Source organism: Phaseolus vulgaris, chromosome 11 (genome assembly GCF_051622355.1).
Source record: "Phaseolus vulgaris cultivar YP4 chromosome 11, ASM5162235v1, whole genome shotgun sequence".
In the NCBI taxonomy this organism is placed as follows: Eukaryota; Viridiplantae; Streptophyta; class Magnoliopsida; order Fabales; family Fabaceae; genus Phaseolus; species Phaseolus vulgaris.
The window spans coordinates 10,645,612-10,789,565 of record NC_143508.1 but is presented as its reverse complement, the minus strand read 5'-3'; the positions used below and the strand labels follow the sequence as shown (position 1 = coordinate 10,789,565).

The 143,954-nt window shown below is 30.7% G+C and overlaps 6 protein-coding genes and 3 pseudogenes across 12 annotated transcripts; 6 read left to right on the top strand and 3 right to left on the bottom strand.

Annotated features, from left to right (window-relative positions):
- The first annotated feature begins 7,350 nt into the window (after positions 1 to 7,350).
- LOC150023056 (uncharacterized) lies at positions 7,351 to 11,044 on the top strand (annotated as a pseudogene).
- A 561-nt stretch (positions 11,045 to 11,605) lies between these two features.
- Positions 11,606 to 12,886, top strand: LOC150023055 (uncharacterized; annotated as a pseudogene).
- Positions 12,887 to 38,300: 25,414 nt separating this feature from the next.
- Positions 38,301 to 44,957, top strand: LOC137820677 (putative axial regulator YABBY 2). 3 transcript variants are annotated; one of them, XM_068624864.2, is made up of 7 exons: positions 38,301 to 38,438; positions 38,535 to 38,688; positions 40,869 to 40,988; positions 41,165 to 41,294; positions 42,312 to 42,360; positions 42,698 to 42,773; positions 44,539 to 44,957. In XM_068624864.2, the coding sequence occupies exons 2-7, from the start codon at positions 38,617 to 38,619 to the stop codon at positions 44,641 to 44,643; spliced, it is 552 nt and encodes a 183-aa protein (XP_068480965.1). In that variant the 5' UTR covers positions 38,301 to 38,438; positions 38,535 to 38,616; the 3' UTR covers positions 44,644 to 44,957. The 3 variants fall into 3 exon arrangements, with proteins under 3 accessions (XP_068480965.1, XP_068480995.1, XP_068480985.1); XM_068624894.1 differs by lacking the exons at positions 38,301 to 38,438; positions 38,535 to 38,688 and adding an exon at positions 38,705 to 38,942; XM_068624884.2 differs by lacking the exons at positions 38,301 to 38,438; positions 38,535 to 38,688 and adding an exon at positions 40,035 to 40,757.
- A 27,399-nt stretch (positions 44,958 to 72,356) lies between these two features.
- On the bottom strand, positions 72,357 to 78,180 carry LOC137823559 (ubiquitin carboxyl-terminal hydrolase). Of its 5 annotated transcripts, none has more exons than XM_068628756.2 (5): positions 77,908 to 78,148; positions 77,282 to 77,554; positions 76,256 to 76,476; positions 73,781 to 74,182; positions 72,357 to 72,832 (listed from the first exon to the last, which is right to left on the bottom strand). In XM_068628756.2, exons 2-4 carry the CDS (start codon positions 77,520 to 77,522, stop codon positions 73,826 to 73,828), a joined length of 819 nt encoding a protein of 272 aa, XP_068484857.1. In that variant the 5' UTR covers positions 77,523 to 77,554; positions 77,908 to 78,148; the 3' UTR covers positions 72,357 to 72,832; positions 73,781 to 73,825. The 5 variants fall into 5 exon arrangements, with proteins under 5 accessions (XP_068484857.1, XP_068484872.1, XP_068484864.1 ...); XM_068628771.2 differs by having other exon boundaries at positions 77,282 to 77,510; positions 77,908 to 78,117; XM_068628763.2 differs by lacking the exon at positions 72,357 to 72,832 and having other exon boundaries at positions 73,536 to 74,182; positions 77,282 to 77,510; positions 77,908 to 78,180.
- Positions 78,181 to 81,192: 3,012 nt separating this feature from the next.
- LOC137823698 (MD-2-related lipid recognition domain-containing protein) lies at positions 81,193 to 85,526 on the bottom strand. The gene is made up of 4 exons (XM_068628927.2): positions 85,338 to 85,526; positions 84,278 to 84,379; positions 83,844 to 84,004; positions 81,193 to 81,503 (listed from the first exon to the last, which is right to left on the bottom strand). Exons 1-4 carry the CDS (start codon positions 85,438 to 85,440, stop codon positions 81,396 to 81,398), a joined length of 474 nt encoding a protein of 157 aa, XP_068485028.1. The 5' UTR covers positions 85,441 to 85,526; the 3' UTR covers positions 81,193 to 81,395.
- Positions 85,527 to 89,956: 4,430 nt separating this feature from the next.
- Positions 89,957 to 92,572, bottom strand: LOC137820667 (dnaJ protein homolog). The gene is made up of 6 exons (XM_068624854.2): positions 92,319 to 92,572; positions 91,962 to 92,130; positions 91,723 to 91,861; positions 90,857 to 91,133; positions 90,561 to 90,759; positions 89,957 to 90,468 (listed from the first exon to the last, which is right to left on the bottom strand). Exons 1-6 carry the CDS (start codon positions 92,466 to 92,468, stop codon positions 90,146 to 90,148), a joined length of 1,257 nt encoding a protein of 418 aa, XP_068480955.1. The 5' UTR covers positions 92,469 to 92,572; the 3' UTR covers positions 89,957 to 90,145.
- A 6,339-nt stretch (positions 92,573 to 98,911) lies between these two features.
- Positions 98,912 to 102,256, top strand: LOC137829398 (uncharacterized). Its single transcript, XM_068636202.1, has 3 exons — positions 98,912 to 99,411; positions 101,540 to 101,647; positions 101,739 to 102,256. The coding sequence occupies exons 1-3, from the start codon at positions 99,112 to 99,114 to the stop codon at positions 102,048 to 102,050; spliced, it is 720 nt and encodes a 239-aa protein (XP_068492303.1). The 5' UTR covers positions 98,912 to 99,111; the 3' UTR covers positions 102,051 to 102,256.
- Positions 102,257 to 116,754: 14,498 nt separating this feature from the next.
- On the top strand, positions 116,755 to 118,964 carry LOC137834063 (uncharacterized; annotated as a pseudogene).
- A 16,745-nt stretch (positions 118,965 to 135,709) lies between these two features.
- On the top strand, positions 135,710 to 139,614 carry LOC137818437 (GTPase LSG1-2). Its single transcript, XM_068621882.1, has 6 exons — positions 135,710 to 136,162; positions 136,252 to 136,419; positions 136,614 to 136,707; positions 137,522 to 137,578; positions 137,926 to 138,005; positions 138,118 to 139,614. Exons 1-6 carry the CDS (start codon positions 135,948 to 135,950, stop codon positions 139,262 to 139,264), a joined length of 1,761 nt encoding a protein of 586 aa, XP_068477983.1. The 5' UTR covers positions 135,710 to 135,947; the 3' UTR covers positions 139,265 to 139,614.
- Positions 139,615 to 143,954: the final 4,340 nt, after the last annotated feature.

Here is a 143,954-nt window from a genome sequence, read left to right as displayed (position 1 = left end):
TATATAAGTGCACTTAATCATTACATATGAAAAAAAATTCATAATTTAGTCAATATATATGAAAAAAAAAATCAAATTTAAGAGATTTTTTTATATAAATGTTTCCAGTTATTATATATATATATATATATATATATAATTCATATATAAATATTTATAGTCTTTTATTCTTTTTATCAGATATAAATATTTATAGTCATTACATACGAAATTTTTTCATACCCATTATATATGAAAAAAAATCATATGTGAATTTCCTTATATATATATTAATATTTTTAAAAGGTAATTTTAAAAATGGTCAAAATTTGTGGATAATTTTATTAATGTTATGAAAATCAATGGAAGTAATTAAAAATATTATTTTAGTTTATTAAGTTGATATATTTTTTTAGTGTGCCAACTTGATATTGTTCAAACAGAGAGTTTGGAAAGGAATATATTTTAAAGAGGATCTATAAATATCTAATTAACATCTATTAATGCAATTTTATCTTTCAAGTAGGATGCTGCATCCTTCAAAGTTCAAGCTATGTAATTTGGTAGACTGGGTAAAAACAGTATAAACATGTTAATAGACCTACATTAAAATTCTGACAAAACAAATTTCCTTATGCTGGAACTAAGTAAACTCTCAACTTCTTACACACAAGCTCACTTCAAGAGAATAACCCATAAATGCAACTTTATATTTCCCAATAATTGATAAATTATTGTTTTTTCTTTCTATGCACTTTCATTCTTGTCACAAGATATTCCTTTTTATTACAATAATCTTCAAAACTTTGTAATGTAATGCTTATTTAACTCCTATCTTTCCTTTATTATGATATATTGACTTGCAATTGCCACAATGGGCAGCTAATGATATTTCGAATTCTTTAACCTTATAGTGATTTTATCTATATAAAATGAATCATTTATATTACGTAGATTGCTATGATTATTATTTTCTTTGCTAAGTGAATTTTGATGATCGTGATCATTGACATATTTTCAAGTTTCAAGTAAGCATCTACATTTTTGCGAGTTACCATTCTTTTAAATATAATCTCCATTTTCATTTAACTTTGGTATCTTATATGACTAAATATAATTAATTTTGTTTAAATCTGGACATAGGCAAAGTATGACATGTGTTAAAGATATCAAGAAAGTGGTATAGTAGAATTATCTTCTTAATAGTGTCATATTTATTCTATATATCATGTTTATTCAACATCTCACATCAACTAGAGATAAAAAAACATTTCATAAGTGAATGGAAACCTTACCTTATGAGTTAATTTTATAAGGTTGAATTAGACTTAAAGTTCACTTTTTATTATGATATTAGAGTCTATCTTAGTGAGAATTTATTGGATTTATTAGGTCACCCACAAATATATAATCTCACGTATAAGTTGTCAGGTCTTAGAGTGAAAGTGTCAAAGATCCTACATTAACTTAAAATAAGAACATTTCATAATATATATGGTGCAAAACTCACCTTATAAACCACTTTTATAAAGTTGAATTATACTTCAAGTTCATTATTTAATTATATTATTAAATGAACATATTTTATATATATAAGTAGTAATATAGCCATAAACTAATAATATAACACAATTGACAACCCTTCATATGTACTACACAACCAAAGTTGTAGATGGCACCAAACTCCCAAGTCGGAACAAAACAACAATCATAGGTCTTATTTGGTTATAGGCCTTAAACTATAAAACTCCGTCCTTAGTTCCCATGATAAGAAACAACCAAACTTATCTTACTGTTTTATAATACTAATAATAATGAAGATAAAAATGTGTTCTAATAAATAAAATGTTACTATTATTGACAATCTAGGTTATTGTCTTCACACTACACTATTTTCCATATATAATAACATTTTCATAGTTATATTTATTTAAAATGTTCCAATATATAAATTTTAATCACTATAGTAATATTCTTTTACATAAATATCACTATAAACAAAATAAACAATAACATTTTATAAATAAATGTTACAATTAATAAATTTAAATTAGTATCATCTTTTAAATATCACCTAAATATAACATTTTTTTTAACTTAATAAAAATTTCAAAACTATACATAGCCGTAAATTAATAAAAGTTACTATCTCAGTTTCAACTCACTCTCTCACACTCATTTTCCTTTCTTTCTCAATCTCATTTTTGTTTCTCTAACTCACTCCCTCACTCTCATTTCGCTCTCCTTCTTACTCTCTCAATCTCTCACGTTCTTCTTCCTCACTTTCTCAATCTCGTTTGTCTTCCTCACTCTCTCAATCTCGTTTCACTCTCTTCTCTGTGCTTTGTCTCCATCTTGCTCGTTTGCTCGGTCTCGCTGTCATTGTCATTGCTACTCGTTCTCTTGCTCAAACGCAGGTAAGCTTTTATCGCTCTCTCATACGCTCCCTATCTCATGCCTTGCGTCTCGCATTTTGTCAGTGACGATGTTCAAACCCAGGTATCTCACGCTTCAATTTGTTCTTACCTCCAGCTCTTCCTCAGAGTGATAACCGTGAATTGGGACCATAGTTGAAGGTATGTCTCGGAACATCACTGTTCCAGTTACTATCTATAAACTCATACTTGAGTGTATTCAAAGTAATGTTTTAGAGAATGTATCTTATTATTTTTCAAAAAGGAAACATATATATCACATATGACAATTCACTTTTACAATTGTATATTTCCAATTATTTCAATTTCACTATATTGAAGGTTGTCCTTCATTGATTCTTAGTCATGCTAACTTCATGCTCTTTAGAAATTTTCCTAATAACTAATCAAATTCAGTAATTTGGGGCATAATATTGTTATAAAATTGCATTGAGGGTCAACTTATTAAAGGTTATTATACAAAAAAAAAAGGTCAGCATAAGGGTTTATCATTTTCTTGAATCTTGTATTTTCTTCTATTATGTTCGTTTAACTATGATATGGTAATTGAATGATTTTCATTTCTCAAATATTGAATTAGGACTCCAGCTCTGTTGTAGTATCTCAAGTAATGGGTGCAACTGTATTTTGCTACATGTATTTTTGGATGTATGTGGGTGTATAGTTTGACACTCTTCAAAATTTTCATTCCTATTTAACAACTACTTTTATTATTTTTTTATTTAATAATTTAATTTATGTTTTAATTAAATAAATTAATTTAGTATTTTATTATTATATGTAGTTGTTAAATAGATGAAAATTTAAGGTGTTAAAATAGTTTTTTACATTTGGAAATTTCATTGCAGCAGTTTTTTTCAGAGCAATGGTTATATTTTTTGAGTCCCTATTTATTCGCATACTCCGAAGTAACAATTAACCATGCGAATTTTAAGTTTTTCTATGCAATTGCAAATTTTGTTGTGTTTTGCGTGCCAATTATAATGCAAGAGGGCACCATTTAGTGCCTTTTTTAATGATAAATTTTGAGAATGTGTTTTTGTTTTTATAATATCTTTATACAATAGGCAATTTGTGGTTTTGGAAAAATCTGGATCCTTCTGATGTTTCTTTAGTCCCATTTTTTTTTTTACTTTCCTTTTTTTATATAAGGTTTGTCTTTAGTTTGAAAAATAGATAGAGTGCATTGTATGAATATATCTCTTTTATAACTTTATTGTGTATTCTTAATACTTTCAAGTATACTTAATTAAATTGATTGATTACTTTCTTATTTATCAAGTTTACCTTTGTTAATTGTCATTTTTCTCGAATGCAAGGTGTAGGGCTAATAAAATTTTCTTGATATTTTTGTATACAAAAATGTTCCAAATTAATGTTTCACTCTAATGACTTATTTTAACTTGTAATATAAATTTCTATTACATAGAACTGAAACTCAAATTCTAAGAGAAGAATGATATATTTGAACTTTATGCATTTCAAACTAGATGGTGGACCATTTGTGCCATATGTTCTTGCTTGCACCAGTTTAACTGGCTGCTCTTAGTTGGTTTTAAATATTAAAACCAACTATAGGGTGGTCCCCATGAGTTTTAGTGCACATATTATCCTATCAGCATAATAGAAGGCTATATTCTTTTAATATTAAAATTTTGCATGAGTATTCCTTGCTTCACTAAACTTTGATAAATAAGGAATGATGTTGTTCTTATAGTGTTTCTGTTTTACTTTCATTTTTAAGTTTTGCTTTATGTTTGTGGTGTATTTGTTTATATCATCTCACATCATTACATATTTTTTAAAGTTAATCACATTGTTGAAATTTCACATCATGTTGATTGTATCTTGTATTCTAGTTTTGATATTTGGATTCTCGTAATTGTTAATGCCTTGAAATTCTTTGAAATATAATTTTTAAGCTTGGATGTTGTTACTAGACCAAGTTGTTCATGAAGAGTTCACTCATTTAAAATTTTAACAGTTAAAGTTTAAGTGTAAAAATAATACTTAAAGTGACTTTAATGTGTTATTTATTTTTTCTAGACTTAAATTCAAGTTTAATTTAATCTATTTAATTATTGAATAGTTACTCTACTTTAATTCCTCAAGTTCATAGGTAATTTTGTTATTAATAGATAATTTTGCATTTTTTATTAGGTATTTTATTTTTAGCTCCAAGACAACATAAGCATGGACAAGAATTGAGTGGTAGCACCTAGAACATCTACAAGGTATTTAAATGGTTTGGAATTTTTTCTAAATTTTGTATTTGAAAATGTTGCACAAGGAGATAAGATTCTATGTCCTTGTAAGGAGTTTAATAATTGTACTTGGGGTAAATGAAAGGATTTGCATGAGCATTTAATGTGTGCCGAATTTGATAGAAACTATAGGTTTTTCATGGAGAAGGTGGATCTTTGAGAAGATATATGATGATGATAGAGAGAAATATAGTATGTGTAAGGATTTGGATGGTTTGTTGGAGGAAACCTTTATGATGCCCACAAAATCTTGGAGAAAATGAATTCAATGACATTATAGATGAAGATAACAAAGAGCTTAATAATGAAACAACTAGATTTACCAAATTGATACGATATACCCAGATTGTAAAAAATTCTCTAAGTTATTAGTCATTGTTCACTACAAGAAAAATTCAAAATTACATACAGATTATTACATACGGATAAAAATCCGTATGTAAAGTGGGCATTACATACAGATATTTACATACGGATTAAATTTCGTATGAAATAAACATTACATACGGATTTTTTCGTATGTAAGCAAAAATTCGTTACATATGGATATAATCCGTATGTAACTTTGACGCCAAGAAGCGGGAAACATTACATACGGATCCAGTCCGTATGTAAGTTATTTATAATTTTAATTAAAAACAAAACTGTTACATACGGATTTTATCTGTATGTAATTGATTTTAAAATTAAAAAATAAATAATAAAAATTATTATATACGGATATTTTCGTATGTAAGTTATTAATTTTTTTTAAATCATTACATACAGATTGGTTCCATATGTAATTTATTAATTTTTTTTTTAAATTATTACATACGGATTGGTTTCGCATGTAACTTATTATTATTATTTTTTTAAATTATTACATATGGATGGGTTCCGTATGTAACTTATTAATTTTTTTTAAATTGTTACATGCGGACGTATGTAACTTATTAATTATTTTTTTTAAAATTTTGCATGTAACATATTTAAAAATTATAAAAACCGTAGCATATTAAAAAATAATTTATAAACTTATATTATTTTGTAAAATATATTATTTTTTTTAAAATTAAAATTGTAAAAAATGTAACATGCAAATTTATTAACAAGCACTCTATAACTAAATTTAATATATCATTTCATATATTACATAATCAATCCGACCAATTTATTAAAATCATTGCAATATATTTAATAATTATAATTAATATATTATTTATTTCTGAATCTAATCTTATTTTAAGTACTCTTTTATTATTATGTTTCAATAAAATAAAGTTGATAAGGTGACTAAACCAGAAATATACTTAAAAAATATACATCTTACATTAATTAGTTATTACAAACAAGATATTACAATAATTTTAGTTTATAAAAATATGAATATATAATTAAATTAAAATAATTATTTACTTCTAATATGATAAATATTATTTATTTACATATGATATTTTTAAAGATAATATATGACTTAATTTTTATATATATTTTGTATCATATATCAACATATAAGGAAAATAAATATTATAAAAATATAATTAAAAATTAAATAAAAAAGAAAATGTTACATACGGATAACGTATTTGAAAAAATGAAATAGAAGAGCATCACTTCAGCTTGTGGTCAAGTGAACCCTAAATCACAAAAGAACCCGACAACACCACCAAGGCCATCTTCGAGCTGTTAGCGGCCACCACCGCAACAACCATCTCCATCGCGCAATCGGTACCACCGCAGTAACCGCCAGCGCCGCAACAACCGCCACCACTGTTGTCCTGGTTCAGAGAGGAAGCACGAACGCAGTCACCGCCACCATCACCACCGCGCGACGTTCTGCATCCAATGGTCACCACCGCGTGACCTTCTCCGGTCAGTCGCCACCACCGCCACAGTCATTCAGGTTGATGGTTTGTTTTTTGTTATTAAGCTGAAAATGTGATGGGCTTTGATTAGTGTCTGCTTTTGTCTTTCACCACTGGCTATGGAATGTTTTTGCTTAATTTTTTTTGAGGTGGTATTGGTTATGTGCCTATGTGGTCAAGGAATGGAAGAAAGGAGATTTACAGTATTGCATATTAAAGAGGTGGTATAGGTTATGTGTCTATGTAGTTCACTCTTTATTCTTTAGTTCTTTTTTTCTTTTACATTTCGTTATGCTTAAGTTGGTTCTTGCTTGTGTTGACTTGGAGATTGAGTTTGTGTTCCATTTTCATGGTTATTTTTGTATAGATTCAACTGCTTTAGAGGTTAGAGGTTGTAGGAGGACTATTACGTGGAACTCAAAGCTTCTTTTTGTACGGATTGAAAGGTTAGATTCAAGAGTTCATAATGCTGTAATAATTTGAAGAAATTGCATAAGATATGAAATTTAAAAAAATTGCATGATTTGATATCCAATAACTCCAAGTTGTTTTGGCCAATTTTCATTGATTATACTTATTAATTGATGTAGTTGCTTGTTAATTGATTATAGTTATTATAATGAAATGTTGTAATAGCCAATTTGTGTGAAACAAAAACATTATCCAAATCCGGATGACTTATGGAAATCCATATATGGTTGAATTTCAGAGTTTGTAACACGAACTCTTACATGTTTGTTTGTAACACAAACTCTTACATGTTCGTTTATAACATGATCTCTTAAAAAATTGTTCACATTTTGTCAATTGCTTTATGAACTGAACATGAATAAGTTTCCATCAAATCGTGCATGGATGTATGATAGGTGTTATAGAGGAAAAGGTGCTTTGAAAGAGGCTTTTATATTGGGAGTTGAAGAGTTCATAACCAAAACTTGCCAAAGAGAATGTTATCAAAATGATAGGGGATACGATGTCCATGTAGTAAGTGTGATTGTACAATAATTTTGGAGGAAAGACTTGTGAAGGTTCACCTCTACAAACATGGTTTCAAATCTAATTATTGGATTTGGGCTGATCATGGTGAAGACATGGTAGAAGGTGACTTGTATAATAACGATAATTGCATGGCTTTGGGAATAACTGGAGGTGCACACAATCAGTTACAAGATTACCAAGTTAGGTTGATGGAAGACATGGTGTTTGATGCTCTTAGGCAACACGAGTCATTACGAGTACCAAATGTAGATAACATGGAAGAGCCTCCAAACGAAGAAACTCAAAGGTTTTATAAGCTTTTGTTGGATGCAAATACGCCATTGTATGAAGGGACATCAGAGTCCAAATTATCAATGTGTGTTAGGCTATTAACTTGCAAAGCCAATTGGAATATTCCTGACCAATGCTTAGAGTTTATTTCAAAAATGCTTTTGAATGCAACACCAACCAAAATAGGTTTGCCTAAAAGTTATTATGATGCAAAAAGGCTAGTGTCGAAGTTGGGATTATAGGCTAAGAGAATTGATTGTTGTGTGGATGGTTGCATGCTCTTCTATGATAACGAATACGGTAAAAATGATGGAGCGTTGCTTGAATGCAAATTTTGTCACAAGTCAAGGTATCGTCACCACAACACCGGAGCAAGTAACAAAAAACCAGTTGCTGTTAAGGCAATGTTCTATTTGCCAATAATTCCAAGGTTGTAAAGAATATATGCTTCAACACAGACTGCGGGACAAATGACATGGCATTATGATAACAAAAGCAGTAATGATGTTTTGCGTCATCCATGTGATGGCGAGGCTTGGAAGCACTTTGATACCGTTTATCCCAATTTTTCTGTGGAGGCACGCAATGTGCGACTAGGTTTATGCTCTTATGGTTTTAATCCATATGTGCAAGCATCAAATGCACCCTATTCATGTTGGCCAATAATTGTGACCCCGTATAATCTTCCTCCTGAAATGTGCATGTCTAAACCTTATATGTTTTTGAGTTGTCTCATACCAGGCCCATTCAATCCAAAGGCGGGTATTGATGTATTTTTAGAGTCCTTGATAGACGACTTGAAGAAATTGTGGAGTGGTGTCCCAACATACGATATTTCAAGGAAAGAGAACTTCATGATGAGGGCAATGTTAATATGGACGATTAATGATTTTCCTGCATACGGTATGTTGTCTGGTTGGGGAACTCATCGTAAATTGGCATGCCCACATTGCATGGAGCATTCAAAGGCATTTAGATTACATCATGGAGGAAAAAATTCTTGGTTTGATTCGCATCGTAGATTTTTACTGAATGATCATGCATTTAGGAGGAACAAGAATGTGTTCAAGAAGGGGGAAGTTGACATGGATCCTCCACCACCTAAGTTCACACCTACATAAGTTTGGAACAGAGTAAAGACTTATCCTAAAGTAACTGAAAGTGGTGTGCAAAGAATATATGGTTACGGGGAGTGGCATAATTGGACAAAAAGAAGCATCTTTTGGGATCTTCCATACTGGAAAGACAATATATTAAGACATAATCTTGATGTTATGCATATTGAAAAAAACTTCTTCGATAACATCTTTAACACTGTCATGAATGTCACTAGAAAGACAAAGGACAATGACAAAGCATGAATGGAGTTAAGTTTGTATTGTAGGCGAAGAGACTTGGAACTTAAGTCACATCCTAATGGAAAGATGTAGAAGCCAAAAGCAAATTACACACTTGCAACAGAGGAAATTAAACATGTGTGTCAATGGTTAAAAGATCTTAGGATGCCTGATGGATATTCTTCGAACTTGGCTAGATGTGTTGATGTGAACAAGGGAAAGGTGTTTAGGATGAAAAGTCATGATTGTCATGTGTTCATGGAATGCCTACTTCCCATAACATTTAGTTCGTTACCAGCTCATGTTCTAAATCCCATTATTGAGGTAAGTCATTTTTTCAAAGATTTGTGTTTTACAACACTAAAAGAGGATGACCTTACTAGGATGGAACAAAACATTCCAATAATTCTTTTAAGTTGGAAAAAATATTTCCTCTGACATTTTTTGATTCTATGGAACACCTCCTTGTCCATCTAGCATATGAAGCAAAACTTGGTGGACCTGTCCATTATAGGTGGATGTACCCATTTGAAAGGTAATAATAAGAGTTATTAGTCTATATTTAATGTGAACTATAATTATCAATCATATCAAATTTCTTTGATTGTAGATTCATGGGATATGCTAAACGTTCAGTGAAAAATAAGGCTAGGGTAGAAGGATATATTTGTGCATCTTATTTGCATCATGAGACAACTCATATTTGTTCACACTATTTCAACAACTTCATGTTAAGATCACAATATTGTAGAAATGAAGTGGACATTGAAAGCGAAAGGCTTCCATCAATCTTATCTGTCTTTGACCAACCTGGACGTCATTCTGCGAGGGAGATCACTCGTTGGTTAACTGATGAAGAATTGAGCTCAGCTCATGTTCATGTTTTGATCAACTGTAATGAATTTAAACCATACCTTGAGTAAGCGTCATGCAATATATTATTTTAAAACACTGTTATTCATCCATTAAGTTATCACTAACCTAATGCATTGACACCTAGATATTAAAAGTTCTTTCTTACATTCTAATGAAATTTCCGAATCACATGCTTCGGCTCGTATACATGCAGATTTCCCTTTGTGGTTTAGGACACAAGTGTGTATCTAGAAATTCTATAATTTATTTGTTGACTTTTTTAACCATTTCATAAAAAATTAATGACATTGATATATTTATAGGTTCATAAAGACCCTTTAAATGTCAAGAACCAACACCTAAGAGATTTATCACTTGGTCCTTTAAGGTGTGTAAAAGAATGACACACATTGTTTGTGAATGGGTACAAATTTCACACTCACGCATGGAGCGAGGGAAAGAAAACAATAAATAGTGGGGTCCATGTAAAGGGTCTTACAGAAGGAGGTGAGGATGATTTCTACAGTGTGATTCAACACATGTATGAGGTGGAGTACAATTCTTCGACCTTAGATAACAAAGTTGTATTATTTTACTGTAATTGGTTTGATCCATCAACAAGAGGTACACGAGTAGATTCCAAATATGGTATTTTGGATATTCGAATGGATAAAAGATATGTGCCATTTGATCTTTTTATCATTACACATAATGTTCGACAAGTTTATTATGTACCATATCTAACATCACGCAGAGACAAACGTGATTGGTGTGTTGCAATCAAAACGAAGCCCAGAGGTAGTATAGATTCTGATGATGTAGAAGTTGAAGTGCCATATCAAGTTGATGAAATGTCACATGTTAATGAAGTCATTGAAGTTGAAAGGGTTTCAGGATTACAAGATTTAGAGGCTGAGCTTGAAAAAGTGGACATAAACAATGTATCATCATTTCAAGATCAGATAGATGAAGAAACAAATGAATGGGAAGAAGACAATGAAGAGGGAGAAAGTGAAGATGAATATGGAGATGACTTTGACATCTCTAGTTCTGAATAGACTTAGGAAGCCAATGTTAACAAATAATATTTATTGTAGGAACTAGTATTGTATTGTTGTTAACATACTGTTTATTACTCCAATTAATTTGAGGTTTATGTTTGCCGATGAAATTTGTACATGTTTATTTCAATTTTTTTATTAAACTATATTCAACATATTTTTCTCCATTGATAAACTTATATAACCTTCATTATCATTTCATGCCATATATATAGATGTCATAAGGAGATTCTGATCAACCATCATAGAGTAACAACCAAAAAAAAGGAAAAAAATTATGTGATAAAATTGTTATCACGATTTAACAACCAAAATCCTTCATCCAGTCAACCCAATACACCTATTTCTTCTTCAGTTCATGGATCTACCCCACTAGTAGCAGATGCTACCCAATCCACCCCACCTGTACAAGATGTTATTGCATCAACACCATCTCCACGTGTTGGTTCTAATGCATCAACCCCATCAGATACTACACCATCCCCATACAAATCTTGGAGGGACGCACTTAGCTTCTGCAACGAATAACTTAGAGGAAGAGATCCTCTCAGCTGGTGACACCCTCTGATTCAGCCTGTTGGGGGAGGGTAAGAATATAACAAAATTCAATTTATATAATTTATTATTATTGTCTTATAATTTTGACTAACTTTGTTTTGGTATTTAGGTTTTATCCATCAAAAATTGCATCAAAGGCCATCACTGCCAACATCAAGCAACAATTTGGTGAGCCATGGCCAACATGGGGGGCAATCCCAAAGGGTGAACGAGATATATTTTTTCAACGTTTTAAGGTACTTGTTTTTGTTCCCTTTAAAAATTTTATATTTTACAATTTGGATTGATGATTCTTGTTGTTTTGCAGAGGAAGGTCACATGGAGGGTTGAGGACGAGGAAAAAGTGAAGAAAAATTTCCATACAAAAGCTTCTCACACCCTTTCACAAATGTTTAAAGATGCTCGCCAAGAAGGTAAACGACTAGAATGGATTGACAATAATGTTTGGAACAGCCTCCTTGAAAAGTGGAACATGCCTGTGTATCGATCCAAATGTGATACAGCTAAAAAGAATCGTTTATCTGAAAAAGGTGGATGTCTGCACACTAGAGGATCTATTAGTGTTCATATTCGTATGGTATGATTTCCATATAATTTTTTTATATTAATTTATGATTAATTATTATCTTCTTAATTTATGAAATGTTTTCTTTATAGACAAAGGAGCTTGGCCGCTCGGTCCATGTTGATGAAGTGTTTCGACAAACACATATACGGAAGAACATTGGAGATTTTGTTGATGATAGATCAAGGCGGACTCATGTTAGTTATTTTAAACTTTTTTTAAACTTTTTTTTCATATACATTAATTAGTATGATAACAAATATTTTTCATTTTAATAGGAAGATTTTGAAAGTAGATTGTCTCAAGCATTATCTGAGTCACAATCTACCTCAATATCTACTCCATTAGATCCTTATGAGGAGGAAAGATTGAGAAGCCGTTGTTGGTTAGAAACTGTAGGTGAAAGGTACAAGGGACGAGTATATGGGGTTGGACGTGTTGATTGTCACGACTGTGTTAGTCGCTACCTACAAGAAACACAACCATCTTCTAGTAATAAGAAGGCTGATTCAGAATAAATTATTGAACTTAGGCAGCATATTGAACGCATGGATGCAAGGTTTCAAAATTTTATGATGCAATATCTACCACCTGAGGCAGCAGCTGTAGCACAACAGTTTTTTCAGCAGCCAAATACCTCGCCACCAACTCAATCGAATCAGCAGTCAAATGATGAACAACAAAATTCACCCGGTGAAGATTATAATAATTATTAGCTTCTCTAGAACTTTGTTTTAATGAAATACATTTTAGATATTTGGAAATAGTAAGTATTGTATGTATGAACAACTTTGAATGTGATGAATATTTGTCTTCTAAAAACTGGAATGTACTGGAATGTTGATGAACATATGCAAGTGTAGAATATGGGTGCTTCCAAATACCAAAAAATATAGGGTGCTTCCAAATACAAAAAATTGATATTGCCGTGTAGAATGTTACATACAAATTTATCCGTATGTAATTACATACGGATTTTACATACGGATTTATCCGTATGTAATTACATATGAATTTTACATACGGATTTATTCATATGTAATTACATATGGATCCAAAATCCGTATGCAAGAGTTACCTACGATAGTTTTACATACGAATTTTTGTCTGTGTGTAATTCGTATGTAACTATGTCTTACATACGAATTTTGTGTGTTACATACGAATTTTGGGTGTATGTAATTTGAGTTTTTCTTGTAGGGGTTCAATTGCTACATATTAAGAATCTCCATGGACGGAGCAATGTTTCATTTGATATGTTGCTAAAAATTTTAGAAGAGTTATTTCTTGAAAATTCTTGTTTACCATTATACCAAAATTCCAAGTTCTTCATTAGGGACTTGAGTTTCAATTATGAAAAGATTGATGTTTGTCCTAATGACTATGTTTTATTTTGAAAAGAGTTTGAGAATGAAGTTAGGTGGTTCTTTTGGTGACTCCTCCATCACCACCAAAAACTGAACTGTTTGCTCATCTCCTCCTTCTCCTCCTACCCTTTTGCCAAAATCAGAACAATCTGAATCCAAGAGCTTCCCTCCAACACCGTCTTTCGTTCTAGCTTCTAACTTCAACTCCAAAAAAGCTCCCCACTTATTATAAAAACAAACTAACATATGATCTGAAATATTGAACTCCTCTTCAAATGACACTTTACATAAAATATTTTTAATTCTCACATCTTTCACCACATTGACCTTCTCTCCTACCGCACAGTCGTATGAACTCTAAATAAAGAAATATAAAGTCAATTTCATTAATAAAAATGCTCTTCCCAATTGATTAAAATTGTTAATGGAAAGTTCCCTTAAACTTTATCAACCATTTATTGTGAATATCGTCCAACTACAAAACATCCACTTAAAAGTGTTAAGCATTAATTTTTAATATTTAAGGAAAATTAAATAATAGACTATACTTACCTTTTAATCCACTAATCGTATATGATCTTTTCACTATTGTCATGTTGCACCTTTTTATTAGGACATCGTGGCCCGCCATAGGGCCAACATGCACGTTTTGTCATGTTGATCACTTTGTGGATCCTCTCGCTCAATAATCATAGGAAAATAATAATAAAAAATAATAGATCGATTTCAGGAAAATCATTGTCCACAAATAAACTAGAATAGTTGATTAAATAAATAAATTTTATATGTTGCATCCTAATTAAATATGTTAACACCACCAATCAACTTCACTAAAATCAATACAAACAAGTTTTGCTCGATTTCTGGAACCAATAAAATAAGGTTAAGAAAACGTCATTTCCATGCATTAATAATGTCAAGCAAAATTTGAAAATTTTAGTTAAAAATTCTTATTTTTATGTTTAAAGGAGAAATTGGAAGAAGAGTATATGCCCAACAATAGAAATTTAAATATTGTCTATTTAAAATACAACGCATTCAATGAAGAAATTAAAAATACCTAATTACAGGCTTTAAGGGCCAACCAATTGGGGAAGAACTTTGAACCCTAATCTTTGAGATTTGGGATTTAGATTTCAACTTTCTTAGAAAAATGAGAAAGAGCTTTGCGCACATGTGATTTGAGAACTTATCAAAGAAAAGGAGGTAAATTATAAAAATGAAACAACGATATTAGTATATTACATAGTAAGTTATAAGTTGAAGCTTTCACATTTCTTTATCAAAATATTGTGTTGTTTATATATGTAAATCTTATTATTTTTAAAAAATTATGCTAATGTTAGCTAAATTAAGATAAGTCTTTTTATATTTTTAAAAAATAAAAAATCATTAACTTAATAAAAAAAATTATATATCTGCAAATAACCTAAAGTGTCAAATTAGTCAACATAAAATTTTTTATTTATAAAAATTCAAAAACTTAGTGCCAACCTAACTAATATAACATTTCACCATAATAAAAAAAAATAAAAGTTAAAAACATCTTTGTAACATATTTTTTTCTCATTTAAATAATTATAAAAAATAGCATGGACTGAAGGATCATCTTTCCAAATCTCTTCATTTCTCCTAAAAAAAACCTCCAACTTGCTTAGTCCTTCAACTTCTTTTACACATATATATAATATAAAAATAAAATTATCATATTTAAAATTCTACTATATTTTTTAATATTTAACACTTCCAACAATTTTATACACCTAAAGAAAAAATTTGACACCAAAAAATATTTTCTAAAAATCTATTGTGTATACATAACAACCACTAAAACATACGAAACATTATGCTTTTTTACACCCTTACCCATGTTCACTAGCCTAAAAATGCTAATCAAATGCGGTTATTTTACATTTACAAATGCGGCTATAGAACCGCATTTGATCAACTCGCATTCGTAAATCAGAGAGATACAAATGCGGCTATATAGCCGCATTTGTATATTCTTCTGAATGAGGTGAGGGGGTTTAGGGGTTTAGGGTTTACGAATGTGGCTCTGGTAATAACCGCATTTGTAAATCATGCACTTGATTTACAAATGCGACTTTGGTAAATAACCGCACTTGTAAATAGTGTTTTTTTTTAGTGCAATCTGTTTTGTCCCAAACCCATATAAATTAACCTGTTTATAGATCAAAATGTACCCAGCCAGACAAATACATAAATATAGAGATAAATTCAGAGAATCAAAATGTACATTACAAACAAGTAATCAAATTACATATAATCCCTACACTATTGATCAACTATCCTAGAGTTATAAAAATTTATGAAACATGTGGACCAAGAATGTCTCACATATTCTATGGCATCCGAAGTCATTGATGCTTCATCCATGAAGAACTGCATCTCAAAATATGGTTGACATAAATTAGTTTTAAGATACATATACGTTCAAGAATAATAAAAATAATTTAACATATCATGTTACCTCTTTCCAATCATTTTGAAGGCCTAGTCTTACAATGGTAATCATCCATTGCATAATGTAATAGTCACACTCATAGCTTCCTGGTTGTTTATTACACTATAATCCAATAAAAAGTAAAAGTTAGTATATATATTGATAAACAATGATAAGAGAATGAATAAAATTACAAACCTTTATTCTTATCCAATTCAAATTATTTGAACTGGATCGACCTTTTAGGATATCGATGCCATGAACTGGTTAATAATACAAAAAACCTTGTTAGTAGATGGTTAATTAGTAACATACAAAGTTAAGTTTATAGTGTACTTACGTATCAATGATATTCTTAAAATTTGTGGGTATCTTCTTGAGTGGGAACATAACCACACAACACTCTTATCAACCATTGATAAGACAAGTAACTACCAATGATGCTTATATCATCCATGAAAAGAGTTAGTAAATATTTAAAACATGAAATAGTAATAATGGATGACATATAATTAAACTTACTCATTAATATAAGGGCATAAATAAATTTGTTTTCCCTCTTTTTCCAGGGTGTTAGTGATGTATGCTTGGGTCTCATATGACCTTGGTCCAACGGGATTAGTATATGCAGGATCTAAGAATCCATACACATTTTCCCTCCCCTCAGTGAGACAGACTCCATGCAAAAACCTACAAGTTATTAGTTAAAGCATAATCAATAATAATTTAACATAAAGTAAATTGAATAATTGGTAAAGATACTTACATCATAAAAAATTGAATTATATTTATATTGAGCTCCTGCTTCCCAGATACAAATTCTAATAAATTTGTGTTGTACATCATTAGTGGCAGTTCAGTGTTTATTTGAAAAAACGTATCATCCCACAGAATTGCAAAAGGTTCATTACCAATCAGACCAGCAATGAGACGTAAGGAAGCTATAGGATCGTCAACTGGAACCTCACGCTTCTTCTCCAGACTTGGTTTCCGAAAAGGTTTCTACAAGATAAAGAATATTTGTATTAAATTATATGTAATATATAAATATAAATAAAAATTAATATAATGAAATGAAATTATTCATTAGGTTGGGGGCATAAATCGAATGAGGTCTCTGGGCTAGGCAACGAATGTCTGAAATGCATCGGCCACAGTGGTTACCTCATCTGAAGGTAGTGGAACACGAGCATCAGGTACTCGTACTTTTTCAACTGTTACCTTCGCCACATCAGGGGAGAGAGGAACGTTATGTAAGGTGGTGGCCTCTTCATAGACTTTTCCAAGGGCCACCACCCGAGGAAGTTTGCTACCCGCTACCAGTAGCTCACATTCCCTCGTCTGCCCAATATCATCCCTTGATGTTGTAGGAGCCGCACAACTCCCCTTTGTGCTCTTGGGAGTGGGACTAACAAGGGGTTGAATCGGTTCAGCACAAAGTTGTTGCGATAGAAACTCTTGTCGCATTCGATCATTCTCCTTTCTCATCTCTAGCCGCATCAAATCAGTCTCCTTTCTCATCTCCTCAATTAATTCTTCACGTATCTTAGTCTTCATTTGAGTTTCGCTCTCTTTGGAGGAGGAGGACTGTCGTTCTGAAACTCCAAAATATAGTTTAATTCCATCCCCTTGTCCAGTTGCACGAACACGACCATAGTGCTCAGGTCGTCCAATTGCTTCAATCAGGATATCGTGACGACCTTCAGCCACAAATTTACCGTCGGATTCCAAGGAATCCTGCAAGAGACAAAAATCATATCAGTTTTTAATACAATTAATGCTTTAATATAAATGAAAATAACAAAAATAACTTACAATTTTTTCGATGATAACCCCGGATTGCTCAAAACTTGGTGCACCCGACTTTTTAATTCGGGCTCTCTTCCATTTTACATGGCGAAAAGGTGGTGATGGAGGAGAAGTGACCCTTTTCCACATTCTCAGATGACGTCCCCTGTTTAGATTGCTCCTTTTCCACCATTAGTGCTTGCTCAAGTTTTCGATACCCTGAACGAGATATTACGTGCGGGGTAACATTCTTCAAAGCTATCTCTTGAACTTTCTTCCGACGTTCCTGTCATAATTGAAATAAACAAAGTGAAGTAAATAAGATAAACTTATTAATGTTATATAAATAAAAAAAGTTAAGTTACTTCACTTACCATCCAAGCCTCATTTTGACGGCTTTCTTTAAAAAGACGCCATGTCTCTTCATCAATATGTTTGTACTTTAAACATGGATTTTCGTCTTTAAGGTCGCCAAATACGTATCTCGAAGTTAGTCTTGACTTAAGGTACGAAATTTAAGTTCGATATTGGATATAATCTCTGATCGAAGCGGTTCCACATCAGGAATTTCAAAGTTTGCCTGGAAAATAACATCACCAAATTAAAATTAATCAATGAATATTAAAAAGCATTATATCAAAATGTAAAGCTTACCAGAACATCCTCCCAGATCATGTTGCGATCGACCTCTAACACCTCATCCCATGAATTAATCAAAATGGAGAGCCTCTCACGAGAAACAACTCCAAGATAGCTCATAAACTGATCTGCTTTAGGACCAAAAGCCACTCCAGTGTTGACGTCAATGTCAACACGTGTCTTCTCACCAGAAGCACGTCTCAATGCGAGACGCTTCAATCTAGTAGGTCCTCTGCTGCCTCATCCGGATCGAGGTCTGAGTGTCGTCTGATCGTCATCCATGTCTCTGTTAAAAAAATTAGGTAACATGCATTAGTTAATCTGCATCGAATTAAAATCATATAAAAATAATACATAAAATTCTAAATGCTTATTTACGGGTTGCATGTGGGTTGAATGTTCATATGTAAATTCCTTAACTGTGGTCTTTACGGGTTGCATGTACATCATCAAGTACATCGTCATCTTTATTAATTATCATTGGTGTGAATGAACGGAGGTCACCATTTTCAATATCATCTATGGCCTCCCCTTGTTTTTTCCCGTGTAAAACGACATACCAATGTTCTGACGTAGGATCTTTCACGTAGAAAACTTGAGATGCTTGTTGAACCATTATAAATGACTCATCTCGATACCTTATCTTTCGAAAGTCCACTAGTGTGAATCCTGATCATCAATTTTAACCCCACTTTTATTGTCAACCCATTTACACTTGAAAACTGAAACGAAAAACTTAGTGTAGTCAACCTCCCATATCTCTTCTATAAACCCATAGTATGCCATTGATCCAAGTACTGGATTTGTATCTTTCGAAGTCGAAAACTGCATTGACTCGGCTTCAAGAGTAACATCAGAATTTTGAACTGTACTCTTTTCATCCATGGACTTCGTGTAAAATATACAATTATTCACTTCGTACGTTGTACTTGAGATGACATCAAACTTCAATCCAGCAGCCAACCAGGTCAAGGTCTCTGATGCCGTTGAATCCTTGAACACCTCATCTTTAAACCAAGGCATGAAAGTTCTATTATGTTCCATCAAGACCCATTTCTCTGCTTGTCTTGGGTTATTTGCCTTCACAATGGCTTTATGAGCTTCTATGTAAGGTATAACTTCATCTGTGTTATTCCATATGTACAAATGTGCTTGCAAGACTTATGACCGAGATTTGCTTGCAATATTCACACCACATAAACATTTACTTGTAGAACGCCTGTGGTGCCATGAATTAGCTGGAAGACCTATTGGATTTGCTTTTGTCATGTACTCACAAAATTCAATACTTTCTTCAGCTATGTACCTTTCAATCATTGAAGCCTCTGGACGATAATGATTTTTCACATAACCTTTCAAAATTTTCATATATCGCTCAACAGGATACATCCATCTTAAGTACACTAGTCCACACAATTTAACCTCTCTTACCAGATGCATCACTAGATGAACCATAATGTCAAAAAAAGATGGAGGAAAAAACATCTCCAATTCACACAAGATAACAACAATTTCATTTTGAAGTTCATCTAGTTTTGAGGGATCAATGACTTTACAACAGATGGAAGAGAAGAATGAGCAAAAACGGGTTATGGTATGTCTAACATTTTTTGGTAAGATCCCACAGATAGCTACCGGCAACAACTGTTGCATCAAGATGTGACAATCATGATACTTCAACCCAATTAACTTCAAATCTTGCATTGACACTAGGCTCTTCACATTTGAGGAATGTCCTTGTGGCAGTTTCACACCCTTTAGACATTGACAAAAACTAATTTTTTCATCTTTTGACATTGTGTAACAGGCTGGGGACAAATATGTACGTTCATCTCAATCAAATCTAAACGAGCATTTAGACCATCCTTCGTCTTCCCGTTAATGTTAAGAAGTGTACCAATTAAGTTATCACACACATTCTTCTCAACATGCATTACATCTATACAATGTCTGACTTCTAACCTCGACCAGTACGGAAGATTAAAGAAGATTGATTTCTTCTTCCAAATGTTTCTCACATATGACTTTTTTTTACTTACCGAAGGTGTGGTCTATGTTATTTACCTTTTCGTAAACCTCAACACCGGTTAATGGAGTTGGTGGACCACTAGCCTCTTGGTGTCCATTAAAGGCTTTTTTCAACCTCCGGTAAGGATGATGACTTCTAAGAAACCTCTGATGTCGAAGATATATTGTTTTCCTTCCACGTTTCAATTGTTGAGAAGCAGTGTCTTCTTCGCATATTGGACATGCTTTATGACCCTTAACACTATAGCCTGATAAGTTACCATATGCTGGAAAGTCATTGATGGTGCAAAATAACATGGCATGAAGCTTGAAAGTTTCATTAGCAAATCCGTCAAATACTTCAACACCCTGGTCCCACATTAACTTCAAATCTTCAATTAGAGGACTTAGATATACATCAATATCATTCCTTGGCTGTTTCAGACCGGATATCATCATAGACAACATCATGTATTTTCGCTTCATGCACAATCCAGGAGGTAAGTTGTAAATAACTAGTAAAACAGGCCATGAACTGTGATTTGTACTCATATTACCAAATGGATTCATTCTGTCTGTAGCTAAACCAAGTCAGATATTTCTTGATTCTTTACCAAACTCTGGAAACTCATCATCAAATTTCTTCCATTGAATAGAATCAGCTAGATGTCGGTACATGCCATCACATTTCCTCTCATCTACATGCCATCTAAGATTCTTAGCATTGTTTGGGTTTGCAAACAAACGCTTCATCCTTGGAATGATGAGAAGATACCACATAACCTTCATTGGGGGTCCATGCTTTTCTATATCTTCAATAGTATCATCATCTTTTTGTTTCAACTTATAATGTGATAACCCACACCTCGGACAACTTTTCAACAATTCAAAATCTTTTCGGTATAATATACAATCATTAGGACATGCATGTATCTTTTTATACTCCATACCCATTGGACAAAGAATCTTTTTGGCCTCATAATTATGATTAGGTAGAGTATTTCCCTCTGGAAGCATATCCTTCAACAACTGAAGCAATTTCGTGAAGCTTTTATCAGTCCATCCATTTATTGCCTTCAAATTCATCAATCTTAACACCACCGACAACCGTGTGAAGTTAGTTGATCTAGGATACAATGGAGTCTCTGCATCGCTTGACATACTTCCATATCCATGCGCTTTTGCAAAAGACTCAACTCCTACATCACGAATCATGTCCTCCAATTGATCATCATCTATATCATCGTGTACTGCTTCATCCATGGTGGACCCCACGTATTCTTCAGTTACGGAAACACGTGGTAAATTTAATAATTCACCATGCCATGTCCAAGTTGTATAAGATCGAAGAAACCAATCACATAGCTGGTGCTCCCTCATTATATTAACATCCAGTATCCTTCCATTCAAACAATTAACGCACGGACACCTGATTTTTGCTCCATCATGACCACTATTAATCGCATTACGTTGTGCAAATTGTATAAATTCTTCTACTCCTCTTTCGTACTCCTCACTTATACAAACAAAATTCATCCAATTTCGATCCATTATATATTCTACAATAATCATTCAGAATCAGGGTTCTATCTCACATGTTTGCCGAGGGTCGAACACCCTCGGACTCAATTCCAGCACGTATTATTGCCGAGGGTCGAACACCCTCAGACTCAATACAACAACGATAATTCTATTCAAAACTAACAACTAACATAACATAAGTACAAATTATAATAATTACTGAATAATATAAATTTTAAAAAATAAAAATTATAATTAATACATAAAAAAAACAAATTCATAACATTCAAAAAAATCAAAAAATTTAAAAAACCCACCAACCTTGTGTGAGAAGGCTTCGTTGGTGAAGAGTGCACAAGGAGCAGAAGCGGGGGCGGCGACAGCGAAGGCAGTGGCAGACAATGAAGTTGCGACAGAGCAAAGAGAAAAACCCATCGAACACGAAGGCAATGTAACAATAACTACCAGACCAAAGAAAAACGAAAATTTTTTGTATACATTCGGTGCAGCACAAAACGATGAGGACGAAGAACTTACATGGAGCAGAAATAACGCAAACGCTGAGAAGAACAAATTGAATGGAGCAGAAATGGCGCAAACGCGAGTTGGAACGGAGCAGGAACAGTGAAAGGAAACGCGGAGAGGAGAAAGAAAGTATGAAAAAATGTGGTGCGCTCCAAATGTTAGGGTAAAAAAGATTTACAACTGCGGCTATTAGGTAAAGTCGCATTTGTAAACCTAGCGTTTTGATTTACAAATGCGGCTATTGGTAAAGCCGCATTTGTAAATTAGAGCGCTTGGATTTACAAATGCGGTTTTACCAATAGCCGCATTTGTAAATCAACATAATTTCAAAAATGTCTCCGCATTTTTTACGAAATGCGTGTAAGCGCAAAACGGCACTAAATAAATAACAGTCTTTTCTTCATTTTGCACTAGTGGTTGAATCCTAGAAAGATGTAAGATTGACCTTAATAAAAGGAAGTCTGAAAAAATATATCTTATTTTGCAAGTGATCTCCATAACAAAATTCTCGCAAGTGATAAAATCGATATATTTTTCTAACATCACGAATTTTTTTAATAAAAAGTAAGTTTAAATTTAATTTATTGATTAAAATATGTAATAAGACTATAATAAATATATATTTATTACTAGTTCAATTCTCAACAAATTTTATTAAAATGTATTATAATATATATTAAAAAATAAATTTAAAATTTATTTATTTTTATAAAACTAATTTATAAAATAAAAATTATTCTATTTATATATTATAAATTCATCGTACTTTTGGTATCTGGTATATTCCATTCCCATACCAAAACAATAAATAGAAATTCCATTAACGAGCATAATCAAAAGCTAATGGGTTTAAACATTTCTAGATATATAACACTTTTACCAAAAGCTCATATGCGCTTTTTACTCATTCAAAAAACAATTCTATTTTTGTAGTAACATAACATGTATCGTGTACTGTTGGAGACAATCACCAATTCTTATCAGCTTTATGAACTAACCATCGGCAGAAACATCCTGAATGACTTGGACCCGAACTTGGGTTGATTTATGTGAAGCAATACTGTACAATGATTTGATAAAAGCTAAATGCATCTTTCTTGTTTCATAGATTTGATATATGTTAGAAACCAAGTTGTTTCCAACCAACAACAACCAACGATACCATATCTTGTTGTAAATAAATATCCCTTCCAACAATAATTAAGATGCATCAAGGAAATCACCAAAAAGCTGTCGCAACTCCTTTTATCCATGTATTTGCTTTACCTTACCTTTTAATTAAGGCACCCTTAGAGTCACTCACCTCCCAATACAATATTTTTTCTATCATAATATCTTCTAATAATTTTACCTAGTTCAAATATTATTTTAAAGCATGTACATTATCTATAAAAGTTTTTAGATATGATATTAAGCTTTAAACCAATGTATCTATCAATCAACAATTGTTCAATATAATATTTTTACATTGTCAAATATAAAAACAATTTTTTGTATACTTTGTTAAATATGAATGAATAAATATTTTACATTCTTTGATGTTTGTTTAAAATTGATAATACACTTGAATCACATCTTAACATTATAAGAAATTATTAATTTATCAATTGGAAAATTATTGATGTGTGTGTTTGTCGATAATTTTTTAATTACTGACGGGTGAAATTACCGAAAGTTTTATGTCTGTCAGTACCAACGAATTTTACCGATGGATCTAAAAATTAAAAAATAAAAAATAAAAATTAAATATCATAAAATTCATCCGTAATTAAGCGTCAATATTATATGTTGATAAATTTCATTATTAAATTAAACAAAATATTACTAATTATTGATGGATTTTTCTAATATTTTTTCGTTGGCAATTTTTATTTACTGACAGATTTTTGTCATGAGTAAAATATTTTTTTTTAGTATAATTGAAATATTATTTATAAATATATCTAAAAATAATAGTGATTTCGTTTTTATATATTTTATAAAGGAACTTTTTATATTCTCACGAATATATTTTGAATTTTAAAATAATTAAGATAGAAGATATAGTTTAGTTAGATAGAATAAGAATGTAACTTTCTTGGAATTAAGTATTTTTCTTTTCAATGTGAAGTGAGCTAATTTATTTTCATATTTGTTAAAATGTTATAAAAAAGTATTATATATATATATATATATATATATATTCTTTTCAGGAAATTTGTATTTTTAGTTATATATAAGGACTAATACCAATCAAATATAAGATAGGAAAATAATATTTTTACAACCATATAAATATAATTTTTAATTAATTTGTATTCTCATGTTAGAATAGAGAAGGTTACATTACGTTGAAAATATTTTGTGAATTCACAATAACTTATATTTCAAATTGCTATTAATTTAAAATTTAAAAGTCATTCTTAAAATATTAGTTTTTTTTATCAACAAAGAATTAATTTAATTAAAAATATACTTTAGGGGTATTTCAACCCGGTTACAGATAAAAAGAATGATATCAATCTAGATTTAGAATGGGCACCACTTCCCTTCCTAAATAAGAATTACATTCTCTTACGATTTATAAAGGAAATTATAATCATATATTAATTGTTTTTCATATTGTTATCCTGAAACTTTGTTAGTGATTATATAATAAATATTTTATTTTTAAATATCAGTATGTAATTGTTGGAAATCCATCCTTAATTTAATAGAAGACTATGATCAATGAATATTGGTAATTGATCCATTGAGTACATTCAATGATGGACATTACAAAGTCTTGGGATTATATTTATTTGAAGACTTTAAAACTCAATCTAGAAAGTTAAAGATAATATTTTTAAGTATTTTGAAAATGCAACAAACATCAATTATTCATTATCTTTATAGGAAGAAACATTCATCTCATTCTTTATAAAAAAAGAACTTGTAAGGACGAGATACAATAAGGGAAAAAAAGTAACATAAAGAGAAATGAGAGAATAGATACTTACCATAGCGTGAGATTAGAAAATCCTAGTGAAATGATAGAGAAATATTGTATTTCATCATTCTTGAGTGAAATTAAGTGGTATCTTCACAAAAAAAACAAATATTATAATTCTCCTTTCATAGTAGAGACATTTTTTTGACTAAGTCCCGTGAGTTTTTATTTCTCAAGTCGAGAGTTTTCTCATGTTAAATTTTTTGTGTCATTATTTTGTTTTATTTTATTTTTTATTATCTGTTTATTGCTTCTGCATGAATCTATTTTGTATCTATACGAAAGAGAATGAATTAGTTATGATTTTCCAACATTAATATACTTTTACACGAGTAGAAAATTTTATCTGGATGGATTAGATATTAAATGTATGTACATTAACTAATAGAACGATGTAGTATTGTTTTATAAGATAAGCAAGTAATAAGTTGTATCTCCTGAAAACTTTTAGGATAACTAACCCGAATGACAGCATCGCATGAAAAAGAAGCAAAGAAGATGATGACCTTCTTATACCTCCAATGTGATGTTGGTAAGATATGAATGGTGTATGGAATGATGATGAGAGAGAGGGCAAAGAGACATAGTGTCAGAAGGGTTTTACATGAATGGTTAGTGTACAAAACGGTCACAAGCGAGAAGGAGGAGCCTTCTTGGTGGCCCTGCTCATGGCGCTGAGGATACCGCAACAGATGGAGGCAAGCTATTCTGGCCCTCACAGTAAATAAGAGGCAAAGGAGGGTGAAGAAGAATGTCATTGGTCCACCACAATTAATAACACATATTATCATAATATCAATTAATTTACCTACCAATATATATTTTTAAAACCCATCACATTAAAAATTATACATAACATCCAGTTATCAAATCATAATTTTTCATTATAATCAGAATATATATATATTATAAATACAAAAAATTTTAAAATTATTCATTGATTATTACATTAAAAATACAAATATAGAAGTAAATTTAATATTACAAATTGATATTGTTCACTATATTTATCCGTCAATATTATATCTAAATATTATTTCTGTTGGTAAATTCAATATATATTTATAGATAAAAATAATCTATAAATACAAATTTGTAAGTAGATTATATATATATATAAATTCAACATTATATATAAATTATTAATAATATTAATAATAATAACAACAATAATATTATTATTTATATTATTAATATTAATAATACAACTATTATTATTAATATTAATATTAATAATACAAATATTATTATTAATATTAATATTATTAATACAATTATTAATATTATTTTTATTCTTATTAATATTACACACTAATATATATCTTTAGGTAAATTTATCTCCGAACTTATATATGTTATATATGTGGATAATATTAATATAAAGATCCATAAGTAAATTATCTCTGAGATTCTATCTGTATCTGCAAATAATATTAATAATTTTATTATTATTAATAATAATAATATTTTTATTTTTATTTCTATTGTAGTTATTAATATTATTAATAATAATATTACTTTTTTTTTATTATAAATATTATTAATAGTAATAATAATAATAATATTGTCATTATTAATATTATTAGTATTATTGTTATTATTTTACTATTACTAATATTATTATTATTTTCAACCATTTTTATAATATTATTAATAATAATATTTTTATGAATATTTTTATTATTATTTAAAATATTATTATTTTTATCAACTAATACTAAATAATAAAATTTTACCAACAAATAATTTTTTTTAGGAAATTTATCTATGTCTGGATTACTTATGGATTTTGACCCATGGATAATTTCTAATTACCTACGAATTTTTGTCTCTACTTATGATTTTTTTTATGTAGGCAATGCATATATAGAAGTAAAGACAAATTTTATTTTATAAGTGAATTTTACAAGATTAAGATAAACATAAATTAACTTTCTAATATGGTACCAAAATTTATCTTAACAAGATTTATTGAAAGTGTTATAAATCTCACATTAAATAAATATTAATCCAATTTGTAATATATAATTAGGAAAACATCAATTTATATAAAATAGATCGATTTATATAATATATTTAAAGAAATTTACGTACTATCTCAAGTAAGAGTAAGAATTTAATAGGTAATATATGGTATTTTATTCATATAATTTATCATAATATATTTTTCATAATAATTACTCGCAAATCAATGTAATAAGTTTATTATAAATAAGGATGAAAATTAGGGATGCAAGTTTTACTCTCTATTCTCATTCCCACAACTAACGAGTAAGAATAATGAATATACTTATACTCACTCCTAATTATTCTAAATATTAATTAAATATTTTTTTAGAAAAAAAAATCATAATAAAGGATACATAGTACTATCAATAATTCAATGATAAAATAATATACATTCTCTTATCTTCAATGTCAAATATTAAAAAAAAATTATAATTATATAAATATTAAATCAAAATATTAAATAACAATTGAATAAATGTTAGTAATCATAAAAATAAAAATAAAAATCAAATGTGTGTCATAGAAAAAAATAATATAAATTTGGTGTATATACTCATTTCTTCGTACCCATTTTTAAGAAATTGGACATTATCCATACCAGTATCCATACCTATTTTATATGAACTATCAAAATTAGAATGGTTATCCACAATCCAACATGAATTCATTTCTCATTCCTAATTATAAATTATATTTTTTCAGTAGTAAAAAATATTCTCACATAATGTTTTATTGGATAAATAGTCAATTCAGTATAAAAAATATTAAATTTTTAGTACAGTAAAAAGAAAATAACAAAATTCTTAGTTCCGTTAGTTTTATTTAATCAAACACATGTTTTATCTTTAGTAATTTTCACTTTTAAAATCTTTCATGTTAGACATACTATGCAACTTGACATCTGAGCTAAGCTGACACTTCAAGTAACAACAATCATCTGTCATCACATGAAAAAAATATTATTAAAAAAAGAAAAAAAGAAACAAAATACAAAAATATGGGAGCAATATACCAAAATCCATATGTTAACAAAAACGATATATAGGTAGATTATACATATTCATAAAGAATTCTAAAAACAGACTAGATGGAAGCCTATTATACCAATTAAATGATTTTCTATGAATAAATCTCAAATTAGCCAACTTATCAGCACACATTCCCTTCACGAAAAATATGAATAACCCTAAACTTGATTTTTCCACAATAATTAAGACAAGTATTCCATCGATTACGAAGTATTCACGGAAAATTAGTCCTAACAGTAAACGCAACACAAACCAAGACAGAATCACATTCAAGCCAGACATTAATAAGTTGCATCTTTTGAGCTTCTTCCATAGCATGTGTAACTCCATAAAACTCAGCAACCATAGCAGTCTGAACATCAAGAAACGCAGAGAAAGCACCAATAAATTCCCCCATACTCCCACGAAAAATACCTCAAGAAGTAGCAAGATAAGGATACACCTAGCAGCCCCATCAATGTTAATTTTAACTCAACCTGGGTGAAAGAAACTCTCATCTAATAGGAAGAGGACGAAGAACTTTACCACTATGATTATTAATACCAACATACTTAATCACATTGAAATCCAACATATCATTCTTCATTGAAGCTTTAGACGATTTTCCCACTAAACAAGTTAATCTTTAAATACTGATATAGCCCTAAAAACCTCAATCTTATCCTGAAATCTAGCATAATTTCTCATACGCTATATTATCCAAATAGAAAAAGTTACCACAACAAGCTTAATCGCTTAATCAATTTAATCAAAGGACTACCATCACTCTTAATAAAAGAAAGAAGATCATCATTATTAGAGAAATGATAAGTATGAAAGATCTGTCGAACCCAACTCCAAATATGCAAAGCATTAGAACATTCAAAAAATAAAATGTTGAATAGATTCTTCATGTTTTTTCACAAAGCGTACACATAGAAAATATATGCAAACCTTTATTCTGAATATGTTGATCTGTAAGAAGCCGCCCATAAAAAACTTTTCAGAGTACTTGAGTTTTGGAAGGCGGAATAGATAAAGACCAAATGAATTTACCCCAACCACAGGGAACTCTTATTTCCAAGAAAAAAAGTCCTAGCCGATTTAAGAGAGAAACAACCAAACTCATAGAATCCAATTAGGAACATCCTGTTCCTCCCTAACCATGATATGATTAAAAAAATGAGGCATCTGCTGCAAAGATAAGGGAATATTCCAATCACAGACTGTCAAAACTGAGAGACTGTATCCGAAATGCTAGCACCATCAGATAATCCTGCAATATTTGCTAAAGAAGTAGTAAAACACCATTTATCATTCCATAAATTAATAAAAGAACATGTATCAACAGTCCAAGAAGTGTAATCAAGTATAGTAGAATAAAACTACTTAATTTCAGGCCAAAGAGATGAGGATCTATAAACCATTCTAAACTCATATTTTGATTTAAGAACCCTGACTTTCAAGAGCAAAGACCAAGTCCTGATGCTATAAGCAAAATTCCAACAAGCTTAAGAAGATATGCATTATTTTCATGACGAAGATTAATAATTTTCAAACCTCCATTCTCGAGAGGAGAACAAATTGTATCCCAATTCACAGTGACTATGACTTTTTTTCTTCTTCAGTATATCACCAATCCAAATAAAATTTCGACATCATTGCTCAACTTGGTTAAGAAGTGAAATATGTCACTTATACATATTAAAGTTATAAGCTAGACATTCAGTAATCACCGTATTGACCAACTGAATTCGACCCATCATGCTAAGAGATTTATCTTTCCAAGATGTTAGCTTCAATTTTACTTTATCAGCAAAAGGTTGAAGATATTGACACTTTGGAACACCAACAAAGATAAACACTCTTAAATAATTGAAAGACAAACAACCATGATAACAAGAAAGAATACGTTGAATTTTGGTGACAAATCTTATAGAATTATCCATGGTGAAAAAACTACTTTTAGAGTTATTAACATATTTACCAGAAAAATCACCATGTTTTAAGAAAAATACTCAAATTTCACTTGTAAAAGGTAAAATTTAATATACAATTAACCTTAAAATAATCCTAATTCTACTTACATGGATTTTAAATTTATAATTTTGACTACACATTAACAAAAAGATTAATTCAATATTAATGTTAATTTTTTAAATAAATATTAATGAAAATTAAAATTCTTAAACACTAAATACGTTTTAGATTAACTGAACCATTAAATATTTTTTGATTGAGTGATGATCCACTTAACAATTATATAGATTTTGCTATCTCAATTATTTTGGGGGGAAATTATTGGTGGGGTGCTAGTTGTAGCTAGTACGATACGTATCCCTACTTTGTGCTTCTTCACATTTGTAGTTTCGACAAGTGCATGTTGTCTTTCCTTTATTCCTTTTCCTAAACCATATTTTATACTAAAAGTTATTTTTAATAAATCAAATATATAATATGAAGGTGACGTTCCTTTAAAATTTTCTACAATTATCACTTTTCTATACTTTACATTTGTTAAAAAGAAACACATAGGATAATACTCACAAAACATGAGTTAGATATGTTAAATTTATTTGAGTGGTAGAAATGGATTTTCAAATGTGAATTATTACTGAATGTTAATTTTTTTAATAAATACTTGAATTTTAACAAACCGGCAACCCTTTGAACAGGTACTATAAAAAAGGGGGGTCCGGATCAACTAGTGTCCTTTTTTTGTCATAATTATACTAAGTTATAATTGCTATATATAAAGTTATCATTATTTGATATTGTGACACCTGTTTTTTGCATTCACAATTTTGTAAAGGAATGTTTATTCCTTACAATATGATGATTCGAACTCTTCAATTTCACATATAGAAAAACAATCAAGTAAATTAAAAAATTAATTAACATTATTTCTTTTATTGATAGTGCATTATTAATTCAATGAAGGATATTATTGAAGTAATGTTATTAAATGGAGTAAAACTAATTAAGATTAACTTCAATTTTACCAAAATAATGTTTTTTTTCTTTTATTCATTACAAGAAAATCATGAAATAGAAATCAATTTTAGAGATAAAAAAAAATAATTAGTTGCTAGTGACTAAATTAGAGACCATTTTAACAATTAAAAAAAAATTTAGTTTTTAAATTAGTTTATATTGTTAAATGGTTTCTAAATTGTTATCTAATTAGCTATCAAAGTTTTTGCTACTAAATTTAGAATATAAATAATTTGTAGTTAAAATATTGGTAGCTAATTAGGTACAAATTTAGAAACTATTTAATAATAATAGAAACTAATTTAAAAATAAAATAAAATTAATCTCTAAAATAGTTTATAATTTAGTCATTATAGAAACTAATTATTTTTTTATCTAAAATTGATTTCTATCTCATGATTTTCTTGTAGTGATTTGACACCAGAAAAAATATTTATCACGATTAATCATCATGAAATCTTAAATTAACCTTAATTATCCTCATTGTATTAGATATATGGTACATAGTCCAATCAATTCCCCATCAATTGACAATTCTCTCATTTTCTACTTACGTGAGTAATATACGCAACATTTCTAGCTGGATGTTGTGGCATCACCCTCTCCAGGTTTATTGTAATTATATGTTTCGTGTAATCAAATATATTTCTAATTATCTACTCAAATTTTACTTACCTCCAACTATGTCTAATTAATTAAAGCAAAATCTTAAACACTGATAGATAATATGAATAGACAATAAAATATTTGTAATTTTACACATCTTTTCATTTGCTAGTTACCCCTCCCATCCTTATTTTATAGGGTATATATAACATGAAAATTTGAGAAGCTTAGAAAGGGACACATGAATGGTTTTAGGAATAGAAAGTGTTTGTGTGTGTAGGCAGTATTTTTGGAGTTCAATTCCAGGAGTTTTTTTTTAGGGTGCATGCCTTGCAAAAATTATTTTGAGAACTTGATTTGTTTTTACAAGGTTGAAATATATCTTAAATGTTTCAGTTAATTCATTTTATTCTTTGTTGAGAAAAAAAAAAAGAGATACATGAATTTGAATTATTTTATCAGTAGAAATTAAAAATTTGATTGAAGTATTTATGGGATACTCCAATTCGTATACAAAACAGAACCTAAGAGCACAAGGGTCTCCTATACCTGTTGTTTCATGAACATATGAGACCTTATGGTCTCAACACACCCGATAACAAAAGGAACATCACCTAATAGATATAAAGTTCCCTCATCTACCAACACTCGTATTTGAAAACCCTGAAAAGCTATTAACAAAAAGAGCAAACTAAACAACAACTTAAAAAACTCAACACTAGTGAAGGCCAAAAGTTGCAACAATTAGTCACTACTAGAAAAATTCTAAAATAAATGTTGGGGATAATCAAGAAATATATAAGGTCCTTTGGAAGATCAAAGTATCACCAACAATATTATTTTGCTACTTGGAGAGTATTCCAAGATAGGCTTCCGACTAGGGATAAACCGATACAAAAAATGTCTTGATGTCTAATCCTATGTATGTCATGTGTGGTGAGGCTGAGGAAACAATGGAGCACCTTTTTTTTTATGTGTAGAGTGGTAATTGGGGTGTGGGATATGTATGGATAAAAGTCCAAATTGTTCGGCATTGCAAACCTGGTCCACATTTCAAACTATTTTTATCACAAAACCCAACCAAAAAAGGAAATCTAATATGGAAGAGTATGTGGTTAGTAGTTGTATGAAACATACAGAAGATGAGAAATCATGTAATTTTTAAGGATGGAAGGGCGGAAAAGAAGCAGATCTTTATCAAGGCATAATTAAATGTATAGGCTTGGATTGTCGACAAACATCCTATGTCTAGGTTCTCATATTCTTATTGGTGTCGATGTCCAATGGTGTGCATAAAATACTTGTCTTAACGAATATTGAACTAAAGGTTTGGTAAGTCGATAGAATTTGATTCATATACATGCACATCTCTTTCTACTCTATAACTATATATATGTGCAAGGTACCATGGATATGCAGGCACACAAGTGGGTGACGAGTGGATGGTAATAAGGGAATGATATCCAACTGTTGGAGTCAAACCAAGAAGCATAGCGAGACTATGGGGGAGTTAGTATTGATGGGACTTAGTACTTAGTTGAGGAGATTTGAAATCTGTCATGAGTAAACTCATATAAAAAAATTGATTTAACTAGTAACATTAAGGTTTATGATTGAAGATGACGTCAAATATTTTGTAGAAATTGGCTTATAACTTATCGAATTTGATTCTCTCCAATTAAGTATTGATTTTCCTTGATTTTTTTATCAACAAAGAAGAATATGATCAATATAATAGGACATTTGAAGTGAACTAGCCCTTGCATACATTACACTATTTTGACTTTAGGCAACAATGAATTATCCCATACTTAGACAACATTTTTACTAGGGTGATTTAAGGACTACCAAAGAGCACATTCAAAAAAATTATTGATTATTTATACCCAATTTTTTAAGTGATGCCTTTAATGTGTGTGAACTAAACAATAAAATTGTGGTCACATGCATATAAATATGGCCTAAAAGTGAAAAAAACAACACTTACAAATGTGATTTATGAATCACTATAAACCACATTTTTTAGGTCATGGATGTTTAAGTCATAGTTTTGTGACAAAATCTTTTAAAAAAAAATAAACCACATGAAAAAAGTGTGGCCTAAAATAATATAAATCTGGTCTTTAATTACAGATGTTTTAAACCATATTTAATTAAATATATCTTTAATACAAACAATGATTATTAAAATGTGGTTCTTTTAACTCACATTTTTTAAATTGTAGAATCCATTAATAAAATTAAAAGTATAAAAATTAAAAAATTATGCTTTGGGGTTCCAGATGTACAAAATATGTTGTGCTTTATTTTTATTCTCCAACATTTTCCCAAATATAAATTACAATCTTCCCATGATTTACAAATTGAAATCCAAACCAAAATCTAGTTCTAAAATTGAAATCCAAATTATATATTAATATTAATCTTATATTTTTATTATTATTAATATTATTAGCACTCTGGAGTAGGGGAGGAAAAATCATACCCTCAATTGTCTAATTAGTTTAAGTCACACTTGGTTTTGTAAATAAAAATATTCCTTTCACACTTCCTTATTGTATTTTGATTAAGGCAAGGCAAGTGCCTTACATGTCTCAACAATGGTTGTGTAAAGTTGAAAGTGTGGTGGTTGAATTGAATAATGAATTCTGGCAGCGGAACACATACTGTTAGCCCTCTTGTTGCATTTGTATAGGTTAGGGCTTCATGAGGTGGGCATAGAAATGTGGTGATGATCGTTTAAGCACATAACAAAGAACAATACAAATCATTAATGGGTGCAACTCACTATCTTTGCAAGTCATAATTGGTGTGTTAGTAAAAAAAATGGGACACAAACTTCTTAATACAAATTTTGTGTGCTAATATTCCGTGATTCACATCTAGTATTCTTTCTTATAATGGTTAAAAACAGGCTTAGTGAATCTTGTTAAATCACAAATTTGCTTAGTTCTTGAGAGATGTTGCTTCGTTGTTCATAGTTTGTGCTAAATTATCTTTCTCCACCATACTTCTATTGTTGGTTGTTGGGTCTCTGCTGTTAATCTTGTGAGGGTGGTTTTGGAATATTTGTAATGTGTTGGGGGACTTAGCTTGTTTTTTTTTGGACTTATGCAAATCCATAATTTGCTTTTTTAATAAAGTTGGAGTACTTATTTTTTATTTATCCTTTTATAATAAACAAAATTGAATAAAAAGTTGTTGTCTAAAATTTAAACCATAATTTTATACTATAGATCATGATTTATATTGATGGCTAAAGTGATATTTATTGTAATGATAAAAAACATTTATAAAAAATACCCATTGAGTTTCTCGTGAATTCTCTTAATATGTTAACTAGAAAAACTCAACAAAACTAAGTTAAAACATTTTTTTAATGCGTAACATAATTTTTGATAAGGAGAGTTAATCTTTTAGATGTAATTTATGACTATTTTGTGCTTGATACTTGAGTACAAGCCTCAACAGAAGCATCTAAATAAGAAGTTGTATGGTAGAATTAATCAATTATGCAAAATCTTGTGTGTCTAGACGATGTCTTTTTATCGAGCAGCTGGCACGCATAATTTGGTAATAATTTGTTGAGAATAAATGAATAATGAATGATGTTCAATGAAAGACAATGCGAAAGAATATGAAGTTGTACAAAGTGAGTAATGTGGTGATGGACATGCAGCGTGTCTTGCACACACACAACGCAGGCATCAACTTTTAAGTCGCTACAAGTTATAACTAAATTTAGAAAAAACCCCTAAATTCCTCTAACCTATATTTGTGTCCACTGTTAATTAACTCTTCTCACAAACACAAACTCACACCATAATTTTCAAACACATGTCTTCTTTCCTATACTTAATTTTCTATTAATCTTTACAAGATCCTCTTTTTGGAAGAAAGCATGTGTTGCTCCAATTTTGTTCCTCACTTCTATTTTCTAAAAAAGGAAAGTTTAGTGTCTATATACTGTGAAAACTAAACCTACAAATATAATTATATTATTAATTTATCCAGCAATACTATTTCTATAATGCTTTTTAAATAAAGATAATAGACATGACAAAATTTATACAATGAAAAATGGTAAAAAATTAGTACATTTTTTTACACATTTTTATATTTTTAATTTATAATGCGCATGACATATATATATATATATATATATATATATATATATATTAATATCCGCTAAGCTGATTTAGGTTAATTTTTATATGTGTGATTCTACATGAAAGAAATAATTCATCAAGACATAATTTTGAGATGAAATAAATTTAAATAATTTTTCTTTAGATTTAAATTTTTTTTCTGATAAATTTTTAATAATAAAAGAAATTTCACATAAATCACATTATTTTAAGTTATGGTTAAAATTTAATATTACACAAAAATTATTAAATAGAAATCAATTTTAGAGATAAAATATATTTAATTACTATATTGACTAAATTATATGTTATTTTAGAGACTATTTTTTTAATATCTAAAGTAGTTTCTATTATTAATAAAATTTATAAAATAGTTGTTAAATTAATATTTTATTAGCTACCAGATTTTTTTATACCAACCAGAATTTAAAGTAATTGGTAGCTAAAACCTTGATAGCTAATTAGATACCAATTTAAAAGATACTTTATAAATTTTATTGATAATAAAAACTATTTTAGATACCAATAATATATTTAGTCTTTAAAATGGTATCTAATTTAATTAATATTTTTTGTCTATAAAATTGATTTTTATTTAATATTTTTTTAGTATTAATGCAAACAAATTTATTAAAAATATTTTTTTGAACTCTCCTTAACAAAACATTCATTAAATAATTTCTTAAAATAGATTTATTAAAAAAATAATATCTCCTAATAAGAGTTCTAGTCACCAAATATTTGAAGATAGAAATAGACATGGAAATCAAACTCGTTATCAATATATTAACGACATGATTATTCTGAATCATGTCACCCTATATTGGTGACAAATGCACATGTTGGTGTTGGATTATATGCCCGTCTAGAGGTTCACTTTGTTTAGTTTTGGATCTGAATATAATTAGGGTTTATTTTATGAATGAATTGAATAAATAAAAATTTCTAATTGTAGTGATAAATTCCACGTGGAGAGTTTCACGGGGAAATACATGAGATGAATGTGTACAAGAAGATGTCTAATCACTTTACATGCAGTACACCGCCATAGATAAGCAGAAACAAAAATGGACAAAAGCTATTTTGCAGCACTTGCTATTTCCATAGTCTTTTCCACCTCATGCTTAAACCTTTCTTCACCTATCATCTAATTACTTATCATGCATTCAAATACATAACTTCTTAATTCTCATGCATCGGAATGTTTTTTTTTAAACCCTCCAAAGTGCACTTAATAATTCCTTGTCTTAGCGTAATTAATGAACCTGTTCCATCCGCTTTATATGAAAAATTTATTATTTTTTAATTCTTTTTCAAAATGGATAAAAATAAGATTAATTAACCATGCTTCTACTAATATTTTTCTGCTTATTCGTTTTTAGTGAACATTCCGTTTTAGTAATATTTTTTCTATTCACCTGAATTCACAAATTTCAAAATAATGAGTATTTTCTTTATATTCGGAAACAAATAATGGAGAAACAATCCAAAAGTAACAAATACAATAAGACAGAAAGAAAGTTAAACAGTTAACTTTTGCAAAAGTTTCTTTGAAAACTACAAAGACAATTATTAGTTTAAATGAAGTAATTAAAAAACGCTGGTTAGAGGTATCTATCTATCTATCTATGACCGTCAACAAACGTAGAAAAAAAGTCTTTGAAAAGAAAAGAAGTAAAATGAAATGTGAATTGTTTGTGATCATAGACTAGACTACTCAGTTTGAGTTTGAGTCTTGAGTCCCACATAACAACCTTAATCTCCTCTAAGAAACTAATTGATTTATGGATGAAGAATGTGTTGTTTTTTTGAATGTTTTTTGAATGTTTTATATGTTTAGATGAGGAAGAATGAAAATTATGAATTGTTTATTGGTATGGAACACATCCCTAAACATTCATTCCAAATTTCTAAGCATTAATATCTCGCCCCCCTCGTCCGCTACAGAAAGCCAGTATAGTTAGACATGGGTCACTCCCACCCACTCATTCTCTCAATCATAACACTTAACACATCTTCACACCCACTCTCTCATCGCACGTGTCACTCACACGCGCACACTCCAAACCCAGCCTACCAAGATTTCCCATAATCCATCTTTTCTTCCTAAATCAAATGCCACTAACCCCACTCCACTTCCCCGACCACACCACACTAGTCCCATCTTAACCTATGTCCAAACACACTCTCTCTCTCTATCTCTTCTTAAATAACACAACAATAAGTACATAAATTATTTGTTTTTTTTTTATTTTTTTTATTTTCTCTTCCTTCCGCGTCTTCTGTAAATCGTTGATGATCATGTTCACTTTTCTTTCAGCCAAGTGATTCTCTCCCCCCGTGATCTGCCTATAAATCCACCAAGCACACACTCAAAGGACACAGTCACATATAGATAAAAAATGTCAATGGAAATGATGGCAACGGAACGTGTTTGTTATGTTCACTGCAACTTCTGCAACACCATTCTAGCGGTACAAATCTCTTCCTCTATCTCTCTCTCTCTCTCTCTCTTTCGTTCTTTCTTCCATTTCTTTATTTCTTTCCATACTCTTCTAAGCTTTCTCTTGCGCCACGCCTTTCACCAGCTAATTTGGCAATTCGGGTTTTCTCTAATTTCTTTAATCGATCGAGATACTGAGATGATACAAGAGCCAGGAATAAAGAAAAAGCGCTTCTGGGTACCCAGCAAAAAGCGAAATTCAGCTCAGACCTAATCAGAATGCATGTCTGTGTATATACATATATCTATATTATATAAATGGATGAAAACTTAACTGTTGGAAAGCATGCAATCAGAAATACCCCAATTTATATATAAAGGGTAACTTAATTCCCTGGAAAACACTGCAATCTATCACTTAAGTGAATTAATTTGGTAACTGGGGTGGTGTTTTTGTACCAAGGATTCCACTGCTATGTTATATTTTATGAGAAAGTGTAACTGGGTTTTGCTCCCTAACCTCTACCTTGATATGAGTGGTGATAGTTCGGTTAGAGGCAATATATATGTGTGTGTGCAGCCAAAGTAATAGCAGAAAATTATGAAATTAAATAATTGAAACCCCTACCCGTACCTAACTAAACAATTGTGAAAATAAAAGGAATTTTAGGAGTTAGAAAGTGGAAGAAATTTTGAGATGCTTATTATGAAAATGCGTACACAGGCACAGCCATGAGATCTATATACTAGGGCTATTCCCAAGTGTTAGGGTTCCCCTCTTTTGTTATAAACTTTTTAAATAAAAAAATTAATTTTTTTGGCAGAAGAGTAGATAGCAACATGTATGCATATATGATTTCATTTGCTATATGGTATTTTATTTTCTTTGTTGGTTTGTGTACCTGTGTGCTAAATTAACACAGCTCAGAAAATTAAATCTGAACACAACAAATCCATGTGATGGTACGCAGTGCAGTTTCTCTCTCCTCAGTGTTTGATTTGATCCCTTAATTGCCTTTCTGTGGCGATGAGGGTGAAGCATCATATCGTCTTTTATGATATCGTATATATCATCAAGTTTTTTCACGGTTTCAGCCTTGTTGCTTCCCTTAAGTACAGAGGCAGTGTCCTCTCTTTCTTTCTACAAGAACTTTGTGGGGATTCTGATCAATTCATTTCACCACCAGAACAAGCTATATCACATCATATCATATGCTCTCTCTCCTTTTCTTAAATATTTCTTGTTACTTTCTTTTGTTTCTCTCCTTTCATCATAGCATGCTGAAATTATAATTACCCCTTTTGAGAAAGCACTCTCTTTCCTTCTCTCCTTCTCAAATGAGATCTCTTAACATGGCCTAAAGGGCTAATCTGCTTAATGATGATACATCACTCTCCTCTGGTGGCAAGCACTAGTGGCTAACGGTGGTGTAGCTCTTCAAGGCCTTGATGGTTTCCGTTCCAGTCAAGTCGTTTTCACCCTCTCTCTTTCCTCCACACTATGTGCAACAATTTCTATCTTTTATCATCTTGCCTTGTAGTGTCAGCAAAAAGTGATGCGCACCCACAACAAGGGGACATCGTGAGAGACTGAGAGTACTGAATTTTAAATCGCCCCATGTCAGGTTCTGAGCGTTGCTGCTATTGTATGGATGTATTGAATGTGCCACCACCACACCACACTCTCCCTAGCTGGACACTGGACACACCCCTTAAAAGTATACCTCTCTCAGAATGAATGAGAAAAGATTGCTGCATTCACTTCCCTCTCTAGCTTATTTATCATCTTCTTATACCTCTTTCTTCTGGCAGCTATGCATTTTGTCTTTTTCTCTTCTCATTTTTCATTTCAATGCTGCATGGTGTGCTTTGGAAGCACCTTTCTTGGGAATGTGAAAGCTTCACTTATCCTATATATATATATATATATATATATATATATATATGTATATATATATATGTATATATGTTAACCTTTTTTGACAATCTGAAGACCCTATATATATATTTATATATAAAATATGTCCATCAGCTCTTGTTGGCGATCAAAATTATGCAGCTTCCAGTTCCTGGTTTTCATGGATGAATGCATGTTTTACTGTATGTATACAACTGAAGAGGATGTTCTTATACCCACTTTTCTACTTCATTTTATTTATATTTCTAAGTAATAATAATATTTGTTTTGTATTTGAAAATGGGTATTGGCAGGTTAGTGTTCCTTACAGCAGTTTGCTAACCATAGTGACGGTTAGATGTGGACATTGTGCTAATTTGCTATCAGTTAACATGGGAGCGTCCCTTCAAGCATTTCCTCCTCAAGAGCCTCAGGTGTGTTTATTTATATATATATTTCACATTCTTTTGGTCAATTCCCACTTTGTGACACTATGAGCAAACCATAAATGATATAATATAATTTCTTTATACTTTAAAAATGCAGTTCTTTCAATGAAAAACTGTGTCATCCTTTATTAATTCTTTTGTTTAATCTGTTGGTAATGAAGTCACAGAAACAGCACCTAAGCTTTGAAGAACCAAGCAGCAAGGAACTGGGATCCTCATCTTCAAAATGTAACAAAATAGCGGCATTTGAGGCAGTAGAGCATGAACAACCAAGGATTCCTCCCATTCGTCGTGAGTATACATTCTCACATTTCATGGATTAATTTATCTCCCTTTTGTATATGCTTTTGGACCGTATCGATCCTAACGGGCCTAAATCAGAATGAACAAAAAGGCAACATATATAACTAGACCAGCTAACCTTATGAGGAACTTTTTAATATCAGTGACAAGTTTTAATTAAGGATGAAAAAGACTCAAACTACTCTCTCCACAATTAGCAGCTGAAGCTAATTTAATACAAGTAACAGCAGAGCAGAACAACCTCATCATTGAGGGCCACTAGTCATAAAAACAAGTTTTCCCATTTTTTCCAGAGAGTCGGCGTCCATCTGAGTAACCACTTTTTTCGTGCCCAATTGGGGCATCTTGTTTTCTCCATCAATTTTAATGGCCCCCTCTAAGATGGTGACCTTACGTAACAAAAATTGACCCATCCTTAATTCATTGCTGTCATGCCATGCCCTAGAACAAGAACAAGGACTTGTGCATATTATATATATCTTACACACACATATGTATACAATTATCCACGTGTAATTCATTTTACAGTTACAGATTCCTCTCACCATTATATAATAACAGCTCATCATGGTAATTACATTGATACTTGCACAAAAAAAAGTAAGTAGTAGACTATAGTGGTAGTAGTACTTAAGTTTTATAGTGGTCGATTTTCTCGCTGTGAGTGACCTGTACAAAGCAATGACGACAAAATTGTTTCAGAAATAACAAAGAAAACCCATTGGACTCTTGGATAAACAAGGGAAATCTCAATGCTTTTTGAATGCTAGAGCATATAATTGTATGGTTCTCAACAACCCAGTTCTACAGCTTTAGTCTATCTAAGAATGTGGCCTTTCGTGTGAAAAATTCCATATCTCAACCTGATTTCTGTTGGTGAATCCGTGACGTGAATTTTTTAGGTTACAGATCAAGTGCATTTTTAATTGATGACTGATTGTATTAATTTTTCTCTTGCATCGTTATTTAATGTTCCTAATTAAATGATCTCATGACTATTCACAGCTACAGAGAAGAGACATCGTGTGCCTTCTGCATATAATCGGTTCATTAAGTAAGTTGTCTTTGGACTTTATTTAAAATCAACTTCCCTGCTTTTCCCTAATTTCCTTAAAGTTAATGTTAACTATATTTATTCTAAAAATTAGTATATATAGAAAATAATAGTAAAGGTAGTCAAGAAAGAAGCAAATCAAGTTGAAGCGAAATTAAAAGCACTTTAAAGGATTAAAATTTTATTTTGTGTTCAAAGAATAAAGATGATACAATAGTCCAGTAAATATAATCTCTTAATTCTAAAATAATTTAAAAAAGAAAAATGAAAATAGACTAGAGATGATTCCATTGAGTAAAAACAAATGGCAAGTCTTTTCAAACGTCTGATTTTGCAGGGAGGAAATCCAAAGGATTAAGGCTAGTAATCCAGATATCAGCCACAGGGAGGCTTTCAGCTCCGCAGCCAAAAACGTGAGTTTAACCTTAATCACTACATTAATTAATATATATCATTTTGTGATCCACACAAACAAGTGCATGCTGCAGTTTTCTATATTTTTCATGTTTTTTGGAGCCACTTGTGTCAGTTCACGGACAGCCTTTGTCTCTTCTATAAACTTCTTGCTCAAGGTGACAATCCAATATTCCAACGATTACTGTAAAGATGTTTCCAATGTAATCATCTAGTTTGAGGGTATAAGGGGAAATCACATTCTTTAATTGGTTTAAATCCCTGGGAACGTTCTATTTTATGCTATACGTGCATAAATAAAATTAAAAAAAAACATTAATATTGAGTTGGGAAATCATGCTGAATATATAAAAATAAAGATAAGATGGCAAAATAAAACTTAGCATGTTTGAATTACAATAACTTATGGTTACCACAGAGAAAAATTTAACTCTTTTCATTCCCACCTTTAATATAAACTGCATTTCCACTTAAATGGTGATTTGAGATTCAGATTCATGATCAAATGGAGATTTGGTTGCATATAATATTTAGTGACTGAAATTCAGTAAATACCATAAACTAGTATCCGAAGAGACTTTTGAAAATCAAGCTCTGAAGTTGGCAAAAAAGAACTAGTGTTTCTATTTACTAGATTGCATTAAGATTTCCATCAGGGATCTCTTCAGAGATATTAATTAATAACTCTTGCGGCAAAAAAAAGTGAGAGTATCCAGATTCGAAACTCTCCCATTAAATGATGATTTAACAAATATTTAAATAAGGAACTGTTATATATAATTTATGGTGTCGAACGTTAATAATTAACATTACTTTTTCTTCATTATTTACATACTGCTTTCAATATTCACATACATATAGATTGGTAACATACAGCATGAGATTAGCCAATCTTGTAAAGAGGAAGTTTCCAAAAACTGATGTATTAGAAAAGGATGTGAAACGACATTTGATTAGTTAACTATGTTCATCAATAAAACCATATCTAATCTCCCTTTTAAAAGGCCTGCAACCAGTCAAAGTATAATATTAATATGAGGTTAAGTTTGATAGGCCATAGCCAATTTTATGATCACTCTCTTAACCCTAAACATGTTCCTCGTTCATCATGGTATTAGAGCATAATATCCTATCACATGCTGTAACCAGTGTCACTTGTCTAGTCCATTTACATGTGATTCCATCACTCTCTTATGTACTAAAGCATTCTCTTATGTACTACAGTATGCTCCTTTGAACTCTCTTATTTTTCCTATGTGGTATAGCATGTTTTTCACCGCATTTTATTTTGGAAGCCACACACTGCCCAAGTTAATTGAAAAACCCGTTCTTTAATGACTATTTGCCTGTTTTAGACTGTGTTTGTTCAAAATCATGCATGTTAATTTGTACAAGAACAGTACAGGCATCACAGATATTAGAATTTTTAGAATGAACTCTCACTTTATCCATCAAACTTAGCTTTTTTAAAATGTTATTCATTAATGTCATTAAAAATATAGAGAAAGTAACTAATAAAATGGATGTGGAAGTTTTCTAAAGTAAGTTCATGTTAGCTATTTTAAAGACTAATAAGTGAAAATTTGTTCAAAATTTTGAAGTTAACTTTGGAGTTTATTAGTTAGATTGGCTGCCAGCTCCTGCAAGTCTTGACTATAAATGGCATAAACAGCGATGTGTTGTTATATATACATGTTTCTGTCACCCCATGAAATTTCTCTTTCTGAAGAGTGGGGATTGCCTCATCTTTATATGTGTATGCAGTGGGCACATTTCCCTCACATTCACTTTGGGTTAAAGCTGGATGGCAACAGTCAAGCAAAGTTGGACCAGGGAGAAGCAGCTGAAAAGTCCAATGGATTCTACTGATAAAAATGGAAGCCTGTGAGTATGAGCTTGTTTTTTTCATGCTTGACCTAAATCAGTGAAAATGAGGTTGATCAAATTTCCCAATCGTACAACCGGATGGGAGACTCCTGCAAATTAATCTCAGCCTCTCACCAATGTTTAATAGTACATGTATTGCCCTTTTCCATATATCGTTGTTATGAAATGATTGCTATTCTTGTGATTGCATTTATTGTGTTGAATTTGAGCACTTAAGTAAACAACACGTTCCTCTATATATCATAATGATGATGCTCCTTCAGTGATCATAATATAATCTATAGTGTTGGAGTGTATTTGAAATCTCTCTTAGCTTCCACATTAATTTTGAACGCATAAAAAAGAGAAGATGGTTATTTATTCTTTTTATGAAAACCCCTAAGCACACCAATAACATTTCACCCTTTCATAGGACCACATGAACACCTTTTTCATCTTTCAGAAGATTACCGTTTGACCATTTTTGGTTATGGTGCTTCCTCCCCGGGGACTCTTTTTTACCCACCTTGCATGGTAGTTGCTTGAGTAAATTAAAGAGTGAAACATTACATTTCTTGCTCTTTAATGGATTCCTTTTTTCTTCTTCTTTCTTTCTATTTTTCTTCCTGGACCATTTTGTTCAGTTAATGGAGTACAGCCCTATTAAAAGAGCAACATGTAGTGCAGGTTCTGCATGCATGATCACCTGCCACACTCGCAGAACTCAGTTTGTTTTTAAGCTTCTAAGTAAAAGGGAATTGTATAGAAAGGAGTGAGGGAAAGGATTTCCTTTCTTTCTCCTCATAAATTCAAAGCACTGTGTCCAAGTTAAATAAACCAATAAAACAATAATAACGGTAGAAGCCATGAACCAAGCTAGCAAAATAGGTGCCAAAAGAAGAACTGACATAAATATTCAAGAAACATCACTGTGTTCTAGAGATAGTTGAGATAGTTGCACTTTAATCCTTCAGAATCATATTCTATTATTTAATAGATCGTAATATATACTCATTAACATCAACATGGCCATATACATTAGATAAATCTTCCTCAAGTAGAAATCCCGAAATTTTAGTGTAACAAAATGATGAACTGCTAATAATATATCAAACTATTTGTTTGAATAATTAAAATTTGTTTCCAGTCAGATAATAAATTCAGTATACATGTATTAAGATATTGCAATTCTTTTCATATTTTAAACAGTTCAATCAGTAAATAAATGAATGAACCCAGTTAGTTGGGGTTCATTGATGTGCATCTGTTGCCTTTATATGTATATCCGTATTACCACAATTAATTTCATTTTCATCTTCTACTTTTATATTACATAGAAAGAGGGAGAATTAAATTTGATACTCTATCATTAATGTAAAAGTATCATTATAGTTAAAAAAATCATTTTACATATAATTTTTAAAATAATGATATGTCTGTACACCTTGTAAACTGTAATTGCAGCCATTGACCGTTAACAGTATGCAAGTAATAATTAATAGTTGAGATTTAAATAATTATATGTTTTATATGCGAGTATATATATTTTTTGTGACAATCTTATTTAACTGTAACTACATTTTATTCTCTCAAATACACTTCTTATATATGCTTATGCACAAAACTAATGACCAGGAAACTTTCATTGTAAGAATATATCTACTATTTGATATTAATTATAGCTACACTTTTATATTAAAATTCATTATGTATATATAACCAACAAAAACTACTTATAAATACTAAATATTAAGAATGAAACATTTATGTTGTAAGTATTTTCCTCTTTTTTTCAATGGTGAGTTACTGCAAACAAATTTTTTAATTGTAAATGTGTAAGCAGTTGTGTTTTATAAAGTTTTGCTTAAATTCATGAAAAATACAATTATGTAATTTTAACATACATTTTGTCATTTTATTTGAAGAGTTTCATTTGTCATGATCCGTTGTCTAAGACTTTGTCAACTAATAAAATTTACTTAAAATATATATAACTTTTAAAGTGTAATTATTTTTTTTTATCAGCAATGAATAAATAAAATTAAAGGGAATTCTTTAGGGGTATCCCAACCCATATACAGTAACCAGAAGTGGACTTCCTATATCCACAAGCGAAACTCACCTTTATGGTTGGAGCAGAACAACCTTAAAGTGAGAAAACCCTACCAAAAAATAACCAACATCGGCGACCACCGATTACACATATAGTGGACGTCGCTTCATCGATTGGCGATCATGTTGACCTAAGGAGATCGCCGCTTCATCAACCGGCGATCATGTTGATCTTTGCATACCACCGACTATGCACATGGAGATCGCCCGTTGATCGACTGACGATCATGTTGTCCTTGTAGCACTTCAGCACCCTCCGACTAGGTGATCATGTTGATCTTTGCATACCTACGGCGACCACCGACTACGCACATGGAGATCGCCGGTTGATCGACCGGCGATCATGTTGTCCTTGTAAAACTTCAGCACCCTCCGACTACACACATATGGAGAACGCCGCTTCTTCGATCGGCGATCATGTTGACAGAACGCCGCTTCATTAACCGGCGATCATGTTACCCTTTGCATACCTTCGGCGACCACCGACTACGCACGCATGGAGATCGCCTTTTTCGACGACCACCAACTACGCACACATGGAGATCATCGTTTCATGTTGACCCTTGCAGACCTTCGACGACCACCGACTACGCCCGCGTGGAGATCGCCGGTTCATCGACCTTGTATAACTTCGGCGATCATGGCGGAATTTGCCTCATACAAACCTTGCTGGATTTGGATCTGCTCACATCAGTGAATACCTACAGCGATTTTATAATTGTTAAAGTGTAATTATAATTGTTATAAAAATATATTACAACTAATTTTAAAAATAAAAATAATTTACTATTATTTTATTAAATTAGAAACTATTTTATAAACTAAAAAAATCATTAATATATAAAGTAGTTTCTAAATTAGTATCTACCTACGACTTACCAAATTTTAACTACTTAATACTTTATATTTTAAATTAGTCTTTATTAATTTTTTAAAAAACTAATTTAAAATCTAAAATAATAATAACTAAAACATTCCATTGATAACTAATTTATATATCAATTTAAAAATTATTTTTTATTTTTTTATTAATAATAAAAATTATTTTAGATATAAATAATTTTTAATCTCTAAAATAGTGTATAATTTAGTTAATATAGTGACTAATGATTTTTTATTTTTAAATAATTTAGTTAATATAGTGATTAATGATTTTTTATTTTTAAATTTAATTATTATTTTATAATTTTCTTATAATGATAGAGAATTTATTGTTAAATTACAAAATATAGATAATTATTAAACTCTAATTCAATGATTTTATTAAGAGCATATGCCTATTTAAAATCTTCATTTATATATAGTTTCGTCTTAATAAGAATGTGACAAGCACCAGTTGGCTATATAAGAACTAGAATTCTATTTGTGGTTTTTTATTATAAAAAAATGATAAAATTTAGCAAGTAAATATTGATAAAAATATAAAGATGTGAGATTTATTTAGTAAAAAAGATATAAGTTGCAGGGTTTAAGAGAATAAGTTATAAAAAAAAAGTGAAAGGATGCATTAATATGTGAGGTGTGAAAATGCGCGTGAGTGATAAATTGAGGAGTGGTGGAAGCAGAATATTGGATGGTAGCTGCAGATGGAGTTTGTTTGTTTTATTTTGTTCTTGGAAGAGTGTTTGAAATTATGAAATACTACTATTGGTTGAGTCATGGTGACGTGACGTGTAATGTTAGACACAGTAGACGGGGTGGCTATATATGGTTATGACATGCATGCTCCTTTCAAAGCCTACTATTCCACCATCTCCTCAATCTAACATGGGTCATCCCTGTCTTCCATCATAATGTTTCATCCTTCATTCAAGGAACGCACACGTGAGACCCACTCTCACGCATCATAATATCTCTTCTTCATTCTAAACTTCCCAATAATCTATATTCTCCTCCCATTTCTATTACGCATTATCCTCATAATGTTATAATATACTTTCTTTTCTTTTTGTAGTTTTCTTTATTTTTATACACTTTTTTATCAATAATAAAAAATCAATAAATATTATACTTTATCATTTTCCTAACTCCCAAAAATATATCTAATCGGAAACAGAACCTCAAACCCTGACAATAGTAAAAACCCGCAAGTTGCAACATCAAGAAACCAACCTCATACAAATCAAAGGATCCAGACACCAATCAGAATAAGGGAACGAAACAAAGTGTGACTTGGAAGAAATTCAAGACCAAACATTTACTTGAACCAATGCGAACAATTTTGACTCATTAGTCATGCCCATTTTAAAGATGACATTGTTCATGTGTTTCCAAATTTTACTTACTACTTCAACCCAAATTGCATCCCAAACGTCATTAATTGAAACAGAAGCATTGCACATCTTGAATTGTAAAAAATTTGACAAAAGATCATTGTGAAATATAAGTTATCTAAAATGTTCATATAAATTCAATGATAATTATACTACTTTTTTCCTTTGCCTCATTTTTCTTAATTAATATCCCAAAAAGTAAATGAAATGTAATTCTTATTCTTCATTTTGTTATTTTGTTGATTTAAACTAAAAGGGATTGAATTTATGCGCATTTGAGAGATCTATTAGGAAACTAGACATTTAAGTGTTAGGATGGTGTTGCTTTTACAATAAGGTAAACTTTTTAATGTAATTGTTTTTGTTAATTATTTTGAAACGATTATCACTTCAAAAGTTTACAAGTTTATTTTGAATTTCTATCAAACTAAATGAGAGACCTGGTGAAAGAATAATTTAATTAAACATGATTTCCCAAATATTAATTTTATTAAGTGATAATCATTGGGCAGAATCTTTAACATACTTTTAGAAGAAAAGGAGGGAGTATTGACCAACCCAACCTTTGCACTCCCCTCTCTTTCTCTATTCCTCCACACCACCTACAATAAATATGAAATTAATTAATATTTTTTTTAACCTTTTTTAATAGGGTGGAACGATATCTAAAATACTTCTATTTATTTATTATTTTTTATAAAAAAAATTGTTAAGTCTTACTAACTTAAAATGTTTTCACTATTTATCTTTCCGTTAAAGTTTTCTTAACATGCACTAAAAATTAATAAATACTTTTTCTTGAAATATCCTTACACCTTTTAAGTACACGTTTTTTTTTTATGAACACTTGATATGTACTAAGATTTCCCTATCTAATTGACTTATAGCTTGCAATGTATTGATGACGGTATAACAACATTCTTTTTTATCTAATTATTTAAATTAATGTGAGTATTTTAAGAGACATTAAAACATAATTCCAACTATTACATTGAAAGAAAATCTGAATTTTTTTGAAGAGAATATGAAGGAAGAAAATAAATGAAATAAGTTAGTTTGAAGTGAGGTTAGTTAGTTAGTTAGAAAATAAGGTAAATGAAAATGAAAAAGTGTTAATGGATTTGAAGAATGAGAGAGATGATAAGTGGGAGATTAGTGATAATAAGAAGGGTTGTTTGTCTGGTGGGAAGAGGTCAAATATAGAGAATCTGAGAGGTCAAATCAAGGAGGTAGGTGGGGTTAATTGGATCCATGTGATGTGTGGCTCTCAGAAATTGGGTCTTGTCTGATGGATGGATGGAACTTCACTTTATCTTTCTCTGCACAAAACAATAAATGGATGTCTCTCATCCAAACCTATTCAGACTGTCATGTCACATACACCTTTCCTCTTCCCAATTCCCACCATACCCCTCTTACCAATAACCCTAATCTTCTCTTTCTTTTCATCAAATTTCATTCATCTAACTTCTTTAACCCACTTTTCTATATTCAAAATTGTCTATTTTCTCTCTACATAAATCATGATAGCTATCTCAAATTACAGATATTTAGTAATTATTTTGCCACCAAAGTGTTTTAAGACTTTTCTTCAGGGAAAGTATTTTTTACAATTTTTTGTTAATTTTTTTCCAAACTATTCTTTTTATATTTATTTTAAATTAAATTTTAATTTTCTTAAAAGAAGTTATCAGTAGTCAAGTTAACATACGACAATATAAATTGTTTATCATAAATCTAAAATAGAAAAAAAAACTAATTGCGCATATTAAAATACTACTAATCAATTAAAATAGATGTATTTTTATTAAACTTCATTTTTTCCTTATCGAACTCGAGATTTTCATTCTATATTTTGTTTCCTACCAAGAAGAGCCGAAAATATGTTATACTACTTCGCAAGAATATTTGGTTTAGCCTACATAATATTTTTAGAAGTGTTTAAGCCTAGATTTTAAAAAACTTTTATTAAAAAAGTTATATGTTAACTCGTTAAAAAAATTTAATAGATCTATATATATTCAAATATTAAATACACGAGTAATAATATTTGACGACACTTATTTTATATATAATTACTTGAAAATCTTATTATAGTAATGTAATATTTAAAAAATGTCTTTTTTTTATCGGAATTTAAAAACTGTATTGTTAGTTTAGATATTTAGTTATAAAGTATCTGTATAGAAAATAAATGTTATCAAAACATTAATAGTCAGGTCTATAAAATTATTAAATGGTAAATTTACACATTATAATATTTATTTTTTAAAATAATTAACATATTATGATGTATTTATATACATAATTAATTATGTAATGCATATAAACAACAAATACATAATATAGAAAAGGGTATAATTACTAATGTATCTAGCACAAACTCCATTGTTGCCATGGTAAAGGAGGCAACAAGGTTTTGTTGCAGCACTTGTGAGGGTTGCAGAGAGAGATCATGGACACGTGTCTGAGGTATTCATAAACAGCTTCATCTGATGGATTTGATCAATCCAAATCTCCTGCTATGTATGCCGAGCGGTATATATGATATAGGAAACGTATATAAACTAATTCTTCATTGCAATAAAAGAGAAGTTACAGATAAGATCTACTCGGTGACAGAGAAAGTGGTGATGATTAAAGGAAGAAGATGATTCATTTCTTTATTCTGTTCACACTGAGTAGGCCACATGACATGTAACAAGACATGCAAAGTGATATTGCTTCTACTCCAACAAGTTTTGGTTACAATGATAGTATATTTGGTGGTGTACGATTCAAACATTACCTGATATGGCAAACTATCTTTGGTCATCGCTGAAAGTGATGGAAAGCTCAAAAAAACACCAAACCCTTCCATCCATGCCTACAACGCCGTACAGACGTGGCCATTGATCCTGACACAGTCACACTCATCACAGTCAAAACCCTCCATTGCTTCAATCTCAAACTCCTAAACACTGACTTCATTAACTCAACACATACGGTTGCAGAACATATGTTTAAGTAACTCAAACTTAACTGAATTTTCGATGTTACAATGCTTTATGTGTAGTTTAATCAACTAGACGTTGTAATGAATCTCATGCATACTGGTCAATTAGCTACTTTATTAGTTAGGTTATGTGCTTTGTGTCGGAACACCTACATGTGTTAGTTAGGTGACCAACAACTTTCTTTATGGATCGATGTGATTTATTGTACTTTAAATCACATCTCTACTTAATCTCTGTTATGATAGTAAAGTTCACGTTAGCTCTAATTGGAATCTTCTCTTAAATTTGTCCTATATATGTAGTTCAAACATGGACGAGAAGTTCCAATTTTTTTAATTTAGATCTTACCCAATTTTTTTTTACGTGAAATTACTTTGGTCCTATTTATTTAAATATTCCACTCGTGTACCTACATTAAAGTGATAACAAACATTAAAAATAAAATTTATAAGAACAAGTTAAGAAGTATTAAGACATGCTCACTTAACTCTAATTATTGAGTTTAGTTACCGGGTTTTAATTATAAAACTTTGCTTTACATCAATTTTATAGGGTATTTTTTTTTAATATGATATTAATTTTATTTTCTTTGCTTTTCATGTGTGTAGTCTGATATGGTATTAGAAGATAAAAATTAATGTTGTTCTTTCTTTAGAGTTTAGGATTTAGGATTTACTTTTTATAGTTTGTCATGGCCAATCCTCTAGCTGAGATCCCATCCATTATTTTTTCTTGCACCATTTTGATGGCTTTGAGCTTGATCTCACGTCTCAACCTCTCGATCATAAGAACTACACCACCTGAAGCAAAGTGATTCAAGTGACTTTATCTGTCAAGAAAAAATTGACCTTGTTGACAGGTCTCCTACTCATGACATCTTTGTTGCGTGGTCTCATGTAAATAGCATTGTTTTTTCTTCTTTATCTACAACATAAAGAATAAATAAATATAAGCACATCAGGAGTGCTCCAATCCTTATACAATATAAAATCCACCTAAATTCTCAAATAGTTACAACATCATGTTTGTGCCCCCTATTCAGAAAAGCAACAACCAATTTTGGAGAAATATTACATCTAGATAACCAAAAAAATTGCATCCAATTATGCAAAAAAACACACCCAACAATGCAAAAAGCTGCATAAGAAAAACAAAAAAACCATCCAACTATGCAGCAAAGAAAGTACAATAACAACATATCCTACAAGCAATTTAACTCTCTACTCGTCAAAAAAGACCCACCATTATACCAACCACATTTAACCCTCTAGAACTCAACCCAACATATGTAAACAAAACATAAAGTTCCCAAAATCAAAATCAAAATAAGAGAAAACTGTTATTTATTAAACTGACTCCTTAATATTCTCCAACAACCAATGCCTGCTACCTTCACAACATCTTTCTCTGCTCCCAATCCTTCCTTACCTTTCTAGCTGTAGTTTGGAAATGGTTTTTATGAGCTTACTCACAAAGCCACAAGACTTTCTCTTCCACTATCGTATCATCCAGATAACACATCGGATTGTTCAAAACCATATATAGGTCATACTGGCCAGCCCCCAATTCCATCTAACGTTAGATTTCATGCTTTCCTTATAGACTTCATACACACCAAAGGGTCCACACACCAATCTGAGTAAGAAAAACTTGTGACAACAACCATAGAAGTGATCCAAGACCATACCTTTAATTGCACAACAGTGAACACTTCGACGTGGTCAATTCTATTGTTCCTGAATATGCTCTTATTTCTATGCTTCCATATTTTTCCTACAAGTGTCATCCAAATGCTTCCATACATTATACACTGATTACTTAACATCATTATCCATCTATCTTCCAAATTGACTCTAGTTGTTATCTTGATAATAAGAACCCTCCAGGTCATGTGTTGTCAATTAGAGGTTTATCTGCCCCTCCAACCTCATCCTTTAACAACTTATAAGCTTATTTAACCGAGAATGAGGTTGTCTCTCCCTCTTTCCATAACCACTTATCTTGCTCCTCCCTTACTGGATTCTTGTTATCCAATATTGCCAACATCTGCTCCACCTGATTCTCTTCCCCTTCAAACAAATTCCTTCTCTAAACCAAGTTCCATCTCCACCTATCGTTACTCCACTTCCCTGCTTGGTTCAATCTTAAATCCTTGTCCGTTGTTAGAGAAAACAACCTTGGGAAAATATTTTTTTAAACCTCGCCTTCTACCCACTTATCGGACCAAAACTTGATTTCTTTCCTGTTTCCAAGTACCTAGCTTATGTTATCATCAAACACTGACTTCCATTCCTCCTTTTTCTCCAAAACTCCTTCATATCCCTCCACCAGTTCCTTGTTCATTTTTCCTTGAGTCGCTAGATTTCTCCAACCACCATACTTTGACTTTATAATATCTAACCATAAACCCCCTTCTCCTGAATTCATTTTCTAAATCCATTTTCCTAAAAGATCAATATTGAATAGTCTTATATCTGTGATTCCAAGCCCTCCGAAATCTCTTGATTCATATATCTTCTCCCATGACACCCATGCTATTTTCCTCCATTCTGAGCCCTAACCCCACGAAAAATTTGTTTGTAGCTTCATTTATTCCTTTGCCACTGTTGTTGGTACCCTATAGAACGATAAGTAGAACAAAGTCAAAGATGTAAGAACCAACTTGATTAGGCAAATCCTTTCCGCCATAGAGACAAATTTTCCTTTCCAACTTCCTAATTTACTCCTGATTTTCCCCAACACACCTTCCCAGAAGCTAGCTCTCTTGTGACATCCTCCTACCAACATTCACATATATAAAAGGTAGATTCGTGGTCTAACAGTTAAGAATTGATGTATACCGCTGTAAGGTACTGGAATCTACTCCCACCATCCAATTTTGCTCTTCAAGAAATTGACTTTGAGACCAACATTGTTATCTCCTAGATTTACAATTCAGTTTTCGAAGACATTATAAGCAGCATATCTTCGCCACTTGTGCAAGAAACCTGGAAAGATATGAAAACAAGTTTCTAAAAAAAGAATGGTCCTTGCGTATTTCAGCTCTAGTGACAATTAATGTCTTTAACAAGGTCCCAATGATGTAAGTACGTATTACCCAAAGCTCAAATCCATTTGGGAAGAAATTTCCGATTACAAACCTCTTTTCCCTTGTACTTAGGGTGGTCTGTAACATCTCCAAATACATACCAAATTAGAGTATGTTATGTCGTTCTTAATGGGGCTCAAGAATTCTTTCTATCAAATTCGTGGTTAGATTCTCCTTTTTTTATCTCTTTCCCGGTAATGTCTTATCCCTTGTTCTTCAAGAAAATGCTCAATGTAAAATTATTGGTATTCATTTTAATTCTATTACTACTTTAGACAATATTGCTTTTATTGTTAATACTTCCTAAAACCTAAAATTTGATGGCAATAAGCCTAATTTTGTTAAGAAAGCTAGGTCAAAATGTGCTCACTATGATATGTTGGAACACACAAAATATAAGTGTTATAAACTTGTTGGTTATCCCCTAAATTACTTCAAGAAATGTATTCAATCCACTGTTAATTAAGTTGATGATGCTTTTAAAAGTTCCATCCCTGATCAGGCTTCCATCCTTACATCGACAGTGTCAATAATTAATTTATTTTCTTACTATCAAAATGAATATTGAAACCAAGCTTGATGTTATGGTAACCCATGTTATAGGCAATTGTTTAAATGTTGACACTCATAATTCCCTTCATATATGGATAATAGATTTTGGTGGCATTTCTAACATTTTTTGTTTTAAAGATTTATATGATTCTTACACGCTTACTCACAATTTTAATCTCCTTTTAGAAAATTCCACAAAGGTCAAAGTTGAAAGCATAGGTAGTATCAAGATTTTGGATGATATATTTCTGCATAATGTGTTTTATATTTGTACCTTTTGCTTTAATCTCCTATCTCTTTTGACTTTAAATTGTTGGTAATACATTTCAGTTCATTATGCAGCATAATAGTTTTATTTTGTGGGACATGAAAACCTTGAGGATGATTGGCATTGCAAAAGCTCATCACAACTTAGTGGTTTTTTATTTTCCTAAAAAGAACTCTTATTTTGGTTGTGTTCATACTTGTAATGTTACTTATGAGACTTGGCATAAGAGATTAGGGCATATACCTATTCTTGTTTGCAAATCTATTGCAAATAAAACTCATCTCACTTCTATTGGTCACTCTTTTCCTTGCTCTATTTGTCATATTGCTAAACAAAATAGATTATCCTTTCCTAATCCTAAAAAATTTAGTTGAAATTGTTTTGATTTAATTCATGTTGATATATGGTGACTCTTTAGACAACCTACTTATGATGGTTTTAAGTATTTTTAACATTTTTTTATCAGTAAAATGAATAAATAAATAAAATATGAAGCCTTTTAGGGATGCTCCAACCTTGTCACAAAAGTTGAAAGTTATATATTATACATAACCTCCAAAAAAACCATAAAAAAGTGGCATGTCAACCACCCAAAAACCCATGTGTCTATCTAGGCTTATATTATGGCACCTCTCCAACATCCTCCCTACTCAACTAAAAAAAAATATGCTTCTACTGAGATAACCATTAGCTAATTCTTACTATACTTAAGAATGTTTCCTAACTATTGATCCCTCGCATAATTATAAGAACAACTTAAAATCAAGCTTGGACGTTAATGACAATTAACTTTTGAAGTCTATTCCTAGTACTCAAATATGTTAAGTATTATTGTTTAGGTTAGAACCCTAAAAATACTTTCCATTCATATTTAAGATTCTCAATTTGTCACAACAATTTAGAAGTAAAACAACAATACCAATAATCAATCAAGAACTGAATATTATAATATATAAATATCACCTCAATACATAAGAGTTCAAGCAGATTACTCTCAATCCCAAAGGGTAGAATTATCCACGAATACTTCTAGCACCTTTCATTCTCCCAATAGGGTTACAATTCACTCTATGGTTTTTTCCTCTCATTCTAGTACACTAGGGTTGAGCCTCAAGCCCTCTAACTAACCTATTTTCTAGGGTTAGGCCGCTTCCTATGTTAGGCTGACGGGTTAAGTAATAAAACATAAAAAGACTCAATTTGTCTGACGCATTCTTGCTCAAGCGAGGAATTCTTGCTTGAGTGAGAAAGGCGTCGATTTCCGAAAGCAGTCCTGGAACATTCTCGCTCAAACAAGAATATCTCGCTTGAGCGGGATACTCTTGTTGCGAAATTGGCTTTTTCGACGCTTTTCTCTATTTCTGGGACCTTTCAGCTTTCTCATTTTAGCTCAAATCATTGTCCTTTACTCCAAATCTTCAATTCTCCCTAGAAACCTGCAATTAACACCAAATTTTGGAATAAAATGCTCTTATTCAAAAAAAGATCATAAAAAATGTAAAAAGGTATAAATTCATAAATTAGGGATTATTTTATATGTAAATTAATAATAAATCCTCATAAGTGTCTATATTTTAATATGAAATATTATTGGAATTAGGCATTTATCAGGTACCCCTCTAATCCTCTTATGTTTAGGTTTATTATTATCATAGATGGTCATTTCTATTTCCCTACTTGCAATTGTTCTTAATTTTACAATCTCTATCCCCCATGCGATTTAATTCATTAAGGACCTCTTCCTCATCCCCTACAGATGTTATACCTATTTGTTTCCCATTTCCCACAATTGTATTGATTCTATTTTATCTATTGAATTCCATAAACGATTATTGTGCTAACAATTTCACTATTAAAAATATATTGATATAGAGTATGAATAGAAACTTGGTTGAGTTGCTCTTCTCAATTTGAGTTGTTTCCACACTAGTTAGAGCCTTCCAGTGTGGTTTCTTACTTAATTCCCCATGCAGTAGCCCCCTTCCGTGTTAGAAAACCTTTGAAGTTATTTGAGCTTCTTCGATTAGGTGCATCTTCCGAACAATAGGTTCGTCTCTATGATGTGTCGTCTGTACACGATCTTGCATTGCCCCCATTTCTTCTCCAACGAAGGCTTGACTGATTTGTGTTTCTCCTCTCAATTGACCAGAATCTTCGTTCGCACTTAATTTGAGGAGAACCTTGTCTTTTGTTAACTAAGGTTCATCCCCTCTTATACCTTTTTGGGTTTGGACAATAGTAGATGGTGCACTTTCGGCCAAAACATTATTGGGCCAGGTAGAAAATTTGTTGATTGCAGCAATGATATTACGTAGAGCGTTGATGACTTTTCGACGACAAGTGTATCGTGTTGTTAGAAGTAATAATTTGTCTGTAAGGATGGATATCGAATCCACAAGGAACAGTTAAATAATCAAGTAAAAGATTAACTAAATATAAAACAGAATAATAAAAGTTTGTTGGGATTTGTTATATTGGAAATGATTAACAAGAAAACAAGTCAAAAACTTGTTGCTTCAATTGGAAAAATAGGGATTGGGTTTCATCTTTCTCACTCTTTTGTATTTTGATTAGCTTGACAATATTGTGTACTTTGATTGATATTGATGCCCGTATAAAAATCATTTATATTGATTCATCGCATATAAAATTATTAAGATGCTTCCTAAATATCAATTCCTCGCATATTTATAAAAACAACTTATCCTAATGTGAATTTCAAATCTCTTTGGAGATAAGATTTTTGCTCTGTTCTCTTCCCTCTGAAGAGTTTCGGTGCGGCTAGGATTTGTATGGGTGGTTGTTCATTCTCCAGCTTGGTGGTGGACGGTGGCGCAGGGATCGTGGGTGCAGGTGGCGCGACGAATCTCCACGTCTGCATACAGGGTGTAATTTTTTCTTAAATATTTTTCTTTGTAAAGTTGTGTTAATATGCTTTTGGGATAGAGTTTCTTGAAGTGGTACTTTAAACTTTCTTCTTTGAACTTCTATTGCGCACAAAAAGTTGACACCTTTTTCATGTAGCCAGTTCTAATTTGTGGTAAAGTCAAGATTTTTATCAAAAATTGTGATAAATTCAAGATTTTTATTAAAATTTGTAGTAAAGTCAAGATTTTCATCAAAATTTGTGGTAAAGTGAAGATTTTTATCAAGAAACGTGTGCGAGTGTTGTTGGTGGGGTGTCAAGGAATTGCATACAAAAAAATTTCCTCCTTTTTCATGTAGCCTGATCTAATTTGTAGTAAATTCAAGACTTTTATAAAGAAATGTGTGTGGGTGCTGCTGGCTTGCACACAACAAAAGTTGTCACCTTTTGTGTTTGCTTTGGTGCGACTGGTGTGCGGCAGTGGTGCGGCCAGTGGGACGATGGCGGTTGGGGTGGGTTGGTCGGAAGCTTGTTAGCCTTTGAGAATGGTTGAGGACACTACGGGTTTCCTCATCCCATAGGCTTATTTGATGGATCGAGAAGTATTTCCTAATAAGAAAGCATCTGTTGTGTCAGACCAAAGGAAGACTTTTGCTCAAGCTTTGGGAAATACATGTGGCATTCCTTATCCCAGCTACCTACTCCTTGTATTAAAGGAGGCATGGTTGTTGTCTTGGTTGATGAGGAAGATTACTTGGTTGGTCTTGAGAATTGTAAGACCCATCTACATGGTCAGATTATTCTATCTAAGGAGAATAAACCTTTCACACACATTGATTTAACTAAAAAGTTGCAACTTGTGTAGAAGGCTATTGGATCGTGGAGAGCAATCCCTCTTGGGAAGGGTTTTTATGAGTTTGAGTTCACTTCTTTAGAAGACATGCGGTGGGTTCTCGGGATGAGTTCATGGCAGTTATCTCTTTTCTTATAGCCTATTATTTTGTTTTTCTTTATTTTAAATTATTCGTTTTTGTTTATTTTTTAAAAATTTAGTTATGTTTTCTTTATTTAACATTTTTTGTTTTCTTTTATTTATTTATTTTAAAAAATATACTTATTTTTTTCTTTATTTAAAATTTTTCGTTTTACTTTTATTTTTAAAAAAATGTTATTTGCTTTTTTGTGCTAATTCTTACTTTAGTTATCTTATGATATATGATATTAAGAGAAAAATTTCTAGAGATCAATTGTAGTTAGATTTAGAAAATGAGAAGAACTCGGAAAAATAAAGTAAGAAAAGAGAAGAAAAGTAAGGACAAGTTAGAAAAGAACTTTCAACTATGTTTACCCCTCACATTGAGATAATTCAAGAAGAAATTAACATGGCTGAGGAAGGATATTAAACTAAGCAATAAGGAATAGAGAATGACAAGCAATAAGGAATTAGACTAAGCAAGCCAAGTAAGTGTGTGTGAATCTTAAATAATTTGAGAGTTTCATTGATGAATTGACAGTTGTGGTTACTTGATTGTTTATTTTATGTTACATCATAAAAGAGTATGAAAATGATTAAGACATTTGTATTAATTAGAAACTCAGGGCCAAATAGTTAACCTTTGTTTAAATTGATTATGTCTCTCTGCTAGCCCTTTTTGAGCAAAGAATATTTTTTTTCAATTATTATTGTACCCTGAACCTTAACTTATATTTTCCTACCTATATTAGCGTGTTTAAGAAAGGAGAACATAAATGCAACTTATATATAAAAAAAAATGAATTATTGGCTTTAGTTGTTTGAATAATTTAAGTTTAAATACTTTATTCGGTTGGGTTTATTTTTATTATCAGAAATTTGAAAAAAAAAATATACAAAAAAAAATTAAAAAAAAAATAAAAAAAGAAAAAAAGAAAATGGAGAAAAATATTAAAGTCAAAGAAATTGGTGATTAGATAACACATATGTAATGTATTTAGATTAGATTGTAAGTATATTCTTTTTATTTTAAGTGTGCATTTTTTTATCTAAAAAACTAATATACTTTTTTGGAAGCCCAACCTCATTATAACTCTACAGAAGACCTTAAGATTCATTTTTCTAATGTGATTCTGATATGAAGGTGAAATGAAAAGCAACTATGATTTGTTAGGATTCAATGAAAATTAAGAGAAACACCTACCTGTGAGAATATGAGAAGAAATTCCTTGATAAATTGTCATTTCATTGTTTCAGTTGTTATCTTGGAAGTCGATTGTATTTATATCTTGTTATATTTGAAGTTGGAAGCACCATAAGTTTCTAATTTAATATGTTGTTTAGTAAATAACGTTGTTTTCATATTTTAACTCAAATATGTTTTGTTTATATTCATTTACTTTGCTAGAGGACAAGTAATATTCTAGGTTGGGAGAGTTGATAAGTGTCATAATTCAATAATATTTCATACAAAAAGATACGCCCTTATGGACTTTAATTTATAAAATAGTTATAATTTAACCTCTAATTTAGGAATTTTAACCTTTTTACATATTTTTGGATTATAAGATGAATAAAAACGATGTATTCCCAATTTTGTGTTAATTACTCCAAGAATATGTTAATTAGTCCAAGACTGTGTTAATTACTCCAAGCTTTCTACGTCATACTCTCATTATATATGTCCAATATTTGTCAACATATAAACAAGACACTAAAATTCTCATTGAAAAAGTGTCATAGAAGATGAGGTTGTTGCTACCATGGAGATTAATAATACTTGGTTTGTCATCCATCTGCATAGTAGGAAAAAGCATATTAGCTACAAGTGGATTTTCAAGTTGAAATATAATTATGATGGCATTGTTTCCAAGCATAAAGCAATGCTAGTGGCACCTGGTTTTACATAACAATATGGATTGAATTTTAATAAATGTTTTTCCATCTTGCAAAGACAACTACCCTACAACTTCTATTCTCCTTAGTTGCCTCACATTAATGACATTTTGCTTAAATTGATATCAACAATGTCTTCCTCAATGGTGATCTTGAAGAAGATATTTTTATGCATATTCCTCAAGGATACAATCATCATTTTGCAATAACATCAACGACACTTCTTGTCTACAAATTAAACAAGTCAATCTATGGCCTAAAGCAAACCTCTAGAATCTGGTTAAACAAATTTAGTGTTAGTCTTATTTCTTATGGCTTGAAAAATTCAAAAAGTGACTATACTCTATTCACCAAAGGAATCAAATGCACCTGTGTAGTTGTTCTTGTCTATGTTGACGACATCATCATCACTAGTCTCGGTCCTCTTGAAATTACCAATATCATCAAAATCAGGTTACATGATAACTTCAAATTGAAGAATCTAAGAGACTTAAAATTCTTTCTTGGTTTGAAATTCTAGAAATCTCAAGCAGGTATTTTCATATGTCAGAGTCGTTATACTTTAGCTCTTATTGAATATTTTGGTGTGATGTCCTGCAAGCCCTCAATTATTTCTATGGAACCCAACTTAAAACTACATGCAAATTCTTGGACACCTCTACTTGATCCAGACACCTATAGAAGGCTTATTGGTAGGCTATTCTATCTCACTATTTCCAGACTGTATATTTGTTATACTATATATATGTTAAGCCAATTTATTTGTAATCTCTATTCTGAAGACCTTAGTGTAGATTACACCCTTCTTCGTTATTTAAAACACATTGTTGATCATGGTATTCTTTCCAAATCTAGTTCTCGCAAGAAAATACATGTCTATGTTGATTCTGATTAAGGATCATGTATTGATAGTAAAAGATTCACGACTTGTTTTTGTACCTTCTTAGGGGATTCTTTAATTTCTTGGAAAGGAAAAAGATTGCACAATGTTAGCAAATCTTTAGTTGAGGTTGAATATAGGTTGTTGACTTTTGTTTTTGCAAAAATCATTTGGTTAAGAAATTTGTTAGTTGAATTCAATACTTCAACCTCTTGTGGTTTTTTATTGTGATAACAAAGTTGTGATTCATATTGCTATTAATCCTACTTATTATGAAAAAATCAAGCATTTTGAGATTGAGTTGCACTACATCTAGGAACAGGTTGACAACAGGCACACTCAAACTATTTTATGAAAGAAAACATCATCAATTGATTGACATCTTTACAAAACTCTTACCAAAAATGCTTGCCTTAATATCATTACCAGGATATGAATCAAAAATATTTTTCTTCCATCTTAAAGAAGAGATTATTGTGTGTTTTTGTTCAATTATAGAACTTTGATAAAACTTTGATGTATATCAATTTTATGGAATACTCTATTTTCTTAATAATGAGATTAGTTTTTTTTCTTTATTATTTCCATGTTCTTAAATCAAAATATATAATATGATCTTCGTGATGTACACATGTAACATTAATTTTAAAGGTTAGTTGTAAAAAAAACATTAGAAACAAAACAGAATACTATATCTTAAAATAACTATATTAAATAAAAGATACAAAGTTCATCTAATCATAATTTTACAATAAAATTAGCACAAATATATAGAAAAAAAATTATCATAGTAAATTCTTTGAAGCTTCAAACTTATTTTTCGATGTTTACTCTTAAGGAAAAGGCCAATAATATCCTAAAAATAGCGTAAGTAAAAGAAGATTTTGTTTTGCTAGCATATTCTACCTTCAATGGACTGCACACAATTTTTTAGCAATTGAAAATGTGTCATTTCCTAATTTAATTATCCTAAGTTAATTAGATATAATGAATTGTCCTAATCTAATTATTGACTCCTTTCACAAACACGGTAATATTTGAGTAGATCAATCTCTACTTTCGTGGATATAAAACCTAATCAAATTCATTGGTAATGAAAAATTCCAAAAGGCTTTAACCAATTTCAATTGTTAAATTTATGAGTTTTTTAATGTCAAATAGTCTTCTTCCATTAACATATTAGATCATATCAGTAAAAAAAAAAAAACAAGCTCTTTACCTAAAAAAAAAACTTTTAAAGTTGAAAAAAAAAATCCAACATTAACATGCAAATTCAAAAATAAATCGTTAGTTCCTCTTTCGAATCTCCTAGTTCCTAGAAACAAGAAATTACTCATTCACGATGAGTTTACAATCCCAAACCATGATATTACTCATGAAAATAATTCCAAAAAGATTAAAAGAGTAATAGTAAAAATTGTAGGAAAAATTCTAAAATCTTAAATTATCTAGCGATTTTAAAAAAAAAATTGAGATGGACAAAAGAAAAAAAAAAGACAAAGGATATGAGAAGAAATATTAAACAAAACATAAAATCTGAATATATACGAGCAGTATATTCATTATAGGTCTAGCTAAAGGGACAATGTAAAACATATAATAAATAAAGACTAGAATAAAAAAAATAAAATAAAGGCTAGACATATGTACAAAGAGAATTAGCTAAGAATTAGAAAAGACAAAATTAATATTAGCTTCCTTCTAACAGTTTTATATCCATATATGTATCAGTCGAGGCTGAGTGAGCCAATTCCTCGGTCCCGTTGACCGACCGACCAGGTGATCAACCACACTAAAGAACAAATTGACAATGACAAGTAAAGAAACATTCTATAAATATGGGTCACACCCCTTGAAATCAGCTAACACTGGTTTATTGAAGATATGCTCTAGATTTACCTTCCTACAAATCTGGGTGACACCCCGAGGAATCACCTAATACTAATTTATTGAAGATATTCGCTAGATATGACCCATCAATCAAATAGCTCAATATCAAACTCTATAAATAAGCTTTCTACGAAAGATTAAGGTATGTTTTTATAGGGTTTACAATATACACTCTCAATACAAGTATTTACTTGATCGTTTGAGAACTTTCTGCAAATTTACTCGGTTGAGCGCTAAGGAGCTAAAGAGAGAAAGTATTGAGGACGGAAGGAGTGAAGGAACAGAGGAACTTGAGTACAAAGGAGTATTACCGAACGACCGACACCAACAACAATAATTATAACTAATATCAGATATTATCTATGCCCACTTTATCTATACAAGTACAATATCCTTTGTTATTTTGTTAAATTTTCATAATTTCCTTCATCATGCTTTCCCTTTCGTTCTTAATCTCTATTTCTCTTTATTTAATTTTATTTATAAACTCCACTTAAATTTAGAAAAATTAATTAAGTAATTTTGTTGTATGTATAGGGGTCCACATTTGAAGATTAAAATGAAACATGATAAGATGAATTTCGTTACATTTTGTTCATTCTTCCTACTTTAATCCCATTTTTTATCATTGATTATATTTACGAAATTACTCTTTTATCCTTCGTTAACCTAAAACCTTATATATATGATTTAAGTTCTTCCAATTTTTTAGAATATATTATGAATTATTTGGAGAAGAAAGTTTGAGAAATGGTCGATGTTGCTAGCTAGTCACAGTCACTCTACTTGTCTTAATTACAACATCGCATGTGTCCTAATTTTTTTTGTTCGTTCCGTTCCTTACAAAATAATGCATCAAAACTGTAACCCAGATAAGGATAAGGGATTATTTACTTTCAGGACTTTTTCTTCTCTATTTTTCTTTTACAAAATAAGAACTTAATAAACTAAATACTTTCCCTGTGTCATAAATATTAAAAGGTATATTTTTTATAAGTTTAGATCATTGTGTAAAATTACGTAAATTAATCTAATAAGAAAACTTAAAACATGTATCTAAAGACTTTTGTTTGGTCACCAAAATCATATTTTTTGACAAAAAAATTAAAGTGTTTTCGGTCTCTAAACAAAATGTACCTAGCAAATTTGGAGAAAATATATAAAGTGCATATACTTTCCACTAATCAAATCAAATTTCTGTAAATTCAATTTTTAATCCACATATTTGAAAGAGGGATGCTACTTTTTGATAATCTCATAAAAATTAGAATCAATTTATATATTATCTTATTGATTCTAAATAATATAATTATAAAATTATTTTTTTCACTAATCCTTCATAAAATATGACTTTTTAAGGAGTGATTGTTGTTATATATTCAATATTCTCACATAAGTTAGGATAAGTTAGGAGTCGAACGCAATGATACACTTTAAATACATATTTTTTTATTAATTTTAAAATATTTTTTAAAAATAAAATTATGATGAAATTTAAACTTCAAAACAAACAATGCCTTCCATTAATTTTAAAATATTTTATATAAACAAAATTGTAAAGAGGCTTCAAACTTTAAAAGTGACCAAACCTAATAATTAATAACTCATTCTAATAATTTTATCTCAAAAGAATGATTGTGAAAAATATCTTTTTTCTTCATATAAAACTCATTTTAAAAAGACATTTTGATATGCTTCCATCTAAACTCTAGACCTCCTTTCAAAATTTGTGTTTTCAGCAAACATTCGCACTTGCAATAAAAGCAAAATGCATTGAAAACTTATAACAACTCACTAATAAGATTATTTTTATTTTTATCAATAAAAAATTAATAAAATTAAAATAACATATCTCAGAAATTTCTCAACTCTTATACAATCACACTTAGTTTAAGAATTAAGAATAGCATTACATGCTATCTAAAACTATACTTAAAGTTCAAAAAAAATCCTAAGCTTTTTAGTGAAACTCCCACTGCCATAGATAAGTGGATTATGCATCAAAACAATAAGATTAATAAATATGGTGGATGTTTTAAAAAAACTTGTTTTCTTTCTAGAAGAACATGGAACGTATATTATAAAATAATTAAACTTACTAACGTAACATGATGGTGAGATTTAAATTTAAAATTTTAATTTTATACCCTATATCTTAAGAATACAAACACGTTTCAATACATAATTAATTAACTTTTAAATTATAAAAATAGAATAAAAAGTAGAAAAGTATAGGTTTTATAAAACTTTAGAGCGAAACTTGCAAAAGAAGCTTTAAATATTATGAGATTTATTTAAAATAAAATAAAATTTTATATAAAAAATTATAAGACTTTTACTTTGGAAATATAAGCTCATCATAATGTATAGCATAGTTGTATACAAACACATATTTTATTTAAAAATTGAAAGTCTAATATAACCAGATTTAATGTAGTGAAATAGATTAATTAAAAAAAAGCATTTAATCTATTTAATAAGAAAATTTGAAACAATGAGCTAATGTGACGTGCCTGTTGGGCCTTATATACCATATGCTTTAATATTTGGTTAGATTAGAAACTATTTAAAGACTGGTAGTGACCAAAGTCCTCTTCTTTAGAAAAAAAAAAACTAAAGCCTTTTTTGTTTTAAAAGAAATACCAAGCAAATGTGGAGAAAGAATATATAAGTGTATATTGTCTTTATTGTTGTCCCTTTAAAATAAATATATATTGATATTTATAATTATTAGTAAAAACAAAAAAGTATTGTCAGAAAACAAAAATGTTTGTAACAAATAAATTTTATTTTATTTTAGTTCATATATCTGAAACCCGTAAATAATTTATAAGACATAACTTTATTCTATAATTAAATTTTAGATTTTAGTAGATTTGTACAATGAAAGGCTTTTTATTTGCGACATATTATGAAGACACAAGTGTTTCATTTGTTAACACTGTGTTGTCTACGTCTAATAAGTAATGTGTTTGCTTAGATGATGCACATATAATCTTAAGCTAACATAATATTTTTATGAATATGTTTATTTTATGGCTTCTTACGTTTGACCATTAAGATTTGCAATATGTGCATGCTTTGTCAATCCTAAAAAAGTCTATCTTTTACATACGATTGTGTTTTACAAAAGTTCAAGTAAATACATTCTAATAAGGTTAGAGAGATATGAGTACCTCCAAGTATAATGATGTTTAAAAAAGAAAAAAAAAACATTTAATGAATGCATGAAGTGCATTTAACCCTTCCATCTTATGTTTTACCTGTTTTTCAAGATTGGTATCAAAGTCTAGCCTCTAAAGGGTTGAGCACCTTCCTTGACTATAGAAAAAGATCCAAGTGGTAGACATGGAACCATATTTGCTAGCAAAAGGAACTTCCTTCTCTAGGCCTCCTATGTTTTTGGGAGAAGACTTTCCTTCCTCAAAAGACAAGATGGAAATGTATTGAAGTCCACATATTATCAACTGTGACAAATTATCACCTATGGTTCTTATTTTCGTTTTATTTCAAAAACTCTTCTTTTGCTACACAATTTTACATTTTATTTTAAAAATTTAATTCGTTTAATATCTCCCAAATTCACTCAAATTCTTTTGGTTACTCTATTTTAATATTTATGCACTTAAAATTTCTTCCTCAAAATTTGACAATGAAGAAACTAAAATGTATGTGCTCTTTACACTAAGTTTATAATAATATCATATTTTTTTCTATATTTTTTATAAAAATTATTCAAATATTAGGAGAATATGGATACAGATGCAAGTACGAGTACAATTGCTACTCGAAAGGGATGGAGATACATCACAAATTTCATACTCAACGAAAATGAGGACCAAGATGACTTTTAAATTTGATTTTGAAACTAGGACGAGTGTAGTGAAATTCGCATCGCTCAATCTTTTTGTCATCCCTAATTCAAACATCCTTTCAAAAATTGAGTTTTATTGGTGTCGTTATCACAATTGACAAATTAAAATTAAACAATATTTTTAATATCTTATTATCTTTGAAAACCTCTTTTTCTTAAAGCTTTTATATGTAAAAAAGTTATTTGACACGTTCTTTCAAAATTTTATTTGACACAATATGTTTTTTCAATAAAAATAAAAGCCTAAAATAACTAATTTTAGTTAAACATGACTAAAAGAGATAAAAATATTTATTTGGATAATTTGATGACTTAATCTTACTTAATCTAACTTACTAAATTGATTTAAAGTTTATTTATGATTGAGTAAAACTTAACTCAATCTATTTTATAGAAGGTGATATATTTGTCCATTGAAATTGAGACTCAATACAATCTGAATACAATTATTAAATAATATTAATACTTAACTACACATTTTACTACCAAAATTTGTTCATAACATGAACTTTACTACTAATTTTTTTAACATATTGCACTATGGTGAGATAAAAATTAAATAAATTTTACCATTTCGTCAATTGCAAGGCAACAATACTTACATGGTAAATAATGGTTTTTTTTTATTAGTATGGGTTTTTTTTTTTATCAAAATGGAGTCGTTTTTACGAGGTTAGGAAAATCGTGTCACCTTGACATGACTTCACTTTAAAAACCAAAAAAAAAATTAGTTTCTAAAATGATCTATAATTTAGTCATTATAGCAACTAATTATTTTTTGTCTCTAAAACTTGGTTTCTATTTCATGATTTTCTTGTAGTGAAATAATCAAAATCTTGAAGAAAAAATATTAAAACTAACAAGAACTAAAATTACATTTGGAATAATCTCTCACAAAACTATTTTTTCTTAAAGTTTAAATTAACTTATGTTCTTTTATAAAAATAAATCTGTGAAAAGTAATTCTTAAATTATTTTACATCAGAACCACTTTTTTTTTAAGAGATAACAAACAGGCCATTAATTTTAAATAATTGAATTCACAGTGTTCTTGAACTGAAGCAGCACAAGTGGCTTCTTCTATGTCTAGTTTGATCATCCTTGTCTTATTTAAACTTTACCTCATCTTCCCCACTCACTTGTATTTAAATTATAATGTCTGTGGATAAGATAAGTGAATGACAAAGACAAATTCACCAATGGCAGCAGTTAGTGAATGTTACCCTGGTTTTGTCAAAATAAACCTAAGTCCTATCAATGGGGAGCATATGTTTACAACTGAGAGCCACAGAATGTAAAATTTCAATCAGTGGTCCCTCCCTTAAGGCTGTCTCAAGTACTTTGGTACAACACCACCAAACAAGACACCAAGAGTTCTGCCACAGCTTAACACCAATATGGAAATGTGGTCCATGATGCTCAAAACTAACAAATGTCAGACATTACGTTACTTTACTACTGCTAAAATCCTGTGCTTCAGTAATGACACCAAAATGTTGTTTGTTCTTTTCTCCCTCAACATGTTCTTCAATTTGCTTATTTTTGTTTCAAAGTTATGCTTCAATTCATTCAAGGGCTTTGGTTTTAATCTTTCTCATAGATACACCCATCTTCTAGTGTTAACAATGTGAATAACAGAAGAATCTGCTACTTCTGTTAGGTAGTATAGTATACTTTATAATAATAATAATTACAACAAGGTCTTGTCTAATCAGCTACATGAATTTTACGATGTGATTGTTACAGTTAAAAATCAAAGTTTCAAGAATATTATTTATCATAAGATGTCTGGTGACTATTTCATCCAAAATTTATTTTGGCCTCATTCTTGTCTTTTTCATTACCGCTGGTCTCATTATAAGACTATAGTGGCGATAATGTTAGTGCATATGCTACTATAGTATTATGTTTATGCGTTCAAAAACTTTCTGCAAAAAAAAACATAGGCAGCTGCAGATTTTGTCTTCTCTTAATTTGGTGATGGGGTGAACATGGCTATTGAAAAGATGAACAGAACTTTTAGATGGACATATGCTTTATAATGAGCACCTGGCAGCATAAAAGAACATGTACGTAAGATTTGTCATTTCCATGCGCAATATAAGCTGACAGATCAAGATTATTATCTGCAGGTAAATCAACATATGTCTCTAGCTTGTTCTTCATGAAGTGACCATATTGGAACCCCTTTTGATGAAGAAACTCTGTGTAAGTCTCCAACGATCTAACTTCTTACTAGCTTGACAATACCTAACATTACAAAAAAGTGAACCTGAGAAAATAGTAACACTGATTCACACAATACATAATGGTAGACAGTACAAACTTGATAATAACAACTATTGTTGAACTCGAAGTCAAGTAGTTAATTCTTCATAAAAAAAAAAAAAAAATTAGACATGTTTAAGTTAAGACTCTAATTTATAGAACAAATGAGAGGGAAAAAAACATAAATATAATCATATGAAATACATTGCTGATAAAAAAAAAAATCATATGAAATACTTACACGACAATGCTTTCTTGCAAAAAGTGCAGTTTATGAAAAATACTTGCTGATGTATTGTTCATGATAGTCTAGTTACTATGGCATTGATGATAAACTCCATTAATGTACATTGACCAGTTACATGCGTAAGTTATTTGCATGATAAAGTTTAAATGCATTATCGGGAAGTATAAAATATTCAAATGAATGAAAGGTATATTTATAATCCTACTCAACTTTAAATTTTTAAATGCACAATTTACAATGGCACTTAAATATACAAAAACAAAAAAGCAATTTAATATAATATTATTTACATATATATATATATATATATGTTTACATATATAACTTTTGAAACTCAATATTTATATAGAACAGCTCAGTAATAAAGCATAGGAAACCACATGTGTGATATTGCATTGATTCTAAATAAGATCAAACTTCATGAATGATTAAATCATACATAAAAATTTTTACAAATGAAGATATCAATTTTAAAGTGAAAATATTTCTAAAGGAAAATTATTTTGACACTCAAATAGTAAACCACACATTTGACAAATAATTATAATATAATAATATTTTAATTAAAAAATAAAATAAATATAATTAAAATAATAATTTATTAGTGTGTGGAGTGTATGTATTTTACTGAATAAGGTGTTAAAGTACCACCCATTTCTAAAAAAAATTCAAATTATCATGAGTCCTAGTCAAATACTAACCCTAAAAGGTTAATGGAACAAAAATTACGTGAATCGTAATCCAAGAATATATACAAGTTTACTCGAAATTATTTGAAAGAGTTCAACGAGAAGTTGACTTATTTTTTCTAACTAAAATTGTAAGCTTATAATGGTTTATTATTCATGGTCTCCAGCCCAAAAATAGATCTTCTGAAAATTTTGCTATTCGTTTTCTTCTTCATAACTTTCTTATCGTTTTGTCCACTTAATTGGCAATCAAGCGCTTCAATCTCGTTATTCTTTTTTCTTAATCCCACTTTTGTTAGCCATCAATGTAGCAGCGATAAATTTGCAAACTCCAGGTTGGAACCTAGAGAAGTATTGAGAGGATTTGTCTATCTCATTATGTCGGTCGTACTATTCTTAAGCTCCCTTCCTTTTAAACTCAACAAAGACATTCAGTAAGTACTTGGTTCATATGATGACGTACCTGATTCTTGAAATATATGTTATTTATATTACTTTTGGAGAACTTTCCATATTGGATTAAGTTAAAGAGTTGGACCACATTTACGACTACATTACCTAACTTTTAATCTTAATTGTGGATTAATTTCGCTGACCTTGCTTGATTGAACATAATTGAACTTGTGATGTCGGTCAACCCTATGAACGTGGACCTCTTTACCTTGGTCGGCCCAATAATAGGGACCGAGATATGACATCAGTGATACGACCCTTACCGGTACAAGTATAATCTAAACATGCAATAATTTTTAAGAGAATCTTTAATAGTGCAAATGTCTTCATGGTTGTCTTATTCTGATACAGTATCTAATTTTATTTTTCTTCCCATTGACACAAGCATGCATGGCATAGAAGTTTTTTTCAGAATAAACTATGTATTTTCTACAGAATACAGTTGCATATTAACAAAAAATATTTTACTGATATAGGAGAAGAGAAGAACACCGAAGAAGGGAGAAGGAAAACAAATCAGTACCCAGACCAAAAAATTTAACAAATCATAAACAGTAAACTTGAATATTAGAACCAACAAATCAACGAAAATGGTTAAAAAATGGTCTCCTTCCACAACCAACCAGTGCCAACAGATGCAAAGTGCAACAACAGTCTTCTTGGAATCTCAAAGAAGCTCCTTAAGAACCACGATCTGATGGGCTTGTAGAAGTTCGCAATCCAGGCCCACCGAGTGGTTGGAGGCATCGTCTTCTGCCGTATGCTCCTAGCCTGAGCTCCGATCGCTTCCAGCCTAACGCTTCAGACATACCATTCTTCTCCCACGGTCTGATCATGCAGGGCTAAGGTGTGCACGGTTACATGGGACTGGGGAAGAAATTGGAAGAAAAAGACTTCGGGGATAAGTTTAACTTATTTATAATGTAACATAACATATGACGTATCATTCCGAGAGTCACTTAAATTGTACTAGAAGTAATACTCAATAAATTTCTTAAATTGATGACATTAGATATACTGCTACATACCATTGTCCTATCATGAGTCATTGAACACTTAGAGGCCACTTTGTATTCTTTTGTGCACGGTTTGGGTTTTAGAGCTTGTTTTTTTAGTAAATCACTTTAGTCCTAAAAGTGTGTGTGTGTGTGTGTGTCTATATATATATATATATACACCTGTCACAATAGTCCTAAAACTGAAAAAATTCTTTAAAAAAATATCATCTAAAGTATAATTTATCAACCATATTACTTTAAAAAAATAAAAATAAAATGTTGACTTGAATTATAAGTGACCAACATGACAAGAAATAGTTAAAGCGTAGAAACTTAAATGAAACAACTAGAAATTTCAGACTTATTTAAAATCTCCTTAGTCTCAAAAGTCAATGTGTCAACATGATACACTTTTAGGGATTAAAATGGTTTATTCCTTTATTATCTGTTCGGTTGTAAAACTTAACGTTTTCTACTCTTTGAATCACAAACATCGAAGACCAGCAGCAGAAGCATAAGGTTTGGTGCTTTGCTATGCTTCTTCTGTGGTTGGCATTGATGCTTGCAACAAGTTATCGGAGTAATGTTATCTCTCCGTATGCAGTTGAATTAAATGAAAGACTGTATTACATAGTTTTATGTTATTAACTTTCATAAGCACAAACAACAAATATCCTAGTGGCTCTACATCTAAATGCACAACACCAATGTAGAAGTGTGCACCTCCAATGTTGATCTATATAAATAACAGTTAACTTCCATAAACAGGGTAACAAATAAGACCACAAAGCATTAGATCATGTCAATATAATTTCACCTGCAGTAGAAACCCAAAATGAGAGATAAACCTCCGGATCAAAACTCAACTGTAGTAGCGTGAACCAGTGTCATAAACACGACCACCAGGGTATGGACCCCTAGGTTCAAATCCTTGATCTCTACCACCCCCAAGAAATCGAGCTCTCTCTCTGTAAGGATCGAAGTGATCTGCAGAATAGCCTCGCTGCACTTCTCCCCCTACTGGAGCATTCGCATTATTGAAACCATGAGGGTCTCGAGGTGCCATGCCACTGCTGGGGTAAGGATCCCTTATGATTTGCTGGTACTGCTGTTGCCTAGCATGTGCTTCCCTTTGAAGAAATTCAGCTCTGCGGTTGCTATGCTGAGCTCGAAGTGCAGCCAGTTTTTCTTCGTACTGAGCATTGATTGCATTTATTTTCTGAAAAGAAATATGTAGAACTTAGTTAAAGCTCAGTGGATTTGAAACATAGTTTTAGAGAATATATGTAAGAAAATATACAGAATTTAACATGAATAAGATTATCCTTGCAACACCCAATGTGCTGCAAATATCCAGCTTCAAAACATAGGGTGTAGATTATTTAATATACAAGGAAAGATGCAGGTGACAGAACTGACCCAGTGCTCACAGTTAGCTGATAGAAGAACCCAACTCAAGAATAAAAAAAAATTATCTTGCAAAGGTGATTTTGTACATCAATTTAATATTCAGGAAGTGTTCTAAAAATGGGTTACATAACAAAGATCTAACAAGACACTGGGTTAGTTTAAAAGATGCACAAAGTACACACAACAGCTGTATTCGAAGCTTTGCATTATCACTTCCAAGATTATCAACTAAGATGCAGAAAGAGCAGTATATAACTGCAGTTGTGCATTTGCATAATTACTTCAAGTTGATCAAATGTCATGGAAAAATCCAAGGTATACAAGTTACGACAAGACTATCCATTACAAAAAAAAAATCTTCCAGAATTTAATTCCAGAAATGCACTTAGCAACCTGTGATAAGCTTGCATTCCCAGCAGTGTTGTCAAGATCGCGATCTAGATCACCGATCTTATGAGAAGAAAACGAAACGAGTCGGATCATGGGGTGGATCGGAATCTGTCCGGATCGGAACGATCCGACGATTCATGGGTTGGATCAGACGATCTATGGGCCTCCACGATCCATGACTCGGCCCAAAGAAAAACTGAAACCCAACCCAAATAAACCCAGAAACCCTAATTTGAAAACCCCTTAACCCTAATTTCAGAACCTATGCAGCTCACGACTCCACTGCCACTCGTGCCTCCATTCGCGCCGCTGCACCACTGCTCGCGCACGCATTTCGCCGCCACTCGCCCCTCCATTTGCACGCACCACTGCCCTGCCACTGCTCCACTGCTCGTGCCACTGCCGCACACTACTCTTCATTGTATTATGTATTTAGACCATTTTATAAATTATGAATCTATATTTAATTATATTATGTATTAGGATCATTTCATGAATTATGAATCTATTTTTAATTATGTTATGTACAGTAGTAACTAGAATAGTAACTCTTCCAAATCAAGTTACGATCCTCGGGTAACAAGTTTTCATACCCTTTCTGATCCGCTTCCGAGTTACAAGTTTAACAACATTGATTCCCAGGATGTAGTTCGATCCCTGCAAACCGTAATTCTACAAGAGGATCTGTATCTGATACCTTGATGTGTTACTAACTTTCTGTAACAGCTATAAAAAGTTTTACAGCTTCAACAGTACCTTTAGCATCTTCAAAAAAGGCAAACTGTTTAACAAATCCCAGAGTTTTATACCAAAGTGGAACCATTCTTACAAAGAGAAGCAGGTCCCACTTTACACTTGCAGGGGAGACAAGACAAGACTACAGGATAGAGCATACATGCATTTCTTCTTCTCATCACCTTTCAATTTGGACCATCACGTTTTAGCTATAATAAAAAGGGAGACTGTCTTAAATTTTATAGACTTTATTGACCTTTTAAAGCAGCATAAACCGTGTATAACAATGCCCTCTAACAAAACAAGATTGTCCAAACCTAAACCAGACAAACACGCATCAAAGCCATAACTAAAACAGGTCATCAAATGAGAACAGTGCATGTTTTCAAAAATTAATATTAGTAATAAGTTTTGCACCCTGGAAGTCTGGAACATTTGCTTCAAAAAAAATCTAATTGATTTTATTATTATATGATCACTAGTTTATAAACTCTAAATATTCATGAAACAGTCTAGACTCTAGGTGGCTCATTTTAGTCCAGTTTTCAGTGCGATGATGCCCAAGAGGTATGCTAGACCTAGTGATGTCTGCAAAACTGGACCCAGTCCATCAAGGGTACTGCATGATTATGAGTTTGTCTATTAAGAAAAATAAAGAAAAAGACAAAAAAAAAGACACAAAAAGAGTAGAGGATTTAGGGTATTTCAAGAACACAGTAACAAATTAATATTGTTTATTTTTATGTTTACCACAAACCTCTCTGTGCCTGGCATATTCTGCATCTTCAGCATCATTCTGTTCTTTAGTAAGTTTCATAATGTCATCACGAAAATTCTGCTCAAGACCTTCAAAAGTTTGTGATAAATGATTTCCTTCATATCCAACATCCATATCTTCTTCATGAGCCTGAGATCTGGAATCGTTGTTGTTCCGGCTCTGCCCTTGAAAATAGGACTTTGAAGCATCAACCCCTTGACCTACACTAGAACATGAAACAGCTCCCCTATGTTTAGGAGTTTGAAAACTCTTTCCATAATATAAACCTGTGTAACCACGCATTCTAGAAGCAGAAGCTAATGTTTTAAAAATTCAAAAGTAAAATAGGTTCTGAAAATGTGCCATGTTCACTGAAATTATAACTCCATAAAAGCACACATCAAAAGTAAAATAAATTCATCTCCTATACATCAAGAACTACTTTTAAGTGTGTTCATTGAAAAAAAAAGCAAATTTTGCAGAAAGGATGCCAGGAACAAACAAGAATAACAATATGCAGTTAACAACAAATTGGAAAGTATAACATTTAATAGGATTATGCTGCCAATTGAGCCACATGAATTGTTAATCTGTTTTCTGAAGAACAGTCAAAAGTATTGTGCTAATACCTAACTTCTAATTTAGAAACAAAAGTCTCCATACTGAAACACAGAAGAAAGGTTAACAATTACAGTCTACAGGGAAGCAGCAGATATATCATACTTACACACTATGCTCCTTTAAGTCTACATCATAGATCCTACTTTTTATTTAGTGAAAAACCAACCGTTCAAGTGTAGACATTTTTGTCAATTTAATGAAAAAATTGGCAAGAAAACAAAATTTACATTATACTAACTAATCGTGAAAATTTGTAAAAACAATATTTAGCTACAACTTCTAGAAATCTGGATCCCTCACGAGACATACTAGAAAAAAAAATTATTGTTTCCGTAAAGCAGATGCAGCACATAGCTAGGTTAACAGAAGGATAAACAAGTGTGAAGGGGCAGTGAAAATACTTGCCTTCACTAAACATTCGAGATGCCATTGAATTGGACAGCTTCGATTCGTCCATTTCCCATCTCCACTGACCCTCCGACTTGGAATTTGCATACGGATTCTCTCTCTCTGGAGTAAAGGCCTCAAGACGTCCTTCAAAATTACCAGACTTGGCCTCCCCCCTTGGACCGGCCACCATATGATGCATCTGGCCACCAACACTAGTGTTGGCCGATGGATCCCCATAGTGCCCCTGCCGTCGCATTGTCACAAACAACTCCTATGTGAACACAACCTCTGAGACATCAAAGCCACAAAACCCAAACCAATCACTAAACCACATAACCCACACTACAATCATATAGCATCATGCATGTACCGATTCTTTGCTCTCACATGAACCATTCCACAAACAAACTGAACAGATGTTTCAAAATAATTACAAAATTTGGCAACTGAATCCCCAATAGAACCCGTCAAGACATATGAGTCTGTATAATAAACGTTAGTTATAGTTATAGAATCCTAGGGTTAAAGAAATCAAACTAAAAAGTGAAGTAAATCAAATATAACAGACTATTGCAAGTGTAAAGAACGTGCAAATTAATGGGAAAAGAAAAAAAAAATGTCAAAAGAGCTCTATAACGTACCGAATCAATAAACACTGGAATATCGAGCTAGCGAAACGAGAAAGAGGAATTGGGATTATGTGTTCAACAATTAGCGATCGAAAGGAAAAGACATTGCAGGTGATGAGGATGGTGAAATGAACCTAAAAAATGAAAATCTGAAAACCCTAATTCAAGATGGAGGAAGAACCCGTAGTTCTACCAGCATTGCTCACACACTTTGCAAAATACACAGGGAAAAATACACAAAAAGGATTTTATCAACAATAGAAAAAATATAAGAATTAAATAACTTTTTCATCTCCGTGAATTTGCTAAATTTTAATACGTTCTCAATGGTTTTTTTTTTTCTTCAATTTCAGTATTAAAAAAAGTCATTTTTTTATTCTTATTATTCAGTGACATTGAGTAATAAGTTGTCTGCATTTTTTGTTTCCCATAAATCTATATATTTTTCTTTTAGTCTTCAATTTTTTTCTCACTTTTGTCTTTGTAATTTGTTTATTTCTACGTTTATGTATTTTATTAGCATATGTGTAAACAATTAAGTAAAAACCTTAATTTTTTTAATTATTTTGTTTAAAAGAAAAAAATAATCAATATGACCGTGTCATTTAGAATATATATTCTTGTTAATGTGAGTAGAACTAATATCCATCTTTTTAAATTTATTTTGTTTGGAAAAAAATTAATCAACTTGACGCAAATGTCTTCAATTAGGATTTTAATCTCTCTTTTTTTCTTTTACTATTTGTATTTGAAAGTAAAACCTATAAAGAATAAAAAATTCCAGAAAAAATCTTATTCATGTTAATCTTCATAGATTCTACAGCTGAATATTGAAGATGAGAAGAGATAGCAGACTCAAATTCTAAAAAAGAAACAGAGAATTTACAATTGTTTGCTTTACACTGATTAGTTTTCTGTCTTTAAAAAGTTATTTAAAAAATAAAATACTTGTGTTGATTTTATTTAGTGGCTAACTTTCTCATTGTTCATCACTTAAAACATATTAATAAATTATAGGAATTAAAACCAAAACAAAATTATAGATCAGATGGGAAAAAATTATTGAAAAACAAAAGAAAAAAAATACATATTAATCTTTCTCAACAGTTTATGTCTTATCTAACAAAAAAACTATTATTTAACCTAGTTTAAATAACTAGTAAAGATCAAAATCAAAATTTAACTTAAAGACAAACTGACAGATTTTTTTTATTGAGAAATATATATAAAATTCATAAATTTATAAGGAATAAAAATTTATTTAATCCATGATATAAATTAAAAGGTAAAGATATATACGTTTTGAATTTTTATTTTGTGAAATTAGTTTAATCAATAAAATATTATGTTAATGATAACTTGTTTATATAACTCGCGTGTTTTATTTTTTAAAATATAAATTTGACATTTTTATAGTACTTTTTATAACAATGATGTATGCTAACTGTGATTTATACTATCTCATTTTGTGTAATTATTTAAGTATGATAACCCATATTTTCTAAATAAGATCTCATATTCAAAGAAGATTTTAAATTAAAAAAGTCATTAAACCAAGACTTTATATAATTAAGGGAGAGAAATTTTTTAATAATAAACATATAAAATAAAAATATAATTGAACAGTGATCTATATAAAAAGAGACAATTAAAAAAAATAGTAGTAAATTTTCAAAATTTAAGGCAATAAAGAAGACAAAATGAGATTCTAAGAGAATATACTATTCCAATACTAGATGAAGTAAAAAATAAATAAACACAAAAAAGTGAATATATTATTTCACTAATTCAAGTTATTCCCTTTATTTTTCTGTATTATAGATGGCTGAAAGAAAACTTAGTATTTTTATACAACTATTTATTGAATAATTTAGTATTGATTTAAATAATTTAAATATTTTCTATAAGAACTAATTGAAAATTACTAATTTCATTTAATATAAAAATTAGAAGACAAGATTTAAAAATTAAGATATATAGTTTTATAAAAAGAAATGTTACAATTATTATTTGTAATATTAAGAAATCAAATTTACTAGTAAATATATATTTAGGTTAATAAATTACTGAAAGAATCTATAATGTATTTTTTTTAGTACATGTTTGGTTTCACATTATATCACTGATCCATGATTCATGTTTAATTTAAAACTATTATGAATTACTTTTATTTTGTACACTTGAAAGAGGAATTAAAAATTCCAAACATATTCAATTAACTACAAGCTTATCTTTGATTAATTTGGTGGAGGCCTTTTTTCAAAATACAATGATGGAGTTACATCTTTAATACTTTTAAAACCCATTAGGACATGACTAATAATTTAAATGTCTATATAGATTAATATTTTATTTTCATTTTACTTCCACCATTAACTACATTTCTATAACCATGGTTTACTCACGTGTATTTGGAAATTCATGTCCAACATTAACTTAAAAAATTAAGATTAAACTAAAGTGATTTATACTATCTCATTTTGTGTAATTTTCTCCTCTAAGATTGTTTTTTATGTTCCAGTACTTAAAGGAGAAAATTATAATGGGACCTTTTTAGCATGGAATATACTCTGCATGAGTCCATATGCTGGCAATTGTTTTCTGCACCCATTTTTTTCAAACATGCAGCAATTGTTTCCTGCACCTATTTTTCTTTTAATATATGGTGTGAAATGATAAAATTATCATTTTTAGTTTTTAAATAGGGTTTAGGGTTTTAAATATGAGAGAAGATGTATGATAAAATGTATTATGAATTTGGATTTCTGGAATATATTTTCAGATTTAGATTTCTAGACACTTTTCCAGATTTGTATTTCTGAATTTATGTTTTTTGAAATATATTTCTGGATTTTATTTTTCAGAATTTTATTTTATTTCAAATTTTCTTTTTTAAAATGTATTTTTCAATTCCAATATAAAGGGCAATTTTAACATTTTTTGAAATTGATCGAGTGCAGTTTCAAAATCATTGGATGAAGGAAATTGCCCCATATGTTTTTCTCAAACTTTATCATTTCCATTCAACCGATAAGCCTATGCCTTTCAAGGATAGCAAAACACAATGTGAGAGACAATATCTCATTAGGCAATTTCATAAAATTGAATTAAATCTAAACTAAAAGACTAAAATAGTATTAGAAAGTATCTTAAAGCCTTATACGTAAGAGTATGTATTGAAAAAATATTCAAGTCGTTACATATCTATTCTCTCTTCCCATTCCCATTAGCTTTTAACCGTCAAATATTTTCCTAATCCCTATCAAATTTGTATGGACTGCATTATGCAAATGAAACTTCTGAGTTAAAAGAAATATAACTTTCAGTCATGAACCTTACATAGCATCACAAGTTCAATGTCATTGACATGAATTTGACATCAGATAATCTTAGCCTTACATGATTCTGACTCGTGGAAGGTGATATACAGTACACATTACAATAAAAACACTTGACAATGAAGCAAAGAAGTTCACCAGATCAATCATACAAAGGACACTTCACATATCAGACACCAAAGATCCAAGAACGATCTTAAAATTAAACTTAATGCAAGTTAACAACTCGTCCCGATCATTCTTCAGTGTCATCTTCAGAGAGTAAGGTCCCTGCAAAAACGAACACAGTCAGGGAAATGAGCTCAGTAATGTAAGCTTTAACCAAAACAAAAGTTTTACCTCAACAGAATTTTGCTGTCCAAGACAAGGATGATTAAACCAAGAAGACAGTTCAAGAAAACTTTAACACGTGATTCTGTGCCTTAGGACCCAACCAAAATTTCATTGCAATATGTGACAATAGGTGTTGATTACCACTATTAAAAAAAGTTGACTTAAGTCAACTCAACCTTACAAAATCGACTCATAAGATGAGGTTTGCACTCACTTATATACTATGAAATGTCTTTATCATAGGATCTAAAACAACCACCTTATCAATCTCTATACCCTGAGCGCTCAGATCAAGCATCAAATGAAACAAGATTTGTCTTTTGTGGGAGATGGGTACTCATAATTCACATTCAGCTTGTTTTTTTGTTACAGCAATTACAAAGATGTAACATTTTCCTTTTACCTCTGGTTTGACCTTAATAATTACTTGTTATTTTTCTGTTTTTGTCATCAGCTTTATTTTCTATTTCATGGGTTATTTGTTGTTTTTGGGTTGCTGATGTAGCACTAGATGGTGGAGTGGTTTGTTAGAATCTCTTTTCCGGATATTGCAGTAACTGCCTAATACTATTTGGTTTTTGGCCTAGGGGGCTCAATGAAAAAGTAATCAGACAAAAATAACAATACTTCTCTTTCTTTCCATTGGCAACGGATACCATTCTTAATTCTTGTTCCCAGCTTCTGGATATAGACATTCTCGGAGTTGTTCTCCCTGAATCCAAATTTCATCACATTCTTCTAAGATTTAGATATTGTGACACACCATGTGGAATGCACATTTCATCCCAAGTCCCTGACACGAGATAGGTATTGTTATGTTGAAAGAAACCACAACAGTTGGCATTTAGGAAAAGTTACACATCCCAGCACCCGCTCTATCATTACCATTTTCATCTCCCACTTCCTTCTAGCAACCTTTAGCAGGAAACTCCCTCCCTTCTTACATTCTATTACATCAATCCACCAATGCATAAATGTGTCCATCCATCCTTGTACCTTCAATATATTCTATTCACCTTTCTCCTTAAGAAGGCCCTATATGCCTATAAGATTAGAAAGGTTTGCCCGTGAATAAAACCAACCAACAACCGTGAATAAGACCAACAATTGAGTCAAATCTGACTCTACAGACTCTCATAAAATAAATAAATTCAACGCATGAAGCATGTATTGTTCTTGCCTACTAAATTTAAATGCCTCTTGAAAAGAATCACGCTTCTAGACTAGCTTCAGAATATTTCATAAACTAAAAAGAGATTAAGAACCTTAGAAGGAACTTTGGATGGAAATATGAATATCCAATGACTTAATATCAAAAAGAAAAAGGCCAAACTTTCAGTAAAAGTATTTTCTAACAGTTTTTTCTGAGGCTTCATTCAGCATTCCTTTATCACTTTTGATTGAATTATCTTCCACTTGATCAACATTTCTTGCTAAAGCTTATATTGTTCTTCTCATATGTCCAAACATAATCTTCTCAATAGGAGATAATTCAACTTTCTCCCAAATATATTTGTTCCTAATTTTATCTTTTCTCGTGTCTAACCTCTCATCTCTGCTACACTTGCCACTGCCTATTATTAACTACCATATAGAGCATTGACCATCTTATACATGTATTGTAGAGTCTTTGACAGACATTTGTTTTCACGGATTGTGCTTTAAACATTTTTAGCCAACAGAGACTGCTGATCTAGACAGGCAGAATGACTATTGATTCAAATCCAATCTTTTAGATTGGTTCGGTAACTCAATCTCTATGACCATCATAAAAATAGCATTTCAATGATCACTTATTAGCATTCTCACGGGTAGCAAAATGACTTGTGACTTCACATTTCGGTGATTCATGAAGTCGTAGAGAGAGAGCAAGAGAACTTTTAAAAGTACATTTAGATAAAGGAAAATGGGTTGTGTGAAAACAAGGTTAGCTTGAATCTTCTACAATAAACCCACTTTTCAAAAGAAAAAGAAAATCATGTGTGTAAAAGAACGCTGAGCAAAAAAAAAATGTGTAAAAGAACTACAAGTGAGGATCTCCTGGAAGTAAATCTAATGGGATTAATTTAATTACTCTTGATTATAGCAAACATTAAATTGCAATAATTTTCAAGTTACAAGCCTAAAAGAGAAGATGGGCAATACACACACCAAGTGCAAATTTGTAAATGCTCAACAATAAGAAAATTAGCACCAAATCAAAAGATATATTTCCTGATAAGATTATATTTTTACAACGTGATGGAATTTGTAAGATAGTGATGAAATGAAACTAACCGGTGGAGTAATTACAGGCAATGTTTGGGTGTGTGAAATCACAAAATTGCCATTAGCAACAGGGCAATTTACTTCTTTACAGAGATCAATGTTTTCAGTATGGACAGGCACCCCAACGTATGAAACTCCAATCACTACCTCTCCACCAAGAATAGCTTTACCTGCATGAAGATAGACAGAAACCTCGGTATAATTTGTTAAAATAGACAAGTGCCACTCTAAGATGAGGAACAAATAAAGTGAACCAAAAATATAAATGATAGCTTCTGACTCATTTGCAAATAACACGCGTCTAGACAAATTATTTTGCTTACACATACTTAAAAATTTAAAAACAACATTGAAATGTATATAATGTACTACCATGCAGATAAAATAAAATTTGATTAAAACAACAAAACTAGATAAATAAGAAGAGAGGATGGGGGGATTACCTGAAGTAGCATAGATCTTAAAGGTAGCTGGATGGCCACTCTTCACAGGGTCTGGTGAAATATCAACTCCGGACACCTTCACAGGATAGTTTGTCTTCTTATCTGCAAGGATTTTTTAGCGGAAAAATAAGTGCACAGAAGATAACCCTGATCTAAACAATCTAAATAAATCATAAACACAGTTAAGCTGCCAGCATTACATGACATCATAGTCACAAAATTTATAGAAAGAGAAATATTAGCAATACTTGCTCACACCAAAGCACCTCTCACTACATACTGAAATTGATTAAAAAATACAACTTTTCATAGGTCTCACCTACTAGCATCCACAATACATAGTTGTTTAAATGAACTATTTAGATTAATTTTGTGGATCTTGAAATATAGATTTAAACACTATTTCAATGAAATTGATGTCAATAGTGACGTTACTTGTTTTGTGGATCCTACAATTGGTTCTTTTTTATGATATTCTTAGGGATCTATGTTCTATTGCTTGAGTTTCATTATTCAACTTTTGTAGTTTTCATTGTACCTTCTGTTTTGTTGATCAATAATTGTTCTCCTCAATATTTTTTTTCTCCAAAATATTTTAAGCAGCATTGCTTATACAATCAATTGTGCTAGTGTAGTCAACGCCAGCTCATATGCTTCGATGCTAAAAAAATTTAAGTAACAGTCATTATCGTTGATCAACCTTCTTAAACACTCACATAGGAGATAGTCTGAAGGAGCCAGCCACTTTCATGATTTTATTGTTTTCAATAAATTTCAACCTATTGGCATGTTCCGAGAGTTTTTCTTCGTTAACAGATTTCAATTTCAAACAGAAACAAAATCAGAACCCCGAAAAAAAGGTTATTTTTTCATACAATTGGAGGGTGGGAGGAGTAGGAAAAACCCATTATGCAAAAGTTAATATCAACAAACAGAAGTAGTGAAACATCAAAACACAGAGAAGTAAATCTAAGTTTCTAATCTTATCTTGAACTCATCGGATCAAACGAAAATGATAACAATAAAAAGGTCAACACAGAAAGAGAGAGTGATGAAGTACCGCAGTAAGTGATTTTAGTTGTAGCTTGTGCTTGAAAGGATGAAAGGAAGAGAATGGATAAGGAAAAGAGAAGGGAGAGTTTGGGAAGAGAGTGAAACTCCATTGCTCGGTGCAAAAGGGTAAGAAGGAAGAAAGGATGGATGAAAGAGAGAGTGAGAACTAGGAAGGGAGAGGTACTGATAAACACAAGGTGTTGCTTAGGTATTAAACAATATTAGTGGCTCCCACAATGTGAACCAACTAATAAAATAAAACAAAATTAACGTTATTTATAAGGAATTTTTTACTGTTTTCCTATTTTATTATTATTGCTTTTCTATTTTATTACTGTTTAATATTTTGTTTTATTAATTTATTTTAGTTATTTAAACCTTTTATAATTTTAGAAGGTAATAAAATAATTTTTTAATTTTAAAAATTTATTTTATAGACATGAGGGTGGAGAGATTGTTACCTTAAATTTAATTTGTTGTCACATAACTAATTTTCAGTAATTTTCAGAGAGTTGAGAGGTTGAAAAATTACTTACTTTTATGTTTTAAACTGATATTCTTTTTTATTAAATAAGCAGTTTTTTAATTTTAAAATTTTATTTTATTTGTTCTCACTATACCCTCTGTTTCTACATCAAATCTCACATATCAAATAAAATAACTTTCATTTTCAATTACTCTCTTCACTCTATTTCAAACAACTATATTTTTTGGTAAAACCATTATTCTTTTGTATTTACCATCAAGTCAGTCATAACTTTAACGTGAACATTATAACACTCTTTGATCCCAAAACTACCAATGGAAGAAGAAAAAAACTTGAAGAAAAAGAGAGACTCAAACCGGAGAAGAAGAAAAAAGAGGTTGTTTAATCAATTCATATTTTTTTACATGTTATTTTTTGTTTTTCATTTTCGATTCATCCAAAATTATTTTTGTATGTATGTTAAATTTTTATCATCGTGAAAGTTGAGTAAAAGAGAAAAATATGAATACACAAGCGCGCGATTGCACCTGTGTTTCCGCTAGTATATATAACTGCGAAAGCACATGAACGCGTGTGACTATTTTTTTTCCAATTACCAAAATAAAAATAACATTTAGCATAATTGTTTTTATTTAAAAATAGTTTAAAAGTAAAGATAAAATTATAAAAGAAATAGGTGAGTCTATGTTATAACAATTCTACTTGATCTAATTCACCTGCGTAGGAAGTATACTCAATTCCTTATATAGCACTATTTACATTTTTATTTCTCCATCTAACACTCTCTTGTTTTTATTTCCATATCTAGCACTCTTTTGTTTTTATTTCCCTATATAACACCATTTCAAAAGTAAAAAATATATATAAATTAAAAAAATTGAATGCATTAAAAAAAATAATTTTAATGTTTAAAATAGTTATTAATGAATAAAGAAATGAGTTTTTACAAAATAAAAATAAAAAGGTAATAAATTAAAAATGTTTAGTTTAATTTTTTTTAATGAAGAAAATAAAAAATAAAATCCTACAACAACATAAAAGTTGAATTTATAAACATAAATTAATATTTATTTTTATTATTATTGATGATGTAATTATGTTAATTTTAAGTAAAAAATATAGGACATATTTATAAAAAAACCAAAGTCGATTAGTATTAATTAGTAGTGGACACAGGTAATATTGAAGTGTCTATCCTAAATGCAGAATTCTAAAAAAAATGCAAATACTACCTTTAATGCTTAAAAATGAGAAGAAAAAAATGTTAAAAAAAATAAATATAAAAAATAAAAACAGAAACAATAAAAAAAAACAGAAAAAAATAAAGAATAACAGAAAAAAATAATAATAACTAAAAACAAAAAAATATATAAAATAAAGGTAAAACAAAATAATAATGATAAAAGATATAAAAAATAAAAACAAATCTAACCAATATAAAAATAAGATATATAAGACGATACTAAATAAGTATGTCACACCCAACATTTTAATTTCTCTATCTTTCCTTTTGTATTACACATCCAACATTTTGTTTGTTGTCAACAAATGACTTCATTATATGTCATTATTCACTATGATGGATCAATGAAAGAATGTCTCATTGAAGGATGTGCATTCACTTCTATAACACCAAAAATTGTCCTTATCAAAAGGAGAATGACCCTACAAAGAATGAGTTATCCTCGGAAAACTGCATAGGAAAGCAAAACAAAGGGTCGCAACAATTCACTTTCGCTACCCGACTAGACTTGGTGGAGGGATAAGTCATTACACCGCCATTGAGATGATCGAGGATGATAATGTTGAGACGTTCTTTGGCATCTACGACTCTATTCAACTACAAACCATACTCGAAATGTACGTCACATTTATTTATTTTTGCATTTTATTCTTCTTATTTTTAAGTATTAAGTGCAGTATTTGCATTAGTTTTTTTTTTAGGATTTTGCATTTAGAGTAGACACTTCAATATTATTCTTCAATATTATTTGTGTCTACTACTAATTAATACTAATTGACTTTAATTTTTTTATAATTATTTTATTTTATTTATAATTATGTCCTGTATTTTTTACTTGAAATTAACATAATTATATCATAAATAATAATAAAAGTAAATATTAATTTTTGTTTATAAATTCAATTTTTATGTTGTTGTAGAGTTTAATTTTTTTAATTTTTAATTTTCTTAATTTAAAAAAAATAAACTATTTTTTTAATATATTATTTTTTTTATTATTTTGTAAAAACTTATTTCTTTTATTTATTAATTATATTTTTAACTATTTTAAACATAAAAAAATATTTATTTTTTTAATACATTAAAATTAAAATTATCATTTTTTTTAATTTATTAATTTATTTTTAATTTTTAATTTTTAATTTTAAAATTGTGCTAGATAAATAAGAAAAAGGTGTTAAGACGATGAAAAAATGCTAGATAGAAAAATAAAAATGTAAATAATACTTTATTAGATTTATTATACAAACTTCACTTAATATCTATAAATTTATTTTTTAATATTTAATTTCTTTATACGATTATATATTTTTTATATTATCAACTAATACAAGATTTTTTAGATATAGATTTTAAAGTGGTGTATTTTTATTTGTATTATAAATCTTGATTCATATACTAAGTCAAAGAGTTGGTATTCTTTAATTAACAATATAATGAGATAAATTGACGAGATTTCAAGTGAGAATTAGAAAAGAACACTTATTTATATATCTAATTATATAACTATATTTCATGAGCTAAAAGTTAATTATAAACTTATAATAAAGTATTTTTACAGTAGCTTAAATTAACTTCTTACTTAAAAAATCCATTCCTCTTTAACATATATATTTTTTAAATTACAATAGTATTTTTCAAAACATTAATTTTGTTAAACATACACTTAAAAGTTGCTAAAGGTAAAATCCCGTTAAGATCTGGTGTAAATAGTAAAAACATTAACGATATTAAGATATAAATTTAAAAATAAGGATACTGTTCTATTTACAGTTGGCATCTTCCATTAAATTGTATGAAAATATTATTTAATTTTATACCATCTTCTTCATATTTAAAAAAAAAACTTTTTATAACATTTTGTGATAATTATTGAATCGTAACAGTTATAAATTAAAATAAAGAAAAGTGAAGCAGCACGTGCAGTGCATGGCGATTTTAGTTTTAGGACTTGGGTCCCATTCATTTAGTTTACTAGATTCATAGCTGAGAGGCTAAATCTTAATTATTTACTAACTTTCTTTGTACCAACAAAAAATAAGCGTTTATTTAAATTTCTTAACGTAATATAAAATTTATCTGCAACATTTCAGCTTAATTTTACCTAAAAAAGTTCACCTAAAAATTATTTTTTTCCTTCAATAAATATTTATTAAATTATTTATTCAACTCAAAAACATTTGACTCGGTTGGTTCGATTTATTTTATTTTATTAATATTAATATAAAAAATACAATTAAATTGTTGTGAATCCACACTTAAAAAAAGAGTGAAGATATAAAGAAAACTTGAAATCAAGCACAATATAATCGATTAGGGTATGTTAATCTTTTTTGTGAGTAGAGAATGTTAATCGATTAGTTAGGAGTTATGTAGTAAAATGAGTTATTCACTTCTAATTAGCGAGATAACTCAAATTAAGATATTTTTAGATGGAAAAAAAATAAAATTTCAACAAGATAGCTACGAGATCTCCACACCTTGCAGTCCTCCATTTCTTCTTAAATTAGTTATTTTTCAGAACATCTAACCGCACACCTTCCTCCCTTCTCATTAAGAATGACCCTGCAAACAATGATCTTCCTGGAGAAAACATACGGTACAACTGCTCACATGCTTCAACCTCTAAAATTGCTCAATCAACTTTATATTATAAAATTAAGAAATATACAATTCTATAACTACAAAAATAAACTGTAATCTTCAACCACTCGAAAAAGAAAGAAAAACTCTTCATAGTCATTAACACGCGCCTATTGCTTCTTAGCCTTATAAAAAAAGGTCTTTGCCTAACCATGAAACGGTAATTCATTAGCAACCACACGCAAACATGAGATGGTAATAAAATTAAATAACCGAAACAAATATGCTTAAAATAAACCAATAAACAGAAGTATTTAGGATGCCAGAACAGAAATTATCCTTTCCACAGTATTAATGTTCTTCACTTTCTCACAATCAAACACTACTACAACGCTACTCGTCTTTAGTCCATAGTCCACGCTACAGTTACGGATCATCAACAGTATCATCATCATCATTCATTTTATATAATTCTGATTCTACATTCCTTCCACACAAGTCATCACTGCTGGGCGCACTGTACCCTCTGTGCACCACCAGGCATATCATCATCCTCCTCATATGCCTCCTGAGCAGCTTGTTGCTGCCTCCTCCTAGTCTCATCCTCCATGTTGACATCATGAAGTGTGGTCTCCTCACACTCGTCCAGCTCCATGTCTGTTAACTGTGAAGGCTGCTTTGGTGGCAGAACGGCCTCCAAAGCCTTAACCTGTTCTGGATTTAGAAAATCTGGAAATTCCACAGTGAAGTGAAGATAAAGCTTCCCCTTCATGAATGGCCTCTGGTACATGGGCATTCCCTCATCATTAATAGCCTTGTATGAATCTGCACGTGTAGACCAGTGTACACAGCATTACCAAAGTTTATCAAAGGAAAGTAGAGGCCCAAAAAGGATTACATATTAATCATTTACATACCTGGTTTGACAACTTCCCCAGGATTAGATTTGATAAGAAGTTGGCGGCTATCCAAGTGAGTCAGGACAAATTGGAAACCACACAAGGCCTCAGTAAGGGACAAGGTGTGCTCGACAAAAAGGTCTTCAGCCTTTCTTCTGAATTTAGGATGCTCCTTCTGCTGAAGCACAAAGACGATATCCCCAGTAATTGTGTCCGGCTGCACACACAAACAAACATTGATTATCAAACAAATTCTGTAATCAATCATCATCAACTTAAATGCCAGCAACAATATGGTCAGAATCTCCGCATACCGCTTCATCAGCTTCACCAGGGAATGTAATCTTCTGGCCATTCTGCATTCCCTTTTCCACAATAACTTCAAGAACTTTCTTCTCCTGCACAACCTTCTCTCCCTTGCACTGTGGGCAGCGATCTCTATCATTGATAGTTTCTCCAGTACCCTTACATTCATTGCAAGCATGCTGCATTTGCTGAATCATGGATGGACCAAGGTGTCTTATAGAAACCTTCATACCAGTTCCTTGACAACCAGCACACTTCATCGAAGCCCCAGACTTCGAACCCTTGCTGTAAACAATTCACAAACAACTAATTTAATAAATCCCATGGGTAAAACAGTCAACAATAATGCAAACAATAAAATCCAACAGGTTATATATGATTCTGCTTTTAGTCCAGTAAATATAACAACGTTCTTTATTTACAATCTATCAAAAATAATATCATGTTATAGCCCTTGTCTCACAAAAAAGGATATATATGCTTTCAGTCCTTCGTTTATGAACACAAGCTCATATATGACACATTTCCACAAATGAGAACAAATAAGGAGTCATATCATTTTTTGAAGACTATAGGTGATCATTCTCCTAAACAGAGTGACTAAAAAACAGTTAACACTCATCGCATCCTTCCTTCAAAACCCAAAAAAGTATTATTCCCTTAAACTTAATTACAACCAATAACTAAATCGCTCAAAACACAGACAAATGTCTAAATTGAACAAAATTAAAAGAACACATTCAATGTACCAACAAAGAATATAAAGCAGATCATGTCCAAACTAACCAATATCATACATCTAAACTCAATACATGCGACTTTTCAATGAAAGAATATTATTAATCAAACCCAAACAAATTCTGAAAATACCCACCCAGTGCACTTGGAGCATATGACATTTCTGGAGAGCGACAGCTTCTTTGAAGTCCCAAGGTAAAGGTCCTCCAGAGAGACCTTGAGAGGGTGAACCACATCTTCTCCGCGTCTCTGTCTCCTACCTCGACTACTACCACCTGTTCAAAATAGCCATAACTACTTTAGCACACAGCCAATCGATTATAAAATTATTGATCAATTAAAGTCAACAATAGTTCATTATATTAACAGCCAAACCTGATCCAAACGGACTCCCACCGCCAAAGAAAGATGAAAAAATATCAAACGGATCATGGCCACCGCCACCGCCCATTCCTTCCTTAAGGGCATCTTCACCGTACTGATCATATACCTCACGCTTCTCAGGGTCACTCAGAACCTCATAAGCTTGAGCCAACTCTTTGAACTACACCAGACAACAACAAAAAAACATAAGCCTCACCTCACTGGCATAAAACAACCAACGACAGAAACATAATCTAATTAAACTCTAATTCAATAACAGCCCCTAGGTAACCTTATAATTGAAACCTTAATCAACGAATAAAACCCTAATCAAAGTGGAAATGGAAAAATCGAGGACTACTAAGGTACCTTCTCGGGATCACCGCCCTTGTCCGGGTGATTCTTAATGGCGGCTTTCTTGTAAGCCTTCTTCAAATCATCCTGTGAAGCGTTCTTGGAGACGCCGAGGATTTCGTAGTACCGCGTGTTATCGCTCTTCTTGGGTGCTCTCCCAAACATCTTGCTCTAATGGATCGAAATTGGAAACCCTAGTTTGAGGAAGCGAAGAACAACGAGAAGGGAAAACTCTAGATCGGAACAAACGAAAGATGAAGCAACACCCTAGCTATCAGAATTCTAGAGTTGGGTATTTATATTTATATTTGTGTTCCTCTTTATTTTTGTCTCTATTTTATGTGGTGGAGATTGAGAGATGAGTTATTAATGGACGGCCGTGATGGAGGGTGCTCGTGGCGTGGGTCCCACAGGAGAAGAGTCTAGAACTTTTGTTTGCTTGTTTGGGTAGGTTGGAGGTGTGAACCATTGGATATGAATATGTGTTTGATTTGGAATTTTGTTCTGGATCCTTCATGGTAATGCGAGAGAATTCCATTTCCTTTAATAATATTTTTATTTCTTTTAAAAAATTATTCAATATATTTCATTTTATTTTATCCTTATTTATTAGTAAAATGAAGTATTTTGTTATTTTATATAAATCATTTAAAAATTAAAATTATTTTTAATTTTTAAATTAATATTAATGTAAAAAAATTATATGAAAAAAATTATATGTTAACTTTTATTTATTTGTTTTTTATTTTAAAAATAGGAGAAAATATATTCTAATATATTTTTATAACAAATCTTACATATCATATAAAATAATCTTCATTCTCAATTATTCTTTTCATCATACTTTCTGATTTTAAAACTATTTAGAATAAGAGAAAAAACTTTAAAAAAAAAGTTAAATCAAAGAAAAAGAAAATAAATTATTTAATTAATTCATATTTTTTATATGTTATTTTTTTAATTATAACTCATTTAAAATTATTTTAAATGTATGTAAAATTATTAGTATAAGATTGAGTAAAAGAGGATATTGCAATAAACAGACGTAAGTTTAGCTTGGGCGCTAGTATTAATAACATATTTTTCTAAGCAATATTAATTAACGGAGGGTCAAAAGGAGTTGGTTAAGCATATGTATTCTAAACTTTACTTTGTCCGAGAGAAAAAAATATTATTTGTATCATTGTCTAAACTATTCAATATTCGAATTTCATTCACTTCATTTTAAACACTAAATAAACCAATTAAACACGTGTGTTTGCTAAAGTATTTTTATTATGTTATAAATAAATAAAATGTTGATAAAATTGTTTCATTTATGACTAGTACTGTAGTTTTTTAATAATATTTAACTTGTTTTAGTAGGATGTTGATATTAGTGTTTCAAAATTATTTATATTAAATTACTATACTATTTTATTTTTAAAATTAAATTTTATCATTATTTATATTGTTACAATTTTTTTATGTTTTGTTTGAATTAAAAATGAATTTAAAAAAAAATGTGAAAAAGTTAAGTTATTTAGATTAAGATAAATACAGTAAAATGTAAAGAAAATATTATGAAAGTGAGTGATTTCATACATTTAATAAATTTTAAAAAATATAAATAATACTTATATATATATAATAACTAATTACTTATATTACTATTATAAATTAATTTTAACTAAATAAAAACTAATAATTTTAATTTTATTATTATTACTAATATTATTTATTTTTATTATTTCATTTGTTATTTATAATTATTTTAATTATTTAATTATAGTTATTATTTCATTAGTTATTACAACAATTTTATATAATTATTTTATTTTAATTGTCATTTTATATATTTATTAAAAAAATTATTATTTTGGAATTATTATTATTATTTATATTATATTTATTATATAATTATTACACTTATTTTATTATAATATAAATTAATTAATAATATAAAAATATAATATATTTAATATAGTAATTATAAAATATATATTTAACTCTATTTTTTTCACCAGAATTTTATATATTTATAAAGAAAAAAGAAACAAAGTTTTCTGCCTATTTTCTGAAAATTTTAATAATATTTTATTCTTTAATTTTTACACTTTTTATATCTTTCTTCACTTCGAAAATAGACTGCTAATCATTATGATTGACTTAAGATGTGTTTGAATTCAGTGATGGAGTGACGGATTTATAAAAGTGAAGAAAAAATGGAAAAAGTTCAAAAAAAACAAGAAATAAAAAATTAATAAAATGCAAAATACAAGATGAAAGAATCTCAAATTTTTTTTTCGATCACAAACATGCAGAATCCATGTTAAAAATATACATTTTATAATTATTATATTAAATATATATTATATTTTTATATTATTAATTAATTTATATTTATATTATAATAAAATAAGTATAATTAAAGTATGTAATATAATTATTGATACTTGATATTTTAGCATTGAGATTTTAAGTTATATAACAAAAGCTTTTATTTAAAAAAATATATAAATATATATAATATAATATAAAAAATTATTATTATTAAAATCTTAATAAATATATAAAATAATTTTTAAAATAAAATATTAATGATAAATAGATGAAATAATAACTATAATAAAATAATTCAAAAACTATAAATAATAAATAATAATGATAAAAAAATTAAAATTAAAATTATCCATTAATTATAAAATTATTATATTTTATTTAGTTAAAATTAATTTATAATAATATAAGTAAATTAGTTATTAGATATATTATTTTATAATTTATAACAAATTATTATATCTATCAAATCACTTACAAATTTTGTGGTAATTTTTTCTTTCACCTTTTGGTGTCTATCTTAATACAAACAACATCATTCTTTTTGCACTTTTTTTTCAAATTCACTAATTCAATTGACTTCCTTCTTGAAACAAAACATTAATTTTCTTAATTATTTAATTTATTTTTATTGTAATATGTTTTTATTAAAAAATATTAACTATAAATAATAATATTTTTTATACAAATATTATTTGAAATTTAATTTGTATAAAAATATTGGATATTTAAAATATTAAAATAAAATAAGAGAAGGTAAATTTATAATTATTAAAATATGTAATTACTTAACATTAATCTTGCTTCTTGTGGAAGTAGGAGTATAAAGAAGTTTATTGGTTCTTTGCGTTTATTGAAGTTCATATTGCGATGATTGTTGAGTTTTATGAAGTTATACATGCTATAGAGCCAACTCAAAAGATGAGGCTTGCTAATGTCTGACTTTAATGTGATTTTGCCTTTGTTTGTGCGATGTTTACTATTATAACTAATGTTTTGTGAATACTTCGTAATTAATCAAATACTTGTCTTAATTACTATGCGAAAATCAGGTTTATGTTTACTCATATTTTTTCGTGAAGAGAATGCGTATGCTGATAAGTTGACTTATTTATGATTTATTCATAAAAAAATCATTTCATTGGTATAATAAACTTCCATTTAGTCTATTTTTATAATTCTTCATGGATATGTATAGTCTACCTATGTATCGTTTTTCTTAACATATGAGTTTTAATATAGTCTCTCAATATTTTAATATTTTTTTTAATAATAATATTTTTTTCATATGATGACATATGATAATTACTTAAGGTGTCAACCTAACTAACCTAGTTGAGATGTCAAGTTAGATAATGATGCCTAACACAGTTTTAATATAAAAAAATTTACTTGACATTAATACTAAAGTAAATATTAACATAAGTATGTCTTATCAGTAGATAGGTACTTGGAAAACTTATTTGTTTTCATATAATGTTTTGTGTGTAATTACTTAATATTAAGATCTGAGTAAATATTAAAATAAGCATGTCTTATTAAAAAAATTATGTTATAGAAAATTTAACTACTTATATATAATTTATTGATATAATATTAAAATATTCATATGTAAGTAATTTTTTTTTAATAACTCATTTACATAAAAATTTTAATTAAAAACCTACCAACAAACACACTTATATTACAAAGATTAAGTTAAGTATTTATTCATTAAAAATTGATTTAATAGTAATTATGTTATTATTTTCTATTTTACAATTATAAAAGTCAGTTTTATCAAATATATAACTTTTTAGTTTTGAAATAATTTTACAACTTTAAACTTTGATCTGCTTTTTAAACTACTTTTTCATATTGAAGCTGATTTTAACCAACTATGTGTTCAAATTCCTCGTTCCAACAATTAAAAGACTATTCAAATTAATATAAATCATTATTAATAAGGTATATTGAAATTAGATTAAATATTATAAAAATTATATCTAAATTGTAATTATTATACTTTTTAGAGTTTATTCTATTATTTAATTTCATTTAAAAAATCAAATAAATTAGCTAGTTTGTTTGAAAATATTATCTATTTCTAAATATTTTCTCTCTTAAAATTTATTTTTTATTCTTGTTTGAAAATTTGAATATCTCATCCTTCCTTCTTAGACTTCTTCCCTGTTATTTCTCATTTGTTTTTTACTTTTTTTCAACCGGTCTCCAATTATTTCATTTATTTTCTAATTTAAATTAAGTATTCTTTCCGTCACTAATTTCAAGACAACAATGTTGTCCAATTTTTATATCAATTATATTTTAATTATTCTTATTTAATTTATGCATGTATACTAATTTAAATTATTGTATCTGTTATCTTATTAAGTTTTAATATATTCTGATAATATTAACTTAGTGAATATGCATTAAAGCATATTAATAAAGATAAATAACAAAATAAAAAAATTAACTTATTATTTAATAATATGTTGAAGAGCTTATAATGATTAGAGACTAAGTTCAGTTATAATATATACATGATCTCTTTATTTTACAAATCAGTTTTGTATATTTAAATTTAGCTTAAAGATAATATTGGAGTTATTAAGATTATATTTTAATAAGATGTTGGATATCGTATCATCTGTATTTAGATATTTTTTTAGTTTTTTATGCTATTTTCAATGTAATTGAGTATGTTTGAAAAACTTATATCAATTAAATATAGAAATAAATTATAGTATATAAATCAGTTATATTTTATTTTATAATTTCTTTTCTAAGATTAAATTATAATTAAATTTTAATACAATTATACATATATATTTTCAAGCATGAAAATTGATCAATTATTTTTTTTAAATATGATTAAAAAAGGTAAATAAAGAGTTGGCAGTAACTTTTTATCTGATTATAAATTATGTATAATGAATTTAATTACTTTATAATAAACACCTTAAAATAGACTCATAATAACTTATAATAAAATATTAATTTTAAAAATGTACATATACTTGTGTTTCGTCTTATTAATTTTAATTATTGTAATTTTATTTTTTTCTCTTGTATTATGTGACTATGATATTTATATTGAATAAAATAATAAATATTTTTTATAAATAATAATAGAAATATGGATAAGTCACTTGAAAGTTGGGTATTTAACGTATTTAAAAATACATTATTTTTATTATAAAAAATATTACTAATTATTATATATGTACTATCTATAAAGTATATAATATTATTATTTAGATTATTTTATAAGTTTAATAGAAGTATGAGATTTTCAGTTAAATATAAGATTTTAAAAAAAAAATCTAACATTTCCTAAATAAATAAGTGACTGTAGATCATGACAGATTGACAAACTTATTTTCACTCCATTATCATTTCAAACACTACATTTTTTTTAGTTCACCGAATTTTATTATAACTTTTTTTTTTTAAATTACACAAATAAACTTTCCTAAATATTATTTAAATAATGCTAATATTATTATTATTACTACTACTATTATTATAGTATTTATATGTCTTTTTAAACTATTTTTTATATAATAAAAGAATTACTTTTGAAACTACAAGTTTTTTTTAAAAAAAAAAACTAAAAATATTATCGATTCAAATATATTTTTTCCTTAAAAAAATAAAATATAATTTTAGAACTAAAACCCAATTGTATTTTAAAAGAGTCAAATTGAAAAAACCTTACCAATAGATATTACTCTCATTTAAGTGAAGATTTATTTATTTATATATACGCATTAAAAAAACAATGAGCATTTATCTCACTCTTATATTTTATTTTTCTTTTCTGTTCGGTGTAACGTTGTTTTTCATTTACTACAAGAAAGGATGCACTTATGTTACTATCTACCGTAATGAAAAAAAATAGTAATAATAACATAATAGGCAATTACATATTACATTACATCACTTTTATCATTTTAATAGTTTATTTTTATTTCCTAAATTTTAAAATATAATTAAGAATAAAATAAAAAAATATTGAATTTATATTATTTTTATATACTGTTATAAATTCTTTTAATTTTAAAATATAACTAAGAGTAAAATAAAAAAATAAAATGTATACAAGAGATAATCATTTTATAGATTATGATAATATATCTTTTACAAGTGATATTTGTAACATAAGAAAACTAAAAGAAACAGCTTTAAAATTAATTACAAAAGATTAAAACAAAAAATTTAGTCTGAAAGGCAAAAATAATGTTTTTTAGAAACTAAAAATATATTTTCAAATAAATGAGTCAGAAAATTATATTTTGTTATTTGTTACCAGATTTGCCACCATCCCAGAACTGTAATCACCATTTTCTTCATATAGCTCTCCCAAAGCTTGTAACTTTACACTGTAGGATTAAAACCAGCCACACCCCATTAGTAGCCAGTAGATTCAAAGTTGAAAGAAACAAAAAAACAAAACTTGGCATCTCCTACCACACCATCATCATCATCAAATCCAAACACAACAATGGCACTAAAAGGGGCATTGTGGTTGATGATGCTGCCACTGGTAGTAGTTGTTGTTATTGCCACCAACACCAACAGCGTGTACCAGCCTTGTGCTGACTCCAAGATTCAGAGATCTGATGGCTTCACTTTTGGCATTGCCTTCAGCTCTAGGGATTCTTTCTTCTTCAACCAGTCCCTTCAGCTCTCTCCCTGTGACCACCGTCTTTCTCTCTCCTCCTCCAACTCACAGCTTGCTCTCTTTCGCCCCAAGGTTGATGAGATCTCTCTCCTCACCATCAACACCTCTAGTTTCTTCCCTGTAAGTAGCAGTGTTACCTCTCTTCTCGTTTTCTCACCATCTGGTCTTATTCTTTGATCTTTTTATCTGGCCCTGATTGATTGAAATAGATGATATCCTTTTGTTTCTCTTGGTTGTGGACTTGTTTGTGGGGGCTATAATCTTACTGTGACATGGATGTTTGATTCTGTTGTGTTGAAAAGTTTGGAACTTTGAGGTGACATGTTGATTATATTCATAGAAGTTTATCGTTTTTGTAGAATAAATGTATAAGAGAGTAAGAGAAGACAATGTTTAGGATAAAATAGTTGACATGATAATATTGTTGTACGAATCAGTGATCTATTAGATGATTATTATATTTGGAGAAATTTTATTGGTATAGAAGTTTTATACAAAAATAGTTAGATGGTGTGATAGAGATAGAGGTAAAAGATAATGTTATAGAAAAGTGGATGATACTATTGTATGAACAAGGGATCCGTTATATTTATGTGTTGTAATTTTCATTGTAGAATATGGGATGGGGATAATGGGATTGTAGCTTCTGTTCATTGGTTGGTCAAGTGGGGCACTTCTATATTTGATATTGACATGGTGACTTCTCGGGTTTGTTGTAGTTGTTGTGAACGATGAATTCATCTTTCGTGTCATGGTGATGGTTCAACAATAAATGGATATTCTTTTGTTGGATAATATGAATTTGGGTGGATTGCTGCTCCAATATACTAAAAACATAAAATATGGCACAAGATAACCATGTTGCTGAGAGATGAAGTAGAGTTTTGGCCAAAATGGTAGATCAAAGCCATGGAATAGAGATTCAGTCCCATTGCAGTAATACCTATTATATAATGCATGTAGCTCCTGAATCATGCTTAAAGAAGTTAGGTACAATGGGCAAACCTGACCTATATTCTTTGCATCTAGCTCAATAATGTCATTTTCTTTTGTTTTTCCGTTATGCCACATTTTTGCCACTAGTATTGACATTTCACCGAAGCAAAGTTTCTACTTTTTGAACCATCTTAAGCTTCCTTATGGATACCATGGTACAAGTGATACTAATTATATTATGTTCTCGGCATTGCTAATTAAATATTTTCCCCTGCTAGTCTGTGCCTCATTTACCAGTTTCAACCATAATGTATTCTTATTATGTTGAGTTGTTGACCTGTTGCTATTTCCCCTTCTTCTTGTGTTAGCTTCCAACTTAAAGTTAAGCCACCCCTTATTGGTATAACCGTTGAACTTGATTGCACACAGTGTACTGACCACATTATCTAAATTTTTTCTGTAAATGCACTCCTCGTTGGGTATATGCAGAAGTCAGGCAAACTTGGCAGTATTTCTATTTTTGTTTGGCATGACAAATTTATTTAACACATGGTAAAAATGTATATCTGATACTCAATATTAAACATAAACTCAAATTAAGATATTGATGTTAACCATGACTCTTAACTATTAGGACTGCAATTTTTCTCTGATCTTTGTTGAATGTGATCAATGCAATTTACTCTTAACTATTAGACTCGTTCACATGCACATAGACATAAAATCAATAACCACAAATTCAAATAATTAGGCAATATAATCTGAAGTATGGAGACTGCTACCTTTAGAGAGAAAAAACACAGAATTAGATGTACTATTACTGTAAGAAATTTTAGGCCACAACTAATTAGAAATTGTCAGAGGAATGAATTTCTATTGTAATTTGCTAGAGTTGTTGTCTAAGTTGACAAATTTATCATATCTGGCAATTTCAACTGATGACTTTCTAGAATCTTTTTGCACTGCTAGTGTATTTTGTGATTTTTATATGGAATTTGAAACTTACCCTTAATGCATGTTTGAGTTAATAATAAAATGGTATTTGTTTTGTTTTTCATGGAACATTCAAATTCACAAGATTCTTATACAAATTCCCTGGTTGACTTTATACTAAAATATCTGTTTGTAACACTTCTGCTTTAATAGGATAGAAGTGAAAAACTCAAGTCATGGTGACTTGCACTGGGATCCCTTAAACCAACTTTAGTTCTCCTGAAAACAAAAATGAGAACTACAAGCTAAAACAAAAGTTGCATGAGCAGTGTTATCCTAACAACTGATTTATAACTTTAATTTTCATCTCAATAAGTAGGATACTTATGGTGGATATATGGTGGCATTTGCTGGGAGGAAGTATGCTGCACGATCTCCACTTGCATTTGTTGCAAACAGCACATATACAGTGACAAGTTTCACACTGGTAAGAGATGGTAGATCATGGACATGATGAGTTGAGTTTTTGGTTAGTTATTGAAAAATCTAAGGCTTGGTTTGACTTTCCATTTGATTAGGTACTGGAGTTTCAGAAGGGTAGGCTACAGAACTTGTACTGGAAGAGAGATGGTTGCTCTTCATGCAAGGGAAATTCCAACTTTGTTTGCCTCAACAAACAAGATTGTGCTATCAGAACATCATCTTGTAAAGGTAGAGGAGGTGCAGTAGATTGCAGTCTAGGAATTCAGCTAGCATTTTCTGGGACAGACAAGCATCTATCAGTGCTTAATTCATGGTATGAAGTGGAAAACCTGCGGCAGTACTCTCTCTACGGCTTGTACTCAAATCTGAGGGACTCTCTCACCAGCCAGTATAACAAATTCTTGTAACAACATCAAGAAAATTTCTTCCTCTGGATTATTTTGATGGTTTGGGATGATATTGTAACTTTGTGACCAATTGCTCTTTGCCTTCTCATTTGTTACTGGATATTTATTTCATACCAATTTGGTTTATAACAACACTACATGAAGAGTATTTGTACATTAGTTTGATGAAACATTTTACCATCAAATCTGAAATTGTGTATTGAAAATGTGGTTATAGCAAATCAGAATAAAGCGATTTATAGTACAGTGGTTTAAGAATAAAAAGAAAAGGTTCGATGTCAATTCAGAAAAGAAAAAGATACATTGTAGTCCAACCTAATTAATTAATCACTAGCAATTCACGCAAACTGATCTTTAACACAATCATAGTAAATTCTACACTTTATTAAATAAACATTTTAGCATTATTAACGTCATTAAATTTTAATTTGCACACAAAATCTACTTTTTTTTAATTCGGTGAATCTTTCTCCAAATTAAACATAAAGATATCTATCAAATAATAATTTAGTTTCATTAGAGGTTCCTTAATCATTATTAGAATATATTATGACATTTCATAGTATATAAGTGAATGCAAATCTTATGAGCTAGTTTTATAAGATTGAGTTAGACTTAAGCTCTGTTTGGATTGTGGAGGGGGTGTGGGGATTTGAAGGAGTGAATGTATAAGGATGTGAGAGGAAAGTGTGAAAAAAGTGAGGGTGTTTGGATTAAAGTATGTTAGGGTGAATGTGTGAGGAAATTTTAATTTTTTTTAAAGGTGTAAAATGTTACTTTACAAATTTACCCTTGTCTATTAAAAAAAAGTAATAATAAAATGAGTTGTTTTTATTTAAAAATGAACAATTTTCACGAAAATTTAAAAATTATAATTAGAAAAAAAATGTTAAATGTAAATATGTATAATATAAAAAGTATAATTAAAAAAAATATGTATTCAACAAATTAAATAAAAATAGAACTTCAAGTAATTTCTTTAAAATTTTATTTGCTATAAAATTGGAAAATAAATAAGATCTTATATAAATAAAAAAAATATTTTTTAATATTAAAAATCCTGTAGTAATGAAAATAAAAAATACTACAACAACAAAAATATAACGTAATTAACAATAAAAAAAGTTCATAAAAAATTATAATCAAATAAATTATAATTCATAAACATAATAACTATACACAGAAATATATTAATATAAACACAACAACAAATTAAAAAAAAAAACAGAACTTCAAATAATTTCTTTAAATATTAAACATATACTATAAATTAAAAAATAAATAACATTTTATATAAATAGAAAACTACTATTTTTTAATATTAAAAAAATTACTATTTTATCACCATGATCTTGGTCAAGAAAAACTTCACGGACCTTGTATGCCTGTTTAGAGAACATGCTTTGCATGAGTCATATAAAAAGTACTGTTCCCATTAAACCAAATAAAACATAACATAATACACAAATACATATTTTAATATATCAATTATCTTTTCAGTTTCTAATGAATAATTTAAGTTATAATAAAATTATTTTAAGTGTTTAATTATCACTGCACTCTTTTGAGAAAAAAAAAATAATACGAGAAATTTTAAATTACCCATAAACAGTGATTACTTATTTGAATATATTTGATTGACTGAATTCAAATAACATTATTTATATAATTTTAAATATTCAAACATGGAACCATAAAAAATCTTCATTTTAAGATTTTCTGAAACTCCCCTGCATTTACCTTCGTCCACCAAATGTCATAGGAACAGGTGAATTGGAAACATCAAATGTATTTCTCCAAAACTCCATCAACATTCAAATTTGAATATAAAATAATATAAGATACAAAGATATAAAATTTGGATAAGTGATGGGTTGTTTTTAGAGATTTTTTGTATTAAATAAATTAAATATTTAGTATAATTTGTGTATTGCTTCGATGTGTATGAGGAGGAAAAGTAATGTGACATATATCCATGTTGGTGATTGTGTATACTTGATGCAGGTAATTTAAAATGTTTAGTTGGTATATGTAATGATTTCCCATCCATTTTGTGGTTACTGACATGAATTTATGACATGAATTGTGTAGATATGGGCTCTTGAACAATTATTCTCTTACAAGCGCTAGGTGTCGAGGAGTGGGAATAGATATCCTCTTATTATACATTGGATGGATGTTAGGCTCCGTGACATTGAAATTGCTTCTAGGCTGCAACAGATATGTGGTTTCTCCAGTACATTGAAATTTGTATTAAATGTAGAATAGTTATTTTTTTTTCAATTATGTTGGTATTTGTTGTGTGCATGAACAAGTTATTGTTAACTTATTTGAGTCCAATGAAGAGTTGCAAAATGAATTCGTTAAAGAAGCATTTAAGGGAGTTGGACATGGATTTACAACCGACATGTAAAAAAAAAAGGAGCTTGGTAAAAGTCGTTGATTTGCTTGGCAAAGCGAAGGAGTAAAAGGTTGTCATCAACAGTCTGAAGAAGGATGTGAAAGAGTTACAAGAATGGTTAGTTGTAAGGGAAAAATCTTGTTTGCATGATAGTCCTTCTAGAGTAGATGACGAACATCTGTAGAGGCCTTATGTTAATGATAAAGGCGTATCCGAAGAGCACGACGGGGGAAAAGAAAAAAAGTATCATCTTCACCCGAGTTAAGCACGAAACAAGGAAACATGTGTCAACTATCATGAAAACACCATGGACTACCTATGCAAGAAAATAAAATAAAATTCTTAGTCATAATTGTAAGGGCTCGTACATGAGGTGTTTAGTACTTAAGTATGTTTATTACCAAATAGTTGGTAAGAATGGTACATGTTTATTTGATTGGGTGTGATGTGGTTTCCAAAATTTAACATATGTATTTGGCAATTGTAAATTGCTTGGATTGTTTGAAGTGTTTTTCATTTATGGGCTTAATTGACTTTCATTTATGTAGTTGAGCTGACATATTTTTTGAAATTTGAAGTTAGTTTAGTTGAACATGAAGCCAAATTTTTGTAATATCATTGTCAATCTTGGAGAAAGTCACATGATTATCTATCTACAATATCAATATGTAGTGACCTCTCTCTTTGTCTATATACTCAACAATGACTGAATTCACAATATCATAACTTCAAAAAAGGCTTTTCTTGGAGAAAACATATAAAAAAAAACATACATACGTGCATACACAAACTAAGTACGCGAAAATAAATAGTTTTAACAATATATTCCACAAAAATCAAGTGATACTTTAGAAAAAAAAGAAAATAGCGCAGACACATATGATCACAAATGTAGTTCTTTGTATATTCTAATTCTAATAAATTCATCTTGCACAACCCAATTATCGTGAAAAGAGATGTCAGGTCTCCCCTTGCAAACACCCACGAGAACGACGATGAACGATAAACGCTGGAAGAGAAGTTGGAGGACAGACAAACCCTTGAATAGATGTTAGAGGAGACATTGGAATAGAAGCTCAAGGAGAAGTGGAACTGATGCGAGAGTAAAAGAGGCAATGAAGGTGGAGAAGTGGAGAAGAACGGAAAACCCTAATTAAAAATTTATAACCACAAATTCTTTTAATCTAAATTCACAATGTAACCTAAGCACCCTAATTTTAAATCTTTTCAAAATATTACACTACATTCTCGAGACCCAAAACACAATTAAAATATTACTATTTTAGCCACGTGGGTGGTTGTATGCCCCTCATTTGGAGTTGTTCAACCATAATTTTTCTTTACAAAATCATGTGCGCAGAAGAATTTTATAAAATCATGTGATTTCTTGTAACTGTAATTTCTTATATAAATTACAAAAATGATAAATTATAAGCAAATTTTAAAATTATATAAGTTATACTAGTAACCTATGAAGCTCCGACACGACCGCTTTCGCATGTCAGACACGTATTGGACACGGATACCTGGCCGACACGAGGTCGACACCGTGTCGAATGTGTTGGGTTCAATAGTGTCAAAGTTCAAGAGGGGGGGGGGGGTGAATTGACCTTTTAAAAGTTTAGCGTAGAATCAATTTTTATCACAGTACACAGAAAATAAATCGATTTATTTGGCAATGAACAGATTTATTTTGACACTGTTTATGTTTGAAAACGTTTAGATCAACCAAGTTAATCTTGAGATTATACAGATTAATTTGCAAGCCACACACACTGATTTTAAAGAGAAAACTGTGAACAACAAAAACAGTGACCTTCAATTTTTAAGCAAGTGATTAAGGTTCAATTATTAGCTTAACAATCAATTGGGTAACCTATCACAATCAACCTGTTCCAGTTGTATTTAACAGATCATATATCTTCTTCACAGAACCAAACTGATTTTCCAGAAAATAAGAACTGTATGAACAAGCCCAGAAAGAACAAATTTATTTTTAATTGAACATATTCAATTTCTGGCAGATTAACAGATAAACAAGAATTCAAGTGCATGGATGAAGAGAAATGAACACACAACAGTTATACTGGTTCACTCAAATGAGCTACATCCAGTCTCACCTAATTCATGGTGAAATCCACTAAACAAAATGTACCAAACACACTTACACAACCACTGTTCTTGAACCCTACAAGAAACTTGACACACTTGCTGAAAAGCACTATTTCAGCACACACACTCTTCAAGAAACCCTATCAAGAAGAGTTTACAATCACACTTTTACAAGAATTTGAAAAATGAAACGAATACACCTGATAGAGGATGCATAAATCTGCCTTAGACTAGTAGAACAGATTGCTCACACAGTAGCAACACCTCTCACCAAGCCTTAGAACCAAACAAGAACAAGCACACTTTTGATTTTTGAAATCTTTCAAGAACACTGAAGAGTTTTCTCAAATGTATGATTCTTTTTTAAACGTAGGAACAAGTTTTCTTTTTATATAAAAACAACTTATAACAATTTTTCAAAAAACAGTTAAAGCTGTTATAAAAAGAACAGATTGAAATAAAATGAACATATTTATTTTCAAAAGCAGTTAGAGAATTTGTTATTTGAAGGAGACTCAGTCAACCATTCTGGTGCAAGGATAAAACGAAAAAAGCTTTTAAGATACACATGGCACCAGACTAAAAAGAATCCATTCATTTACAGATGAACAGATTTATTTTTCAAAACGATAACAGAAAAAACTTGACTATTGAAACACAATCGTTTTGAAAGAGAGAAGACTTAGTCAAAATACTTGATGCACAAAACCTGATTTTCGAAAGACTTAGTCAATGCATCAGTTTAAAAAAGAATCTGTTTATTTAGAAAAGAACATATTTATTTTTATGCAGTAAAGGTGTTTTTGCAAAACATGTGAAAAACAGTTTCAGAAAATTTGTGCTTACTCTTATCACATGGTCAGGGGTTAAGAGGTGAGTTACCCAGCAAAAAGCCTAATCTTAAACAACCTCTAACTTATACCTAAGACATTCTTAAAGCAAATACAACTATACATGAAATGTACACAAATGACTTCATCAAACACATGTCTTGAAGGGGCAACAACCATCCTCAACAATCTCCCCCTGTTTGATGGAGACAAATCCCCATAGCTCTGTTGCTTTAAGAACCTGTACTGCACCAAATACTAAACCAGAAAATTGAAACATTGCATAACATGTGAATTAGTTTTAAGGTACAGAATGTAACTTCCTGTTTCAGTTAGCTTCACCTAGCATGGTGAGCTATTTTTCTCCCCCTTTGGATTCATCAAACAACATTTAAGCATAGAGAAAGATAAAACAGAAACACAACCATAACAGTCCAGAAACAAATACAAATTGTTCAACATTGCAGAAATATAAACTGATGAAAGAAAGCATGGAAAGAAAGATACTTCTAATCTTTGTAATATAACTCTGCAAGCTGCAACTGAACTCCTTCAATTTGATCATTAAGGTGCTGAAACCTTGCTTGAGTGGTCTCAAAATATGCTCTCTATTCTGTTGTCATGGTATCAAGGCGATACAGAACCTGCCTTTCAAACATAGATAATGGTTCACCTTTGTACTATGGGGTTTGATAGGCAACAATAACATTCTGATGAGTTGCAGCAGCTTCTTCATGCACTGATTGGGGAGCAGGTGAATCTCCTCTGATTTCTACAGATGGAGAGCTTGTCCTTTGACTTCCAGCATGACCAATAGATGGCTCTTGCCCGCAGGAGTGATGGATAACATAACATGAGTGTTCTGCAGCTTGAACCGTGTCATCTTCCATGGGAACAGCCTCATCTCCATCTTCATTGTTGAGGTTTGAGGCTCCATGTTCTTCTTGAGGATCCTTACCTTTGAGAAACACCCAGCTGTCCTCCACTTTATGAAACCCCATTTTTGTGAGAGTTGAGTTATCAATCTCACTTACAACTTTGATGGTTTCATTTCGCTCATTTGAAGTGTCAATGCCAAAGTGGTCAATCAATTTTGAAACAAGTATAGCATAAGGAAAGCGATAATCACTTAATCTTTTGGATTTCAACATATGCTCATTGATGATATACACCCAATTAACCTTGATCAGATTCATGATGCAGTATAGAAGGATTAAATCCTCTTCATGTAAAACAACATGATTTGTACCTCTTGGGATGAGTTGCCATGCTATAATGTAGGCAATAAGACGTGGTGTTAGGTTCAAATGACCTGCATGGAATCTGCTTATGCTCTGGGTAGGGGTCCTCATACAATTTCTGTAATACTGAAGTTTGTTGAACTCCTGAATCCCACTTGTGTTCCCTTTTCCAACCTTTAGACCATAATATTTGATTCCAGCCACTGAATTCCAAACATCACTGGTGACCTTCATTTTGATTCCTTTCACATAGGATACAATGTTCTTTCCATCCAAGGTTAGATTTGTGTAAAACACTTTGACTAAATCAGGATACACATTACCAGTTAATTCCAGCAGCTTTTTCAATTTCTGGTGCTTCAATGCAGACCTTGTTTCAGCCAATTTCTCTGATTTCAGCCAGTTGAAATACCTTGGGTATGTTAATCTGTTTTCTGCTCATTTCGTGAATGTAGGCATTGATACCCTCTTCATCTCCAGCGAACCAGCCTTCCAGCACGCCTTGAAAGGTGCTTTGCTTTTCCTGATTTTTCTTTTTCTGTCTTGAAGAAGAAGCCATGGTTGAACCAGAATTTTCTTGTGTTTCAAATGATGAGAACCGAAAATGGACAACCAATGTGGGTAGCAAATTTTTACACAAATTTATATTGCAAAATGAATGATTTGATGGAGCAGTTATGAAGGGATATGCATGAAGATTTTATGCTCTGAAATTGTGCAGAGAATCTTTGAAAAATGCAGCAAATATTTGGGGTCACGATGCACACATATCACACCTTAATTGAGCACCCAAACCATCAAATCGGTTACATAACCATGACCAAAACCGTCAAAGGTACAGTGGTTAATACCCACAAAGTCAGTCAATTAGTCAAAGATCATAATTTCTCTTTCCTGGTCATCAAGGCATATCAATACCAAAAATAAACACATTTAATTGCAAATAAACAGATTTAATTTTTCACTGCGAGGTACAATTAACATTTATAATTCCCAATTCATTTAGCAGAAAATTAAACCTATCCTTAGCCAATGGTTTTGTGAACAAATCTGCAAGTTGTAAATCTGTACCAATGAACTTAATCTCACATGTTCCATTAGATATGTGTTCCCTTAGAAAGTGATGCCTAATTTCAATGTGCTTTGTTCTTGAATGCATGACAGGATTTTTGGTTAAGTTGATTGCACTTGTGTTATCACACAACAGAGGTATATGGTTAAGTAAGATACCAAAGTCATTCAATTGTTGTCTTAGCTATATGGTTTGAGCACAACAACTCCCTGCTGCAATGTACTCTGCTTCAGCAGTGGAGAGAGCAACACATGCCTGTTTTTAGCATTGCCATGAGATCAAGCTTGATCCAAACAAGTGACAGGTACCACTGGTGCTTTTCCTATCAATTTTGCAACCTATAAAGTCTGAATCAGAATATCCAGTCAAACTTAATGAAATGTTACCTGGATACCACAAGCCAACTTCTTTAGTTCCTTGCAAATATTTCAAAATCCTTTTGGCAACATTGTAGTGTGATTCTTTAGGAGCAAATTGAAACCGAGCACACATGCATACTGCAAACATTATGTCAGGCCTGCTGGCAGTGAGATACAGTAGAGATCCTATGAGTCCTCTGTATTTGGTTTCATCAACAGGAATTCCAGCTTCATCATGATCCAAGTGGCAGCTAGTTGAGAAGGGTGTGCTGATTGATTTGCACTTGTCCATTTCAAATTTTCTCAACAGATCCTTGCAATACTTGGCTTGATTCAAGAAAATGCCATCCTTAAGTTGTTTGACCTGCAAGCCTAGAAAATAGTTCAACTCACCCATCATTGACATTTCAAACTCACTCTTCATGATTTCCACAAAAGTTTCACACTCCATTGTTTGATCCAAAAATGATGTCATCCACATATACTTGTACTAGAATTTTGTCATGCCCTTTCTTCTTGATGAACAAGGTCTTATCTGATGTGCCTCTGTCATAACCTTGTGAGGTGAGGAAATCACTTAGCCTCTCATACCATTGCCTAGGAGCTTGCTTAAGCCCATAGAAAGCCTTTTTGAGTTTGAACACATGTCCTGGATGTTGATGGTCTTCAAAACCTGGTGGTTGTGAAACAAATACCTATTCATTTATATAACCATTCAAGAAGGCACTCTTCACATCCATTTGGAATAGGTTGAACCCTTTGATGCAGGAGAAGGCAAGCAACAATCTAACAACTTCTAGCCGAGCCACCGGTGCATATGTCTCATCATAGTCTATTCCTTCTTCTTGATTATACCATTTAGCCACTAGCCTAGCCTTATTTCTGGTAATCACCCCATGCTCATCCATCTTGTTTTTGAATACCCATTTTGTTCCAATTATATTCATCTCAGGTATTCTAGGAACAAGAGTTCAGACCTCATTAAGAGCAAATTGATTCAGTTCCTCTTGCATGGCCAGAATCCAGTTGCTGTCCTTGAGGGCTTCATTCAGATTTTTGGGTTCCACTTGAGATACAAAGGCCATTGTTTCACAGAAGTTATTCAAGGATTTTCTAGTTGACACTCCTTTCTCAATGTTCCCAATGACATTATCAATGGTTAGGTCTCTCGGGGTTTTCCATTCTTTTGGCAAACCTGCAGAAACAATAGGTTCTTGCATAGCATGTGTATCAGCAGTATCAATATGAATCAATTCATTTTGATTTAAAACAAATTTAAATTCATTACAGTCAAAGTCATCAACAACAGTTTTAGATATGCTATGATCTGCTTCATCAAATACAACATGCATTGATTCTTCTACTATGAGCAATCTTTTATTGAAGACTCTATATGCATGACCATTCAAAGCATAACCAATGTGCACACCTTCATCGGATTTAGCATCAAACTTACCTGAATTCTCTTTGCCATTATTCAATACAAAGCATTTACGCCCAAACACTCTAAGGTGGCTCACACTGGGATTCCTGCCCTTATACAATTCATATGGAGTTTTCTTAAGGATGGGTCTAATTAAGGTTCTATTTAACACATAAGTTGCAGTATAAACTGCATCTGCCCAAAAATACTTAGGAAGCTTAGATTCATTTAACATGGTTCTAGCTAGTTCTTCTAATGATCTGTTTTTCCTTTCAACTACACCGTTTTGTTGGGGAGTCTTAGGGGCTGAAAAGGTATGTGATATCCCATGCTTCTCACATAACCTCTCAAATCTAGCATTCTGAAACTCTCCCCCATGATCACTTCGAATTGATTTTATGCAGCAACCATTTTCATTCTGCAGAACCTTTGCTAATTTCTTAAAAGCATTGTAAGCATCATTTTTATGTGCAAGAAACAAAGTCCATGTAAATCTAGAGTAGTCATCCACAACAACTAAAGCATACAAATTTTCAGCCAAGCTAGCAACTCTAGAGGGTCCAAATAAGTTCATATGCAATACATCCAATGGATTTTTTTTGTAGAAACAATATCTTTTGAATTGAAAGAGGATCTGATTTGTTTACCTTTCACACAAGCATCACAGAGCCTGTTATCCTGAAATTTAATGTTAGGTAAACTAGAAACATCTTTAGATTTCAGTTTATCTAAGTAATTAGTGTGTATGTGAGCTAGCCTCCTGTGCCACAGCCAAGACTCGTCACTTCTAGACAGTAAACACTCATTTGAAGAGATAGTTTCCATGATATCCAAGATGTATATGTTATTCACTCTCTTACCAGTAAAACACACCTTACCAGAGGAATCACTTGAGATTGTGCAGCCTTTTGACTTGAAGTTCACCTTGTATCCTTTGTCACAAAGTTGACTGATGCTGAGAAGGCTATGCTTGAGTCCTTCTACATAAAGCACATTCTCAATAGTGGTTGAATTCCCTGTTCCAACAGTGCCTCTGCCCCAAAATCTTCCTCGGTTATTATCACCATAGGTTACATGTCCCTCTCCTTTGAGCTTCAAGCTAGTGAATTTTGTAAGATCTCCAATCATATGTTTGGAACAACCACTGTCCAAGTACCATTGATTTTTCTTGCTGCCTTTTGAATCAGAGATTGACCCTTCATCTTTCACCATGAAGCACAGATTGTTTTCCTCACTTTCAGTTGAAGAGCTGCTGGTTGAAGATACTTCATTCTCTTCCCATGAAATGTAAGCTCTTCTCCTCTTGCTCCTTTCAACCTTTTTGTTGGCAGATTTGTCCTTTGATTGATTGTTTGGACAATCCATTTTGATGTGCCCTGTTTTGCCACAGCCAAAGCAAGTATAGTTAGAGGAATTTGAGTCATTAGGTTTAGGATATCTTCTTTTTCTGCTGGTTCCTATCTCTGCTTTTCTTCTTCAGGAATCTGCTGAATCTCTTTGTAAGTAGGCTGATTGTATCATCATGTTCAACATCTTCTTTTTCCTCACTGATCTCATTCTGTTCACTTGCTTTCAGTGCAAGTCCTTTGGGTTTTCTTTCCACTGTTTCCTGCTCTTTGAGTCTCTTGAGCTCCAGCTCATGCTCCATTAATTTCCCAAAGAGTGCAGCAGTTGACATCTTTGATAGATCACGACTTTCTGATATGACTGTCACCTTGGGTTGCCAGCTTCTGTCGAGGCACTTCATCACTTTTATGTTGAGTTCCTCTCTGTCAAATTCCTTTCCCAAACCAGTAAGGTGATTCACAATATGAGTGAACCTTTTTTGCACATCAACAATGCTCTCCTCGGGTTGCATTCTAAACAATTCATATTCTTGGATGAGAGAATGTTTTCTTGACCTCTTCACATCTTTAGTACCCTCGTGAGTGACTTCCAAGACCTCCCACATCTCCTTAGTTGAACTACATTGGGATATCCTGAAGAACTCATCTATTGTTAATGAGAAGGTTATGATGTTCTTGGCCACTAGATCATATTGAGCCTTCTTCCTTTCGGTCTCATTCCATTCAGATCTTGGCTTTACCACTTCTTCATCCTTGACAACCTGCATTGGCAGGTAGGGTCCATGGACCACAGCCTCCCAAATAAACGAGTCAATAGATTCCATAAAAATTTTCATTCTAATTTTCCAAAAGGCATAATTCATTCCATTGAACATAGGTGGTCTACTAACAGAAGATCCCTCAGCAAAAAGCACTTTAAACTCATACATTATTGCAAACAAACTTGATTAAAATACAAGTCCTAGCTCTTGATACCAATTGTTGGGTTCAATAGTGTCAAAGTTCAAGAGGGGGGTGAACAGATTTATTTTGACACTGTTTATGTTTGAAAACGTTTAGATCAACCAAGTTAATCTTGAGATTATACAGATTAATTTGCAAGCCACACACACTGATTTTAAAGAGAAAACTGTGAACAGCAAAAACAGTGACCTTCAATTTTTAAGCAAGTGATTAAGGTTCAATTATTAGCTTGACAATCAATTGGGTAACCTATCACAATCAACCTGTTCCAGTTGTATTTAACAGATCATATATCTTCTTCACAGAACCAAACTGATTTTCCAGAAAATAAGAACTGTATGAACAAGCCCAGAAAGAACAAATTTATTTTTAATTGAACATATTCAATTTCTGGCAGATTAACAGATAAACAAGAATTCAAGTGCATGGATGAAGAGAAATGAACACACAACAGTTATACTGGTTCACTCAAATGAGCTACATCCAGTCTCACCTAATCCATGGTGAAATCCACTAAACAAAATGTACCAAACACACTTACACAACCACTGTTCTTGAACCCTACAAGAAACTTGACACACTTGCTGAAAAGCACTATTTCAGCACACACACTCTTCAAGAAACCCTATCAAGAAGAGTTTACAATCACACTTTTACAAGAATTTGAAAAATGAAACGAATACACCTGATAGAGGATGCATAAATCTGCCTTAGACCAGTAGAACAGATTGCTCACACAGTAGCAACACCTCTCACCAAGCCTTAGAACCAAACAAGAACAAGCACACTTTTGATTTTTGAAATCTTTCAAGAACACATGCCAATTCTCTGTAAATCCTTAATTCTCTGATGTAAAACTTGTTTTCTCAAATGTATGATTCTTTTTTAAACGTAGGAACAAGTTTTCTTTTTATATAAAAACAACTTATAACAATTTTTCAAAAAACAGTTAAAGCTGTTATAAAAAGAACAGATTGAAATAAAATGAACATATTTATTTTCAAAAGCAGTTAGAGAATTTGTTATTTGAAGGAGACTCAGTCAACCATTCTGGTGCAAGGATAAAACGAAAAAAGCTTTTAAGATACACATGGCACCAGACTAAAAAGAATCCATTCATTTACAGATGAACAGATTTATTTTTCAAAACGATAACAGAAAAAACTTGACTATTGAAACACAATCGTTTTGAAAGAGAGAAGACTTAGTCAAAATACTTGATGCACAAAACCTGATTTTCGAAAGACTTAGTCAATGCATCAGTTTAAAAAAGAATCTGTTTATTTAGAAAAGAACATATTTATTTTTATGCAGTAAAGGTGTTTTTGCAAAACATGTGAAAAACAGTTTCAGAAAATTTGTGCTTACTCTTATCACATGGTCAGGGGTTAAGAGGCGAGTTACCCAACAAAAAGTCTAATCTTAAACAACCTCTAACTTATACCTAAGACATTCTTAAAGCAAATACAACTATACATGTACACAAATGACTTCATCAAACACATGTCTTGAAAGGGCAACAACCATCTTCAACAGAATGTAGTGAGTTGGGCTGGACACAACCTAGATTGTGGACACGCAGTGGATACTTTTAAATGCGTGGAGGATGTGGAGGAGAACGGAGAAGATGAAGGAGTGACGAAGATGACTGTGAAGTTCTGATGAAAGAAAGAAGAAGATGAAGCGTTAGGATTTCTTTTTTTTTTAAAGGAAAACTGAGATTCATTAATTTATTACTGACATGTGCCTGCTTTTCCTTTATTTATTTCAAGAGTGACAATCACACGGTACTTGCTTTGGGGCTTGCCATTAAATTACATTTTATAATTTAAATTAATTTTTAAACAATAATATTTTTATTAAATATTAATATTATAAGATTAAATTTTAACTTCAAAAGAAATAAAATATTTTAAATCACAATATTTTATATTTAATTATAATACTTTAAATAACTCTAAATAAATATAACTAGTTATTAATTACTACTTATTGATAAATATTTATATGTTAATATAAATATAATCAAATAATTATTTTTATGATTATACTTAATGATAAATATTTTTATGATTATATAAATATAAACACTTAAAAAAAAAATATTTGTATGATTATGTAAATATAATCCATTAATGATAAATGTTTTGATAGTTATTATGATAAATATTTTTATGATAATGTAAATATAATTACTTAATTAATGATAAATATTTATGTTTATTTAAATATAATGACTTAATTATGATTATGTAAATATAACCACTTAATGATAAGTATTTATGGTTATGTAGATATAATCACTTCGTGATAATTATTTATGGTTATGTCAATATAACCACTTAATGATAAATATTTATGCTTATTTAAATATAATCATATAGTTATGATTATGTAAATATAATCACTTAATGATAAATATTTATGGTTATTTAAATATAACCACTTCATAATAAATATTTATGGTTATGTAAATATAACCACTTAATGATAAATATTTATGGTTATGTAGATATAACCACTTCATGATAAATATTTATGGTTATGTAAATATAACCACTTAATGATAAACACAAGTCTATAAATACAATAATGAAGGAGTATTTCTGACTTACTTAATACTCAATCCATTTAGTTATTAATCATATATCTTACACTCTTTCTCTTGAGCATTGGAGAGGTGAACTTCCACTCGATTTTCATCGCTAAAGCTCAACAAGAAAATTAGTCTCAAGACAGAGATTGGTCTACCTGAGATTCACCACCTTGGACGACTCAATCTCTAACCCGGTTAGAATGTTTATTTTAAAAAATCTAGTATATTATACTACTATTAATTTTTAATTTACTACATGTTTTGTTTTTTATTCATAAATTATATCTATTAGATGAATTTATTTGATTTTTATATTTAAGTAAATTTATTATATTTAATTTATTTTTGTTAGGAAATTAAGATGAATATACCTAATCAAGCTATCGAACAAGAAGATGAAACAAAACCTTTGTGGAGATATGTTTCAAAGCTAAGAAAAACAACTGGTGGTGGAAATAATATGATCCAATGTAGTTTGTGTAATTTTATATTGAATGGATCTTACACTCGAGTAAGAGCTCATTTATTAAAACTTACGGGAGCAGGAGTTAGAAGTTGTCCGTATGTGACCGCGTCAAAACTTGTTGAGTTAAAAAAATTAGACAATGAAGCAAAATTGAAAATAGAGGGTTTGAAACAAAAAAAAGTCTCTCTACCACCTGTATCTGATGAAGGAAATCAGACTAGGAGTGATGTTAACCCAAAATTCAAAGGTTTTTTACAAGCTGCTTTCAATATTCAGATGAGAGATACTCTTGATTGTGAAATTGCAAGAATGTTTTATTCTTCAGGACTACCGTTTCATTTAGCAATAAGTCCTTATTATAGAAGTGCATTTTCTAATGCAACCAATACTTCTAATCTTAGTGGATATGTACCGCCAACATATAATAAATTGAGAGGTCCTTTGCTTTCAAAGGAAAGAAGTCATGTAGAAAATCTTTTGCAACCTATACGAAACTCGTGGAATCAGAAAGGTGTAACAATTGTTAGTGATGGGTGGAGTGATCCTCAAAGAAGACCACTCATAAATTTCATGGCTATCACTGAGTGGGGATCAATGTTTTTAAAGTCAGTAGATGGATCTGGTGAGATAAAGGACAAAGAATTTATTGCTAAACACATGAGAGATGTAATTATGGAGGTTGGACACAACAATGTGGTACAAATAATAACTGATAATGCAGTTGTATGTAAGGCAGCGGGTATGCTCATAGGATATGAATTTCCTTCAATTTATTGGACTCCTTGTGCAGTTCACACATTGAATCTTGCATTGAAAATATTTGTGCAGCAAAAAATACTGATAAAAATAGTGATATTTATCATCAATGTTCTTAGATCTAACAAATTGTTGATGATGCTACCTTTGTTAAAAACTTTATTATGGGACACTCTATGAGATTATCAATGTTCAATAATTTCAACTCATTGAAGTTGCTCTCTGTTGCTCCAATAAGATTTGCTTCAACCATAGTCATGTCAAAAAGGTTTAGAAGTTTGAAAAAAGGACTCCAAGAGATGGTTATTAGTGATGAATGGTCTTTTTACAAAAAGGATAATGTGGATAGTGCACAATTTGTGAAAGAAATTTTGTTGAATGATAATTGGTGGATGAAGGTTGATTATATACTTGCTTTTACTGCCCCTATTTATGATGTTCTTAAAAAACAGATACGGATATGGCATCTCTTCACTTGGTATATGGAATGTGGGATTCAATGATTGAAAATGTGAAAATAGTCATATACCAACATGAAAGGAAGACAAAAGTTGAATATTCATCATTTTTCAATGTAGTGGAGTTAATATTAATTGATCGTTGGATAAGAGTAGCACACTTCTTCATTGTCTGGCTCATTCTTTAAATCCAAGGTAATACATTATATAGTTAAATTATTTCATAATTATATTTTGTTGTGTACATATTATTTATAATATCATAAATTTATAATATTATATTGATTTATGTTTATATGTTTTTAATTTTGTAGATATTATAATCGTGAATGGTTAGATGAAGATTCAAAAAGACTTGCCCCACATCAAGATCATGAAATTACTCAGGAAAGAAAAAAATGTTTTATGAGATACTTTGATGATGCAAACATAAGGACACAGGTAAATATAGAGTTTGCAAACTTTTCAGGTCGAAGAGAAGATTTTGATGATGCTGACTCTTTAAGGGATAGAAGTAAAATGGATGCAAAATCATGGTGGATTGTTCTTGGAACTCATGCACCAACACTTCAGAAGATAGCTCTTAAGCTACTTGGACAACCATGTTCTTCTTCTTGTTGTGAAAGAAATTGGAGTACCTACTCTTTCATACATTCTCTGAAAAGAAATAAGATGACACCTAAAAGGGCATAGGATCTAATATTTATCCATAGTAATCTCCGTCTTCTATCAAGAAATTCCTCAAAATACAAAGAAGAGGAAACTAAATTGTGGAATATTGCAGGAGATGATTTTTCATTGGATGAAAATGAAATTCTTGAGATTGTTAATTTATCTCTTGATGAACCAGAATTAGAAGTTGTATTTTTCAATGAGGATGAACAAATGTAAAATTCAAACATTATAATTTAAATATGTTTATCTTTTGTTAGATTTTTTTATAAATATATATATTTTTTAATTTTTCAGATTAGGAAGTACATTAATATATTTTAACAATATGTATATATATATATGTCGTGTCTCGTATTCTATATTTTTCAATTTAGCCGTATCTTCGTATCTGTATCCATGTTGTGTCCGTGTCTATGCTTCATAGCTTGTAATAATAGTTTTAAAGAAGTTCAAGCAAGTTGAGAGGATAATATTGTTGAACCAAGTGGTGTTCAAGCTTTGAAGAATCCAAACCCTTTGAAGGATGTTGAAGGCTTGACTATGCTTGTTGTTGCTGAGCTGTCTTAGATAGGATCTAGGGTAGATTGTTTATGTAATCCACTCTTGATTGAATCCAAAGCATAGGAATTCTCAATCTTTTTAGAAGAAAAGTGTTTTTCAAACTAAGTGAAAAACAACCGATTGTTTTGTCGAAACAACCGATTGTTTTATACTTAGGAGTTTTTAGAAAAGGTTGAAAACTGTTTTTCAAATGGTTGAGCTGTTAGAACCAAAACAACCGATTGATTCGTGGAAACAACCGATTGTTTGTTTTGGTACCATAACAGAAAAATGGTTTACACTTTGACTGAGCATTAAATGTTTTTCTAACTGTTTACGCTCCAGTCTTTAATGTTGACCAATCCTTAAATGCAATGAATAAGTTTGTTAAGATTTGATAACAAACAACATCTTTTAATATATTCAGAAAAACAGCTTTGAATTAAGAAGTTTTTACACAAGTATTTTGAGTTTTTCAAAGAGTTGAGATTGCTTAGAGATTGAGATTGATCAAAGAGTGTGAGATAGGATTTCTGCTTGTATTGATTTCAGATTTGCTTCTGTAAAAAGTGTAATCCTTGTATTTGTTGAACAAGAATCTTTGTGTGTTTGCTGAGAAGTGTTGTGTGTTCTTGAGGGGATCAAGATCAACATTCTTAGTGTTGGTGTGTTGGCCAAGAGAAGTGTGTGTCTTGATGGGATCAAGGTCACTTTCTTGGTTGTGTTGTAAGTGATCTAGGTTTGATTGCTTAGTGGTGTTCCTCAGTGGTTTCTGAGAAGACTGGATGTAGCTCTGGGTTTAGAGTGAACCAGTATAAATCTTTGTGTGCATTTTCTCTATCCCTTAACTCTTTAAATTCAATTTTGTTATTTGTAAATTGGTATAAACAACCGATTGTTTTTCTGGTACTGTGCTTTTTACTTTGTGTTTTGAAAAACTGATTTCTTAATCAAGATATTCTCGAAGTAATTTCATTCAAGGCTTAAAAGTTTTCAAAATCTCTCTTTAAACCATTCACCCCCCCTCCCCCCTCTAGTTTAAAGCCATACATTCTAACAATTGGCATCAAGAGCTTGGTTCTTGAAAGTTATTCAAGTTGATCCAAAAATCCTTTTTCTATACCACCTTCATTCTGTGGATTGAATTACAAATACTGGAAAGCTAGAATGAAAATCTTTTTGGAATCTATTGATCAAGGAATTTGGGACTCAATTGAGAATGGTCCTTACATTCCAAAGTTTCAAAAGAACGGGTTTTTCATTGCAAAACCTTGGTCTCAATGTACCAATGATGAATGTAAAATGGCCAAGCTTGATTGTACTGCTCAAAACATAATAGCTTCTACACTAGATACTAATGAGTTTTTCAGGATATCAAAATGCAAAACTGCTAAAGAGATGTAGGACACACTCAAGGCTACTCATGGAAACAATGAACCAAAGGAGGCAAGGTCAAAGAGTCAAGCAAGAAGGAAAAGAAGGCAAAACAAGAAAAGCCTCAACCTCTACTTCATGGCCAGAAAGGAGGATGACTCAAGTAGTGTAAGTTCATCTAACTCCTCAAACTGTGAAAATTATGGTCAATTACTTCAAGCTTTTCAAGAAACGCATGAAGAAGCCAACCGATTGGCCCTCTTGAACAGTCGGTTAAAAGAAAAGCTAGCTTGAAAACAGAGTAAAATCACTGAAAGAGGAATTAGAAAATTCAAAAACAGATTTTAAAAACCTTGAAATCATTTACAAAAACTCCTCTTGCAAGTGTAATACTCTTGTTTGTGAAAATTGCGAAAATCTTGAAAATAAGGTTCACTATCTTGTTAAAACTGTGGATAAGCTTTCTGAAGGTCAATCCAACTTTGAGAATGTCTTGGCATCTCAAAACTGTGTTTTTGAAAAAGCTGGATTGGGCTTTAACCCACAAAACAAACAAGATAGATTTTTAAAATCATTTTCGAAAATGCCAGAAAAACAACTGATTGGACCATCGAAACAACCGATTGTTACATGCTTCTATTGCATGAAAAGAGGTCATTCTGCGAGGTTCTGTAAAATCAGAAAATCTGTTGTTCCTAGAGACTTTATGAAGTGGATTCCTAAGTGCAATAAAGATTCAATTGATGAATATAAACAAAATGGACCCATATTCATAAGGGGACCAAATCTTTGTACTTGAAAATCTTCTTTGTAGGAAATCTTGGAGGAGAGCAAGCAACAATGGTACTTGGACAGTGGATACTGCAAGCACATGACAGGGGACAAATCAAAGTTCCTGAGCATCTCCTTTAAGCAAGAAGGGCATGTCACCTATGGGGACAACAACAAAGGAAGGATTCTTGGGAGAGGATTCATAGGAGACAAAGACATCTTGGTCATTCATGATGTGCTTTATGTAGAAGGTCTAAAGCACAATTTGCTGAGCATTTTCCAACTATGTGACAAGGGATATCGAGTGATGTTCAAGTCAAATACATGTGAAATCTGTCTACCCAACACAAAAGAGGTAATGTTGGTAAGGTAAGAGAGTAAAATAATGTGTATCTTCTAGATATCTCTTCACCATGTTCAATTGGATGTCTTCTATCCAAGCAAGACGAATCTTGGCTTTGGCATAGAAGAATTGTTCATATTCACATGAATCACTTGAACAAGTTAATTTCAAGGGATCTTGTGATTGGGCTACCAAAGCTCAAGTTTGAGAGGGATCACATTTGTGAAGCATGCCAAAAAGGGAAACAAGTGAAAAGTTCTTTTAAAATAAAAAATGTTGTTTCTTCTTTAAAACCCCTTGAACTTCTTCACATGGATCTCTTTGGACCCTCAAGAACTATGAGTCTTGGTGGAAATTATTATGCTCTTGTTATTGTTGATGACTTTTCTAGGTTTACGTGGACTCTTTTCTTGGAATCAAAGAGTGATGCCTTTTCTGCATTCAAAAAGCTAGCAAGAAGGCTACAAAATACAAAGAACTGCAACATAGGCTCTATTAGAAGTGACCATGGAGGAGAATTCCAAAATGAGAAGTTTAGAAATTCTGTGAGAAGATGGGGATTCTGCACAACTTCTCTGCTCCAAGAACTCCACAGCAGAATGGTGTGGTAGAGAGGAAGAACAGGTCTCTTGAAGAGCTAGCAAGGACAATGCTTAGTGAATCATCTCTTCCTAAGTACTTTTGGGCGGATGCAGTGAGCACTTCGTGTTATGTAATGAATAAAGTGCTTATTAGGCCCATTTTGAAGAAAACTCCATATGAACTCTTCAATGGAAGGAAGCCTAACATCAACCATCTCAGAGTTTTTGGCTGCAGTTGTTTCGTTCTCAACAATGGAAAGGAAAACTTGTGGAAGTTTGATGAGAAAGCAGATCTTGGCATCTTCATAGGGTATTTTGTCACAAGTCATGCATATAGAATCTACAATAAGAGGTTGATGACTGTAGAAGAATCAGTTCACGTTGTCTTTGATGAGGTAGATCACAGAAACATCCAAATCCCAAAGACCAGAGCTGAAGAGGATGAACAAAGCATCAGTTTGGAGAAGCTAGAAATCTGTGCAGAAAAACAACCGGTTGATTCGTAGAAACAACCGATTGAAATTCTGCAACAGAGTGAGTTGCCCAAATAGTGGAGGATTCCTAGAGATCTGTCAGTGGAAAACATCATAAAGCAGATAAAGGAAGGTGTCTCCACACGAAGCTCCATCTCAAACTTCTGCAGGCACACAATTTTCGTATCTCAAATTGAACCAAAGTCAATTAATGAAGCTCTCAAGGATGAGAAGTGGGTTGAAGCTATGCATGAAGAGTTGAATCAGTTTGCAAGGAATGAGGTATGGTTTCTTGTTCCTAAAACAGATGAAATGAACATTATAGGTTCGAAGTGGGTTTTCAGGAACAAGTTAGATGAAGATGGTGTGATCACAAGGAACAAAACAAGGTTAGTTGCCAAAGGCTACAATCAAGAGGAGGGCATAGATTATGGTGAAACCTTTGCCCCTGTTGCAAGGTTGGAGGCTGTGAGGCTGCTGTTAGCTTTTGCTTGTATGAGTGGTTTCAAACTCTTCCAAATGGATGTCAAGAGTGCCTTCTTAAATGGCTACATCAATGAGAAAGTGTATGTAGATCAACCACCGGATTTTGAAGATCATAAACATCCCAACCATGTCTTCAAGTTGAAAAAAGCTTTGTATGGCCTGAAGCAAGCTCCAAGGCAGTGGTATGAGAGGTTTAACAACTTTCTGCTATGTCATGGTTATGAAAGGGGAATGGTAGACAAGACTCTCTTCATCAAAAAGTCAAATTCAGAAATAATACTTGTGCAAATTTATGTTGATGACATCATCTTTGGTGCTACGCAAGATAGTTTGTGTGAAGAATTTGTGGCTGCAATGAAAGGTGAGTTTGAAATGTCTATGATGAGAGAATTGTCTTTCTTTCTTGAATTACAGGTTAAGAAAACAAAGGATGGGATCTTTCTATGTCAATCAAAGTATTGCAAAGAGATTCTCAAGTAATTTGAAATGGAGAGTTGCAAAGAAGCAAGCACTCCAATGCCATCAAGCTGCTACATGGATGTTGATTCTGCTGGAAAGAGTGTAGATCAAACCAAATACAGAGGATTGATTGGCTCTTTGCTATATCTAACAGCTAGTAGGTCGGACATCATGTTTGCGGTGTGTCTTTGTGCTAAATATCAAGCAAATCCTAAAGAGTCACACTTCAAAGCTGCAAAAAGAATTCTGATATATCTCAAAGGAACATCATCTGTTGGATTATGGTATCCTTTTCACTCTCCAATTCATTTAATTGGTTATTCAGATTCTGACTTTGCAGGTTGCAAGCTAGATAGAAAGAGCACAAGTGGCACTTGCCACCTCCTTGGCTCAAGCCTAATCTCATGGCATAACAAGAAGCAAGCATGTGTTGCTCTCTCTACTGCTAAGGCTGAGTATATAGCTATTGGTAGTTGCTGTGCACAGATTCTATGGCTCAAACAACAACTAGCAGACTTTGGATTACAAATCAGCAAAGTTCATTTGATGTATGATAACACAAGTGCCATCAATCTTGCCAAAAGTCAAATTCAGCACTCAAGGACCAACCATATTGAGATAAGACATCATTTCATTAGGGATCATGTAAACAATGGGAACTGTGAAGTGAAGTTTGTGAATACCAAACTGCAATTAGCTAACATCTTCACAAAACCACTACCAAAAGAGAGGTTATTTTTCCTAAGAAATGAGTTAGGTATTCTTGATCTTAATAATCTCTCCTAAATCTGTGTTGTTATTGTTAAAGTCTATTTGTGAAGACAAATAGGGGGAGAATTAATTGGTCTTGTGAATCCTTATCTGAAACTATTTGATTCTATTAAAATCTCTGATATAAAACTGGTTTTTGCTGCTGCTGATAGAAACAACCGATTGTTTCGAGTAAACAACCGATTGTTTATCAGATTTTATGTCTTAAATGTGTGAAAATCTAACATGTTGCTGTAAGAAGCATTGGATGGTAGATATGCTATTTTTGCAGGTACTGCTTCAGATTCAATCAGATCAAACACAAGCACCAGGGATTTGTCTTCATCAAATAGGGGGAGAGCTTTGAAGAATCCAAACCCTTTGAAGGATGTTGAAGGCTTGGCTGTGCTTGTTGTTGTTGAGTTGTCTTAGATAGGATCTAGGGTAGATTGTTTATGTAATCCACTCTTGATTGAATCCAAAGCATAGGCATTCTCAATCTTTTTAGAAGAAAAGTGTTTTTCAAACTAAGTGAAAAACAACCGATTGTTTTGTCGAAACAACCGATTGTTTTATACTTAGGAGGTTTTAGAAAAGGTTGAAAACTGTTTTTCAAATGATTGAGCTATTAAAACCAAAACAATCGATTGTTTGTTTTGGTACCATAACAGAAAAATGGTTTACACTTTGACTGAGCATTAAATGTTTTTCTAACTGTTTACGCTCCAGTCTTTAATGTTGACCAATCCTTAAATGCAATGAATAAGTTTGTTAAGATTTGATAACAAACAACATCTTTTAATATATTCAGAAAAACATATTTGAATTAAGAAGTTTTTACACAAGTGTTTTGAGTTTTTCAAAGAGTTGAGATTGTTTAGAGATTGAGATTGATCAAAGAGTGTGAGATAGGATTTCTGCTTGTATTGATTTCAGATTTGCTTCTGTAACAAGTGTAATCCTTGTATGTTGAACAAGAATCTTTGTGTGTTTGCTGAGAAGTGTTGTGTGTTCTTGAGGGGATCAAGATTAGCATTCTTAGTGTGTGTTGGCCAAGAGAAGTGTGTCTTGAGGGGATCAGTGTCACTTTCTTGGTTGTGTTGTAAGTGATCTAGGTTTGATTGCTTAGTGGTGTTCCTTAGTGGTTTCTGAGAAGACTGGATGTAGCTCTGGGTTTATAGTGAACCAGTATAAATCTCTGTGTGCATTTTCTCTATCCCTTAACTCTTTAAATTCAGTTTTGTTATTTGTAAACTGGTATAAACAACCGATTGTTTCTGCGAAACAACCGATTGTTTTTCTGGTGTTGTGCTTTTTGCTTTGTGTTTTGAAAAACTGATTTCTTAATCAAGATATTCTCGAAGTAATTTCATTCAAGGCTTAAAAGTTTTCGAAATCTCTCTTTAAATATTCACTCCCCTCTAGTTTAAAGCCATACATTCTAACAAATATTTTTTTTTGTTTTATATGAAGTTGTACATAAATGCTTGCTAAAGTTGTGCTAGAAAGTATGTTTGTTTTATTTTTCTGGTTTTTGCTTTTATGTTGTGCAATTTTTTTTTATTTTGTTCAAGTCGCGCTTAATAACATGAATTATATTCTTTTTTTTCTTTTTTGAAATACTGCTAGCAAGTATACAACTTTTTTTTAAACTATTCTTCTTAGTACGCTTGTTTTTTTTAATATCTTTTTGTTCTTTTATTTTATTTGTTTTTTTATGTTGACAATTTTTAAAATTTAGATAATGTACTTAATTATTTATATATATGTTAAATGAATGTATTTTGAATAATTTAACATATTAATGTAATCAAATATATTTAAATTATTATTTTGTAAGTTATAGTTCACATTTTAGTTAATTTAATTAATTAATGAAATTACTTATGTTAATGGAATGTAATTTTGGAAAATTTAAAATACTTACTTATATATATAAATATTTAATATATATATATATTACTATTGGAATATTGTTGATAACAGAAAAAACATTTATCTATGTGAGTCAATGTCACAAAATGGTCTTCTAAGTTGTTTTCTCGACCTTTTATGTGCTTTATATTTGGTAGATGAATGATGAAAATGCAACTAGGGCTCCATATTCATTATGATCTGTTAGAATATATGGTCTTAAACAAGAAGGGGGGTGAATTGTTTAAGAAATATTTTCGCAAACTTTAAAGGTATAATGAAAGTCAATGAAGAATCACAGAGAAAGAAACTAAGGAAAGCAATGCACAAAGCTGTTTTAGTTGATTTCCAGTTGTTTTTGCGATTCTTCCGGTTGTTTTTATCAGTAGTTAATAAAAACAACTTAAAACAGATATATGTGAGATCAGGGAAAGAGAGAATCACACAAACAGATTTATACTGGTTCACTCTTACACCAATAACTACATCTAGTTCCCAGAAACCACTGGGTATTCCACTATGTAATCAAAACCATATTACAAACACCACACACCAAAGTAGTGCCCTTTAACCTCACATGAAACACACTACATTTGACAAAACACACCGAAAGTGTTGATCTTGAACCCCTCAAGAACACACAACACTCCCTGACAACACAAATACAGTAATCAAGGAAGAAGGGAATAGAATACACTTGGGTATTTGATGAGCATATATTTATTCACACTCACTAGCCTTATTCATAGATTATTGGACTATAATAATAAATAAATCAATTGTTTTAATTAATATTCTTATAATTGGGTTTATTTGGGCCTTAACTATTATTATTGTTAATTTTGTGTTTTTAGAGTAAATTATCCAGAGGAAGCATCTACCTTTGTGAATGGGCCAAATATGCAAAAGTCCAAGTTGCTTTTTGAACCAAAACAGAAAAAATATTCTGAGGAAAAGAAAAAGAAAATAAAAGCTACAAGATTCCAGAAACAGAATTGGAAGCAAATCTTCTGCAAAATAAAAAGAATTATGGAAAGTGGAAACTGTTTACAAAATCTAAACTGCAATATTTTCCCAAGATCCTTGGAGCAGAAAAGCCTATAAAAGGACACAAGCATCAAGGAGAAAAGGGAGAGCTTCATAGGGTTTTCTTAGTTTATTTTCTTCTTTGTAATTCTTTTGTTTTGCCTCCGCATGGAAGGCTAAACCTTTTTTGTTGATTCCTTTGTAATTTCCCATTGAGCTCTGAGGTTTCGTTCAATAAAAGTTTCTATTTTTAATTCTCTATAGCAGTTGTTTTTATTGTCTAATCTCCTGGAAAACTAGTTTTTGTGAGAGGTTGTACTTGAACGCATGATTGAGAGTCTTCCTTATCTTAAACTTTGGTTTCTTAGTTAGTTCGCATTGTTATAATTAATTTCTTGGGCGCATGATTCAAGGAAGAGGAGGTAAGCATTCCCATGGAGTATACGCATGGAACAAAGTGGGTATGGATTAAACCAGTAGACGCATGTTTTACTAGTGAGTTTCAGTTGAATCAGATCTGCGCATGTTCAATCTGGTTTAGCTCTGGTGGAGGATTGAGAAAAGATTAATCTTTAGACAACCTGTGAAGAATTCAATGGTGGAAGAACTTGGGATCAACAACTTTTTATTTGTTATTTTAATCTCTTTTATATTTTCTGCACAACTATCTCAAACCCCCTTTTTATCTTTATTGTTATTGCTAACTTTTATTGCTTGCAGATAGATTTTAAACCTGATCAACTGATTTTACTATTGGATTCGTTGGGAGACGACTTGGGGACATTTGTCCATAATTATACTATCATCTCTCTAGTGTTAGACAAGTCTACGCTAGAATCATATTAATTTGACATCAAAACGACAGCTATCAGTATTACAAAGCTTAAAGTTCAGAATTACAACCCAATCCTATTGTACACACTTAAAAATGATCCAAAGCTCTTTCAAATCTTGGAAAAACGATTTTTTATAAACTCTTTTTCTTACTCCAAGATTAGGAGCGTAAAACCACCTTTATATGGACCAACCAAGTAGTCAAAAACATTTAATAAAGGAGCCAAGGTAGTTAGGATCATTTAAAACATATTAAAACCACTTAACAAAATTGTGTTAAGGTTTTCAGGAAAAACAATCGATTGATTTGTCGAAACAATCGGTTGATTGACTTGACAACAAAGTCAAGCTTTTCAAAACCTTTTCAAAAATTGCTAAGGTAAAACAACCTGTTGTTTTGAAATTTCAACAACTTTTTATAAAACCCATATTTTCAAAAGGTTAAAGATTCAAATGAACTTGGATCATCTTAAGGAGTGAATTAACAAGTTTCAAACAACTAGACAACACACACACACACCCAACAACAAGGTCTTCAAGCTTTCCTCTTGGATTTGGAGACATCAAAACATCTTGTTCAACATGATCATGTTCCTCTTTATTGTCCTCACGAACATCTGTGAAGACATGGTTGGTCAATTACAATCCACATATAGTATTAGATTGTATGTAGAGAGCGAGGTGGTCGAAGAAGTGGTTAATATAATGTGATGGAGTTGACAAAACATTCAGTTGAGAAGGAAAGATGTTATATGTGGAAGGAACTTGGTGTTGAGATGATGATTGACCAGGCATGGTGTGAATGTTACCCATGTATTTGAATGTTGGAGCTGGTTGAAATTTTTAAGCAATAGAAAAGGATCAAATATGTTGATATTATGGTTGAGGTTGCATTTGTTCAGGATCGTGGGAAGTGTCATATTATTGGAAAAGTAACAATTAGTTGGGGTGTCATTAAAAATTGCATTCTGAAATGCAATAGAAAATGAACTTACATCGTTCATTGATATACATATTTGTTGAGGTGTTATGTACCGAATGATACGTTGGATGTACCATTACATATATTGTGCAGTGTCACGAAAATGATCTTTTTCTTCGAACTGGTGTCCTTGAATTAGGCCATTTATTCGATCATTCCACATGGCGATCCACTTTTCATAATATTGAAGTCAATATATATTCATTCTTCTTCTCATGACATCTTTATGAAGTTGATCTAAGCTTAACTAGTTTGAAGGAATACATTGGCAAAGCCCAAACTACGTCATGACCCTATCAGTTTGATGAAAATCTATTGTGAAAAAACATATAAGAGAAACAACAAAGTGAATAATAGGAGGGACGTCAATAATGATCTAATGTCTGACATTATCTACATGTTAAGGAATCCAAAAAAAATGAAACAAGATTGTTCTTAAGATGTGTGTGACAAAATAACTACGTGGAGAATATTGTAATAATTAGGTTTAGGAATGGCCTCCTTTGGTTGCTAGTGGGTTAAATGTGCTTCATAATAAATGAAGTGCATATGTAAGTGTGATTATCCTGGAAGAGATCACCTATGATAAAGAATGATACTTAATTAACAAAATAAGTGTTGCATTCAATTACATTGTGAAGTGCATAAAAACTAATGTTTCGCCAATGGAAAGTCAATGTCGACTTCAATGTTTTCAGTAGTTAAAGGTTCAACTGTAGGAGAAATACATGTAATGCAATTTCAAGCCCATGATTGCAATAGTAACATGTAACCTCCAATATTTTGTTAGTTGAAGTCAACACCATTATCTAAGAAGGATACAAATGATAAAACAGTTGAGTATCAACGATACTTTGACACATAATTAAGGTTGGTTAACAACAAAAGATATATCATATGAATTCTATTAACTAATGTATCTAACCTCAACAAACTTTCAATTCGATTAGTGTCAAAATATGTGTTTGTGCATGTTAACTTATAACAAACTCAATTGCATTATGAGACAACTCTTAAAATGCATTATTCAACCTAGACATATCGAACGAGGGGTTGTGATTGAAAGTTATAACAAAAAGAACCTAATATTAAAAGGAAATATTACTTATAAGCTTTATGGGAAAATTAATAAAATTATTTTAGACAATAAACAACAATTAAATTCACAAATACACAAAAACAAAATATAAAATAATTTAAACCTTAAAATTGTAGTTGATTAGTGTTTTATTTTAGACTTAAATAACTTTCATATTTTTAATATTTGACCAATTTTTATTTTAAATAATTAATATTGTATCTAATAAATTAAACATATTTTTAAGTCCTTAATAAAATATTTATTGATTTAAATTCCTAAAATATTTTTATATTTATATTTTGATCCTTTAATATTTATTTTGTCATAACATTTTAAGTCATATAAAATCGGTATCATGTCAAAGGTAATGTAAATATAATTTGAAAAAAAAGTTGCTTTATTAAATACTTACACTAGTACAAAAACAATAATCAACAACGACTTATTATGATGGTTGTAATATACCTGTTATAATAAGTAGTACGATGGCATTTTCGTAATAAATATATAATTTATTATGTCAGTTATAATTAGAAATGACATGGTAAATATTTATTATGTTGTATGTGTGTATAACTTTTATAGTAAATTAGTTACCATGTCACGCTTAATTTTATCCGACATAGTAACTCTTTTCTTTTCTTTTTTAGCATTTTGGAATATTTACATTCTCTGCTTGAGCTTCATACTTCTTTTCCTCTCTTCAGGAACAAACTCTCTTCTTTAAACCCTAATGTGACACATACTTTACTTTGGAGTTCTCGTCAATCTTCGTTGTTGTGGTTACTCCTTTGTGGTTGTGCTTTGTCTGGTAATTGCGGTCATGCTTGTGAAATTGGAGGCGTGAATGCAACGGAGCATGCAACAGATTGAAAATATTACTTTCTCAAGGGGGAAGAGAACCATGATTGATTCCAAAAGCCTGCATTGCTTGGATCTGGAGTCGAAATCTCCTCGATCTAACGACAAGTAAATCCCATTGTCGGTGTGGTCACAGATGAGATCTTGTAGCGCTCACTCCATGTAGGTTATGAGCACAGTCACGATAGTTTTTCCACGGTGTTGCCTCTTGGTGGCGATGACTCTGTTGAAGAATTTGATGTCGAGAACGATTAGCTCCTTTGTCCACTAATTAGCAGGCAATCCACTTCCGAAATTGGCCTGATGATTCTGGTGAGCCCGCTCTTATTTGATTCCAATGTTGTTTGTGTTTTGTCCTCATACACACTAGATACCTTTTGCTCTTCTACATTTTTATCATTCCTTTGTCATCATTGTCATATCTTTTTGTACACTTCTGTTGTATTTATTTTAGATCAATCATTATTTAATTGCAAACTCTTAGAGTGATATTTGAAGGGAAACAATCTCCTTCGGGCTTAAAGTTCATCACTTTTTGTTCTTGATTTTTAAGATTTTAAATTGAGCATATAATAATAAAGTGTATTCTTGTGCTCATGATTTTTACTTTTTGTTTGTGATCTGTTTTTGAGCAGAGGCTATTTCGAAGCTAGAAGAGGATCTTAAGGTGAATCCTAAGAATCATTTGTGATTTCCAATTTGAACTAATAATTTGGTTTCTAACATTTGTTTGGTGGTGGTTTATGATACATATACAATTGCAAAGTTATACTGTTACACATATTAATTCAAATTCTAGTTCTGTCTTTGATCCAACTACATCTTAGATTCCATCAAAAGACTCAAATTATGAGACCAAAAATGTTTACAGTGTCGGTGAGAAGTAACTTTTAGATGACTCCTATCCATGTTTTTAAAATATTCTTGAAGTTCACTTACTACATTTCTTTGAAGCTGTCAATATGAATGACTTAGTACATTTCTTTGTGATATTGAGATCTTATACTCAAATGTTAAGTGTTGGTTAGAAAAAAGCAGGATAATAAATAGATAAAGAGAATGTTGCGTTGAGTAATCTTACTATCTGTCCAAGGCATATTAATAATTTTTACTGGTTCTCTTTGCATATTTTTTTTTAGTGGGGAACAAGGGTACAAAAGAAATGAGGATAACATGTTAATCATCTAAACTTTCGTATGTAAGTTTAAGAAATTAATGACATGTAAACTAACAACTTTAGAAAATAATGTATTTAAAAATAATAATTAGTTAGTGACAATTGGAAAGCAAAATGTTCAATTAGATATGCCTCCTAATGAGTTTGTCTGAAATCTATATGTAGATGATTGTTATTAATTAATGTTGAAAAATTGATAAAATAATTAATTTTTCTAAAAAAAAAAACTTACTATGATAGTTATTGCAATAGATGATATAAAAAGTCTTATTTACTATGACGGGTGTTGAAATATTTGTCATAGAAAATCACTTACTATGACGATTCTGATCGAAACCATCATAGTTTCTATGACGATTGTATAAATATCAGTCATAGAAAATTTTGTCCAAACATATTATGACAGGTGTTTTGTACATTTTATGATGGTTCATAGACAACAGTCATAGTAAGTGAACTTAATATGACAAATTTTCAACCTACATAGAAAATGTTGAGTTTTTATAACTCTTGATTCTATGTTACCATCAGAACCATCATAAAAAATCTTTTTTGCACTAGTGTTAATTTAAAGAAAATGTTTATTAAATATTAAAAAACATAAATCGTTAACCTAAAGACATATTTAAACTTATATTTTATTTCTGTACAGTTCCTATCAAAATCCTTAATATTATTCTTATTTTTTTATATAAAAAAACTATTCTAAGTATATATGTAGGTTTCTATCAAACTGAAAAGTATATAGTATTCTATCAAGTAATTAAAACAATCACATAAAACTATTCTTATTTTATATACAGTTTCTATCAAATCCTTAATACTATTCTTATATTATATAACAATTCAATAATTCCTATAATTTTGAGTAAATCATATATCACTATCAAATTTTACACAGTAATCTTGATATTGATTATATACTTGTTGGTTGGGAAAATGTGTTTTTAATGTAGTTTCTAACGTTATAAAATGTATTTTTGTAAACAAATAGACTATTTTTTTAATATTAATTATTTTATGTATTTATTAAATGTATTACCTAAATAAAACATTACACTATTGGATGTGTTTCCTTGTTTTATATCTTAAAATAATGTGTTCTGGTCTAAAACTTAATTGAATTCAAGTTAGAACATTTAGAATCGGGTCTTTGTTCATAGGTGATAGATGTATTTGGTAAGTTTTGGTTAGTTGTTTGTTATCTTCTGAATCTTAATTAATATTATTTAATCCCTAAAGTTTGTATTTTTTTTCAATCGATTTTAAGTAACATAATTATATATTTCCTTATTGAATCCTTGTTAATAATTAACACTACAAGAATTTTTTTATTTACATTACCAATTATTACATACAGATTTGGATCCGTATGTAAAGTAAGTGTTACATACGAATATTTACCTATGAATTTTTCTATATGTAAGCCAAAATTGATTACATACGAATTTAATTAGTATGTAATGTTGGCGCCATGAATCGTGAATGATTTTTGAAGGATTATATTTGTATGTACAAGTATTACGTACAGAATTAAAAAAAATATTAGGTAACTTCTTCTCCATTTCATTCTTTCTTTTCCAAAACCTAAATATCAAATTCGCATCCAAATTCCGAAACCAAAAATCCTAAACATCTTTTTTGAAGTCAAATTCCTTACCAACCAGAGTGTCAATATGTGTGAGCAAGGTAAGGAGTTTGTTCTTCCAAACCATGATAAAAGCAAAATATGTGAAGTGTAACATTTTCGTAAGCTTTCTTTCTTATATTTTCGCACGTTTTAGAATATGTGAAGTGATAACATTTTCACAAGCTTTCTTTCTTATATTTTCGCAGGTTTTAGGGTTTTCAAAACGAAAATAGGATTCAAAATCAATTTTACGGATTAGGGGTAATCTTTGAATTTGATTTCTGATTATTTTTTAGATTTTATTTTGTAATACTTTGTTGGGTTGAACCTGTTAATTAAGATTCGAAGGACACTCTTTGAAACTCAATCCTAGTGAATTTTAAACATTTGTTTGGTCATTTTGGAAGTGGTGTCTTCTGTTGATAATTTTTCTTTATCAAAATTATTCGTAGCCTCTTCAATCTTCTCAAGGTTGTATACTATTGGTCTTTATGATTCTAATGCATGCCTAACTTTCTTATTGCTTCCTGTTGTGTATTTTTATAACATGAACACTATAATTTCATATGAAATAGCAAGAAGGGGATAGAAGGTAAAAGCCACGAGTTAACTATTATTTGAAGTTTAATCACTGGAATTTGAAATAGGTTCTTTTTCTGTTTAGAAGTTGCTCTCCTTTAAATTTTTGTGAACTTTTCCACAATTGTTACGTGAAAGAAAATATAAAAATACATTTGTTAAAAAGTTTGGCAAGTTATGATCATATAATAGAATAAAACTTCAATATTCAATGTATTATTATTATTATTATCATTTTGATATTATTGTACACAGAATTCATTATCTAGTTGGATTAATAATTAGTTTTTGATATCTAAACTGATTTTATTTTGATTAGATTTTATTATATTAATGAATTCTTCTAATAAGATTTAGATCTAAAATTTAAGATTGTAATTAAAAGAAAGTTCTTAAAAATAGTTAAACAAAAAATGGGCATTACAATGGCATTAGAATAACACTTTTATAAAATAATAATAATATAAAAAGAAAAAAATAGTTGTCATTTTTGTAATTAACTAAGAGGTGTTGCTTAAAAGCCTTTTGTAAGACATTAAAAAAAGAAGAAAGGTTCTCAATATATGTCTATGAAATCTTTTGAATGTATATCCATGTCTGAAAAAAACAATTCAATATCTCTATGTTTGCAAAAAAAAAAACAAAACAAAATTACATTAAATCTTCTATATATAATTTCACTACACAATTACATACAGATATAAATATGAATATTTTTATGCGTAACTATTTGATGAAATTATATACTAAATGTAAATCTAAAAGATAATTATATGTGAATTTGAAATTCATATGTAATTACATACGATTTTTAATCTGTAACAATTATCTATATTACAAGAAAATTATTAGTTTGTTCCACGCATTTTTATGAAAATGTTAATGAATTTAACTATATTATTTAAATTAATGCAGTTATACCAACGTATTACACATAAATTTAATTAATTTTAATTTAGGTTCTTTGTGGAATAATTCATTTTTATTTGTTTTTCTAATTTTTTATTTATTTTTCTAGTTACTTTCTAGAGACAAAACCTTATAGAAAAACATTTAACTACAAATTGCTATATTAATATACTTCAAGTGGGAAGAACTTTGTTAATGGTAGTGGTTATAGATAAGATTAAATTATTAGTAACTAAAAAGATCAAAGAATTAATTGCCTATCGGGTCGGTTCAACGGGCTAAATAACCCGGACGGGGCAGGGCACAGCACCTCTTCGTTGCAACAAATCCGAACCCTAAATCCGAAATCAGCCATGATCACATAACGGACGCAGAGGGCGAGAAGCAAAGCAAAGAAACAGGAACGGGAAGAAGCACTGTGTAGAAGCAATGGGAAAGAAGAACGAGAACCAGAAAACGGGGCTAGGTCGAGCCCTGGTGAAGCAGCACAATCAGATGATTCAACAGAGCAAGGACAAGTCTCGTTTCTACAGAAAGAAGGTTCTCGAATCCTTCACCGAAGTCTCCGACATCGACGCCATCATCGAACAATCCCTCGAATCTGTTCCCGAACGTGCCGCCGCCTCCACCACCATCATCAGCCTGTGAGTCTTCTTTCTCCTCCTTTGGCACTCACCCGCCACGCTCTTCTTTTCGCGAATGTTCTGTGACTTTAATCCTTCTGTGAGAGTAGGGACCCTGCCGAAATGACGCCTGAAGAAACGAGGAAGCAGGAGGAGGCGCTCCACGCCAGCAGCCTCCGAGTTCCGCGCCGGCCTCCGTGGACTCCCGACATGTCTCCCGAGGAGCTTCATGACAGCGAAACGCAAGCTTTCTTGGTTTGGCGTCGCAGTTTAGCGAGGTTAGTTCTAGTTGGTTTAGGCTTGTTTGGATTATAGGCCATGAATCGGATTGCTAGAACTAAATGACGGAAACTAGGGTTATTGCATGTTCAGGGATTACAAATGTAATTTTCATCGTTTCTAATTTTGCTGGCGTTATCAAAGGATTTGAGGGTTGAGGAGGATTATAGTTCGTGTTTTGGATGTGTTTCAGGCTTGAGGAGAATAAGAAGCTTGTCCTTACTCCGTTTGAGAAAAATATTGACATCTGGAGGCAGCTCTGGCGTGTGGTTGAGCGTAGTGATCTGGTGAGTTCATATCCTCTTTGAAGTTTTATGGGTTGATGAAGTATTTTAATATGATTATGTTATGTTTCTATGAGTGACAAGGACCTAGTTATTAGGATTGTACACAATGAAGATAATCATGTTTCTCCTTTTTATGAATTTGACTGCAAAACAACTGCATCTGCTTATCCATGCAACACTTTATGTTGTTGAAGTAAATAAGTTTCTAGTCTGTCATGTTCTTGTTTTCTACGTTGGTGAGTTCAGTCTCACTTCCCTAATGTCACTTCATTTGCAGGAAAAGAAAAACAGTATATTGGCATGATAACAAATAATGGGAGCTTCAGCTCTGTTTAAGATGGTTGTTACTAGCATGTTAATAGATACAGAAGGAGTTCCACAATACTGTGTGATCTTTTGTTATTTTTTCCTGTTTAACTGTACTGATTTCAGTGATTCGATTTCTAATCGGCCTTATATTTAATTTGGTCTGTTATTCAAAAAAAAAGAAGGGAAATCGGCTAGAAACAAGTTGGAACTGCAGCATTAGCTGCAAATTGAAAAGGGTTTTGAAACAATATAATTTTTCAACTTTTCAATACCATGAAAAAAGGAATGAAAAGCTCTAGTAGGAAACCTGGGACAATGGATGTTAGTCCACTATTTATTCCTCATCAGATGTACATTCATTTTCTTCTTCCTATTCATATATTTGCTTTATCAGTAATGGATTTGTTTGAAGTATACTTAATATGTTTTTTCTATATATTTCCTATTTTTCTTGAAAATGCATGAAATGTTAAAGTTGACGATCCTCTCATGCTTTTTTTGTCAGCTTGTTATGGTTGTTGATTCACGAGATCCTCTGTTTTATCGTTGTCCAGACCTGGAGGTAAGATATTTTTTTCTTTCTTCATAATGAAATGCTAACCTGACAACTCTAGAGGTGGCTAGGTTTGTAGCAAATCTAACAGTGAAGATTTTGGACTGGATATTCTTGTGTAATGAGTTCAAAACAGTCAAATCCTTTCAGAGTTTCTACTTCTATTCTCTAAAACATATTAGCTTAAATTTAATCTCCATATCGTGACATGACAAGCAGTAATGAGATAGTTTTGATCAGACATTGTACATCTGTATAGCCTACTCTTGGCCCTTCTTATCTTTATTTATTTCTTTTAAGAATCACTATGGCATGAGCCAAGCATGATTCGTTTTGCACCAATTTCTTTGAGGCAGGATTATGCACTGGAGGTTGATGAACATAAACGTACATTGCTTCTAGTTAATAAGGCAGATCTTTTGCCAACTTCTATGAGGTTTGAATGTCTCATTCCAATACGAGGTTTATACTGCATCAAATCATTGGCCTTGGTTTTGTATCTTGCCTCATTATTTGTCCTGTATTTCTTTTTTTTCTTTTTTTTGCAGAGAGAAATGGGCAGAGTATTTTCGAGCTCATGATATTCTCTTCATCTTCTGGTCTGCTAAAGCTGCTACAGCAGCCCTGGAAGGAAAAAAGCTTGGTTCATCATGGGATGATGATAACACGGGGAGAACTAATAGCCCAGACACAGACACAGACACAAAGATATATGGAAGGGACGAGCTATTGGCCCGCCTGCAATCAGAAGCAGAAGAGATAGTGAACAGGAGGAGGAATTCAGGCACCTCTGATGCAGGGCCATCTAACATTAAATCTCATGCTGAAAATACTGCTGGCAGTTCACCATCGAGTAATGTAGTTGTGGGATTTGTTGGATATCCTAATGTGGGGAAAAGTTCAACTATTAATGCTCTGGTTGGTCAAAAACGGACTGGTGTCACCTCCACCCCCGGTAAAACAAAGCACTTTCAGACATTAATTATCTCTGATAAGCTGACCCTCTGCGATTGTCCTGGATTAGTTTTTCCATCTTTCTCTAGCTCAAGATATGAGATGATTGCTTGTGGGGTGTTGCCCATTGATAGGATGACTGAACACCGGGAATCTGTCCAAGTTGTAGCTGATAGAGTCCCAAGAGATGCCATCGAACAGATTTACAAGATAAGGCTTCCTAAACCTAAGCCATATGAGTCCCAATCCCGTCCCCCTCTAGCATCTGAACTTTTAAGAGCATACTGTGCTTCCCGTGGGTATGTTGGTTCTAGTGGACTCCCTGATGAAACTAGGGCTACCCGTCAGATATTGAAAGATTACATTGATGGGAAGCTGCCTCACTATGAAATGCCTCCAGGTACATCAGAAGAGGAACAAGCTTTGGAAGATCCCACCCGACATGACTCGGTTGACTTGCATGCATCAGATTCGTCTGATGTTGAAGATTCTTCAGATGTTGAGAGTGGTGTTGCACCAAATCTTGAGCATGTATTGGACGACCTCAGTTCATTTGACATGGCCAATGGACTTGCGCCAAAAAGTACAACTCTTAAGAAGCCCAAGGAATCTCATAAACACCATAAAAAGCCACAGAGGAAAAAAGATCGTACCTGGAGGACAGGAAACACTGATGCTGATGGGATGCCGATTGCAAGATTCTTTCAGAAACCAGCTAATACAGGTTCTCTGAAGGATTGATGAGGCCATATGATCTTGTTCTTGTACAACAGCTTGTGTTAAGACTCATATTTACATTGTTAATATGAGGTTAAAGATAGTATTTGTTTGTGAAATATGACGGAAATATGATATGAGCAATTTACGTAAGCTCGTCCCATAGGTAAAAAAAAATCTTTGGGCAAATATTATTGTTCTTATTTATGGGTTGAAAATGATGGCATTGGACTGGAAAATTAGGTTTTATTGTACTAGAATCAGTGATAGTTGAGTGCACGTGCGTGTTTTCTATGCATCTGTGTGCCAATAATTGAGACGATTTTGAAAGTTGCCCGATGTTTAGGACAATAAAACATTACACATCATTTTTATTTCTATGTGCATTAATTTTATTTGAGCTACTTTTTTTGGCCAATATGAGCCTTTCTTTGCTTCTCAAGATTCATTATGCGTGAGGATGGAACAGAGGAAAATGTTTCGAACATATCTGGTTTGCTTCTATTCAAGTCTGTGCATAAATGAGAGTAAGAATTATGTGGACCTCACTTTTCATTTTGAATAGATAGACTGATACAAACAAAATCTTAAAATGTCTATGATTTTATACTTAAAAGCGGTCTGAATTTGGGCATAATCGCTCACGAACCTCTACTTGAAAGTTTCACGTGCCTAGATGAAGGTAGTCTACGAGTTGAAACCTCTCTTTTGTGCTCATATGCTGCTTTGAATGACCCTCATTTGTCATCTTGCTCTCAAAATCCCAACACCATAATTGATTATCTGGGTTATATTATTGACTATATATAAATGTATGACATGATCAATTATGGAGACTTAATTTATAGTGCATCTAAATGAAAGGAAGGTAAGTCTAAATTAGAAATCCAGAGACGAGAGAATGTATTTTTATTTAAATTAACGTTTTGTGGACCTTTATAATTAGTTTTTTTAGCTAATTAAACTTTGCCTTCTAGTGCAAGGCATTGCATATAAATAAAACTCCTCCCCCAAATCTTGCTTCACTCCTTCACAATTGAGAAAGAGAATTTGACCTCTTCTTCCTTTCCGGTAGGTAGATTTTAAATTCCTAGATTGGGAATCTTAAGTTTCTCTATTTAAATTTTAATTTAGCCCTTCTTTGTTAGTTCTTACCACTCTAAATTTCATTCTATTGATTGAAGTTCTTCATTTTTAAATTATTCTTTGTTACGCAATTTCATTAGAAACACATGTTTTCAGTTTTTTACTATTTTTTAGTGTGATCAAAGACTTCTTTAACGTTTTGTTTGAATTAGGAAGTAAAATTTAAATGATTTAAAGGGAAAATGTGAAGAAATTTAAGTTGTTTGGATTTATCTTAATAGAGTGAAAATTGTAGGGAAAATTTAAGAAAGTTTATGAGTGTTGTGATGTATGTGTTTGAAATTGTATTTTTTAATTAATAAATATGTGAGTCTACATATTTTTCCTTGTATTTAAAAATTGTTGAAAAATTATTTCAATTAATTATTTGTAGATTACAATTGTTTTAAATTAAAATATTATTTACGGTAATTGAAACATTATTTCCGGTATTGTGTTAGAGTTAGCTTTGGAAAAAACATAAATGATATAAAATTTTCTAACCATGTTTCTGATTGTGAGAAACTTTATTTAGAAAAAAGTTTTAATTGTGGATTATTTATTTGTAAATTATAGTTATATGCAATTAAAAGTTTTTTTTAGTACAGTGTCGGAGCAAATTATTTCTAATACTGTGTTAGAGCTACATGCTGATAAAGGAAAAAAAATATTTATCAATGTGTAAAATTGTTTTTCGTTTATTCAAACATCGATTCTCGAGAAATTCTGAGTGTGAGAATTGATTCTCACATGGCAACATCGATTTTGTGTTTTCATTTGTACACCTGGTGAGCTCAGTCCATCGTGTCGACAATCATCGCACATCATCGACCAACGATGACCAACAATCGCACACTATGTCCAACTACATCCACTGACCATCACAAACGAAGCACCATCAGTCGAGCCACACACACCACTGACGACCAACTTGCACCACACCTAGCCACACGAACCTCTAAGGACTTCTTCACCAAGCTCAAACTCTTCACAACACACTCAACTTCTTCCTTAACTCAATGCATTTAGAACACACACCTCCCCTCACACCCGTCCCACTATTTATTGCTTCATTCATTCATCACCCACCATATTCAAACATGTTTATGATAGTCAAACATCTTTGCTGCATGAGAATCTTTCTGGACATGAAATATTATTGTTGCATGACACGATTTATTTGAAAAAACAAAAGACTAAGATGATAAAATTACATTTTTTTGTTGTGTTCTTTCTCTGCAAGTCACCTCACCTTATCGAAGAACCCAAAATTGTATTTCTGCACCTTTCTCCGTCATCCATTCCTCGTGAATTATGGGATACAAACACAAAAAATATTTTATTTTTTTTCGAGTGAACAATAATCATCCCGATACAAACCATGCATAAGAGTCATCTCCCATCATTCAAATTTCAACATAGTAATTTTCTAAATTTTGTAGTGATTATCCCCTTTTTTTTTTCAATTTTGTGCTAATGCAATTTTACAATTTTGAGTCCAAAGATGAATTTATTAGGTATCAAAACTTCACCACGAAAATAAAAGTTATAAATAAAATATTTTTTCTATTTTTTTTACAAATTTTTAAGGCGAATTTACCTTTTAATAAAATGTGTTTTATTAAAATTTCAATATTTTTTCAACGTAAAACATGTATACTGTTGATTAATTAACAATAAAAAAAATTATACCATGATTTACAAGATAACTATCATAAAAAATAATAAACTTATGATACACTATAGTTTATCATTAGATATCAATATATATAAATGATTTATTTTTCTTCCAAGTTACCATGAATATGGAACCAAAAATATGTACAGTATAAAGAAACAGTGATTGATTAAGTTAAAATCTCTTAAAAAAAAGTGAAATGAATATAAGAAGAGGATACATACCAATCTGGCATGCATTTTGGTCCATGTGAGCTTGTCTACGAGATTCCACCTCACATGAAAACAACGAAAATGATGAACTCAAATGAAATAATAGAAGCTAACCTTCTTCCTCGGTGAGCCAAACATGTATTCCCCACCATACAAGTACAAAGAACAAACCTTGTTGATGAATAAATCCTGTGTAAATTAGAAATCCAATTCTTGGTTTGTGCAAACAAAAAATATTTATTAAAAAACCATTATAAGCTACTATTTAATTAATGATGAAACATATTAAGAAAAAAGCTCAGACGAAAAGCATAAAAAAAATAATGAAGGGTTTGTAGAACGACATCCACATCCATAAGATGCATGGAGGTCCTATCCTTAGTTGTCAATAATTGGCATGACATAGGAAGTGAGCTAAGCAAAAGGAATGGAGTAATGAAATGTGAGATTGTATTGCAGTCTTTAATAAAGTGCCTTTTTTCCATAACCAGAAAGAATGTGTACCCTCATGTTTTCAGAACTAACCTAAACATACACACATGTCCTTCAACACCATTAATGTCTTTATGAATTGGTTACCTTTCCACTCTACAAACCATGCTTCTCAACATTCCTTTTGCCAATACACTCATTCCTACCACAACACACTTTAATTGTTTTTATTTTATTTAAAAAATAATAATTTTTAAAGTCCAACTCAACCTTATCAAACTGTACATGTTTGCATTCACCTATATAGTATTGAATTACGTCGAGACCTTCTAACTCGTGGGTGAAACTATATATTATAAGTGATCAAATAGTGAATGACCTAATAAGTTCAACAAATGCTAAAAATACATTTTAAATTTTTTTATCAGCAAAAAAATAAATAAATTTAAAAGAAACACTTAAAAGTATTTCAATCCTTATACAAGAACCAAAAAATCTCATCACCTAACCTTCAAATACCATAAAAACACTGCATAATCATCTATATGAGATCAACAATAAAAAATATATAATAATACAAGGTAAACAAAACTATTGAATTGTCGATTGTATCCTCTTACTACCTTTCCCTCATTATTTACCGAACAGATTTGTAAGCACATGATTATGTAGCAAAAAAAACACTGCAAAATAAGCAATCACTTGTTTTACACTTGTTCCTCTTCATGGCTAAAGTAAATCTTCTTTCATTGTAATGTGTCATTCCCTCTTCAAATCCTCTCCTTACTTTCACTCCTTCTCCTACTACCCAAATAACCAAAATCATATTTTGCTATGAAATTTTTCAAAAATATATTTTAAATGACTTTTATATTATATTAAAGTCTAATTTAACCTTATAAAAGCGACAATATAAGATTTGATCCTTTATATATTATGAAATATTTTTATTTTTGGTCAAAATCTTAATCCATGTTTCTCTTTCTTTGTGGTTCTCCTCAAATTTCAAACTGTTACTAGAAACAGAAATAATGAGATTTTTTATTTTTATTTTTTCATGAGAAAAAGAAAAAACATGAGTTAATATGTGATCGTTATCTTTTTATTTTAGTAAATAGTTTACAATCAAAATTTTCACCATCTTTCTCTTACGTTTTTACTTTGACTTATTGAACAGTGCGATTTCCAGTGAAAAAAAAACATGAATGATTTTGGTTAACGTTTACTAATCATTAAAAAGAGTCAACGCTAATATACTGTTGTGAAA

Coding starts and splice junctions, on each gene's coding strand:
- LOC137818437 (XM_068621882.1), top strand. CDS start 135,948: ATGGGAAAGAAGAACGAGAACCAGAAAACGGGGCTAGGTCGAGCCCTG. Junction 137,579..137,925: donor ATCGTTGTCCAGACCTGGAG/GTAAGATATTTT, acceptor TCTTTGAGGCAG/GATTATGCACTGGAGGTTGA. Junction 138,006..138,117: donor CTTTTGCCAACTTCTATGAG/GTTTGAATGTCT, acceptor TTTTTTTTGCAG/AGAGAAATGGGCAGAGTATT.
- LOC137820677 (XM_068624864.2), top strand. CDS start 38,617: ATGTCAATGGAAATGATGGCAACGGAACGTGTTTGTTATGTTCACTGC. Junction 38,689..40,868: donor TCTGCAACACCATTCTAGCG/GTACAAATCTCT, acceptor GGGTATTGGCAG/GTTAGTGTTCCTTACAGCAG. Junction 41,295..42,311: donor AAGGATTCCTCCCATTCGTC/GTGAGTATACAT, acceptor GACTATTCACAG/CTACAGAGAAGAGACATCGT.
- LOC137829398 (XM_068636202.1), top strand. CDS start 99,112: ATGGCACTAAAAGGGGCATTGTGGTTGATGATGCTGCCACTGGTAGTA. Junction 99,412..101,539: donor ACACCTCTAGTTTCTTCCCT/GTAAGTAGCAGT, acceptor CTCAATAAGTAG/GATACTTATGGTGGATATAT. Junction 101,648..101,738: donor CAGTGACAAGTTTCACACTG/GTAAGAGATGGT, acceptor CCATTTGATTAG/GTACTGGAGTTTCAGAAGGG.
- LOC137823559 (XM_068628756.2), bottom strand. CDS start 77,522: ATGCGACGGCAGGGGCACTATGGGGATCCATCGGCCAACACTAGTGTT. Junction 76,477..77,281: donor ATCTCGAATGTTTAGTGAAG/GCAAGTATTTTC, acceptor GTTCTAGTGTAG/GTCAAGGGGTTGATGCTTCA. Junction 74,183..76,255: donor AATATGCCAGGCACAGAGAG/GTTTGTGGTAAA, acceptor ATTTCTTTTCAG/AAAATAAATGCAATCAATGC.
- LOC137823698 (XM_068628927.2), bottom strand. CDS start 85,440: ATGGAGTTTCACTCTCTTCCCAAACTCTCCCTTCTCTTTTCCTTATCC. Junction 84,380..85,337: donor AACTAAAATCACTTACTGCG/GTACTTCATCAC, acceptor AAATCCTTGCAG/ATAAGAAGACAAACTATCCT. Junction 84,005..84,277: donor TAAGATCTATGCTACTTCAG/GTAATCCCCCCA, acceptor ATCTTCATGCAG/GTAAAGCTATTCTTGGTGGA.
- LOC137820667 (XM_068624854.2), bottom strand. CDS start 92,468: ATGTTTGGGAGAGCACCCAAGAAGAGCGATAACACGCGGTACTACGAA. Junction 91,862..91,961: donor TGGGAGTCCGTTTGGATCAG/GTTTGGCTGTTA, acceptor TATTTTGAACAG/GTGGTAGTAGTCGAGGTAGG. Junction 91,134..91,722: donor ATATGCTCCAAGTGCACTGG/GTGGGTATTTTC, acceptor AATTGTTTACAG/CAAGGGTTCGAAGTCTGGGG.